The 118,210-nt window shown below is 40.7% G+C and overlaps 4 protein-coding genes across 4 annotated transcripts; 2 read left to right on the top strand and 2 right to left on the bottom strand.

Annotated features, from left to right (window-relative positions):
- Positions 1-18,211: 18,211 nt before the first annotated feature.
- LOC115797267 (kallikrein-11-like) lies at positions 18,212-20,724 on the bottom strand. The gene is made up of 6 exons (XM_030754148.1): positions 20,682-20,724; positions 20,304-20,484; positions 19,947-20,150; positions 18,895-18,947; positions 18,484-18,641; positions 18,212-18,370 (listed from the first exon to the last, which is right to left on the bottom strand). Exons 1-6 carry the CDS (start codon positions 20,722-20,724, stop codon positions 18,212-18,214), a joined length of 798 nt encoding a protein of 265 aa, XP_030610008.1.
- A 2,364-nt stretch (positions 20,725-23,088) lies between these two features.
- On the top strand, positions 23,089-35,995 carry LOC115782567 (somatostatin receptor 3). Its single transcript, XM_030732798.1, has 3 exons — positions 23,089-23,176; positions 32,746-33,586; positions 34,971-35,995. Exons 2-3 carry the CDS (start codon positions 32,810-32,812, stop codon positions 35,640-35,642), a joined length of 1,449 nt encoding a protein of 482 aa, XP_030588658.1. The 5' UTR covers positions 23,089-23,176; positions 32,746-32,809; the 3' UTR covers positions 35,643-35,995.
- Positions 35,996-36,671: 676 nt separating this feature from the next.
- LOC115785239 (protein CutA homolog) lies at positions 36,672-39,315 on the bottom strand. Its single transcript, XM_030736761.1, has 7 exons — positions 39,248-39,315; positions 38,747-38,812; positions 38,482-38,630; positions 37,713-37,772; positions 37,501-37,546; positions 37,266-37,315; positions 36,672-37,173 (listed from the first exon to the last, which is right to left on the bottom strand). The coding sequence occupies exons 2-7, from the start codon at positions 38,807-38,809 to the stop codon at positions 37,074-37,076; spliced, it is 468 nt and encodes a 155-aa protein (XP_030592621.1). The 5' UTR covers positions 38,810-38,812; positions 39,248-39,315; the 3' UTR covers positions 36,672-37,073.
- Positions 39,316-56,215: 16,900 nt separating this feature from the next.
- On the top strand, positions 56,216-117,631 carry cacng2b (calcium channel, voltage-dependent, gamma subunit 2b). Its single transcript, XM_030733295.1, has 4 exons — positions 56,216-56,446; positions 98,608-98,691; positions 113,197-113,337; positions 115,902-117,631. The coding sequence occupies exons 1-4, from the start codon at positions 56,236-56,238 to the stop codon at positions 116,432-116,434; spliced, it is 969 nt and encodes a 322-aa protein (XP_030589155.1). The 5' UTR covers positions 56,216-56,235; the 3' UTR covers positions 116,435-117,631.
- The last annotated feature ends 579 nt before the right edge of the window (positions 117,632-118,210 follow it).

Below are 118,210 nucleotides of genomic sequence, written 5' to 3' on the forward strand. Positions count from 1 at the left end.
AACATGTCGCTCCTGGTCTGATTGGGGAGGGGCCCAGAGAAAACTACAGAGTCCGACATTGTTTTTGCAAAGTTACACACCGAGTCAATATTAATTTTAGTGACCTCCGATTGACGTAACCGGGTGTCATTACTGCCGACGTGAATAACGATCTTACCAAATCTACGATTAGCCTTAGCCAGCAGTTTCAAATTTCCATGAATGTCGCCTGCTCTGGCCCCTGGAAGACATTTGACTATGGTCGCCGGTGTCTCTAGCTTCACGTTTCTCAAAACAGAGTCGCCAATAACCAGAGTTTGTTCCTCGGCGGGTGTGTCGCCGAGTGGAGAAAAACGGTTAGAGACGTGAACAGGTTGGTGGTGTACCCGGGGCTTCTGCTTAGGACTACGCTTCCTCCTCACCGTCACCCAGCTGGCCTGTTTTCCCTGCTGCTCGGGATCTGCTGGGGGGGAGCTAACGGCGGCTAAGCTACCATGGTCCGCACCCGCTACAGGGGCCTGGCTAGATGCAGGATTTTCCAGGGTGCGGAGCCGAGTCTCCAGTTCAGAAAGCCTGGCCTCCAGAGCTACAAACAGACTACATTTATTACAAGTACCGTTACTGCTAAAGGAGGCCGAGGAGTAACTAAACATGTGACACCCAGAGCAGGAAAGTGCAGGAGAGACAGGAGAAGAAGCCATGCTGGTAGTGAGTCGGCTAAGGGCTAAGCTACTAGCTGAGCTAAGCTAGCGAATTTCTAAAAGCAAATAAAGTGAGTAATGTGAATACAGGTGATTCAGCAAAGAGTATGCTATTTAAAGTAGGTGAAGATTACACTAAAATATGTTATTATCCAGATAAATCGAGTTATACAGATATAACAGCTAACAGACAGCAAAACACTGTGCTCCGAAACAGGAACAGGAAGTGATACAATACCGCAGTGAGAGCCAACACCAAGTGTTTAATGTAAGTTTAAATATGAGGCCCAAAGAGATGTTAACGCGAGTGAGACCCTTTTGTGTTTTCTTTCTTTTGTTCCAGTAATTATGGAGGGCACTGGCATTTGATTTTGTTTTGAGTGAGTTGCTTGACAGCCTCCTGAATCATATCTCCTGGTACTTAACATTTTGGTGTAAATGTGATGTGTTTCTGGATCTTGGAAGTTTCTTCTTGAGTTTTTTTTCCTCTTGTTTCCCATTGAAGAGTTTTTCTTTAAATATATCCAGGATCAGAGGGACAGAGGCTGTTATTTCAAAACCAAAACTAAAAGCAGAAAAACCCAAGAATTGAAGGCCACCCCAGTAAAAGCCCGGCGAATCTTTTCAAATGAGGAAACAGTCCAAATAAATGCATGTTAAGTTAACTTGTGAAAATTAAATAATGTAGTCTAATTTGATTGTCACGGATGTACCCCACCACTCGCTCGGAAGCAGCTGGGATAGGCTACCTCACACCTCCTGGAACTGGAAAAGCTGTTATGGAAATAGATGGAGTTGAAAATGCCTTAAATATTAAAAACGAATGTGTGTGAATTTGTGGGGGTTGGGGCACTTTTTATGAGTCATATGCAGTCTAGTTTCAGGTGGCCTATGCTGCACCCAGAAAAACAGACCACTAACAGTAAATGCAAATCAAAACTATAAATTCAAACAACTGAAAATCTGATTTGAATAAATTTGAATAGAATGCGACAGAAGAAATACTAAAAGCTATCCTGTTGTATGAGATGAATGCAGCCTCTTCATTTGTCCTTTAAATCTTGTATAAGATTGTATTTAGATACAAAGGGTGTTTATATTATAATATATGTTGTGTATTTAGGGAGAGGAGATGGAAAGTGGAGGTAAAAGCAAAGAGTTGGACAGTTGTTCCTATCTTGACGGCACTGAGATAAATTTTAATGGTTTCCAGATCGTGTTTTTTTTTTTTTTCAAACTACCTCTGTCATACAGCACATTGTAAATGAAGATGGATATTCTGGGTTTAGCATAAGTGTGACTTTGCATGTCACCTAAATATAAAATGCTGATTTGATCCATTAAAAATCCAATTTATATGTATGCACTGCAGGTACTAAAAAGGCCTTTTTTTTTCCTTTATCAAAAGACTCATTCTAGTGTGTGCATGTGAGCACCTCATTGCATTTTTATCCTTGTATCTATGCATATGTGTGGTTTGGAGAAGGCAAACTATATTCAAAACCTTTCTTTTTCATCCTGATACTCAGTGGCAGTCAGGGTGCTGTTGCCTAGCATGCAGAGGTCTGTGTGTTCCTCCATGGATATGTTTCATCAGACCATCACTGACCCACCACCAAACGAGACCTGCTGAATGATGCTACAGACAGCATAACATTCTTCACAGTCCAGTTCCTTTCACATCTGTCAGACAGGAGACCAGTTCTGTTATTCTATGGCAAATGCCATTTTGGCTCAACAACAGGGCCTACTAGAGGATGTTGGGCCCTCAGGCTGCCCACATGAAGTCTGTTTCTGATTGTTTGGTCAGAGACATTCACAGCAGTGGCTGCTGGAGGTCATTTTGTAGCTCTGGCAGTGCTCATCCTGTTCGTCCTTGCACAGAGGAGCAGATACTGGTCCTTTTGATGGGTTAAGGACCTTCTACGGTCCAGTCCATCTCTCCTAAAGTAATTTCCTGTCTCCTGGAATCTCCTCCATGCTCTCAAGACTGTGCTGGGAGACACAACAAACCTTCTGGCAATGGTACGTATTGATGTGCCATCTGGAGGAGCTGGACTACCTGTGGACCCTCTGTAGGGTCCAGGTATCACCTCATGCTACCAGTAGTGACACTGACCCTAGACAACTGCAAACTACTGAAAAAACAGTAAAGATAAAGATAAAGAGGGAAAAATGTGAGTGTCCTCCACCTGTAAAACCATTCCTGTTTTGGGGGTTGTCTCATTGTAGCCCCTCTAGTGCACCTGTTGTTAATTTCATTAACACCAAAACAGGTGAAACTGATTAACAACCCCCTCTGCTACTTACTGACCAGAACAATATCTCAGAAGTTTAACTGACTTGATGCTGAACTCTGATTAAAAAGTGCTCGTTTATTTATTTATTTATTTTTTTAACCAGTGTTTGTATAGTCACATGCTAATATCATTAAAGATCATAGAGAACGAAAACAAAGTCATGAATCTTTGGAAAACTAATTTATTTGCTTTTTGTGTTGTCACTTTATAAACTTGACTGATTTCTATGTGTACATTTTGTGTTACTTGTTGGTACACGATATAAAAGTATGTTGATTTCAAGTATATTAACTCCAGACGAGGTATGCTACAAGTGTGTAGTTCATACTTTAATGCTATACTTCTGTCATAGTTATGTCATATGTAATGGTTCATAATGCATTCTTCTTGTAAAGCTTTGCCAACTTTGCCCACGTTTAGCCACCTGTCACTTCTAATCCTACTGCCTGAAAAATGTATTTGTCCTGATGTCCCTATATATGTTTTTACCCGTGTCTTTCTACCTTTCCTGGAAAGTACATTCCTATTGTCTGAATGTTGCCATCAATGCAGCAATCCATCTATAGCTGTCTGGTACCAGTAACAGTGTGCAGCAGCCTGCAGTTTAGACAAACATATTGTTGGGTCAAAAAAATGAGATAAATCCTCACTTTTCAGGCCGATAAACTATCTTCCCAGGTTTTTTATTTCCAATTAGAATCAACACCTGAGGAAAAAAATCACAAAACAGAGCAGAATCATTGCCCGTTGTTTTACTGAACAGTCCTGTGAATAACTACAGGGGTTGGACAATGAAACTGAAACAGCTGTCATTTTAGTGTGGGAGGTTTCATGGCTAAATTGGACCAGCCTGGTGGCCAGTCTTCATTAATTGCACATTGCACCAGTAAGAGCAGAGTGTGAATGTCCAATTAGCAGGGTAAGAGCACAGTTTTGCTCAAAATATTGCAATGCACACAACATTATGGGTGACATGCCAGAGTTCAAAAGGGGACAAATTGTTGGTGCACGTCTTGCTGGCGCATCTGTGACCAAGACAGCAAGTCTTTGTCATGTATCAAGAGCCACGGTATCCAGGGTAATGTCAGCATACCACCAAGAAGGACGAACCACATCCAACAGGATTAACTGTGGACGCAAGAGGAAGCTGTCTGAAAGGGATGTTCGGGTGCTAACCTGGATTGTATCCAAAAAACATAAAACCACGGCTGCCCAAAGCACGGCAGAATTAAATGTGCACCTCAACTCTCCTGTTTTCACCAAAACTGTCCGTCGGGAGCTCCACAGGGTCAATATACACGGCCGGGCTGCTATAGCCAAACCTTTGGTCACTCGTGCCAATGCCAAACGTCGGTTTCAATGGTGCAAGGAGCGCAAATCTTGGGCTGTGGACAATATGAAACATGTATTGTTCTCTGATGAGTCCACCTTTACTGTTTTCCCCACATCCGGGAGAGTTACGATGTGGAGAAGCCCCAAAGAAGCGTACCACCCAGACTGCTGCATGCCCAGAGTGAAGCATGGGGGTGGATCAGTGATGGTTTGGGCTGCCATATAATGGCATTCTCTTGGCCCAATACTTGTGCTAGATGGGCGCGTCACTGCCAAGGACTACCGAACCATTCTGGAGGACCATGTGTATCCAGTGGTTCAAACATTGTACCCTGAAGGCAGTGCCGTGTATCAGGATGACAATGCACCAATACACACAGCAAGACTGGTGAAAGATTGGTTTGATGAACATGAAGTGAAGTTTAACATCTCCCATGGCCTGCACAGTCACCAGATCTAAATATTATTGAGCCACTTTGGGGTGTTTTGGAGGAGCAAGTCAGGAAACGTTTTCCTCCTCCAGCATCACATCGTGACCTGGCCACTATCCTGCAAGAAGAATGGCTTAAAATCCCTCTGACCACTGTGCAGGACTTGTATATGTCATTCCCAAGACAAATTGATGCTGTATTGGCCGCAAAAGGAGGCCCTACACCATACTAATAAATTATTGTGGTCTAAAACCAGGTGTTTCAGTTTCATTGTCCAACCCCTGTATCTTGCTTGAGAGTCATCAACAGTAATGTAAAAACCATCAAAAATAGTATTTAAAAAACACAGAAAATTAGTACAAAAACCACACAAAAAATATCCCACAACATTTCTGCCTGAAATTTTACTTGTGTTGGAGTAAATGGTCTAGTTCTTATATAGCACTTTTCTTTTCTACTTGAGCACTCAAAGCACTTTATACAACATGCCTCATTCACCCATTCACATAAGTGCTGTCTATCAGAGAGCAACTTGTGGTTCAGCATCTTGCCCAAGGATACTTTGAAAAACAGACTGGAGCAGACAGGGATTGAACTGCCAACCTTCCAGTTAGCAGGTGACCTGCTCTACCTCCTGAGCTATATAGTAGCTGAGACAAGACTGCATTACTTCAGATGGCCAAACTGGAAAAAAAAAAGTTATTTACATGCATGGATGAAGTTGAAAATGCCTTATGTCTGCAAGTTCTCATAAAAATTAACTTATATATATAAATATATATTAGGGTTTAGCAGAATGTGACTCACTTTATGTGCAAGTAAGTGTGCCCTGCATGCATATAAAGTAGGTAAATGACTCATTCTAGTGTGAGAATGTTAGCACCTCATTGTATGTTAAAAACAAAGAAATGTGCATGAATTTTCTGGGGTGGGGGTGGTGGCTGTAATTTGACATATGTTGGCGCCAAGAAAACAGACCAGGAGGTTAGTTGTAAACTGTTAATTTGAGCATCATAAAATCTGATCTGATAAAATTTGCCTGGCATGTGACAGAAGATATGTTTCAAGCTAGCCTACTGTACACAGTCAATGCAGCCTCTTCATTTGTTATTTAAATCTTGTTTAAAATTGTATTTTTATGCAAGGATATTTATATTGTTTCTATATGGAGAAATTGGATATAAAAGAGAAGAGTTGGACAGTTGTTCCTGTCTTGAGGGCACTGAGATAAATTTTAGTGGTTTTAAGATAGTGGTGGCTGGACTGGAAAGTTGTGTTTAAATTGTTGGACCGCAGTGAAACAAACACTCATTAAGGGAAACAGAGGAGTGTTGTAATTAAGCAGCCGTCAACTTTTAGTTTGTAAAGCTTTTTACTGTTGTATGTTCAGTCGGCCAGTTTGGTATGATTTTTGTCCACCTACATCAGTCAAACAGCACATTGTGAAGGAAGATGTTTATATTGGGGTTACCAGAACTGTGGCTTTGCATGCCAGTTTAAATACACTCAGAAGTACTGAATACTCCTCAAAATCCACTTTAAATACATGTTCTGTAGTACTGCAGGTGCTGAAAAAGTTCTTTACTATAGACTCATTCTAGTGTGTGCATGTGAGCACCCCATTGTATGTTTGTCCTTGTATCTATGCAAATGTGTGGTTTGCAGAAGGCAAACTCTATTCACACCTGATCTGTGAACCTATTTGTCTTTGCATGTCATGAGGCACATGATATGACAGTCATGTATTGATGTTTTCATCAGAGTCTGTGGGAACTTGTCAGTTCTGTAATAAAATGTATGGAGGCAGCAGTGCTGCAGCTGTGAAGTTCTCCCAGGAAAGTAAGACTAATGGATATACAATTAGCAGATGGAGGATCTCTCTTTAATTTTTTACAGTGTCCTGTACTCCTGTATACTAGAAATATTTTTTGTACTTAGATATATCACTGTGACTACAAAAGATATATTATGATGTTTAATGTACAGTTCTGTCTCGTGAGACAGAACTGTACATTTGAGTTGTTTTTTTTTACCTGTGTGCAGAGCTGTAGGTTAAAATATGTCCTCTCATCATCTACACACAACCAGGGCTTTTCCTACAGACTACATTCCTACTGTGTATCAAAACTTTGACATTTTGTTGGGATTTTTCACATTTTTAAGGAACTGTCATTGTATTTCTAACTTGGTTTTCCCAAATTTTTTATTTGAAGGGATAATTAAAATTACACTGAAATTAATTCTTCAAGGGAAATTATTTTACCTACAAGTAGTGAGTCAAAATGGAAGTGCAGGAAATGATCGTGCAAGCTGAGAAATGAAACTGTTGTGTTTCTGTGTGACCACACAGATGCACTGCTGCATAAATATTATGGTCTCTTAGTAAACATGGCCTCTTTTTAAATGACCATCAGGGACAACAAAACTTATGTTTTCAGTTATCACTGAGGTTGAAATATTAAAAAACTCCAAGGAACTCTCTTTTCAAATTAAAATGTCTTTATACTCACGGCACAGTAAAGTTTAACCTAAAAAACACGTTTCGGCACACAAGCCTTCATCAGGGACTGAAACAGAGTCCATGAACACACTGAAGCTTTTTTTAGTGGTGTTACACCAACAGCAAGCTTCCACCTACTGTAGGGTGTTAGTGCAGCCTGAATAGGAAGGATGTTCTAAAAACAGGCAGATGCAAAAGAATAAAACGGTAACAATACCAAACCAAAAAAAAAATTAATAAATCAGGTTCAATATTCAAATTCATTCCGGATGAGATAAGAAAAACACAGAGCAGCATCAAACCAAAACAAAGATGTATCTTCAAAATGGAAAATTTATGGAATTATGGAAATGGATTTCATTCAGGAGACATGTACATTACAGCAAGAATAACATCTAGAAGGTCTGGGTTCGATTCCACCTTGGAGTTTCTGTGTGGAGTTTGCATGTTCTCCCCGTGTCTGCGTGGCTTGCCTCCAGGTACTCCAGTTTTCTCCCACTGTCCAAAGACATGCATTTAGTGGGGTTAGGTTAACTGGTGATTCTAAATTGCCCATACGTGTGAATGTGAGTGTGCATGGTTGTCTGTCTCTCTGTGTTGGCCCTGCGACAGGCTGGCAACCTGTACAGGGTACACCCTGCCTCTCGCCCTATGTCAGCTGGGATAGGCTCCAGGTCCCCCGCGACCCTGAACAGGATACTTGAAATTCTACATGTTAATTCTACATGTTCCCAGCATGTTTTCGTCTATGCTGGCCCATATATTTTTGTGGTATCTGGTGATTAGCAGCCAGCTATTCAGATGGTGAATTGCTCTACTGCCACTGTGTACAGTGTGTCAGCATGTACATCTTGCATACATGCAGTGTAGGGTTTAATCCCGGGATCCGGGATTCCCGGGAAATGCGATCAGAACCATTTCCCGTTTCCCGGGAAACGTTAGACGGGAAACCGGGAAAAAAGTCGCGCGCGTCGATTTGACTTTCAGAAAGAAAAGAAAGCTTCAGAATGTTAAATTTAAGGAAATATTGAGAGAAGGGTTCGTTTAATGCGAAAAGCATTACTCTTCATTTCAGGCACGTTCAGCCTCCGTTTAAGGCTTCAGCCTTCATCGCAAGCGTTTTAATAGAGGTATTACACAGTTGTACTTTTTTCCTCTTTAATTTGTTGAAATCGTAGGCAATGTGTTTACCCTAAGGTATTTTGTATTATATAATTTTATATTATTATATATTGTTATATTGCATTATATAGCCTATAAAATATGCCTGCCCTGAACAATAAAGAAATATCTGTTTAACTTCGAGTGTTTCTTTTCCTCGTTTGCAGCCGCTTACTAACAATCATGAATTAGGATACGGGCCTAATGTATGAAGAAAGTATCATGAAATAGATTGCTTTAACATATTTCGCTTTTAAAATGGAGTTGAGTAAAATGTATATTTTTTAGGCTATAAGGATTGGCCAGTTTTTCAATAGACGATTCACAGCGAACCTACTTTAACCCTCAGACACGGTGTTATAAATTTGCTGTTGCCAGAATGGCAATGACCAAGTCGTAGTGCATTACTCAAGGCCCTGTGTTATGCCATATTATAGTGAAGTACGGTAGTTAACTTTTCAATGACTATTACAGCGTTCCACTGGTGGAGATACAGTGTAACAGATGTCGCCACGACAGCGTGGCTGAGCCATTATCAATGCTGTGGAGATGAACCGTATTGTTTTGCACCAGCAGTTGTAAAATATCTTGGTATAATTCCATGTACAATGGAGGAATATTTGAATTATATTTGTTAAGGGAGTGTTGAGGAACGATACAACACCGCATAGCTCGAGCACTCAAATGCCGAGATGTAGGTTTTATTGCGTTAATCAAGCCAACGTTGCCCCCTACTGGGCATAACAGGACATAGCTGGAAAGCTACCTCTACAATATCACAATAGGTTAAGGCCGACACAGGCTACAGAAGGCCTAATTAAAATAAATAAATAAATAAACTTTTTCCCGGGATTCCCGGGAAATGGCTCGTCATTTCCCGGGATTTGATTCATGTCATTTTCGGGAAAAATATTAAACCCTAATGCAGTGGAGTTCCATGGAGTCCTGTGCTGTGGTCTACTACACACATTCAAATTCAAATCAGTTAATTGTAACCAATAAAATTTACAATTTTAATAATGGGCTGGAGTGAAGGTATAATAAACATGTGGAGATAGAATTGAGAGAAAGGAGACGAGGATAGCAGGGATCTGTCTTCAGGAGGCATAGCTAGTGTAAGTGGACAACTAATATGGTGATGTAAATGGTAAATGGACTAGTTCTTATATAGCGCTTTTCTACTCAGATATGAGCACTCAAAGCGCTTACACAACACGTTTTTACATTTACCCATGCACACCCATTCATACAAGCACTTCCATGATAAATTAATTAAGCTAAGTGCTTTAATTATGTAACATTCACTCACATTCATACTCCGACAGAACGGTCGGAGAGCAACTTGGGGTTAAGTATCTTGCCCAAGGATACATTGGCATGCAGTCAGCAGTAGCCAGGAATTGAACCACTGACCTTCCAATCAGTAGGTGACCTGCTCTACCTACTGAGCTGCAGCCACCCCAAATGTCCATACATGTGGAATATTTTGACATTTTTCTGTGTTCTGTTAAAGTATTGTTGAGTATGAGAGTCCACTTTGCTCATATGTGAAGGATAAACTGTTATTTAGTGATTGTGTATGTATCAATTGCCCATGTTTTTCAAATTCTCAGTGTTCACAAGTAATTCAGGAGTGGCCCTTAATCGACAGGGCATTGAGATATGTACTGCACAGTTTCTGCCACAATGTGGTGCTAATTAATAAGTGAGCTAAATTGTTCGTGAAAAAGTGGTAGAAGGGAAAACTCTTCTTCTGTTGTTGTTCTTTTGTTGATTCATGAAAGCAATTAATAAAAAGCTTGACGAGAGAAGTTCTCATCGGGGCACCAGAGAATGTTTTGGCGGACTATGCAATCGCAGATGATCGAAGGATCTTGTACTGGTGTAAAGCAAGAAAAATAAAGGGAAACCGCCACGTGCAGAATACGACAGTGTCCGCCTGATCTCTGGTTGCAAAACTAGCACCTTAGAGTGCCAGGGAAACTTCTATAGTGCAGAGAGATTGTAGAAAGTAGAGAGATGTCTATATGGGATCTGTCTCAGGCAGAATTTCAGCCCTAGGCCTGTCGATGCTGTGATGAATTTATCTTGACTCAATGCTATTAAAGTTTTTTTTTCCTGAAATGTAAAAGTTTCCACCTACCTGTCCAATCTGTGGCAATCATCAGCCACAGTCCTCTCATCCTGTTACTCCTCCCAATAATTTTCCCTCATATGAAACTTTTAATTTCAGTGATTGTCCCATGTAATGAATACATACACATCTGACATGAAAACTTTCCAACGGGAGCAACCTTATAAAAATCATTCTTTTTTTTTTAAGAACCAGTGGCAACGTGACTGTCATGGTCCTTGGTTCCCTTTACCAACTCACCTTCTCTCTCTCTCTCTCTCTGTGTGTGTGTGTGTGTGTGTGTGTGTGTTTGTGTGTGTGTGTGTGTGTGTGTGTGTGTACACAGACTCCACGCTGTTCCTCCAGAGGCGGGATCAGAGGGATTGGTCTCCACCCCCTGTAATTGAACAGCTGTGGTCCCTGCTTCGTTTACTCACCTGTTGGCAGTTATGCTGATTAAGATCCTGGCAATAAAAGATGGAAAATTCCATCAAGCTAGCGCCAGATTGTTGCGTCATCAGTGGTAATACTAAGCTCGGCTCCCTCTACAAACCTTCACCCACTCAGATTGTTGTTGTTTCCACTGCTTGTGTTTTCCTTCTTCTCCAGCTTGTGAGCAACAGCCTCCGAGCAAAAGGATCACAAATGCTTTTATAGCAGAGCAGAGAAACAAAGAGAGGAGTGTGTGTGGAAGTCCAGTCTCAGCCTCTTGCCAGCTCTAAGGACTGTTTCTTTTGATCAGAATAAAAATGTATTTAACCTCACCACCGTGCTCTGTGCTTGTGTCCAGGTTAATAGACAGAGCTTAACAGACTCTCTCACTCAGCAGCCCAAGCCTCCCATTCATGTAGGTGTTGAAATTTCCAAAGCAATGCAGTCGCCGTTCAGGCTGGTTGTGATGCTGTGAAATACATTTCTGATGGTAAGACAAATGCTGTGACTTTCCTATCACAGAAACTGTTTCATTCAACAAGCTTCTCAGAGGAGATGTAAAAGCCCACCCTGAATTTATCAGGGCTTTATGCTCCATAACTGCTTCTGCGCAGACTTAGTGCTCATTGCTGGAAACATGGAAAAGTAATCAAACTTTTGTTTAAAAAATCCATTGTTTCTCTGAAACTGCTGAAAGCTGCCTCTAAAATCAAAGATATCTCTGAAAAGGTTTTTTTGGTTTGTTAGGTTTTTTTTTTTTTTTTTTTAGTAATCCATTTTTTAATAATTAAACACATACACACCTTGAGCCATGGCGCTCTGCTTTAGCAATCCCACCAGGGGCCTGAAGTAATCTGACCCATCTGCTCATTAATGTGCCATACTGGGCCTTTGTGGCAGCAATAAGCATACTTATAATAAGAATAAAGCAATATTTAAACCACAGTGTTGAAACTTTATATTCAGTAATTTTCTAAAGCAACTGTGAAAGCCTTTAGAAGTGCTACACATGACTTAATATTCAATCTAATGTGAGTGAAAGTCAAACAAATTTGAGATCTACTTTGTGAAAAGAATGCCAAAAATATTAAAGCAAGTATGATACAGAAAACAGTAAGTTAGTGAGGCATGATAAGATAAAACCCATCACCAGTTCAGATTGTGTAATGATGAGATTAGATTAGATTGTACTAATGTCTGGTTTGAATATTTGGTCAACAAAGTTTTTCCAAAACTAAATTGATTGTTGACAATGAAAATGTTTTGTATAACAGTGAAATCTGGTGGAGGGAGAGTGTCTTTGAACCATGTGAATAAGAAATGTCCACTTTTCACTTAGATCTTGGAAGTAAGGTGTAAAAATGCAGGACAGGAGAACAGATATGTGCAAATATGTTACCGCTGTAATGAAAATGAAGTTAGAGAGGACATGGTGTTGACTGTAAAAGTGCCTGTTTTATGGAAAGCTTTTCTGAATAGTTGAAGCACTAAGTTACATTCTCCAAACTAAACTCTATTGAACTGATTTACTGAATCGAGGAAACCCCTGAACAGTCTTTACCTATTTAGACACAATCTTCAATCTTTCCAAACATCTAAACATGTTCTAACTCACTCACACTCATTGTTACATACTGTAATGACTCACTTGTGATGCAAAACCAGTGGAGGCAGAAGTGAAGCACAGATGTCATTTATTAAACACTGTGAGGGCACAGCCTGCAGAGTTGAAGGTTGACACCAACAATGGAAGGAAGCAATGTGAGAGGCAGAGGAGGAAGATGATGAAGAGCAACATCAACAACAGTTCAGACAACATTTGAGCTCCTGCATTAGATTCTGTTTTTATATGAAATACAATAGAATAAAGAGTTTACTCACAACAGCGTTTCCTTTCACAGTTTTCTTATGCAACATAAAGCTTGCTTGAGTCACTTTGAAAAAAGTTAAACTGGCAACTTTCATGAGTAAATCATAGTGTGAGACATGGAAGTCTTATGACATATGCTATGAAACATCAACATTTACTATATATTTATTCTTTTTACTGTGATTGAAGGAAGTAGGACAACTTCAACAACCCAGTCTCAGCAGATCCTCTGTTTTCATCTTGATGTCAGCAGGTGTCGGCACATCACTTTGGAGATATAAGGAAAGCTGGGAGGAGACAGGAGTGTGTGTGTGTGTGTGTGTGTGTGTGTGGGGGGGGGGGGGGGGGGGGGGGGGGTCATTTCTGTTTTTCCTTACATTTTTGTAGAAATTAGACCAACGAAATTGGAAAGACTCGAGTCACGAGTTCTAAACAATTTTTCCTTTTTGTTTGTTTGTGTTTTATGTAGTGTGATGAATGCCCATATTGCTCCATATTATTTTGACTGGTTGTTATCATGAAGACACTGTGTGCATTTCAGCAAAGATGAGACTGTTTTGTTGCTTAGTGAAATTGTGAAAGTAGAAACAGATGTTTTGTGGATTTACCCTGAAAATTGGGTTTAGTGTTAGAGAGAAGGACTACTACTACTACTACTAATAATAATAATAATAATAATAATAATACCCACTAAAAATTCAACTAAAAAGTGAATGTAATAACTATTTTCTCAATTAACAATTTTTTGGATTCAGTTATTTCTGCTCCTTCACGATGTACAGTCATGGAAAAAACAACAAAGGTTTCAAAGGTTTTAATATCAGGACACAATAAAAAAGAATCCAGTCTTTAGCAGGTCTCACAGTTTGGTAAATACAGTTGATAATAATGATAAAACGATATGGATTAAACTAATTATGCTAGAATGAATAAAAAGAAAAAAAACCTAAAGTCTTTAAAAATAGGTCATTTATGATTTATGATAGGTTATTTTAAATGTGTTATTGAGTCTGCAAACATCAAGTCCTCGGGCCTGTTGGAGACAAGAAATGAAAAAATGTATCCACAAACCACAAAATGCTTTAAAGTCCTTTAAATACAATCAGTGAGTTATTGAATGAAAAAAGCAGGTGATATGAGTCACCTGTGATAGTTTTCTTTTGTTCTGTGACAGAGAGGCAGAGTGTTGGGCCTGATGTGTTGCTCAAAGGAACAGAGGAGTTATTAATAAGATCATCCAGGCAGGAAAAGTTTGTTTCAGTGACTTTTTAAAGAGTTAGATTTTCCTGTTGTTTTATTGATAGTTTTATTATTTTTTAATGTTTTCATATTTGTAAACTTTCTTGACCCAAATGTTTCCTGAGGGGATGAATAAAATTATGCTGGATTTAAACCTTCAGCAGAAACTATTTTAGTAACAGGCTGTGGGTCAAAATGGAAGCTCAGGAAAATCTCACAGGCTGAGAAATGAAGCTGTTGTGTTTCTATGTGACCACAGAGGGGCAGTCCTGCATGGAAGTTGAATCTCTCATTAGACACGTCCTCTTTATAAATAGCTAATAAACAACAAAGGTGTTTATTAGCTATTTAGGTTGTTTGTTAAGCTTTTTGTATTTCAGTTTGCTCACATAAACTTAGCTTCCTGTGGTGTGTGTGAAATAAAATGTTTCCTTTCAGATCTGAGATGACTGACGTCTCAGTGGGACCTTACCTTAGTGTGATGGCATGTGTATAACATTTATAAATCAAGTGATTGACTCTTTATCTGTGAAATGAAAGACTACCTCTGACAGACTGACCTTTGCTGCCCCACAGATTTGACAGCTACTCAGCTACTGTAATGGTGGATAGGAGGCCAATCAACCTGGCCCTCTGAGACACAGCCAGACTCACTGATGTACGTCCAGTCACCAATATAGAAGAAAGCAAACTACTTTCACCTGCTCCCTTATTTACATCATTCACACTTCTTGATGCAACCCCCGAGGGATCTGTGTCTCCTTCTGGGATTGAACTTCAGATCTTTAACTTGTTAGTTTAATTAAATATATAACACAGACCGAGAACACAAATGTTGTTAACATGACACAACTACAGTTAAGTTCAATTTTATTTATATAGCGCCAAATCACAACAAACAGTCACCTCAAGGCCCTTTATACTGTAAGGTAAAGACCCCACAATAATTACAGAGAAGGATACAAAGTGGGTGTAGCTGGTATTTACTGTCAGCTGACTTCAAAGTGAAGTCAGTGATAGAAAAAAATGCATGACTTAGCACTAATGACCTGACCTATGTTTTCAAATCATGCAGTATATTCAAAGTACTTAATATATTTTTCTCAGCTAATGTCTATCTTAATCATGAGAGCATCACTTTAACACCAACCGTCACATCAACATAAACCTTTTGATGATCATACCTGAGATAAACCTGTTCAGTACAAGATTAAAGGTCAGAATGATTTAATAAAAGCTGGATGGGTGAATGATGGATGGACAACTTCTAAAAGGCAATAAGAATATGCAGCATCAATATTGCATTTAACCAGTAACATGCAGTTTACACACAATGATTTAATTTGATGGATCTTGATCTAAGAAACTCTCGAGCTGAGATCAGGAGCCTCTGAGTGGGAGACACAGCAAACCTTCTGGCAGTGGCACATATTGATGTGCCATCCTGGAGGAGTTGGACTACCTGTGGAACCTCTGTAGGGTCCAGGTTTCACCTCATGCTACCAGTAGTAACACTGACCGTAGCCAAATGCAAAACTAATGAAAAACAGTCAGAAAATATGAGAAGGGAAAAATGTGAGTGTCCTCCACCTGTGAAACCATTCCTGTTTTGGAAGTTGTCTCATTGTTGCTCCTCTAGTGCACCTGTTGTTAATTTCATTATCAGCAAAGCAGCTGAAACTGATTAACACCCCCCTCTGCTTGTTTAATAAAGTACAGTTTCTGGTTTTGGTTCTTTTTCATGGTGGACATTTTAGAGGCATTCTGGTCATGCTTGGTGCCCCGTGGGTGAAGGCATTGTCTTTCTGGCAGATAAGACTCCCATGAGGGTATTTCTTATATTTCCTGCTGGATTTAAGGGTTCAGAATTTTCCTCTAAACTGTAGCAGAAACATTTTGTAATTAATGAAAATCTTCTCAAGTTCCTGCAAACAGCGTCAGAGACACATCATCATGTACATGATCACAGCAGTGAAATGAAGGAGCAGAGTGTGGATGCTGTGTAGCAGCCATTATGTTTCTGCCATCTGTTACAAGCATAATCTATCTCACTCTGTTCTCCTAAAGGCCAAGACATCAGGACAGTCAAATCAATCTGACTTATTTGTGCCAGAAATCAGTGGATATCAGATTAATGGGTTATACAGTAGCTGTCCTCTCAGCAGGTGGGAAACATCAAACTTTATTTGTTTGTGTGCATGTGCGTATCAGAAATAAGATTTTCCTGTACAGCTCAAAGTCAGGTTTAAGACACAATCAAATTAAAATGGCTTTCTCATTTTATTCTAATCTGCTGGACCGCAGAGATCAGAGCCTGACTGAGTCTGAATTTTTGGAGTCATCAACTGATGTTGATGTTGATGGAGTAAAAACTCTGATATCTTTATAATTTATATACTACACCTGTTTATGTACTGTCTCTGTGCACTATAAATACAGAGTTTCTTAGTCATATGAAAAAGGGAAAATTATGCTCGTCTCCACACCGCTATCTACATGTGCTGCAGGCTGCGTGGGAATATTGTAAACAATCTAGTTCAGGCTCCTCTGCTGGACAAACTTTTTCTTTTCCCAAAAAACTCATCTTAAATCCAAAATTGACAGCAGTCATGCAGGATGGCACAAACAGATAAGCAGAAGACCAGGCAACAGGCAAAGTCCATGAAATCAGCCAAAGGGTGAGGACAGCATGCCATGACATGATTAACAGATTTGTTTACAGCCTCAAGAAACATTAAACTTTCTGAGATCATATTAAACTCTTCAGTGAACAAAGCCCTCAGATAAACTATGATACAATCCACAGACAAAATTCAGCCATTAAATTATAAGCTAAATGTTAAACAGTAGGGATGCATGGACAGCTTTTTGGACAGCTTTTTCGTTGCATCCTTTTTTTCCATCCTGACGCCAGTAAAAAGGCTTTTGCAGTGAGGTGGGGAGCCTGTGCAAACCAGATTATACTTGATTTGATGACTGCAGAGAACTTGGTGCTGACAGCTCAGATTAGGATCGGTTCTCACTTGAAAAGGCATTAGTGTGTTCTGTCAGGGCAGGATTTCTGTTCAATGTGCAGTCAGATTGAAATCAAAGGACAACGACGCCTTAAAAGAAGGGATCATTATGTGAGACTGAAAGCATCTGAGCAGTCTTGTTCCTTCATCTTCACCAAATTATTCAGATTCACAGACTATGCGCATGCAGGCATCACACAGCAGACGTGCACAGGTGTTAACATGGAGGACGGATCAGTTCAAGCAATTCCTGCAATACAGCAACAAGTAACAGGCGTCACACATGTGCTCGGAAGGTCAAAATGTCACAGAGAACAGGGCCCATTAAGTTCAACTAGGAGAGAGCGTAGACGAGCATTTCCTTGCCATACTCTGCCTTGCCACCAAGTTTTATCTTTTTTTTTTTTTTTAATTTGGAACTGGAAAAATAAATTTGAGAAGACAGCTGACAGTGCGGTTTTTAAGGCATGCAGCAGAGGGCGCCGTGCACATTCACAGAAGTCCTCAAGATAAAGGTGAGGGTCCAAAAACAGGAGGGTGAAAAAAATGTTCAAAACAGTCATACAAAAAGAAGGGAAAAACTTTTTGTGTTGTTTAACTGCTTTCAAATAAAAAGCAACACAATCTGTGTCATGATGTAATAAAATACCTACTTGGTTGTAAATTTACTGGCTTTTAAAATGCATTTAAAACTTAAGGCTGAGGGGCAAAATGTTTTTTACAGGCACATACTTTCCCCATTTGAAAGAACTGTGAATGGATGCACCAGTACAGAGGATATAAGTTAATATTAATTAAGAATTTAGTTATTTTTACTTTCGGGTGGAATTTAACTGAAAGAACTCCTTCATGTGGTAATAAAACATTTAAAATCTCAGTGGTAGAAACAGATTACTGATACAGTATAAATACAAACACCATAAACGCAACATCGCTGTGACAGTTTTTATAGTTCTTTCCTGGTGATTAAATAATAATAATAAAAACCAAATGATTCTTATAAAGTTAAACTCTAAATGAATATTGATTATGTGAAAGTTTCAGCTTGATTACAGTTATCCACACATGACAGCTTTTTTTCATGGATTAATTCAATTCAGTTTTATTTATATAGCATCAAATCACAACAAACAGTCGCCTCAAAGCGCTTTAATGGTTTTCCTGATCCAAGCTGCATATTCGGGATCACAGAGGTCCATGAATGCAGCTGGGGCTCTGCAGACAAAGTCAGGATTTCCCAGAAAGGAAATGACCCCATAAATCTTGTCATTATGTACCGCTCCTCCACCAGAGTCTCCCTGTGAGAGAGAAATATAGTTTATCAGGCTAATGACTTCTACTTCTGTATTTTAAATGGTTAACAAATGAACTTTTAAAAACAGATGTAATGTTAGGGATCGTGTGGACTCACCCGACATATATCTATGCCGGGAGTTTGTCCACAGAACCAGTGCTGATATTTCTTGACTTGATAGGCCGCTGGGAATTCTTTCTGCAAAATATCACTGAGCTCTTTACAGTCGACAATCTCAATGTCTGCACAATGAAGAGCAGGTGATTCACCAGGTTCTAGAAAAAAAGGGGAGAATTTTATTTTTTTAAAGTACAGTTTTAAAAGAAAAGTATACAGACCTGTAATAGTTTATGCAGAACTGCATCAGAAAAGAAAAAGTGGTCTGAGCTCATAAATATTTTTTATTTTGAACATTAAATAAAGAAAAATACAATTTCAGTACAAATGTCAGCAATGCCATTAATGCCTATTTACTAGTAAAACTAACAATTTTTAAAAAATACAAATTATGCAAAAAAATCATCTTACTTCTTTTCCCATGAGCTTGTCCAGTGGTGGCGCCATAACCTGCAATCTCAACTCTGGAAAGAAACATTTTTTAATGTGTCAGTTACATACAAATATACTGCAGTGTAAATCAGACAGTGATTATTGTGCATGTAAACTCTGACGTGTGGCTCTGAGGCCTGTACTATGAAGCAGGATTTCATTTTATCCAGGTGAGTTTTCTGGGAAGGTTCGCCTCTTATGCTGCAAACCTAACCAGCTCTGGAGCAGAGAGGTGTACTGTGAAGCAAGATTAACAGCTTAGCAAGCTGTGCCAAAGTTAGTCAGAGTTGTGGCTCTCTTTTTACCTGGCTAAATTGCCGTGGTTTGACGTGAAACCTGGTCAGCAGCAGGGTATTTTAGGCTTAAAAGCACCACATTTTCACTGTCTCTGTTTCACAGCATGTTTCAAGTGCAATATGGATTCTCTGCTGAGGGATGATGTTTACTGAAACCACTGAACCGCAAACTGTGCATCACATTGTCACAGGAATGTGGATGCAGTAATTTGGTGATGCAGAAAATGTCTTTATACTTTATTCTAATCTGTGTCTAAGTCTCTTTAACTCTGCTGGAATTGCATCTACTAGAACACAGACCGCTGGGCTGAGTGAACAGCTTAGAACTTGTGTTGAGCTAGCCGCTGCGCACTGCCTGTATATTACTTTTTGAGGCCGTACATGACCATCATATACACTGTATGCACCCGCTCCCTATCATTCTGCATTTCTATTGGTCGCATGAATTTATGTCACACCCGATCGCAGCACACGTGAGTGCTCCCTGGCCGCCATACTTACACTGTGCTTGCTCAGTGCAGTAGGAAACTGTTACTGCAGCACATGTTACTTCCTACGTGAAAGGGCCTTGAAGAGGCGCGTTTACATGAGCGTGCACGGAGACTAAAGCAGAAAGTCTGACTTAACAGAGAAGTTGATATGACCACCGTCATGATACCTGTTGCTGTAGTTAGCGCTACATGTCAGTATCTGTCAGAACAAGTTTTTTTTAAAGCAGGGAAATCCACAGGTCACCTTTCAGGACGGTTTCCACAGTCAGGAAGTGCTATAGGAGGAACCTCAGAGGTGCTCGGTAGCTGCAGCAGCATGATGTCATGATCTCTCACCGTGTTGTTGTTGTTGTTGTTGTTGTTGTCTGAATAAATCTCAGGTTTTGCTGTTATCTGCACTTCTTGTTGTGGAGCCCCTTGATGCATGCTTACATTTGCAAAGATGATCCTGCATGCACACGGCAAACAGACAAAACTTTAACGCTGTCACTGCAGTTCTGTTCTTGTCTGAGTACATTTTATTTTCTCTAGAATAGCATAAACATGAACTCTATACATTGCTTGGGTTCAAAAGTTTTAGGTTACACTCTGATCTTCTCACCCTCCTGGCTTCAGACAGTGAGCTGCAGTCAGAATCCAGCGGTCACTGATCAAAGAGCCTCCACACAAGCTTGAAGATTTACCTGCAACAACTGCTCTCAGTTTGATGTGATACTGTCGCTCACACTGATGACCTCCGATGATTCTCTTTTGCAGATCCACCTCTGTGTTCACTGCGACACCTAAAAGAGGACCCACCGTGTCACTGTGAGTTAGAACTGTAAAATATCTGCTTTCAGTACAATAGAAAAAGTCACACTACTGACCAAAGTCACGTGTGTCTGTGTGAGGTTTGGTATAACTTTTTCATAACATACAGACAAAATCATGCCGTAAGCACCAGAGGCATTTAATATAGATACTGTAGTTGAATACTCACTCAGAGAAAAGAAAAGAAGCACCAGACACCGTGTTGCTGCCATTCACTCTCTGTGTGTCTGTCTGAATAGTAGTCATTATATAGTCACCAGTGTCATTATGAAGCCTTATCAACTGCAACGCTCCACACATTTATGCAAAGTTACTTTTCAGCACTTCTTGCTTTTGCCTTTCATAAAGTTACAGCAAGGAATTGAAGGTGAGATCAAACTGCTCTCGTTTTTCATGTGAACTCACTGACTTGAACCACACATTCTACACCCTTCACTGTACGTATGCTGTGAGGAGTGACTTCTACATAGGAGAAACCAAACGGCCACTCCACGGATGCATGACGCAACACAGGAGAGACTCCGCAGCAGGAAAGGACTCAGCTGTACTTCTGCACCTAATGGATAAAGAGCACTCTTTCGAGGATGCCAGTGTTCTTGACAGAGAAGACAGATGGTCTGAGAGAGGAGTAAAAGAAGCATCTATGTCCTCTGTGAATGACCATGACTGAACAGAGGTGGTGGCTTACAGTACAACACCAGCTGTCAGCCACCTACAGTGCAGTCTTGGGATCCCTTCCCAGGCGCTTCAACCCAGACTCACATGTTGCCGCAGGTGATCTCAATAAGTCACGTAATGGGGTGGGGCAATGTCTTACAGTTTCACCCTTATCCTCCAGTGATACTGATGGCTCTTTTTTTTTTTAAATTAAGATCAGGAACACCTGCTGACTAGGATGAATTTCTGGATGAGATGAATGGTTGCACCACAGTGGCACCCATTGGGGTGGCTAATTTCTTGGGCAGGAAAACCATTTAGTCTCACCATTTTTTAACATTCAAATTTCAACTCTTCCGTATTGGCTTGTATCGCAGCTGACCGCTGGTCAGGCTCGTTTTCAAGCTCACTGTCACTGTACTGAAGGCTAGAGTCCTCTCTGCAGGGGCCTGAGTTTGAATGTCCCAGACCAATGCTCTGTCCCCGCCTTCCAGTCTACTGTCAGCACTGTCCTATCCAATAACAGCAGTAAAGATGTGGTCTGAAACGTCTTTGTCTTTATCATCTGCCAAATCAGAGTTTCTTTGAGCAGATTCTTTTGCAGCTGTAACAAAATATAGAATCATTTCTGCAAACGGGGAAATTCAACCAAGCTCAGATGCAAACTCTGAAGCTCATTCTGACTGTGGCTTTGGGTTAAAGTGCATTTTATTTCTTAGTCACTGCTATAAGGAAGAAGGTGAAATTGCTGCTGACAGTTGTAAAATGATCGCCTCATATGGTTTAGTTTGGAGAGTTAAAAATCTGGTGAACATGTTAATTTATGGTGCCTCCATTTTCACTCATAGCATCAACACAGCATCAACCTGAGCAGCGAGACGAAACAACAAAGCAAAGTGCCTGATGCGTTCATACAGTGAGATTCGTTTTGTCTTTGATTTCTGTTTATTTTACATTTCTGAATTGGAATTAAATGTCTAAACAGACAACTTAGGTTTAAAACCCCTTCCTGCAAAATATGAGAAATTTCCAATTTTATAACCGACTGTGTTATTAAGACAGACATTGTGATAGAGCTCTCTCTGTACGTCTGCATACAGTGCATCATGAGGACTTCAATTTAAATGGATAGAAAGTAATAAACGAACTTATTGTAATGGGACTTGTTTGGGAGTGAAAAGAGCAAAAACATAAAGGGATGATTTCCCAGAGCTGCTCTGATGAGTAATGGCTCCAGAGATTCACATGCTTATCTGTTAGTTAGTTTTAATGCATTCCAACGTGACTGGAAGATATTAACAGCTGATTAGTGTAATGGGAAATTTTTAAGACTTTGCTGCTTTTCTGTGTGAAGCTCAGCTTACTGATTGAAAGGCTCCATATTGTCATATTCTGCCTCCATGTAATTTTTCTGATATACCACATGTTAATATACCACTTATCTTTTGCACACAATGTTCTGACTGTATTCTGTGATGATGACAGATAATTTGCCTCTATAAATATTCCAGGTGAGCAGGCCCGCTTTGTCAAAAAGCACGCACATTACTGCTGCACTCGCTTCCGTTTTTGATCCTTTAGCAAAGTTAAATAAAAGTCACAAAGAGCGCCTGGTTGCGCGCGCCTCCATTTATTTCAGATTTCCACAACATTATCTACTCAGCTACAATCAGCAGTTGGGATACAGGAAAATAACTCCCTGCGTAAACTTATGTGTTGCGGACTTATTAATTAAGCCGATCAGAAACGTTATAATATCTAGGATTCTCAGTAGAACTAGGGTTGGGGTTTTGTATCGGTTCAGAGATCTGGTAATACCTCATGTCAACAAGGGTCCTCGACATTACCAAAAACCGGGTGCGCGCGTGTGTGCGCGGGGATTTGGAGGTGGAGGCTTTTCTTGCGTCTCTCTCAGCTCACAGACGGAGAACTGACACCATCGCGACTCTGCACAGCTTCGACTCAATGTTTCCTCAGCGCCAATGAAAAAGAGTGAGAGTGACAGTTGTAAGTATTTTTTTTTCCATCATATCTTTGCTTAGAGTTTGCAGGGTAGCTCAATGATTAACGCATGCCTGTCAGGATCAAGTTTATGGTACTTAGTACCATAAACTTGACTTATCAAAACAGAAGCAACCATACCGTTAACTGTCTACGTTTTTATTTGCTGAATTTCCCTGTGATGCATGTAGTAATAAACTCGTGCACACATTTAAATATGAGGTGATGGTGGCTGCTCTCCATATTACATTCCATATTAAATTAAACATGCAGAACAGTCTATGTTGTGCATGTTGCCTCTGTCTTTCTATAGTGATGTTTTCTTTGTGGACCTTGTTGCTGTGGATTGGTAGGATTAATCTTGATCTCGATACTCTTTATTAGAGTGAGATATATTTCTCGGCATCTCTCTGGTGGTGCAGCAAACCAAAAACACTATCAGTCACAGAGCTCATCTGTCTGCTGCGGATATAAACATGAGCAGTTACAGAAGCCCTGGAAATAAATTAGAATTTTGTGTACCAGGCTTCTAAATATCATAGAGATCAAATAATCTATAAGAGAGAGAGAAATCCCTCCCTGGTGGTAATGTTCATAGCTCTGGTCCACATAAAGGCCTTAATTTGCTTTAAAGTGTCACAAAGAAAAACAAAAAGGAAGGCTCTGGGATAGAAAACTCAAAACAGAAATTGGACACAAATTGGAAAAAATTGCAGAATTAGAGAATTCCAGCTAGAGAAGAGTTGAGGAAAATGAAGGGAGAGGATAAGAGGAGAGTCTGAGAGAGGAGATGAAACAATGTGAGATGAAAAAGGGAGATGATCTGTAAAGAGGGTACAAGAAGAGATGGGCGAGAGAAGAAATAAAAGATAGATGAGGAAAAAAGGGGAAGAAATATAAAATCTCCTCCACTATCACCTGATAAGAAACCAACTGTAGCGCATGCTGTTCATGCAGAGTTTTATCTTCTTAATCTTTAATCAGTTTTGTACCTGTTAGTATTGAAGTCGTACTGCTTGAATTAATGGACTGCTGTAAAGCAGGGAAAAAATAATTAACCTCTCGTGACCTTTTGTTTTCTCTTTGCTTTCACTGTCCGGGTGAAACAGAGCTTTTAATTTAATTGGTCACCCACTCTTTAGCTTTTAAAGCTTTTTATTCTCTTCTGTTCACCTGACCAATTTGGCATGCTTTTTTAATGAACCGCATGTGTGCTGAATGCTGTGCAGAAAGAGGATAAAAGTGCTGCTGATACTGGTTTTAGCAGTAAGCATAAATACACCCCAAAATTTTGTATACCTTCCTAAAAATCTACTCTGTGGTACTGTGAGTGCTGCAAAGTCTCCTGTATTTTTACCGTTAATCACTTCCTCAGCGCCAAATGACTGATGTGGGCACACAAACGCCTCACTGTATGTTTATCTGAGTCGATCCATATGTGCCGTTTGGAAAAACAGATACATTCAAAACTGTTCCGTGACCATGTTTGCATTTGCAGGTCTTTGATCCATATGACATGCTTCTAGGAGTATGGATCAGACTCTGGGCAATCTGTGAGCACTTGTCAGTTTTGTAATAAAAAGTGTGGAGGCAGGCAGCAGCGTGGAGGTGGCTGCGATGCACACTAGATCCAGTCCAAATCTGTTAATTAAACAGCAACAGAGGAAGTAGATTCCCTGGGGGAGTAGGACTAATGGATAGCTAATTAGCTGATATGTGTGTGCTTTCCTGTTTTGAGTTAAAAAATATATATTATTTGGCTATTACGTGTCATAAAAAGTGTATACACATAATAAATCCACCGTTTTCCCAAAGAAAGATAGCAAACAAAGGCTTATAGTGTGCCTTTTTTGTCTTGCTGAAAGCATTGATGTGAAAATGTGTTCATGTGGCATTTCAAGTTTAGCAGCTTAGAGCACTGTCACTTTCTACTTTGGGCTAAAGTAATAACTTGTTTACTGGTCTGTCTTGTGAAGGTGGAGCTATTTCTAGTAACTGTAGAGGATGAATAAGCTAAATTTAGCAGCCCAAAAAGTACAATGTTCCCCACTGATATATCATTATTTTAAAAATCACCTAAAATTACAGACTGTCCATAAAAAAAAAAAAAAAAAAAAAAAAAAAGGCCCAGTCACAATGGCAGCACATCTTATTTCTTTGAGAGTAAACAATGACCATACTTGGATGAGAGGACATAGTGCTAAGTTATCAGGTAATGCTGGCTAGCTTGATTAGCAACTTGCCAACATAGACTGTATGGGTGACAAGTTTCTAGTACAATTAACTTCACAGAAGCAATATTATTTGCCAGAGAGTTGCATTTAAACATTCCTAAAGACATCAACAGCAGGAATATGTTCGAGAGATCCAGGTTAGTGACTTGAATTAACTGAGGTGCTTGCTAGCATTAGCTGGCAGCTTTAGCCATTTATATCAGCATCTACCAATTTCTAGAAGTGACTTAGAAAAAAACCTCTCCTGTACAGTTTTATATAAAGGAAAATCAGCTATAGCCTTTTTGTATCAAACTTCAAATATTTTTTATTTCCGCTGCAAAGCATTTCAACATTGAGACTCTGTTATAGATATATGTATAACCTGATCCTGGAGCCAACCTATAGTGACCAGGAACAGCACTTCTTGAGTTGGCTTAATTTTTTATTTATTTTTTAAAAAACTTTTTAGCCCTGGAGGCTGCGGCTAACCTAAAATGCACTGACTTGGCTTTTTTAATCTTTGTGTTATCAGAATATCTGTAGTACTGGAAATTCACAGATGCAAGTGTGTCTTTCAAGCTCCAGTCTGTGAAAGTTTTGTCTACACAATATGCACGTGTACTTAAGTTGCTGCATGTCCAGGCCGAAAGGGCTATTTTAATTTTTTTTTTTTTTTAGCCTCCCACTGGGACATACCCTCTGTAGCCTGATAGCAACACCACCAACAGTCTCTGCTTTGTCCTGCTGTATTTTTTGGAACTCTTTTGTGGAAAAGAGTTGCATAAAGCAGACTGACATTAAAAGAAACAATGGAAATGCCCTAAAATGCACTTACTGAATGTAACAAAAATGAGCGGCCCTTTGGGCAATCAGCATGCATTCACTTCCCCAAATGAAATAGTTACCAGACGGGCGTTTGTGTTAATGGGGACCTTGTGGCCTCTAGATTGCATCAGCAGGCTGTTTGTTCCAAGCTGTGGATTGAACAATTACGAGGTACTGCGCAGACATCATCAGAGTTTTTGGTGAGGAGGAAACATGTATTTACCAGCCGTATCAACCATGTAATCATCAACAGGCCTAAACAGAGAGTCAGCACTGATGTTAATATTACTGCTTTCCAAAAATTCAGCTATTGAAATGCATTCAAAGGCATCTCTTTGCCACCTCTTATGTGCTCTTTTGTCTTTATGAGAGGTTAATCATGCCACAAATGTGAGAGGTTAAAGCCAAATTGCTGGTTATGCGACACATAATGGTAACTAAACAAAAAAAAAAACCCACTGATGTTAAAAGTGTGCTCCACAAAATGAATTCTTAAACTGTTGTGTGCATAAATGCAGATTTTTAAAAAAAGTTTTCAGCTTGTTCCTTTGAAAGACACAACAGCTGAAGCTCACAGCAGGTGCAAGCTATTTTCATTAGCAAAAAACATAACAATAGCATCCAGTGTTATTATGTGCCAGGCAATTGTCACCTCACCAGCTAATCTCTACATACAACACTTCTAGTGTAGCTTTGCAGTTATGAGGAAGCATTATCATGGAAATGACTGGATAAGCAGCTGGAATGATCAATACAGGAACCAAGAGTGGAGAAGTGTCCTGCAGTGTCCACCATGGCATCCAGTGTGTGTACACACACCTTCAGTGAATTCCATCAAGGGACAATTACTGCTCAGGTGGTGCGTGACTCAACATTAGAGTCTTTCCTATCTGGAAAAGGTGCTCTGAAAATCTCAAGATGATCCGTGGCTTCAGCTCATTCAAAGGCAAACTATGAAGCCTGTCCTAAAAGACATTCTCCACTGATTCGTGAGGGAGGTGCTGGTAATCACAAACTGAGTTTGCAGCAATGAGTTCAATCAGAGTTGAACTGGAGGGATCTCTGACGTGAACGCCTGAAGCTGTTCAATCCGGTGTTACAGAAAGCATAGGATTGATGCGATTAAGAAAAAAAAAAAATGACCGTAACCTAGTTTGAGTGTGCAGTGGAATAACACAAAAAGTGGATAAAAAATGACTGCTGCTCAGACTGCTGACAGTCTGAGGAAGTGTTGTATGATTTCTATAGATTATGAACTACTGTTGTTTTCTGATAAGCTTCTCCACTTTACAGCCCTCTCTACATTTTCATTCTAATTTTAAGACAACAAAGCAAAGTTGTTCCAGACTCACTCTGAATTCTACAGATACTGACTGTATGCTGCCCAACATAATGCAGCATATTTACACTAAAAAAAAATAATCATTATGTCACTTTATAAAGTGAGAGCCACTACATAGTTTTAATCCAAATTTTCATGATGTTTTGGTGCAACAACCGTGTGGCGCTCACCCATTTTTTCCCCACTTTTCTGTGACACACTTCTCTCAAAGCCATCATCACGTCAGCAAAGAGGATTTTTCTACACTTGATGAGCAAAAAGTGAAGACTGATTAATTTTTCCTGTAAAAGTGAAATACAGTGAAATCATAAGAATAAGAATACTGTAAATAATGACCAGTAATCTACTGGTAAAACTGATACAAGGAAGTCAATGTAAGAACATACTGAAATGTCTATTAGTTAGACAAAACACATATTTCATTTTTTTCTACTTTTTTTTTCAGCACGAGCACGGCTTCAATGTCATTTAAGTATTTTCTGCTCGTGCAGAATGATAAGGTTATGAAACCACAGAAGATTACCATTTCACTCCCTCAATCCAGTCTTGATTATTTTTCAAATGTATTTGATATTCAAATGTGTAGGCTTGGCATTTGCTTTTGCGTGCTGCTGCTAGAAAATGAGGTAGAAAGTGGGGAAAGTGAACCAGAACAGTGAATTAGTAAGCCTTGTGACTGTATAACCTAATTTTACAGAATCCCAGAGCAATTCTTGAGACTTGAAGTAATAAAGAAGTAAGTACCACCCTATTATTGACTATAAACTATAAACTTCTTAGCTTCAGTTTCCCCGTATGGCTGCATTAGGAGAGACCAGAATATGCAAGATGTTTCAAAAGCAGCATCACACTGTTATTTTCTGTTCACAGGAGGAAGCCAATAAATCTAAAGACTTGCTTTGAAAAAAAAATATATATTCCATTCCAGATGGAAAATTAAATATAGTGAAAATTTTGAATTTTAATCATCACTTCAACTAGCATCAAAGCTTAAATAACATCGGCCAGTTAACATAAATTTTCCCTGATATCTCTCAGACCATATTATCTTCACTCTGCAGATGCTCAGAGGATGGGTGTTGTCTACACACGTGCACAAATGCATTTATCGCGCACCTCCCCTCTCACACACAATACTCATTGTATCTGAATGCAAAAGCAAGGACTCTCCAATCAGCATTCATTCAGACTCTCGCTTATCTCGTCAATTTGCTCCATACAGGGACCTTTAAGCCTTGTCTTGACCTTATGTTACCATAGCAACACCTCCTGGGAGGGCTTTCGCAGAGCTGGTCGTACAATGGCAGCCTAGAGAGGTGATGCACTTCAGGAAGAAAAATTGTCAGTCTGCTCTTATTGTGTTTATCAGAGATTAGGATGGGAGGCAATAACAAAAGGGAAATGAGGGGAATGTTGGGGAGTGTGTGCGTGATTACGTTAGCCTCGCAGGGACTGCTGGCACCTCAGTGGGACGTTTTAGTGACTGTTTAATGCATAGTTTGAATATTTTTTTTAAAAAGTGTACCTGTAATCACTCCAGCTTTGTCCATATGTTTATGTAACCATTCAAGTTTTTATTTTCCCTTTTATATTTATTAAGCCAGCAGGTGGTTCAGGGGTCACTGTAACTGTCACTGCCTTCTTCCTATTTTGAGATTCCTCTCAAGCATTTTGTATATTTCCTTTTTTCATATTTTACTGTTATGCAATATTAAAGTTTTAATTGGATTTTCGTTAATTTCATATTAACAGATAGTGTTATGATAGTGATGTGAAGCCTGTGGTGCATAAGCAGATAGTGTTTAAACCCAACTTTATAAATGTTCAAAAATAATTAGTCTGTATTAACCATGGATATGGACTCTATCACCAATTTCTTTTTATAGTTTTTATATGTTCAGTTCAATTCAGTTTTATTTATATAGCACCAATTCACAACCACAGTTGTCTCAAGGCGCTTTATATAAAATATTATAGAGAGAACCCTAATAATTCACTATGAGCGACCACCTGGAGAGAGTAGGAAGGAAGAAGAGGAAGACCTCCAGGCTCAGGAAGGAGCTACCATGTGCCACGACTTGGTGGATGAGGGAAAAGAGAAGGAAAAGGAGGAGGGCTCAGAGAGACAAGGACGAAACACAAATGTAGATGTGGGTATTTTTTAAAGCTCTACCGGGGATAAGGTTGGATTACACGGAGAACGCAGTCCACGCGGTCAGAAACAAAGTCTGATCACAGGACAAGTTTAGGAGCCTTTCTGAAATGCTCCTACTGTTTGTTCATTATTCATCCAAAACTGGATGACCTTTTTTTCAGACTATGGTTCTGGTATTATATCGGCTGTTGTGTGTTAGCTGATTTCTAATATTGCACCAAACCACTTTCACTGCATTACAACATTCATTTATTTATTTATTTTTGTGAGAACTGACAAAACAGACTTTATTGAAAAGGACTTGTTGAAATTCCCTGTTCTCCACTCAAGCTGTCTGACTGGAAAGAAAAAAAAATCAATGAGGGCAGAAAATGAATTGGTGCCTTCATTTAATCTATTGAACCGTTTTAGCTCCATGTCTTTGTACAGCGTGACACCTGAACATTGTGCTCCATATTCTCAACCACAATGTGGTTTTGTGATATGAAGCCTATAAAAAGGTCAGTCGGGAGGACTGTCTCACGCTTATACCACCTATTAATGGCGTCTCTCACACAGCACCTAGTTTAGACCATCAACTGACTGACAGTCTTCCTCTGTGTTCATGTCTGTTATCCCATTTTTGTGCTGCTGTCATTTTAAAAAGCATCCACACCTCTGCTGCTCTCTGTGGTCATTTCCTTGTCAGATTGATGGAACCCTCCTCCACCCCATTCATCTCCACTTTTAATCAGGACCTCTGTCCTCAGGTCCATCCATTAATCTCACCGTTTGTCATCACACCACATCACATCCATCAAGATCTTCAGCGTCATCCTTCACCCCTGTCCCGCTACCACCACTGTCTAGACTTCCTCAGGGGGATATTTCCAGCACAGCTCAATACATCACTACTCATGTGATGATGTCACAATAGAATCTAATCACTAAAGATTTCTTGCAAAGTGTCATCATCTTTTCCTGATGAGTTGAACAGATCTTTAAGCCTTTCTTTCATTGGAATCATTTCTGATTTAAACATGAGGTTTTTAAAAGCCCAAATGACTGAGTCAGTGTGAGGCTGTATCAGGAACTTATAGCAAATCTGTGTATTTACTGGATGTTGTGAGTGTCTTTGCTCACCTTCTTTGTACCAGTAGTAGAAGTATTAAGCAGGTCATAATGACAGCTCCACATCTATACTCTTCTCTGGTATTTACATTTAGTAATTGAGGTCACGACCTACAGATGGCTCTTAGGTTTGGTCTAATGTACAGGTGATTCCTGTACATAAGGACTGGCATACACCATGATTTAAACATGTGTTTGATCTGCTGGTGGTATCACTGCCCTTTAGGTTGAAATTAATTAAACATTATTAAAAGCTAAGTGAATAAAATCTTTTCCAAACATGGTTGGAGAATTAAATCACACTTTAAAGTCTATAAATTTCCTGTATGCTGTCAATATGTTTTACTTATTTTAATCTCCAGTGGCTCTCTCTATGGGATTCTTTAGCAGTATATATATTTTTACCTTATCCCTTTCCCTCTCGTCCCCTCATCTTCACATCTGCATTAATGTACTTCAGCCAGTCAAGGTTGCGGAAAATATGTCTCTGCTATTTTTTCCCCCATAGGTCAGTGCATTTTGTTCCTAGCAGAGCACCAATTATTAACCATCGCTGTGAGGGATGAGGGTGTGCCTGTGTGTGGAACAGTGGTGATTAAGGAGCTGGGATGGCTTCATAAACAAGTCTTGTACTAATAGAACTAAATACCTTATGTTTGTGTTTTGCTGCTCGCTTGTTTTTGTTGTGACGGAAGCAGGGTTGTTACGTTTATTAATAGCTTAGTATGCATCAAGCCGCTGCGCTGATACGGCCAAACTTTTGAAACTTTTAGGTGCCGTCCATATGACAAACATCAGCAGCAAGCATTTTATCTGCACATAGAAAAGTGTGTCTTTGTCAGTACGTGTAATTTCCTGTTCACTCTCTCCTGCTGAGAGGAGATGAGGAAATGAATGGAGTTTGCATTTCTATTTTTGAACAGACACCTTTTCAGAAATATGTACTGCTAAAGCGCACTAATTAGCAAGTTGTATAGTATTATTGTTTAGATGCCAAACAATATATATATATATATATATATATATATATATATATATATATATATATATATATATATATATATATATATATATATATATATATATATATATATATATATATATGTGAGTTTTTACAGAGGACATACAAAATAAAATGATGGTCGAGAACTGAACATGCAACAAAAGAAGTCTCCTGCTGTACTTGAAACCGTGAACAATTCAGCACTTGAGTGCTTGCTGTCTCCAGGCAACCTCAAGGTAACAAGACTTCCCGAGTCGCTGCTTCCATCCAAGCACAGAACAAGCCAAAAGTTGATAAGAAATCTGTTTACACGGCCAGGCTAGATGCTTCCTTGACTCCAGTTCAGCCTAGCCTACAGGCTGTTGGCTATAGTTTTAAATAACATGTATATATTTGGGGAGACAGTGTATCCTGTAACTCTTGACAAACGTGCAAAGAAGTAAAACACCAAATTATTCTTTCAAATTGTCACAGAACAAACACAAACACTGCAGCTTAATTAAAGTAAGCTAAGCTAAATACCACCTGACTCATAAGTGAGAATGTACCCTAAAAACTACACGGGTCACATTTGTGCAAGCTTATAATATCCTGTATTGAAATTCTAAAGTCAAACAACAAGTTAGCTGCGCTGTTAAAAACAACTGCATGCAAAATGCATGCTGGAAAGGGCCGAATTGAATAGAAAACTGACTTTCTAATATCTGTTTAATGCTGTAAAAACAGACATATTCAAACAGCAACTGAAAACAGGAACTCAGAAAAGGTCCCAGAAGAAACTTGAACTTGCCATTTCAGGGAACATTTCAGGAATAAGTGTGTGTCCCCAAAATGCCAGACTGCACCTTTAATGCATTAAGCACTTTAAATATCATTTGCCCATGAAGTATGCTAAATTAACTGACTTTGCTTTGCTTTCTGTAGGGCTGTTGACCTGTTACTGATGTGAGCTTTCAACACCCGTTGCATCAAAGTCCTTAACGCCTCCATGGAGCTCATCCAGTTTTCATTGCTGCCTCAGGAAGTCCCTACAACTAGCTGGATCAACAGCTCTGTCCTGTCCTACTCCCATGTCCTGCTCCTCTCTACTCCCTCTGAACCGCTTCACAGCTTCAACCAAGATGATGATTCTTTTCTCTTTAACAGCACCTGTCAAAACTGCACCAAAAGTAAACCCGGATCCCTCCCTGGTTTGGCTGGAATCTTCATCCCACTTATTTATGGCATAGTTTGTGTTGTTGGCTTGGTGGGAAACACTCTGGTCATCCATGTTGTTGTCAACTACACAAAACATGAGTCAGTCACAAACATCTACATCCTTAATCTAGCCATTGCAGATGAGCTTTTTATGCTGGGTCTGCCATTCCTGGCGGCACAGAACGCGTTGCTCTCGTGGCCTTTCGGCTCTCTGATGTGCCGTGTTGTTATGACGGTGGATGCCATCAACCAGTTTACCAGCATCTTTTGTTTAACTGTGATGTCAGTGGACCGATACCTGGCTGTGGTGCACCCCATCCGCTCTTCTTGGTGGCGGCGCCCCCATGTGGCTAAGACTATCAGTGGCACAGTTTGGGCGGGGTCCTTTGTAGTGGTGCTGCCGGTGGTGGTGTTTGCAGATGTGCTGAAGGATGATGGAAACTGCAGCATCGTGTGGCCTGAGCCAGCAGAAGTGTGGAAGACATCTTTCATTGTGTACACATGCACTGTTGGATTCTTCTGCCCCCTGCTGGTCATCTGCTTGTGCTACCTGCTGATCGTCATCAAGGTATGACCTTGAGACTTTTGTCACACAGAAATAATTTGATTTATTAAGATAAAGGGGGGGACGTGGAGGGGAGACTCAGGGCATTAGCCAGTCAGAGCTGTTACAGCCACTTGAACTTTAAGCCAGATTTCTTCTGATTGGCTGCCCCTCACAAACAGGTTGAATGAGGTGGTGGCTGTGCTCACAGCCAGATCTACAGTGTGTGCCTGAGATGACCCTATATTATATAAAGATATCCCCTCTCTTAGATATCATACAGCTAGACGGGAAGTAAACACTGTCCGAAACTGACCGCTTAGAGGAGTCTGACCAGGGATTATTGCGCATTCATTGACCACATAATTAAAAACACTGGGCCGTGTTTGGGCATGAGTATCCTTGATTATAACAGTATATGCACAGGTACGTATGTGCACACTGTTACTGTAAGTTATAACTTTTAATCTTCTGCTTTCACAGTTGCTAATCTTTTTGCAGTGATGATTAACATTGCTCATGTTGACTCATTATGAGTCATGTAACAGCATCTGTGGGAAACATAAATCAACATTTACTTAAAGAACACAATGGCTCATTTTACATTGAAACTCTACTGCAGTGCATTATTTGTTTGCCAGATGTAGCTTTGTAAATTAAAAAAAAAAAAAAGATATTGCAGTGTTTTCTCCTTTCCATAATGACATCCCTCCAAACTTGCATCATTCAGACAATTTGCAAGCAAATGCGTACACACTGAAGTCCAACATAAATGGAACATAAATGGACTACACTCTGTTAATATCACTAATGGTGAGTGTACCAAAGCAGTATTTGCACAGACGTAATGGAAAAGCAGAGTGTGCCAGGGTTAGTAGATTTTTCTGTGTTTTGGGAGAAAAACAGCAATCGGATCATAAAAATGTTGTTCTCCAGCTGTCTGTATTCTTTTAACTATTTAAACTATACGCTCAAACAAACATAGTATCACACGTATCCTCCCTAACCACTGCCAGTATCTTAGATGGTGTTGGTTATGTGTCATAGTTGTGTACTCTTTGACAGTTTCAATCATTTTATAGATTTTTTTTGCATCGAGGAATCCATCCATCCGTCTTTTTAACTACTGGGTCATTAAGGGGGCTGAAACCTTTCCCTGCTTTCATTAGCTAAAGGACAGGGAAGGCCCTGGACAGGTCACCAGTCCATCACAAAATTAATCTAGCATAAAGGGAAAAAAAGGAAAAAGGGGCCACAGAAAACGGGATGACTCTGTTACACTGGTTTCTTTCTTTCTTTAAAAGAAATCTGTGTCCATTTGAGCCTTAAGCTGCACTCGAATACATTTTGGATGAGCTTTCCCATTAACCTGTTTTTAAATAGAAAGTATTTGCCTTTTCTTTTAAAGGTCAGAAGTGTTGGGAAACGAGCGCAGGCCACATCATCCAGACGCAGGAAGTCGGAGCGTAAAATCACCAGGATGGTAGTTGTTGTTGTGGCGGTGTTTATCTTCTGCTGGCTACCGTTCTATGTTCTAAACATTCTCAACCTCCTTGTGGTTCTGCCCGGAGACTTCAGGGGGCTCTATTTCTTTGTTGTTGTGCTTTCATATGCAAACAGCTGTGCCAACCCCATACTCTATGGATTTCTATCTGACAACTTCAAGAGAGGCTTTAGGAAGGCCCTGTGCCGCGCTTCGCGCAGAGTGAACAACAATGACAGGACAGGCATCGAGGTCCAGAGGCCCACAGAGGAGTGGGGTGGCATTGTACTCCAACAGCAGATAAGTGAGGGAGCCAACCATGTGCATGGGAAAGACTGTAGTAGAAATGTAGAGGAGGAGGAAAACGGTGGAACAGAAGGTGCAATACAGATGAGCGACATCTGCAAGACATCACAGAATGGAAACCAGAGTGGAGTAAAAGAGGGCTCGAGGACACAGGTCGTGCAGAGGGGTAATCGTGACCAGGGTGCCGCCTTTGATCCTGCTGAGGGCGTGTCCTCTCTGGCCAGTAAAAGAAGCAGGTCGCCTGAAGAATTCTTGAACAGAAACTCTGTGCTTGATATCAGCTATCTGTAACAGACACTTCTTTTCAGCGGAGTTTGGTACCTGCCATCAATGTGGAGCATATTACAGCGAGTAAGTCTTTGAAGTTGGCTGTAATACCAGTTTACATTATGTAACATCATCAGTGCTTTTAACCATTAAATGAAAGGTTAAAAATAATTTAACCACGACAAACCATAAAAGCAGCCACAGTGAAACCTTAAAGACACAACAAATTGAGACCGCTGTTTTTAAGTATCGCTGTTCTTTTCAGTGAGACTGTTACTTTTGAAATTAGCAACTTCTTGTGCTGAAATGGCACCCAATGAATCATGCCTGAGTGGGTAATGACATGACTAATGACCCACTGTGGAATGAAAAAATGTCAGCTGTGTTTACTTGTATGGCGTTTGCTTTTGAGAACAGCCCACAAAGATCATTAGTACTGTTTCCACAAAACACGCCTCTCAGTCAGAGCTCGTGTGCGAGATCGTTGGAGATGAACCAATTACTTTTCTTCTTTTTAAGGTTAACCGACATCATGCTTTAGGTCATGGTTTGTGGCAATGTGCAATAATAAATCAGTATAATGACAGTGCCATAAATAGATACGACTTTGGTTATAAATCTGTACGTCATTAGTGATTTTTAGTCAACTTTGAATATTTATAGTGCATTTTTTGTTACTTTTTAAAGCCACACATATCTTGTGTCATTTTTAGCGTTACACAGTGTTAGTCAACGTAAAGAAACTGAGTTGTGTTTAAAAAAGTATGGGTGTTTGTTGTTTATTGTGAGTTTGATATTTTATGTCTTGTTTAAAGCTTTTTTCCACTATGAAAACGTTGTATATCAGTGATGTTTTTAATGCTACGGTGAAATATTAAAGCCAAGTGCTACGTCGTGACAGTGGGCTGAGTAAACGTTTACTTTTACCAGCATGAATGTTAAAAAAGAAAAAAAACAACAGTGCCATCTGAACGATGTAATATGTACATGACATAATGTATGTATGTGTCCCAGTGTTATAATGTGCTCACCAAAAAAGAAATGCTTAAAAACCAATGAAAACCAGTCAGCTTTATTTCAAAATGCAAGTTTCATTAAAGACATAAGACATGTAACAGATGTGTGTTCACATTAAACATTTGAGGGCTCACAAAGCTGAACGGGTTAATGCTGCGCTGGTTAGCTTGGAAAAAGGACAGGACAACGCTGCCCTCTAGAGGTCCACATACTGAAGGGAAGGCAGTTATTTACAAGCCTCAACTCGTTGCAAAGAGAAAGAAGTATTGCAAATATTTTAGAACGTGTGTTTTTTTTAATTCGTTTTAAATCACAACATTTTTTGCAGTTTGTAAAAATAATCACAAATTTGGATGATTTTCAGATCTGGGTGTGTGAGACAATGAACTTTCATTTTTTACATTCATCCAGCATTCCAATAATTCTTCCACTCCACCTTTACTCAGGTACAATGTCTCCAATCCACTTGAGGTAAGGCGGGTTACCCTGGTCAATAGGCAGGCTGATGACCTCAGCCACCTCATAGGGATGGTTAGAGCTGTGGAGGACGATCAACTGTGATTCCAGTGAACAGAGTAAAGCCAGTATTTAAACTTGGACATGATGTGGTGAATATAAAAACAGACTTACCGGACATATTCAGCCAGAGCAGGTACCTTGGAACTTCTTGTTTTGATCATCTAAATTAGGAGAGACACTGGATCAAACAGGATTTAAGGCATATTAAAATATGCTAAAAAAAAAATATGCTCGATCTATAATATAATTTTAAATAGCAGCATTGTATTGCACTTGCCCCCAGGACACAGAAATGGAATTTAGCTGTATTTGAAGGAAGATTTAACAGTACCCAACAAGCACTCACCAGAAGCACCTCATTGTCCTCCTCGATCTTCCCCTGCCATTCATATCTGGAGGAGTGGGATACAAATATTTTGGTTTTTAGGTACCAGCTTCAAAGGCCAGAATATTTCTGCCAATTAGAACATTTTATTTATGGTTTTTAATCAAAAACACTGGAAAAGAAAGCTCAGTGCGACGTGACACTAAAGAATAACTGAATAGCTTAAAACATACATAGATTTGATTGCTGGGACAATGTTGACACAAGCTGCTAGCTTCTTTTCCACAATACCCCTGTGAGACAAAGAAAACAGTGAGTCCAACAGAAATGAGCACAGATGAAAAACATTCTCACTTGATATTTTCTTCTATAATAACATGCGCTCAACGGCTGCTTTGTTAGGTACACCTGTTTATCAGCTTGTTGAGCAAATATCTAATCAGCCAATCACATGGCAGCAAGTCAGTGTTAAGCAATAGTTTTTCCACTTCTTTGTTCATTCCGTCACTTCCATCCTGATAGTTTCAGCAATCTCCATCCAGGAATTTGCTGACATTTGCGAGTCCTTATACTGATGCTTTGATTATTATTCCTTATGTTGAGATGGTGATTATTATTCCCTCACTGATAAATTCAAAAAATTGTGGCGGAAAAGTAGACGAAAGTGCAAGGCAGGAATCGACCCTGATGAACAGGCCACTCTCAATTGTTGCGGGTTGTGTCGACACGACCTGTAGTTACAATTCTCTGGAGGTGCACATCCGGTTATGATGTAGGTTAGGGCATAGATTTCCCAGTCAGTAATTAACAGTAATTAACATATAATGTGCATCACACGTTTTTGTGATTGTTTGAAGCCGAAATCAAAATTGAAATTCTTCTGTGCCACGAAGAATTAAGGCTAAAAAACGAACCCAGTACTTGTAAGGTACACCTGACAAAGTGTCTGGTGAGCGTACATTATAACTGAAAAGATGGGAAAAGAATGTCTAAAAGGATCACCTGGCCAAGTCTCTAGCAACTGTGTCATTAGGACAGGTGACGAAGGCGGCAGAATGTGTGCCTGATGTGTAGGTCTCAGATGCCATTGAGAAAGCCCTCAGTCCAACAGTCCTCAGCAGCTGGAACATAAACACACTCAGGAGCACTGTCTAACAGGAGAAAGCACAGAAAATAAATATTAGCGCGATGCATGGACTTTATCAAACATGATTAGCCCGTTTAAAAAGAAATCAAAGCGGAGTGTTAGAGGCATTCGCACGCTTACCAAAATCAAAGCTTTTAAGGATCCACCCTGCAGTGTCTCTGCTGTGGGCAAGCCAATGCGCATTGCCTGAGCAGGTAAGACAATCAAAAGGTTAACCAGCAACACAACTTTTTTTTTTTTTTTTTTGCACTGTCTAGAAAGATTTGTTCAAACCAAGTTATCTGCATGCACAGGGGAAAGTCTGTTAATCTAAGACTTTTACAATCAGCATACTGCACGGAACAAAGCAGAACCGCACTGAAAAGCTGTGGCTGCAGCCATTTCGTCAAATGTATTTATGTGTAGAAAGGCGCTTGTAGGTTTTGAGGTTGTAGGTTTTGCAGGTGAACCCAGGTTAGCTTTGAGCTAGTAGTAACCACCGTGAGCTGCTGCTGAGCAGCGGCTGAAGCGCTCCGAGTTTATGAAAGAGCAACACTAAAAATCAAACTGGCTGAAGCTTTATCATAAGTTACTCGGTAGGAGTCCAAAGAGCAACTATTAGCTACATTTGTTGCAACTTACCTTCTAACAGCTGTCTGTCACAGCCCGACATGTACAGGAAACACTTTCTGTAACTATTCCTGTCCCCGCCTTTCACAATAAAAGCCCCTGTCATATACACAAAGCATTTCGCCAGCGGGATAGTTTACGTACACATTTCTCCATGCAGTAAAGCAAACAAAAAATAGCATACACAGAGAAGAGAGTAAATAGTCTGGTACTTTCTATTTAATTTGAGAGCATTTTCTACTATAAGCCTCATTCATCCAATCACACACTCATACAATGTTTTTTTCTAGAGCTGTGCACTTTTATCTAACACAGATTCAGCACTACAAAAAAAGTGTATCTGTCCAAATACGTGCAAATCTAACAATTTTTAATCAAGCACAGATATTTGAAGAAAGTCTTTTGCATTGTTTGCTTACATGCAAAATAAACTTTAATGCTACAGCACAGTAAGCACCCCACAACAAAAAGTGTCCCTCTCAATTTCGAAAGAGGATGGCAGGTGGACAGTGTCTACAACTTGATATCGACATGGGCACACTGATAAGGATTAAAATTGAGTTTGAATTTTAAAAATAAATAAATAACTTCAATTAACTTAAACAGGGGTTGGGCAAGAAAACAAAAAGTCAGATTATAACTGAACCTGAGGAAAAAGGGAGATTGCGTTTGATTCCCAGCAAATGAATTTTCATTTTTATGAAACACTGTTCAAAATGTTGTTTTTCATTATCTTCAAATTCAGTGTAATGTTTGTAGAAGATGGACTTCACTTTAATCCACTGCAAAGGCACAATTTTTTTGTGCCTTTTCAACAAAATGTAATACGATTCAATTCCAGTTTATTTATATAGCGCCAAATCACAGCAGCACTCGCCTCAAGGCGCTTTCTAAAACATCAGAAGGTGACATGAAACGCAAAGCAGTATGAGATGCAATTACACACAGCTGCTACTGCACATAATATCTACACATGCGAATATTCCGACATGCACGCTTCTGTGAAATTATTAAACCTGCAATGGCAGCAGACAGCCATATGATGGCAGCTTTTGTTCATCACACAGGAGTATTCTTCATGACCGGCGCTCCGGTGGTTATAACACACACATGCACGCACACATGCACAATAAATCAAGTCCTGTCAGGACCGGCAGTGCCTGTGATTGTGCGCACAAATTATGTTGGCTGTATGTGTGTCTTATTTGTGTTTGTGTGTTATTCAGAGGGCCGCTCCTTTTGATAACATTCACCGCCTCCCTCGCACTCCCCTGTCTTCACCCTCGTCCTTGATTAAAGAAGAAGACAAGCGTGCCACACGTACACGCTAATATCCACACTCGCACGCCCTTACGCATGCACACACACTTGACACATGCACTCGGGGAAAGACAGATTGAGCTGTAGCTGATGTGAGAGCTCTACCAGGAACGCTTGGACTCGCATAAAAGACGAAGCGAGAAGCATTAGAGGAGCTTGTCAAGCTTTTGCAAGAGCAATGAGGAGCGATAGAGGGAGGAGGGACATGTTGGTGGTGGGTGGGGGGGGGCTGGTTCCCATAGAAACTGTGCAGTCAGCACATCTGTACGTGTTGTGTGCTGTCCTCTCTCATTGGCATCCTGCAGCTTCTCCCCAACACAGCTGGACATGCGCTCGTATGTAGAAGACACATACACACATATACATGCAAATATGTACAACTGCTCACCCTGGCCTGATTACCATGGTGACAGAGCCCTCAGTCCGTGTGGGATGCTATCTTTGTAGCTCATGTGAAACAGTTCATATTTGTTTGTGTGTGTGTGAGGGAGAGAGAGACAGACAGCAGACACACAAGTTGCTACAGGCGTGGGTAAACTGTCTTGCCCCCTCTATTTTTTTATTTTTTTCACCAGCTTTTATCCTTATTTTCTCTCTTTCTCTGCCTTTGCTCCCATCTCCCTCGGTCTCTCCCTCTGTCTCTCACCCTCCTCTCCCCGGAAGCATGAGGAGAATCAATATGTTTTCAATTTGCAGCAGAGCCTTCCTCCTCTGCATTCTAATCAGGCTCCACTGGTCCTTTAACTTCCGAGAGAGAGAGAGAGAGAGAGAGAGGAAGAAACAGAGAGAGAGAGAAGATCGGAGTAAAGGCAGACTTCAGCTAAAGGACATTTTAATAAGCAGCTAAAATGTGAACTTCAGAGTCAGTGGAACATCGTTGCAGTTTCATTACAGATCACATGAGGTGGACTCCAGTGGAAAGTAGAAGTCCTGACATCACATCCGGGCTTGATGCGGTTTCATTCGGTGCGGTTTCCCATTGGAGGCTCTTCTCTTCTATTCCTAAAACTGCCACAAAACCACTCAACACTGTGGAAGGAGACACAATATGACGTTTACAGCTTTATTCAGTGTAGACTCCAAAGCTGTACAATGAGTCAGTTAAGCTGATATTAATCGCATTGCTCAGCCTTCATTATTGGCTGTCTCAGTCTTTGCTGTCTCTGCATCAACGCAGCACCAAGTTACTGGATACCTCAGGTTTTACACTGTACAGCCTTCCACTTAAACATTCATCTAACTACTGGCATCCTGGTAATAGTTTACACACAAAAATGTGTCAATAATAAATTTATATGTTTTGGTTTAAACTGTGTCTCTCCCATCATTTGTAATAGCTCATTAGCTGGACCATGACAGCATATGCTGAGCAAGTGGAGAGTGAATACCTGCATGCACTGAGTACATGCATCAATGCACTTATGACAGAAACAGTACCATACGTCTGGGGTGTATTTGTCCCTGTTGTATTTTTCCTGTCTGATAGGTTTGTTTGTTTGTTTGTTTGTTTGTTTGTTTGTTTTTTCAACCAGTTGTCTAAATCACATACCCATGAGCCTCAGCCGCACTTTTTGGAGTAAACACAGTGATAATCTTTGCCATATACCTCCATTAATAAGGAAGTTTGATCTTTCTAACTCAGTGAACCTTTTAGTATTTTTGCCTAAGCTACATCTTGGATATTTTCTACTGAAGTTGCTGATTATTTGTACTGATAAATCAGCAGGGACAGCTTTGTACACAGCCAAGCTTTGGATGCACTCCAGTTGCTAGTCACCTAACTTTGTTCATGCTGAAAATGAATTGAAAATGAATTTCATGGAACCAGGGGAGCCCAAAACTACCCACCATGCGGCTTTAAAGGACAGGCTTTTTAAATGAAGAGAAGTGCTTGCACTCACGCACAGTAACTGTGATTAAACTGAAGGATGAACAGGTGACAGCGGACGAGGTGCTGCAGTCTCTGTGTAGGCTTGTGTTCCTGGACAAGCGCGTTATGTCAGTATCATCCACACTTTGAGGATTCGCCAGCACACCAGAGAAAGAGTGTCAGGAGCGCACTGACTGACAGACAGACACTCAAAAGGAAATCAAAAGTAAGACTGGAAAATGAAAAAAGAGAAACAGGAAACGGGGGAAAAAATGAGAGGGAAAAGAAGAGGAAAAGAAATCTCTCTTTCTCTCGCTGTTCTCCTCTGCCCCCATTAACGCTGACTTCTGCAGAGGGAGAGCTGCCCTGGGACCTTCCTCGTTCACCCAGGAGATGAGAGGAGAGAGAAGTTCACCTCACTAACAGCAGGGTCTGCGAGACGATACCTCAGAGGAATGAAGATCCACAGCAATTAGCCCGTCTCTCCCTTTTCCCTTCATCATACTCATTCCTGCACTTATCTGATTATTCAAATAGCACCCATGGCTTAAGGATGGATGGCATGCATGTTCTCTGGTGATTAGCTTTTTGACCCACAGTCCTGACTGCGAATAAGAGGCTTTTTATAGGTTATGAGTCACCCATCATCTGTAAAAATGCTGATTGCATAATGCAGCACTCCAGTTAAATTGTTAATTCATGCGTGAAGATTTCAGGCACAAATAAACATGCATGCCGTTTGAACACCGAGAAAAGGCGTCTTCTCACGATTTCTTTATTTTTTGACTCCCGAGGACCGAGATCCCCTCACGAGTGCAACCCTGGATGTAACAGCAAGTCCCATGTATCCTTTTAGTGAGATAACACTGAAAAAAAAAAAACAAATACTGTAATACTTTTTACACTTACAGCTATAAACGCAACATGTTTGTGGGATTTAGGTGAAATGACCCTGTAGAGAGCATTGTGTAATTTCTAATGAACATATTCATTTTGAATAAATGATCAAAGCTGTAGCCTCGCAGTTTATGCTAAAACAGAATGCATGTCTTATGCTTTTATTTCTGTGAGCACGGGGACCATAATGTTGTTGTTTACCCCTCTGGTAACAGCTTCTGATAGCAAATAAAATGTATTTTGGCTCGGTCAGTTAATGCAAAGATCAAAATGAGTCAGTCTGCAGCTTTTAAAGTGTGCGAGTGTGCTTTGTGGAGCTGCGGCAGATTCCACACAATTTCCGAACCGTTTTAATTCAGTGCGCAGACTGCCTGCCATATCAGTGGTGGTCTAATGTGTTGAGGGTAATTGTAGTAATGTCTGAAAATGAAAGTGGGTAGGATTTATTTAAATGATTTCCCTCTGAATGTTTCCACTGTAAATGAGAAGAAACCCAAACAGAGGAGCGGGATAATAATGTTCCCACGTTCTTCCAAAGCACAAGTTGAATAGCAAAACTCTAAAGAAGAGGTCAACAGACAGAACAGCTGGGCAAGCAGATGTGGATGCATTAATTCTGAGAGACTTTCCTGCGTCTTCTTTTCTTCGCTGCTACATGAAGCTCCTTAGATCAGCTCTGGGGAGAAGTTTAAAATCTACCCAAGTTGTGTCATTTAATTTCTCTTCTTCGCTCTCGTCCTCCCCCCGCATTGCTAATTCACCAGCCCACCACCTCTTTCTGTCTGCCTGTGACTTTGCTCGTGGCGCTGGAACAGAGCAGAGGAGGAACTTTCGAAGTAGGCCAGGTTGCAGCAGGTAACGCAGAGTCATTCATGCAAACTGGAAGCTTGTGATGAGAACGAGAGGAACAGGACACCCTGGCTTAGCCTTGGGCAACAAGAGGCAGGGAGAGAGGTGAAGGGTAGACGGGAAGAAAAGGAGGAGATGGGGTAGTGAAAATCTTTGGGGACGTGACAAAAAGAAATGTATAAAATGTGTGTTAAAAGGAAAAATGGAAGTGCAGTAAAAGAAGGAAAGAGAGGAAAAGAAAGAAGCTGCATTGGGTGAAAAATACTTATAAAACTACACAAATTAGAAGTTTGTTTCCACAAAAAGGGGTTTTATGAGAAAGGGCAAAAAAATGGGAACTTTTAAATACAAATCTTTTCATTTGAATGCAAAATTTTATTTTAATTTAGCAAATGGACCAAATGCTGAAAGTGAGAGATGTGCAAAAGTCTTGAGCCAACCCTAATCTCTTTATATTTTGCTTCAGAGGAGCCAGACCTCCAGCAGTAGTTCTTCAGGCTTTCTGAAGGTTGTTCAAAATGTTTCTTTGGACATTGGCTGCTTTTTCACTCATTTTCAGTCCAGTTCTTGTACCTGACCATTTTCAGAGGAAGGTTTGTTTGGTTATTAGATGTTAAACCACTTAACAATGACCTATAACCTCAACTCAAGGGATGAGCCAGTGTTGTGTCTTCACATAATGGACAACTTAGCGAAGAACTAAATTTAAATTGTATCTTTAGGCACTTTGTTACCAGCAGCCTGTTGAGAAAACACACAATTTGTTCCCATTTCTTTAGTTGAATCTATGAAAAATGCCAAGGATAACACAGTTTAACAGACGTAAAAATGTATTTTCACACCAACAATGTGGAAAGAGCAAAAAGCTCTTAGATAAAAGCCTGGCATATCTTGGCATGGTATGTGGTGCGTCCTTAAAAATATTTGAGGAAACTTGACAAGTTGAGAACCAAAGAAACAGCAGGCTTAAAAAACACCTACAGCAGATGAACAGTTTCTGAAAGTCATGTCCTTCACAAACAGGAACAAATCCAGCAAAAAAAAAACCTGACACAGCACCTGAGAGATGCATCTGGCCCTTCAGTTGATCTACTGTTCACTGCAGCCTCATCAGAGTGTGAATGTATGTGAGAATGAATGAATGAAGACATGATGTAGAAAACGCTTTGAGTTCTCGAGTAGAGTAGAAGAGTGCTTTATAAGAACCAGACCATTTATGGAGGGATGAATTAGATTTGGTTTCGTTGTTAACAAGAGTGGAGGCGGTCAGGAGAGCCTGAGTGTCTGCAGCCATCTGTAAAACACGGTGGAGGCTTTGTCATGGTTTGGAGCTGCATTTCAGCCAGTGGTGTTGGGGATCTTGTCAAAGTTGATGGAGTTACAATACAAACACAGAAAAGTATCATACTGTAAGACTCTGCAATACCATCTGGAAAGCATCTGATTGGCAATGGCTTAATTTTTCAGCATGACAATGATCCTAAACACATGCAGCTGCAGTTAAAGCACACGTGGATAGAAAAACACACAGTGGAACACTATCAGTCATGGATCGGCCTCCCCGGAGCCCGGCGGTCCAGCTGTGCTGAAGAATAAAGGTGGTCACACCAAATGCTGACTTTCAAGCGTGTTAGAATTGTGCAAACTCTGTACTATGCTTTCATTTATGCTTCCACGTGTTTTAAAAAAATTACTGCACCTAATTCTCATTTTCTTAGCAAAATATAAAGAAATGAGGATTACTGAAGACTTTTGTACAGCATGTGTGTCAACAGTTCAGACCAACACATTTAGAATCATCAGTTCACCTGCACGTTTTTACACTGTGGGAGGAAGCCAGCCCCCAACCTTTTTGCGTTGAGGCAACTGTGCTAAACACCACACCCCTGTGCTGCCCAGGGTTCATAATTTAAAAGAGTTTTTTTTTTTTTCCTCACTGTAAAATAGTAAAGAAATCTAATTAGTCGGTTTCATTTTCAATCACACATGATATCATTAAAAAAAACTCCATGAGTCTGAAGAAATATCAGCACTCGGGGGGACAAGGCTAAACCAATAATAAATGACTGTAATCTTGGGCTCTGAGGAGACACTGCATTATCATTCTGTGGAGTAGAAATCACCTCATGGGCTCAGAAATACTTCTGAAAATCTTTGTCAGTCAATTAATGTCACTGCATCCAAAAATGGATCATAAAACTATCATTCAAGGAAACAACAAACAAAAAGAAACAAAACAAAAAATATATTTTAACATGATCTAGAAAATTACTTTGGTCAGGTTTCATTCACCTTTAGCCAGGATTTAGTAAATTAGCTTAAGTTCAAATTCTAAAAATAAGACCAGGTGCTGGATATGACAGAGGAGGCTCAGCTGAAATCCTGTTGGGGAAGAATGGCAAACATCTTGAAAAACTACAGCTACTGGTTTCCTCAATTCCCAGTCACTTGGGCCCTTTTTCCACCGACCTGGTGCCAGTGCTTGAACCGTTCATCATTTTTTCCAACACGTACGCACTCCGTGCTCGGCTGAAAAACAGGTTCAACTCCAGAACCGCAAGCTAGCTGGTCTGGAAGCAAAAACACAGGACGCAAGGGCAGAAGGGCGTGACTCTGAAATCGCAACATAAAGCTTTCTACCGTTATTTCACTGCATGGTGTGTATTACACGAGAAATCGATGTGATTTTCATGGCAGTAAATTAGGTTGGGCCCTAAGGCTGAACTTGCTGCTTTCTATCAATTCATATCACAGATAAAAGGACGCAAAGTGCGTACTTGTCGTCTTGCTCGCAATCACTGTCTGTGTTTACCTCTGTGCCACACACAGATACTGCATTTTGTTTGGACTGTAAAATATGTTTGCAGCACAACAGGGTGGTCTCCCATGTTTGTGCCCTTTGGCTTCTGCTTCCAGACGAGGACCCGCCCGCACTCATACGTAAAGAATTAGCTCCCAAAACGCGGTGGAAACGTGGGCCTGTTCGTCAGCGTTTGGCCGGTTCATTGAAACAGACAGCATGCGTTGGCACCTTGGTAGTGGAAACGTGGTATTATACAGCTGTCATGGTCTTGCTGGTATTTTGGGATTGTGTTGGGCTAGTTTCTCCCCCCCTTGGGGCGGAGTCTTGTTTCTGTGCAGCAGCCTGGTGCACCTGTGCTTCATTAAGCTCATCAAGTTCCTGTATTTGAAGACCTGTGGAAGCCTTCACTCCTTGCCAGAGGGTCAACTACCATTCAGTGGTAACTAGGCTTGCCTTGTGATCCCGTTAATGAATTGTTTCATGCTTTGATTATTATTTTACCTGTTCCAAAAAGTGGATTAACTTTTTGCATCACCTTCCCTCACTCTAACAAGTAAGCCTCACCCTTCTTCCAGTACTTACTTGGATTTCCGTACCTGGGCCTCCATAGTGATCTTCCTGCGGACCCCATGCCCCGCAGCTCCAGAGAGTGTCTCATCCCTCTGGTCTTTCTCTGTTCTGTGCGCCAAGAGAATTATTTAAGCTTTCTGTTTTGAATGCTGCCCGGATATCTAGTGGATAACTTGATGCGTTATTGTGTTTAGATGTGATTTAAGTTGTGTTTGTAAATAAAGTTTCACTTTATTGAGAATTTGGTTCCTCCGTGACTGTGATTGAGTCCTCCTCTTGGGTTTGGCCTGATGTCCCTGACCTAGCATGTTTTTGTTTTTTTTTCTTTTTTTAGCTGCGTTGCATTTGTACTCGTTGTCCTATATTCAATTCAGTACTCATAGGGTTCAGGAATAATGGTGTTTAAATGATTTGCAGATTCTTGTTTTTAATCTACAGTTTACATATTTGCTTTGAAATAAGCATTTGGCTTGAATGTGATCTTAATGCAGTGAGCATCCGTCAGTACCATCGGTTACTGATTGAGGTCATAAAGTCAGCAGGAAAGTATTTACTAAGGTCATACATCAAGTGAGCAATGGGCAATTTGAATTGTTTCCATAATCAAAGGAGTTGCCCTCTTCTGACAATTATAAAGTAGGAATTTTAAAACTTTTCTGCCTTGGCTTGACTTTTCAGACCAACGCTTGGTCCATTTTTATATGCAGTTTAGGGCTGGATTGTTTGATAGGGCAGTAAAAGTACTGCTGTTGTCTTGTTGTCCACTTTTACTATAACAACCCTGATGTTGTCACTTATGTCAATTGTTGGAGCCTTTAACCTAACATGGCTGCGCAGCCAACTTTTCTGGTTTAAAAAATAATAATACAACTTCCAGTGCAAAAGCATTGGGGTTTGGTTAGCAATCAGTCATACAGCCGTGATTATGCAGATGTATGAGTGTGATCTTAATGTTTTTTGAATTGGCCGCCAATTTTGCAAGATTTTGGTGGGCATGGCTGCAGAAACGTGAAAGACTTTAGCTCCTGTGCCACTTTCTGACCAGCCAAGCCTGGAAAATAAGTATCTATGGATACATCCACAGCCGAGACCCTCACCACAATGTGAAAACACACTGAGGCTTTGTTGTCCAGAATCTGAAGACACAGACAGCTGCATGTAAAACATAGTCTTTATTAACTGGCGAAAGCATACTGGTACAAATCTCTAGATTTCTGCTGGATATTTGGTGCTGCACTGAATATGTTGCTTGACAAACAAACATTGATCTAAAGGTCTTTTAAGATGAAAATGTCAAACTGGAGTCAGCTATTGCTTGTGCATAGCGGGTTCATAAGATGCAGCAACAATAATGCAGTAACAATGCTGGGCTGGTCATGATTAAGGGATTTTCTGTGCCTCTCCTCTCGTCTCTGGCCATCAGTAACCCGAGTGCAGCAGGGACTTAAGGCTGTGGCTGGATGAGAGGAGAGGAGGAGGAGTAGAGTGGAATGTTAAACATGTCCTCTAGACCCCAGAGGAGGAGGAGGGAGGGCGGCCAACATGGCAGACTGTTCGCTCTGTGCCTCCACGGCTCAGTCTCTATCCCTCTGTATCACTTTCTCTCACTTTCTTCCTCCCACTCTTATCTCTTGTTTGGAGATTTTCTTTAATTTGGAAACTGTTCGTACTTGTCATTGTGTGGGTCTTTGTTTGTCACTCTTATTGTAATTCAGTCAGTCTACCAGCTGTTATTAGCCAAAAGGATTTGCGTCACTAAATGAGGTAATGCTCAGTTGAAAAAAAGTTCAACCTATTCTTTCAGGATGATTGATAGTGCAGTACCATGATAGCTGGCTGCTCTTTGTGAATGGTACAGGAAAGTTACTACATCTTTTGCACAGTATTATATTATTAACACTGGCCTTAGAGGCAAAATTTAACCCAAAAGAAGTTATTTTGGAGTGGTTATTGTAATATGATTTAAAGAACGGAGTCAGGTGTTCCACTTGTGAATATGATATTGGAAGTGTGGATTATGGAAGTGCCCGTCAAGGCTACTGCTACTATTTACACATGGAAAGGAATCCTGCAAAGATCACAGCAGGAACACAGCGTATGATCCTTAAAGACATGAAAAAGAACCCAATGATAACAGCAGAACACCTGCAAAAATCTACACAACATGCTAAAATTATAAAAACTATATTGGAAAAAGACAAAGAAAAACATCACAATAGTGTAATTTTAAAGACACCATGAAGGAAACCACTTTGAAGCATGCAGCATCATGATTTGGAGTTGTTCCATTACCTCAGGGCCTGGATGTCGTGCAATCATAGAAAAATTGTAAAAATTAAAAATTAACTAAAAATCGTATCCAGACATTTTTACAGGTGAATGTTAGGGCAGCAGTCTATGCAGGAAGCACTTAAAGCTGTAGCTTTATGTTGGGGTTGTTGTTGTTAAAGGAGCCTAAATAAGTTCCTAAATTTCAGATTTCACTTACTTTGCCAATCCTGAACTGAGTAATTATTTGGATTCATTAAAGACATGCAAACTGTAACTATTAGTGTCAGTTGTACTGGCACAGACAAACACAATCAGTTGGGTTATGTTTGTATATAACTCTAACTTGGATGAAGATCAGACCAGATTATATTAATAATCCCTTCAGAAATCCTGGTAATTCCAAAGGTTTGGTCTTGGGGAAGGCAAAAAAGCAACCCAGGCTCACAAATATGCTACATAATGTCTTGTTTGTTTACTCCATAGTAAATCAGAGGTACAATAATGTAGTGGATGCCTGGCATGGAACATAAGATAAGATGGGGAGGCTGCACTGTTCCATGCATACTAAAGCAGTAGGCTTTGACAGTAGCACATACTGTATGTGAAAAAGACAAGAGAAGCATGCTGTCTATGTCATCACCCACCAGTGGTTCAGGCAGCTGTGGGGTGATCAGTAAGAAGGTAGAGCTTCCCTCATTACATCCAGATCTGACTAGTGCTGCAGTGTATGGCCTTTCAGCCTCTGAAGTTTTGACATTTAATTTGAGAATCCCCAACAGGCAGCTTATTATAATTTCAAAATGCTGGAACAATGTCAAAGACTATTGCTCCACATGTCCTCAGCTGTAGTATGTCCCTGGCATCACCTGAAACATGCTAATATATGTAGAAATGCACATACAAGTGGACCCAGTTGCTACACTCACACCAGTCTCTTGAATTCCTCTTTCAGTCCTGCACCAGTTACAGCCTAATAGCTAAAGCTGCTACAAGTAGCTCTGTATATCAGAGGGTTACTTTAAAAAAAAGTCTTAACACACTTACAAATTATGAAATGTTGTATATGGTACTTGTGAGTTAACTTTGAGTTAACCTTTGCACCACATAGCTCACAGCAATGTGGTGTGTAGGAAGTGGAGCTGCATGCATTTGAAACTTCATAATTCATGTCATCTGAGAGAATTCTGGTTAGCAACCTGCATTCATGCACTGTATGGGTGTGTTGCATAGAAACCTACCAATTAGGCCAACAGTCTGCTAGTACAATTAACCACATGGCGAGCCATATTATATGCAGTAAATCATCTTGGGAACAAGTGATTGAAGATGGTTGTGAGATTCAGTTCCGTTAAACATTACCTGAGGTACAGGTTAGCAGACAGCAAGAGGCCTAGTCAGCTCCAACTTGTCTCTCAAAGCAACTGCACCCCTAATAATGCATTTAGCTTTAAGCCTTAATACAATTTCAACATGTCAGTTATATAAAGACTCACCTTCTGAAGATTCATGGTGGAGGAAATTAGCCATGCAAATTTGATCAATTTAAGAGGAGTCCTGTGGAGCTGAGAAATTAAGCCAATGTTTAAGTGCCAAAAACTGCAGTTCCTCTACTGGCCACTTGAGGTCACCTCCAAGAGACTCCCATTTTAAACTATCCAAAATTACAGGATTGAAGATGTATGTCTACATTTGCATTGTATAAAAAAATGATTTGAGCCTTTATTGTTTTCCTCTTCATTACAATGCACAATGTGTTATTTATTTATTTATTTTTTTTATTTTTTTTTAAATAACTCATCCATAATAATAGCATTGATTGGCAGGTGTTTGACAGGCAGCTTTTAGCTAGTAGTTGTCTGCTGGGCCTCAACTATGCTAATTAGAGTCAATGCACAGCAACTCATGAATGTGTTTGTGCTCTTCGTGCTTTTTGGAGCTTTTATGTAATGATCTGATAATGTTATGGGTTGCTGTGTGATACAGCCTGTCCAAAACATTTGAGCTTCCATTTTGGTGAGTGAGATTCTGCTATTTTATTTGTATTTTACTTATTTATTTGTATATTTATTAGCTTGTTACATAGCATTACATTAGCATGTGTGTGAGTCAGTGTATAGCTCCTGTATAGTTTATTGAGACAATTATTAGCATTAGCCGATAACTTAGCATTCCAGCCTCTCATTCAAATAAGGTAGCTTGTGGCTCTAAAAATCTAATGTGGCAGCACTAACACTGAGGCCAAAACATGTTTCTGTTTTATATGCAGTCTATGGAAGTGAAGCATCCATTTGAAGAATTCTGGGTTTTTTGCTATTTAATGTTGACCTCATTTATTAGCCCCCCAAGATTGTTGCGTGTACAGCACCAACAGTATGTGACATCACCATCTTCACCTTAGCATGGCTCATGATGTTCTGTGATGGCTCCTCAATTTCGATGTAGTTTATGATTTCCAAGAAAAAGTTCCTTTATGCACTTCACCTGTAATAAAGCTACCATATTTTTGGTTTTACCTTTGGCTACTCTGTTTTGAGATTATGCATCACCTTTGGACAAAAGTCCTGGGAAGGTAGAGAATCATCCATTCCTTCAGCTCCTCATGGGAATAAAACTCCTGTTTCCTCCAGGCAAGCCCGCTACACTCTATGTTTTTTATTCTTTGTGTGTGTGCATGTGTATGTGCATGAATCTGTGTCTGTATACCAGCAATGCCCATGAAAGTACCATGTTGATACAGTGCAGCCTATCACAAGAGGGAGACAGTTGCCGTGCTTGTGGATCCACTGAAGGAACTGTCCGTTTCAGCACCACAATGAGGCAGCAGCAGCCACAGATGTTGCTATTGAAACATGACAGAAAAAGATCCTGAACTAACTTCTGTATATCTTTAGCTGGATAATAAAAAACAAACAGAAATCATCCAAAAACACATGCAGATTAGATATACTCATTTAGATTCCAGGTATTACACTGTATTTCCACATACTGTAGATGCAGAAAGTCCTCAAAACTATTTGCCATTTAAAGCTTACCTAACCTGTGGATAAAATTCATTTTATTGAGGTGTTTTGAACACGTGTCTAAATATAACATGATGTATATGTGAGTGGCTTTGACAGTATTAGAATCACTGCAGTTTCTGTAGGGCGAGGGGATGAGAAACATATGACAGAGTCAGACATACCGACCATGGATCAGTGAGTTTTACAACCTAACCAATCTATTTCTGTAGAAACCATCCAAGCTTTTAACTGCTCGGTCAGGTGTTTTACACTTTCTGCTCTCCCCTTTCATCATTTGTGTCTCATATCTGCCTCTCACCAGGAAATGAAAGCACGCATCAGACTGCTGGAAAATAACGCACTGATGATGATGATAATAATGTGACACTTTATTGATTCCTGTCAATTTTTTTTTCTTGTTTCCGCTGCTATGAAGAGGCTAGAAGGTGGAGGTCAGATACAAAGAAGCACCCCTGGGGTAAGTAGGGGCTAGTGATTCTGCAAGGACACTCCAGTAACATGAACTTTGTTTGCACTTTTTTATTTAAAGCGTCAAATACATGCTGCCTGATGAAATAGAGCCGCCACGATGTGTTTAAACCATGCAGCGCACACTACAAAACCTACAGATTGCTTTGGTAATTCAGGGCAACAGCACTGCAAAAATATCTTAATAAGCCATTTGTTCTACTTTCAGGTCTTATTTTAACAGTGTCATTGCTATCATTCAGGTCAAAGACTTTACATATTTTGGGACTTTCAGTGGTTTAGCCCAAACAGGAGGGATCTGACACCTCACAGATCAGTTTCAATATAGCTAATGTAACAAGTTATTTTTGATATAGGAAGAAATTTTAGTTGCTGCCCCGGATTGCTCTTTTTTTTTTTTTTTTTTTTTTTGTACTTTCACCTATCTTAAAACTTTGAAACAATATTGTTCCATGTTTTAAAATTGTTTAATTGGACGTATTACCACACTCTGACTTCAAACGACAGCTTTCTGGCTCCAGCTATTTTAGTCTGTATGCATTTTTATCACACTTCATCTACTTTTTCATTATTTTATTCCACACTAGCTATTCTCGTTACTATTTTACTTGCGTTAACACAGTTTAACACAGTTGCGACGCATTTCATATCCATTTCTTTGCGTCAGTAAAGCAGTGACCTGCCTCCGGGTGACGGTGCTGTACCCATAAAGGTGCCCAGCCTCCAGTGTATTGGGAAATAATGACTCCAAAGAAAAGCTTTGATGATGTTCTACAGACTGAAGATATTAGCTTCAGAAAAAGATAAACCGCTAAGACTGAGCGTTGGATGTACTGACTTGGAAAAGGGCAATTTTATTTATTTATTTATTTTTGCAGTGCGCTTGTTTTTGCGTAAAGTGCTGCTGCTGCTGCTGCGCACGGAACATCTCCCTCTCTCACTCGCTCTCTTCCTCGCTCTCTGGTTGTGTCGATTTTTTTTTTTCATCCTATGCTCCTAACCATCATCCACCCCCTCCTCCTCCTCCTCCTCCTCCTCCTCTTCTCCTCTCTCCACTTCTATCTCGGCTCTGCGAAGAAGAAAACCGAGGAAACCAAGGATTGATGTGTTGCTCGACTTGAAATTTGCCATTTTTTGCGCACATAGCCCCCTCGCGCCTGACAGCCTTGCCAAAATAGCTGCTTTTTGATGATTTCCGATCTTTTTCATGTGATGACAGTAAACGCCTGTGTGTGTGTATGTGTGTGTGTGCACTCGTTGTTCTCCGGCTGACCGTGATATAACCGTCTAGGACCGTTTGGATGCAGGAGGAAGAGGCTCTGACGCTCCGGAAAGCTTCGTCCATCCCTTCTTGTCCTCCTCATTCCCGCGACCGGCTGTGTGACCGGTGATGCTCGGCCCCTTCGCCTGGATGCGCCCCTCTCTCCGCGGTGTGCCGTCGGTACCGCTGCCCGTATCCCCGTATAGCAGAATTCCACTGTTGCCGGAGAAAGGTCTAGGGACCACATATGGAAACTGGGGACCAGAATTTTAGGAAAAAGGAAAACTAAGCAGGCTGTCGTTTGATTTTCATAACTTGATGTTGGTTCTCTTCTTCTTTGCTTGATTTTGTTAATATTATTTGGAGAGGGGGGCTGATCGTACCCGGTTGGTTTATTTCCCATCATCTCTTAAGGAATGGCTGGTTTTTGTGGCAGTCATGGCACTGGCTGATATTTGGCAGTATTTATCATTCTGTCCTTGATTTGGGGGGAAGTGCTTGATTCTGCTGGTTTGAGTCTGTCCTTTCATTCCTTTTGGTACATTTAGTCCTAATTTTCCTAACATATTCTGGGCCCTGCCTGTCTGTCTTGCCTGTCTCCCATCACCCTCTTCCCACAGAATCCATGTGGTAGTCTGATTTTTCAGAAATGTTTGAGGTGTACCTCCATAATTCACCTATCCACTGGGTTACACCAAGCTAGTCATCACTGAATTGTGTCATCATTAATTAGAGATCTCTGCTTTATCTTCTTTGGGGAGTATTTTAAAGAAATCAGGCCGCCAACTGTGTTAGTCTTAACAACACTCCACCCCCACCCCACCCCTGTGTTTCTTCATTCCTTTTCAGTATGAATTAATTCACACTGCGTGCATGCGGGTGCTCGTCCATGCACAGGTGCGTGAAAGTTTAAGTCTGTGAGCGAGTGTGTGTGTGTGTGTGTGTGTGTGTGAGTGAGCAGGAGAATGACAGTGTAGGCTGTGTGTGACAGCCTCTGTGTGGGGAAAAATACATAATAAAATAAATAAATAACTCAAGCGCTCCATGCACATCAGTCCATACATCACCGTTGAAGCTGTGAGGATTGTAATATATGTAACTGTTTCAGTCAGCTCAGAAAGCCTAAATCAGGCCTAAAAACAGCCATAGAGAAGCTGAGCAGAATCCTCCATCTTCTCATGATCTGGGCCTTTCTCAGAGTTTGACATTTAGAGGCCTTCCAACTCAACAAAGTAGGCCTAGCTCCCAGACCAGGTCTCTTGTGGGATCTGCTTGAAGCCGGTGTTTTTAGGTCGACTTTTTTTTTCTTTTTCAGAGCAGGGCAACTTACTGCCATTTGAGGACTCAAAAGCTTTAGAGCTAAGGGTTCTGCTGTCATTGCCAAAGTCTGTTTGACCCCTCTGTTGGGCCAAACAGCCCAAAATCCACCTCAAAGCTTCACCTTTATTATCATTTTCACCTGTTTGAAGACCCCCCCCAAAACCAACCATACGATTTCCCCCGAGCTCCCCCAACTCCCCCGCCCCCCCAGCCGCCCCCCGTTACCGTCGTCCACCCGACGCCGCCCACCCCCCGTTTTCCGAGCGGGCGTGGCGACGCAAACTCACAAATATTTACTTCCTGTACATCAAGAGGAAAGGGGGCCCCCCTTTCGTGGAATGCGGCAACATGGGCGTGTTTGACCGCGGAGTTCAGATGCTGCTGACCACGGTGGGGGCCTTCGCTGCCTTCAGCCTCATGACCATCGCCGTGGGGACAGACTACTGGCTGTACTCACGCGGCGTCTGCAAGATCAAGAGCAACAACGAGAACGAGACCAGCAAGAAGAACGAGGAGGTGATGACGCACTCGGGCCTCTGGAGGACCTGCTGCCTGGAAGGTGAGCCAGAGTGATGCTGAAGAAGCCACATATACATGTGCAGATACACCAACGACACCCTGCTCAGGCTCACGAGCAGATCAATCCCTGCATGCCCACACATACATTCACACAGTCCTGCAGTTGCACTCACATGCCTACACATAGGCTCACATGCCCACACTATACTGTATGTACTCTGCATCCATTCCCACACTATCTATCTATCTATCTATCTATCTATCTATCTATCTATCTATCTATCTATCTATCTATCTATCTATCTATCTATCTATCTATCTATCTATCTATCTATCTATCTATCTATCTATCTATCTATCTATCTATCTATCTATCTATCTATCTATCTATCTACTTCATCATCCTCGCCTGCAACTTGTGACATGATTCTTTGTGTGTTGTAATGAATGCAGCTTCTTCCTGTGTTGGTGATTTGGATGGCTTGTCTATCAAATGGCCACATTCTTGTCCATGGTTTGGGGCTGCCTTTTTGGTCTGTCATGGCCAGTGTGCAGAATGGCTTTTTAATTGTCCCAGCAGAGAGCAGCCTGGCCCACTTAACAAACTGCCACAGCAGACTCCACATGGCACACATGGTCCAGCCAGGTGTACAGCTAAGTTTATCTTCATGTCAGGCTGATGAACCCATATTTCTTTCTTATGTCGATGTGGGGAGTGTTCAGTGATCACAGTAAACCCTTCCTGCCCTCCATACTAGCCTTGAAGTGTAGATGAGGAACAAAATCCCAAATCCTTGCATCATTGAGGAGAAACCAATGTGATGCATCAGCAGGGCTTATTTTAGACCTGGTGTTGTTGGGCTTCCACCCAAAAAATTCATTTTTAACTTTTTGATTGTAAAGCTAGGAAGGTGCACTGCTGTGTTCAAAATAGTGGCTGCAAAGGGACGATTTAAAAAAACACTGCTATACAGCTATGTTTGGGAGCAGAGATAGATGGAAATCTGGCATAATTGTGGCATGAATATGTCTTTGATGTGTGCAGAAAGAACGATGTTTGGTTGAGGGAGAGAGAAATGAAAGCATATGTGAGTTGCAGTGCGAGTTTGTGATCATACAAAAGGAAAAGCTGTGAAGTGTCTCTATGTGTGAAAGCGATTTTGACACATGCACACAAACACTCACTCTGCAGAGGGTCACATCACACACACACACACACACACACACACACACACACACACACACACACACACACACACACACACACACACATTCACACCACACACACACACACACACACACACTTTACATACGCCATTCATGTTCAATCCATCGTGATCCTAAATCACACAATATCAAGCCCACAGATTCACATAACAGAGATTCGCTGCATTTGTAGGATTTCTCCCACGATTCAGTGAGATTGCTACAAAGAGGAACTGCTGTCTTCGTGTTCTGCTGGACGAGCGTTTAAGAGAAAGAAGAATAGAAAGATAGAAGTGTTGTATGTAACACCGTGTTCTTACGCTGTTACCATTTCAGACCTCCAAATCAGCATCTTTGTCATAATTCGGACAGAAAACGACATGTTGCTGAGTCTAGTTTGATGTCATAATCAGCACCTACCTATTACTCATGTACTGTGTGTGTGTGTGTGTGTGTGTGTGTGTGTGTGTGTGTGTGTGTGTGTGTGTGCGCGTGCACGCGCGCGACTGTATGTGTGCATTCACGCGTAGCATGTTATGGTGTGGATGCTGTGACGTGACTCTCCCTGATTGTGACCTCACATTGTCACACTGGTCGAGCCGTGCAGCCCGATCCCGTCACACACCTTGTTATTCATCCTCACAGGATTATTATAACATTATTATGTCATGAGCTTGTTATCAGTGATCCTAAAGCTGTGGCAGCATGCAGAGTAGATTCCGCCCTCATGTACTTATCTTGCATATATATCTTTATTGTCATTTTATGGGGAAAAAATAGAAGTGTAAGGAAACAGCACAACTTAAATGATAACTGCTGCTTTTATTTGATCACCAATTTTTCTGCGACGTGATATCACGCTGTCTTCTCTTCTTATCCTTCTTATCCTACTATTTGACTTCATGACATTAAACTCTGATCTCATACAATAATCTCACCCTTTTACCAGTTCCACACTTTCAAGCTAGCTTTTTTCTCTCTTTTTTTCAAAACAGATTAGAGTATTCCTTGATCTTTTTTCAAGATCATAGAGGTGAAGTTCTGCTGCGAGAAAGGACACACATCTTTGTACATCAGGTAGCAGATGAAGCTGAAACATTAGAGACTTCTGTTTCAAACTTAATTACATCAGAACCCTCCCTGACTTCACATTTTTCCTGCTCAGTATTGTTGCATTTTTCTGTAGATTTCCCAGCAAAATTATTCTTTACCCAGGTTTATCCATGTATATCCTGTACTACTAGCACTACTGTGTTTTCTTCTTATTTAAGTGCGCTCAGGTTAAAAGTTACAAAGTCAACATGCATACTGTCCTCTGATCATGGCACAACTCTGACAAAATTACCTAGTCCAGGTCAAGTCTTGCAGTAATTTGCAAAGCACAGAACCGATCAAAAGAAATTCATCACACCTACATTTTTGTCTTCAAAACTGATTTGCTTCTCAAGCTTTGTCTCACTCCTGGCTGTCCACATACTGACACTGTATGTGGGCGAGAAGGTCATGCCTGGCCCGACGCTGACAGTCTTGTGTCCAGGTGCAAGGTAAAAGAAAACACACGCCTATCCTTTTGTCTTTCAGATTCTCTCATCTAATGCAGGACAAAAATACAAAAGGTCATATCCACTAATAAATTATTTAGCGATAAATCAAAGGAAGTTGTTCATAGCAGTTTTTTTCTTTGACTTGGGAAAGCACAGGTGGCTTAGTTCCACCACATGTCCCATTAAGCCATGGTAGTAAACCAGCATGCATCATTAATACACCTGTGCTTCCCTTGCTGCGAGGACTCCAAATGTCTGCCATGAGAAAGGTTGTTACTTGCAGATAACAGTGTAACTTGTACCCAAGAACTACTGTAAAAGATGTAGTGCCTTTTTTTAAAAAATGTGTAAAACAAAAGTAATAAATGTAACCACGGTTCTTAATTCAGCATCATCTGCAGATACAATACACGGAACAGCAAATGGCAAGCAATAGGACAATAGCCCTGAAATAGAAGTTACACTCAGCTATCACCCTGACCACAACACTCCGAATAACAAAAAATAAGCAGTTGCTAATGCTTGCTCATTAACCGAGTTGAGAGAACTGCTTAAAGGTGCGATACCATATTCAGAACAACTGTTCTTAGAGCATCTAAGCACCTCAGGCCAAAGCTGAAAGCCTTTAGACCTTTGTTGACTCTGTTCATATCACACTCTTTGTTGGAAACCCTTTTATAGCTCAGGAACATGGAGGGGAAATCTGACAGGTCGCCTCCAAAAAACCAAAATTGTTTTGTTTGTTTTTTGGACCGTATATTAATGTTCAGAATTTTTTTTTTAAGTTGTGTATATGAAAGCTGCGCTAATCACTGACTATACAGTTTCAAGTGAACCTAAATGAATTTGCATCAGATCAGGTATGAGGCTTCTGCCATCATGGCTTAGGTACTAACATCTGTTACAAAAAGAGCTGCAAGAAAAGAGCACTGGACACACTGAAGCTGTGCACTGTTTTAAAATTTAGACCAAAAGGCATCTTATTTCACACGACTCTTGTTTCTGTCTTCTCTATTTAAAAAAAAAAAAAAGGCTAATTTTGTGCAGGTGTGATAAAGTGACCATGTGGCCACATTATGCAATCATTTTTTGAGTACAGGTCACGGAAAGTCTGGAACCGCGCACCACGTAACACTGCTTGGTTTTGAGCGCAGGGACAAAATGTGTTTGTTTTTGAGGATGGAAAACATGAAAACTTGGCACACAATTTCAAAATTGTGTCAAATCACCAACACGTTCGCGGATGTGAATGCAGCCACGCCAACTCACTCCATGTGATATGCTTATTTTCCTCGCTAAGTGGCTTTACTTTTCACACTCTAGGCTTGCTCGGTGTCCTTGGCACCAGAGATTTGAAATGGTTAAGAGCAGAGAGGAATCTGAGAGAGATCCAGCTTGCTCCGTTGTGCTTCGCCTTCAGAGCTACAGTTGCTTTATGGCTGCGTGGTGCAGAGAAGAGAATGAGAGGGAGGAGAGGAAAAATTTGGGAGGTGTTGAGAAAGAGAAAAAAATACAGGGGGGGGGCAAGAGAAAGAGCAGGCAGCCCTGGTTTGCTGTCACACCCCCTCAGGCATCCTGTGCTATCTTTAACACACAGGCCCACGTTCTATCTAACCTATCTTTCCCGGCTTTTAACATAAAACGTCGCAGCGTGACAGCGAGTTTACATTAATGCTTGGGACATGATGTAAATGATTTGTAGATACTAGTGAGTGTTAAAGGTTTTGTCATCACAGTGACACGTTGGCATTACAAAACATGAAAGCTCGCACGCAGCACTTTCATGTTGAGCCTGTGTCCTGTGCTGCAGTTGTGAATATGTTTCTGCTTTAAATGCTTTGGTCTGTGTGCAAAATGAAGAAAAAAAAAAAAAAAAAAAGCTGGCTGTCTCTGTATGGGAGTGCATTACGGCGATGACATTAATTATGCTAATAGCCAACAGCTCCGGTAGTGTTGCCGTGCTTGATCGTCAACAGGGGCTCTCCACGCTGCCTCTTTATCTAAAGCCCCAGATAGTGATGTGCCAGGATAGGGGAGTAACTAATTACATGGAATCAGAATACAAAATTCATCCGCTGGTGCAAAAGAAAAAAATGTAGACCAACTCTTTATCTAAAGCTCCAGTAAGTGCATCAGTGGATGGAGAGCACAAATGGCGTGTAATCAGATTACTGTGGCAATCTGATTGGACAAAAAAAAAAAAAAAAAAGTCACGTATCTTTCATCTGAAGCAGCACTCAGGCAGTCAGTGTACTGTAGGCAGGGACAGCCGACCGCGAAAGAACACCCACTGCTTTATCGGATGCTACATTACTTGATATGGGGAACGGGAAATGATGATTACAAACAGATTTACTCCAAAGTCACCTGATAATGTGTGATCTGGGATCTGTAGGCTCCCAATTACAAACAGAAACTAATTAAATGATGATTTCATTTAAAACTGTTCAATTTGCAGCCTGAACTTGCACTGTGGTTACCTCAGTATTTGCCTGCTAGTCTTTTTCCTCTCTGTACAGGCAGTTACGAGCACAGATTGCTGTAGTCTGGATTGTTATGAGTATATTTTCTTCTGGCATAATTCTGGCATAATCATGGAGGAGTTTTTGCATCTTTTTATGATAACATTTAGAGTTACGTTTTCCCGTGATGCTGGAATATGAGCTCACAGTATTTGTTTATGCTGTGGAATATACTGTATACCCCACTCTCACAAACACTTGATCTGAGATCTGAGACTCTAACTAAGAAACCTGCCCCAGTATGGTAATCTACAGAGCTTAAAATGAACCTTATTACAACATGTCCTTCCCCTGTGGTCAGTACATCCATTTAGGTCACAAGAAATTTGGATTCACTTCAGTGAAACACAAATTATAAGTAATTAATAACCAGGAGCTTTATACCATAAAATGCTCCAAATGTGTAAAACTGTGCCTTATTTTTAGGAGAGGGGAGGAGTGCTGGTGTAAGGAAATGAGAGCCACTGTTCTGTCTCTACACAGAGGCCTGCAAACAGTCAGCATCCAGCAGCGCTCGGTGGGCGCGCTGTTGTTGATACTGTAATAGGAGTGACTGATGGGTCAAGGCAGCTGTCACACCGCAGCCGCAACCACCCAGCTACTAGAAATTCTTCTCTACAGAGACAACAAAACCTATTAGAAAATAGTTTTTTTTACCTTTATAACTTATTTAAAGGGTTTTCCAGAATCCCTGTTGAGATCAGGAAGTTTGGCCTTTTTTCATTGTGCCTTTCCTTTCAGTGGTGCAGTGGGTGTCACTGTCACCTCACAGCAAGAAGGTCCTGTGTTTGAATCCACCGGCCAGCTGGGGCCCATCTGGGTGGAGTTTGCGTATTATTCCTGTGTGGGTTCTCTCTGGGTGATCTGGCTTCCTCCCAAAGTCCTGGTGATTCTAAATTGGCCATTGGTGTGAAAGTGAGCATGAATGGGCATCTGTCTCTCTGTTAGACCTGCGACAGACTGGTGAACTGTCCAGGGTGGACACCGTCTTTCACCCTGTGACAGAATTAGACAAGCAGTTAAGAAAATGGATGCATGTCTCCATCAAGTCATAGATGTTCTTGGAAAATAACTTCAAAATAGAGATATGCTGCTGCTTTGACAAACATGTTTACCACATCAGTCAGAATAACACATTTTACTGTTGCGTGACCACATAAGGCTTCATAGCCCAGCAATTAAATTATATTAAACTGATTTTAGCACACGTGTAAATTTGTTGCCACAACACTCCAGTTTAGGGCTGCATAAAACGATTATTTTAGTAATCGAGTATTCTATCGATTATTCCAGCGATTAATCGAGTAATCGGATAAGAAATACTTTTTTTTATTAACAGTTTATCTGCATATTTTAACTTCCGTAATGCAGTTTCTCGCCATGTGAACAAACAGCGGTGAATGGAGCAGCTACAAAGTTCTCTTTTCTTCACCTTAACACTTGCTGATCAGGTGCTTGATGAAGGACCTCCAGCTGTTTCACAGATTTAATGGTGGTTACTAAAAGAAAAAGCTGCTGTTTTGGACGCTGGAAAAACGTTTCCTTTTTCACTACTTGAGCTCACCGTCACAGCTTCGCCTCTTTGCGCTTGCGCAGTTAAAACCGCTGCCTGCTATGAGTGTTTTGAAAAACTAGTGGCTGCGGGAGCCATGGCGCATGTGTGAGTAATGGTGTAATGCTTTGTATTCACAAGCATTCTCGAAAATACGTTTCTACTGCAGGTCTATATTTAGTCACTAATAAGGGATTAAAGTATAAAAAATATTTTGAAGGAGCCCCTCGGTCCTGGGGGGCGGGACTTCCGGTACCGAACCATCGCTAGTGCTAATGGCCCGCGCTCGCTAGCAAACCAGTTCTGGTAGCTACAGCTGAAGTAAAGACAAAAATAGCAGCTGAAATTCTCAGCGAGCACAACACACACAGACACACAGAGAGCAGTGGAGGCGTGGAAATGCATGTCAGCGACAGTTGCCACCCGTCCCGTAATGTTACGGAGCCGTATTTCACGGAGTCCCGTAACATACGGGGTTCTGTATTTTACGAGACAGGTGGCAACTCTAGTGATGATCCACTCTGTGTTAAATGAAATCCATCGCAGCGACGGAGAGCTTTTTAGAATGTGTGCTTGTGTATACGTGAGTGATTCACACTCCAGTCCAGTAGGTGGCGGTAATGCAGTTCTATGTTGGTTTGCCAGCCCCCAATAAACCCACAAAAAAACGTCAGCACTAATGCTGCTAATGCTAGTGAGGAGCGCCGCTTACACCGAGACAGCTGAGCGCTGCAGAGTTTAAACGAAGCATCGACACAGTAAATTTGTGTCGATAAATTTTTAGAATCGATTTAATCGAGTTAATCGATGAATCGTTGCAGCCCTACTCCAGTTGCTGCCAGTTTGTCATTATGGAGAGAAAAAGTAACAGGTAATTTAGTGTTATTTGTTTACTTGTTACTTATTTACTAAAAACTTACTACTGAATACTTATTACTTAATTTTTCAGACCACAATAAAAGCTGAGATCAAAAAGTTTGGGAAATCCTCTTCCAGTGTGGCTGCTATCTTTAGATTACTCCATGGAAGTCCTACAGGGCAACCCTCACTCGCTTTTCTCGTGGAAGTTGAGGAATTCGCAGGAGGGCAAATCTAGCTAGTAACGCACGTACTCGGCAAAGATTGTGTTGTGTATCAAAAAATCTTACACACTGGCACACAGCATGGCTCAGGTCCTTAGGATCTTAGAATACTGTGCTTACAGTCGGACAGAGTAAGGGATAAATTCACTGTGCCCACGAGCTCATGAATTTAAAAAAAAAAAAATACTTTAGTTATGCTCCAGGTCATTCTTCTGACCTAACATGACACCTTTGAGCTTGAAAACTGTGTCACTAAAAATAGCAGCTGTTCTGAATGCAGTTCAGAGATGCACGAGATGAGCTATAAAATTTAAGCCAGGCATTGTTTTCTTTTTTGTTTTTATGGAACCATTTGAGCACTAATGACACACTTTTCTGTCCTTGATGAAAACAATAAAATAAGAATCTGAATGTTTCAGTTTAATGTGCATTAACTCTGTATTTTTCCCTTTTGACTGATTGTAGTAAACATTTCACTGTTGATTACAAAGCTTTCTCTCTCTATGTACGCCCAGTCTTTTTGGACAGTTGAAAATCGCTTAGTATGGTAAACAAACAGGATGAACTTCATCTCTAAATCCTGATAGATCACATTTGACAACTTTCCTTTTCCGTGTGTGTGTATTCACACTTGTATAGATGTACACACAGTCCTGGAACAGCCTCCTAACATCCATGCAGCAATTACTCGTCCCCTCAGACCCCACACTCCTCCATCCAGCAGCTATCGAGTCTGCTCCAGTTGGATTCACTCAGTGTGCCTGTCATTCTGGACGGATGGCCCCGTGTCGGTGGTCCAGCTGTGGAGGCTGGCTCCAGAGATCCAACCTGTCGTGGGCTTCCATGATGGATCTTGCCCCGGGACAGTCTCCCGTTCATAGGCACAGACCGGAGCTGCCCTGGGGGCCCCAGCCTTGACAGGTGGAGCTCAGCAGGCTCTAAATGCTGCTATTAATCTCCATCACGGCGGGTTTGAGAGCGAGCGAGGTGTGTGTGACAGGAGATATGTTTCTGGGAATGAGGTGTGAGTGTCTGAGAGTGTACTGTGAGTATGTGTTTGTACCACCGTCAATTTTAGCTTTCATCACACTCAAAATCATTTCGCTGCTGAAGCCATCTGAACCCCCTGAACCTTTAAAAACCTTACCACGTTGAATAATTTCCGTCTATGCAGGACTGGTTTGACAAAATACAGGAGCCTCTATGCAATGTGTTATGTACGGCTCGTAAGTTTATGTACATATGTACATACGTGTATTTATCACATAGGAGTGTTTGAAGACAGTGAGGGACTCTATTGCTGTGCAGCCTCGCCACCTCATTAGGTTTAATAAGGTTCAGGTTCCCATGAGGATAAAGGTTTACTTTAGGGTAAATACTTGGTTTTGTATTTTTCTTCAGCACCAAATTAAAGAGAAATTTTGGTATTTTCACAGACAGGCTGAAAGTCAGAAGGCTGGCCTCTTAAACTGAAAGGCTCTGTATATACATACATTCTTGTGATTGCCTGCATAAATACACTTATAGTATGGCATACCTTATATAACTATATGCCATAAAAGAACACTACATATACTTGCAGTGTGTGCATAAGCACTGTGAAGGATTTAACTTACAGAAAAGCTACGAGTGACCTTAGGCTGATTTTCATTTACTCATTTTCTTTTAGTAATCAGCATCCCATTAACAAAAGCTTGTAAGAGCTAAAACCAAAAAAAACAAAACAACAACATTAGAATTAAAATGGGAAAAAATAATAAGTTGATTTGGGTCAGTGGTTTAAGAGCATAATTTTTCTTTTGGACTATATGTTTTTTAATACATGATAGTCATTTACACATGTCACTCTTTCATGCAACTTTATGATTATTTGTAGCAGCAGGACAGCATCTGGCTTTTCTACTCTCATTTTGACTGTTTTGGAAAGTGATTGCGTGATAGAACGTCTCGTTAGTAACGCTCAGTGTTCTAAAAGATCATTTTCAGTTTTGTTTGTCAGATAGATGTATTAAGATTAATTTTATTTAAGATTTTGATCTTTTTTTTTGATTTTTTGATTTCCAGACTTTCTATTCGTGAAATTTTAAAAAATCAGTAATTGATAAATGGAGGGCAGCACAGTGGTGCAGTGGTTTAGCACAGTGAGAAGGTTCTGGGCTCGAATCCACCATGTGGAGTTTGCATGTTCTCCCAATGCCTGTCTGGGTTCCACGTACTTTGGCTTCCTCCCACAGCCCAAGAGCATGCATGTTAGGTTAACTGGCAGTTCTTAATTGTCTGTAGGTGTGAATGTGAGTTTAAATGGTTGTCTGTGTTAGACCTGTGATAGACTGGCAACCCATCGAGAGTGTAACCTATGATAGCTGGGCTGGGCTCCAGCCCTCCCTGAATTGGATAAGCAGAAGAACATGGATGGATGGATGGATGGATGGATGGATGGATGGAGTTCTAAAGCAAAAACCAGAAAATGCATTTTTCTGTCTGTGTCTTTGGCTGCGTGATATATGGTTGTTATGCCCATGCACAAAAACTTCACGAGTTTCATCAAGTTTCCCCCCTTAAAACAGAGCAGAGGTGTGTTTATGTGAACATATGCCATAACACCATTGTCCTAGAGGTATAGATAGTGATTTTCATAGGCTAAATAGAATACCCCCCCAATGCAGCCCAAGATACAAATAGAACTAAATAAAATTAGAAAATCAATTTCAAAATCTTGAACAGACAACAGTGAATACACGTATGTGTGCGTGTGTGTGTGTGTGTGTGTGTGTGTGTGTGTGTGTGTGTGTGTGTGTGTGCGTGCGTGCGTGTGTGTGTGTGTGTGTGTGTGTGTGTGGGGTTTATAGGTGTGTTTTTACATCTCCCCCCAGGATGATTAATTCCCCTAATAACCTTCTTCTCGTTAACCAATTAATGCAGTCAGTCCACTTTCTATTTGTAGCATGGTCCGTGTCCTCTTTCATGGCATTGCTGGGTATCTATGGCCACATGACATGGCGTAACTATGGTGATGCAGAGCTCTGTTGGCAGCACAAGGCCGGCTGTCAAACAGGCCTCACGGCCTCTCAATCAAAGTGACTGTTTACGAGCACTCACACACCACCTGGGACTGACACACACACTCCAATCCACACCATTGGAGGGGCATCAATTTCACACACACAGAAAACATCTACATGCAAAACCACGAGCGCGTGCACAAGTGGAGACGCAACGGCATCCTTTTAATAATGTCATAAAAACTAATGCGACTAACAATAATAATAAACAGGCAGCTATGAATACAATTTTACAAAACCTTAAGATCAATAAAACCATAAAATGTTGTGTTTAAAATAAATAAAAGTAAGAAAAGCACTGATTAAGATGTAAATTTAGAGCCATTAATTATGTGAAAGTTAGACTGCAGGTAGTAAAAATGTAACAATAATCTAAATATGTAAACTCAATGAAAGGATTTATCAAAATGTGCATAATTGTTAATAATAATACTGTAAATGCTATGGGCAAGATCCAGATCTGCTTCATAAAATATGAACATAATCCATTATTGAAATATTCTGATGTACAATCCAACCATTAACTGAACTTTGTTTTGTCTCAATAAAGTTATAAACAAGTAATTTTTAATCCATAATCATTTTTATGTAGGACAGTATCCAGGCTCAGTTACCACAGAGGATGGTGAAATGACATTTAGTCTAGAGTACTAAAGTAATTTTAACTTAGTGGGTATTTTTTAGAAAGACTGTTAAATACATTTAAGTTTTGAATCAGATCAGATGCTTCACTGCGTCAATGTATTTTAAATGTGTATCATTTTATTTCACAGTCTTCTTTTTGTAATCTCTTAGGTGATTACAGTGTATCCAAAGCCTCCGCTGTTAATGTGAAAATTGCTTCTGAAAACTACAGCAGTGTGTCCGGTCATGTGTTTGTTCTGCAGATGCTGAAGTGTTTCACTAACAGGGTTATGCAACAGGACAGAGCTGTTAGCAGTCTGTGGTGTTACAAGAGGCAAGCGTGCCAGAATGATGTAGTAGCAGGAGCCACTGACTGTCCTGCATATATGCATTATTTCTACAGTGTAAGCCGAACCGTGACTGTTTTAACACAAAGAAAAGGCAGCAGTACTTTACAGTCTGAGAACAGTAACTCACGTGAAAATACATCCAGATGAATCACTTGTATTGTGTTACAATGTAACAGTGATTTCCACTATTATAAAAGTACACCATGTGCTGTGTTTTCACAGGAGTGTCCAGCCTCTTACAGTAGTAACAGTATGTCACGTTCTTTGTTTTACAGTATAGTAGGCTGACTGTGGTGTGGCAGGGATCTGTTGGCACCTCCACACAGTCTGTTTAACGCCTGGTGGGAGAGGTGCTGACAGGCTGACTGCTCCCTAATCCTACAGACGACAGGAGCCAAAGGGAATGACCAGGAAGCTCAGTGTGTTTTATGCATGTATGTACATGTGTGTGTATATACATGTACCTGTTGTAATAATCTGATTACTTCTGGAAAATGTATTTGTGGTCACTTGGAGAAGATACAGACACTCTTTATTCTTAGAAGATAAAGTACTTTAATATCCATGTTTGTGTACATGTTTGTGTCTCTATTTACTGATCTCTAGATAGAAGTCATGAAAGCATGTGACCCCACCCGCCATTAGTCACCGCAGAGTGACAGATCGAGTGAGCTGCTGTCATTGCGAACGCAGGGTAAAGCCGATAAGGAATCTGTATTAGTAGTAACATATGGCCAAACTGATGGAGTAACAATGCTGTCATCTCTAAGCCACATGACTCATAAACATAGTGTGTGTGTGTGTGTGTGTGTGTGTGTGTGTGTGTGTGTGTGTGTGTGTGTGTGTGTGTGTGTGTGTGTGTGTGTGTGTGTGTTCCCAGTCTCACTTTCCTGTAAACAACACGTTAGTCGATTGATTACCTGATAGTAAGATGAGCTGATTCCTGGACCACTTACACACATTTAAGACGTAAACACATTCTACACACGCAGCCAAACTAAGATTACATATGCATGTATGTTATGTAATTATGTTCTCACTTATTGTGTGAGTAATAATGTGCAGCCTTGGTACAGAGCTGGGCAGTTCAGACATGTTGTATAGCCAGGCAGAGAGCACTGAATGCTGGCCCAGAGGTGATGTCATGACTTTGGATACATACATTTACAGATCACTTTTGTTTTTACATGCTCCACTTCTCATCAAAGAGAAGTGCGGAGGTCAGATTTGTAAGGTCAAGTAATGCGTTAAGTAAACTGACACAAACACTACTGTAACTTTCTTCATACCTGTTAAAATATGACATTTTCAGAGAAATATTAAGTCATTTGTATGAAAGCATTTATTTGTTTAGGCTCTTTTAAGCAATCAGGCTCTTTTCTCTAAAGCTGTAAGATGATATTCGTGTAGCCTGGATGCAGATGCACTACTGTGGGATACAATCCAGGACACAAACCATCCAGGCCACTTTTACGCCGCCTGGCAGACACTGAAGTATGGCTGAAGTAAGGTAGCGGTCACAGTGCAAGATCCTGTTGCAGTTCACTCAGCATTAGGCTGCATGGTGACACAAAGTTGGTCTGGCTAATTTTAGGAGTCACTTTTCCAACTGAGGTGTATTAAAAGATAATAGAGAGAGTATGATTTGAGCAGTAAGAGCATTTGATTGTAAGTATGGCAGTACAGCTCATGGAAACTCCAGATCAAACAGGTCTATGATCTGGCCGTTGGCTAAGTAAAGGACACCCAGAAGTTGCGGCACCCGTTGCACAAAGAGAAACCCAGCAAGGTGTGTGAGGTTATGATTCATCAGATCTTCGTGGTCAGCAGAAGTAGTTTATAGCCACGCTGCAGATGTGTCTAACTCACAGTGACGATAATGGTGCAACATGAAGAAGGCTGTAATAAACTCCACTGTCCACTTTTATGACTCGTGGTCTGCTGTAAATCCCCAGTGTGTGTGTGTCTGTGTGTGCATCTGGATGGGTTTCTGTGAGTTTGGGAATTTACAGGTGCTGTATCTGCGATGCTGTATCTGTGATGCATCAAAATATGGTTGATTGGCAGACCTCGACAGCGAGAACATTTTATTAGAGCCGCGCGTCTTCCAAGAGCGGCTTCAAAGTCTAAGCCTTCAAAGACCTGGAAAACTAATTTCTCATTTATATTTAGATTGATGGAATTAGTCTAAATAGCTGTGCTCCTTGCACCGATCAGAGCGACAGTATTTGAATCAGCATCTGATGACTGTTGGTGCATTGTTTAGTTGCTGCAAAACAAATCTGATCAAACCACATCCACCCACTGACAAACAAAGATTAGGAGGGCTTCTTCTGGGAAGTCTACCTGTAAAATAAAAAAAAAGGCAAGAGCTGAATGATTACAGAAATTTAAGATAAGTATTTAAAGGAGAACTGTTCTTATTTTGCACATTAAAGTCAATTTCTGGATTTTAGGGGGTAATATTTTCTGAAGATAGATAAGCCCCAGTGACACTGACTGAAATTACAGTACATACTTAACTTGAGGTTAATTCTTCAAGTTATAAGATGAAAAATTAGTGCAAAAAACTGAGCAGATTCCAGTCATTTCAGTATATGTTCAATATACTCAGTAAACTTTGAAAATTCATTGATAGGCATTTACCTGTAGTAAACACCTCCAGTCCTTGCTCAGTGCTTCAGCTCTCTTAACCCCTAAAGAGTAGAGAGGGCAATGCGTGGTGATTACTATAATTCACAGCCCACATAATCCCCAGCCTTTCTGCAGTGCTACACTCGCATTGCAAAGATTGGTGTATATGGAGGAAATAGTATAGATGAAAAAGAAATTCATAATTAGTAATTTGCATGTATTAGCTTTACGTTCACAAAACCACGGCTTTGCCTTCTGGACATGCACAGATGTAGGTTTAGGTTATTAAATCAGTCTCATAAATCATTCTCAAACAGATAAACAACATTACTCAGTCTCGGGATAATTATCATAATTGCTGGTGTTTTAAATAATACTTCAAATGATGGCAGTACAATTTATTTATTTATTAGATTCAAATTATTACAAACATATAACATCGTAATAATGTAAAGGGCAGAGCCGGCGTTCACTCATGTGCAGTGACAGATATCAAACACAATTGCATACTGTAACTAAAGGTGCCTTAAAGAAAGTGTGCATACTGCCTTCATATGGCATGTGATGCTACAGACACACTAGAGAAAACTGTGGGTGGAAACCATGACACAAATATTTGTCATTTTGTTGCCTTTGAAATATTTGCTTCAAAGACGGGTATCAGGTCTGCGGCCACTCGCAGTCACGTGCTCTCTTCAAAGTGACTTTGGTGCATTAAGATGGTGATAAAATGGCAGTGAAATGGATTCAGTCTGCAATCAGTTTGTGATTGAATGGGTTCAAGACGGCAATTACATGGAATCTGTTTGTGATAATACAGTGATTGACCGTGATAAATAAACTCTTTGGCCCTCTGTCGCAAATCTGTTGCCATTTCCATGCACAGAAATCACTTTAAACAGAAACTCACATTAGTTTCTTAGATTCAGAGTCCAGCCAGAACCTCGTAAATTTGAAACAGAAAGTCGGAAATTACAAATAGTGGCATAGTTACCACAGCACAGCAATTTAACTGCAAAAATACACAGGCGCTCAGCAACCTTGCTTGTAAATAGGAATCCAACAAGAATACAACCAATTGAGTCGCGCAGTCGCTCTGACTGAGATAGTTTGAAGATAGGCTGCCTCCCACCTGTGCAATTGCCGTGGCCACTGGTGATCTCCCAGAGGTTGAGGGTGTAATACCCTCAACTGGCCCCCCAACAGCTTTCTAGTGGTCACCAAATGGGAAAAAAATTCATTGGTATCATTGGGCGACCACAGAGTTATGAACATAAGTGGAAACTTGTGGTTATGTTTAAAGTTAATCCAGAAAAGAGAACTGTTGGTTTGCATGTATGTGTGACATAACTTACTGGAGTGGTGGAGCTAACCGCCCAATAACCTCTGAACACATATCTCAACAATAATCACTTAATTCACTCAATACAAGTACACTGATAAAAGTTAAGTAGTCCTTTACTTAGCTGTGTACAATGTAACTACAGTAGGTAGTTATACTTAGGGAAATGGTTCCTTAGCATGCTGCTTTGTTAGCTGGTGGTTCCATCAGTACAGCAGCCAAACCAGTAAATACTGTGGTTGAGCTGTAGAATGGATTCTTATCCGGGCACTGGTGGAGTCTGAGGGGCCCACTCGCCACTTTATTGTCCTTGTAGAGTTAGTATCTTACAAGTGAGTGAGCAATAAGGCAGCTGGGTTTTGCTGACATCATGCTATAGTCCCAGGAACTGGAGGTTTGCCTGTTTACCTGTTTACAAGATACAAGTTCAATTTAAATGTATGAATTTATCCTTATTTTGCTCGTCATCCATAAGTGGAGTTACTAACCATCTCTACAAGTGGAAAGTTCAGTTAAAAAAAAAAATAGTGTTCTTTGTTGAAAAAAAAAAAAACAACTTACTGCATGACTGTGTCTCCTAATTTTTTAAATATATGTACTTTACATACATAGGATATAGGCCTACTGTGTATTTTTTTTTAATTTTCATTTTCTTCCAAGTCTCAGCTGTGTAAAAAGGTACAAATCACAGTCAGTTTGTAAAATCATAATGCATGCAAATACAACAGGCTAAAAAACAATAAAAGGTTTAAATGACTTGAGGTTCAGTCCGGCGGTAGCTTACTAATCCATCCCTCAGGAGCGAACTGGAGAGGCACAAAGAGACATACAGTAAGTAGGTGTGGCGCGAATCAGTTACTGGACTTTTAACTACTCATTGATCAGCTGCAGCTGCTAAATGACCCAGCAAAAGACTGTGTTTGTATTGGGCTGCTGGGGCTGTGTGATGGTGTGTAAATTTAACAAGCAGACTGAGTGTGCCGGCACATCCATTATTCCACCGTTAAAGTTACTTTAAATTGTTTATCTGCTTACTGTACACCATTTCCAGTCTTATCAGTTTCTTCCTAAGTAATGGCTACACAGTGAAGTGAAATTTGTATTATTTGAATAGAAGAGAAAAAAGATATCTTTACAAAGGGGAGGTTGACTGACAATAACAACAAAAAATCCCATTGTGAACATTGTTTTATACATATGCATTCCCATATCATGCAAATTTCCTGAAACAAAACATTCAGTTCAATATGATTTTTTTTTGTGTGTGTTCCTGAGACACAGCGAGCTACATGTCGCCTGCTTTACTCATGCATGCGGCCGATGAATTGGTCAAGAACAGGATCGTGCTGTTCTGAGGGAACAGGGAGCTTCTTCCCTGCAGCAGGTACCGTAGCACATGAGTTGAGTCAGAGTAAAGTGAAGCGATTCAGCAGTTTCCTGAAGCCTCTCAGAGTTCAGGTCAGTGCAGTGACAGCAGCGTGTGGACACAAAATGGCCTCCAGCTAGTCTGCTTGTTTGTTCTATTGTGCCTCTGTCCAGACGTGCTGACCGACAGGTGACAGGTGGAAGCAGCTCTGCAGGTCTGCAGTGTGTAACGACTGTGTTTGAATGAGCATTACTTATAAACCTCACTGTGAGTTAACTGATTGTAAAACACATTGCAGCCATCTGCTAACTGTACAGTGGAGAGTCTCCACCAGCATCACATGTTCACATAAGGGTGTGATTCTCTGATGCTCCAGCTTGAATGCTGTTCCTCCTTTTGTAAAGACTTCATGCTGAGTAATGTCCAAAAAATATGGCATAATATCAGTACACCACACACACTAACAGATGCCAAAATATTTCCAGCTGTGGCACATCATAACGATTTCAAGTGTTTCTCCAACAACGAGCCACCAACCTTTGAAAGGGTTGTCTAAAAAAAGGAATACAGTACAGCGCTCTCAGACAAGCAATCAGAGAACCATTTCCATACTTTAGGAAACCTGACTGTAGTCACACACACACCTCAGCTGCTGCCTTGTTTTATCTGTGGCAAAGCTATGTTTCCACATACAAAGGCAGAAACAACAAAGGATATTTGAATTCAGAGGAAATACAGGAGCAAGCTGTAGGTATGCCAATATATCAAGGGGACAACGAATTGACTAATATCAGACAAAATGTCTATTTATATGATACACTGTATATAAAAGATGGACCTTGGAACAACGACGTCACTCACTGGTTTGTGGAGTCCAGATTTGAAGCATTGAGGTGAGTGTTTTGGCCAGCGGCATTTTGGTTTTCGAAATTGAATGTCATAAGTAAGCGTTGTATCACCCTCACACAGTACAGACTTATCAGTCACAAGGTAGCCACACCCAAAAGCTACTCACCTATATTTTCATCTATAAGCGGAAGAAAATAGATGGATGGTTGGAGAACTATTTAATTTACAAAATAAACATTGTGCTACATTAATTACGACTAAGAACATTATTTGTAAAAATGTTTCCTGAGGTCATGAATGAAGGGACTACAGCAGGGATCCTCAAATCCAGGCCTCGAGGGCCGATGTCCTCCAGGTTTTAGATGTGTCTCTGCTTCAACAAACCAAATATAGAAGTCATTAGCAGGACCGCGTACTGAGGAGGTAATTCAGCCATTTGATTCAGGTGTGTTGGATCAGTTACACATCTAAAAGCTGCAGGACACCGGCTCTCGAGGCCTGGATTTTAGGATCCCTGGACTACAGTGTTGTTTTCCCATTGATCTATACAGATAGCCCCCTGCTGGCCGTTTGGAAGAATGCAGGCTTAAGGCAGGTTTAGTTTCTATAATCAGTATAGCCTTGAAATCTGGCTCTTAATAATAATAATAATAATAATATGCTATTCACATAGGCAGAATGTAATTTTGAAACATTTGACAGTGGCCACAAATTTGCTTTTCAACTGCAAAATCTTTATACAGTACCAGTCAAAAGTGTCCAAACTTTTGACTGGTACTGTATAATTAAGTTACAGTCCTTAAAATCTGTTGTTTGGCTTCTGATATCTATGATATAGATAAAATCTGTTACAATTACAGTTAAAATGTAATCATAATCAAATGATAAAGTTAAGCTCTATGTCCTGTGGCTGAGCAAAGGAGCAAATGGGATCATTTCAGAATATTTTCACTCTCTGTGAATGTAACATGAGTTTGTGTTTGCAGGGGGGATTTTTTTTTTTTTTTTACAAGGAAACAGTGTGATTTAAACTCATTTCTGTATGTAATGTGGGGTCACTGGAAGTAGGGAGGAATGAGAATAATGTGTTTAATTTATTTGACCTCCCTGAAACTCTTCACTTTTTTGGTGAAGGCTCTGGCATCTGTGCAATTGCCTGAAATTGTGTACATTTAAGTCTTAATGCCATGTCTAAAATAGTGGGAGAGCCATCCAAGTTGTCAGGATGACAGGACACAGTGCATGTGCTTCAAAATAAATGTTTACTGGTGGCTGTAGAAACTCACTGTTGTGCCTTTCTCCTGACCTCCTCCATATGCAGTACCAGCCAAAAGTCTGGACATAATCAATGACAATTTGAACCAAAAATGTCAAATTTGGATTCATCACTCCATCAGACATGTTGCAACTTTTTTTCTGGTGTACCAAAAAAAATACCTCAGCCTTTTCTCCCTGTTTCCCTTCCTTAAGAATGGCTTCTTGACAGCCGCCCTTATACTGAGACCATTTCTGATGAGGCTTCAGTGAACAGTGGATGGATCAGCTGAAGGTCCAGATGCATCTCTCAGGTCCTGTGCTAGGTCTTTGCTGGATTTTATCCTGTTTCTTAAGGACATGACTTTCAGAAATGGTTTATCTGCTGTAGATAGTATTTTTAATGAGTGGAAAAAAAAAAAAAAAAAAAACAGGCAACACCCAAAGAGACCTCCAGAAAGCTTGGAGAACTATTGCTCAAGACCACTTAAAAATTCTAAGAAAATCTGGCTCCTTGGAAGCAAAATTTAAAAAAAAAAATAATGGGTGGCTCAAGAATTTTGCACTCTACTGTGTTTTCTCAGCATTTTTTTTCCTGATGCTGCTGTGTTTGTGAATTGGCATCCCATTAAAAATTACCTTTTGCCACTGCTATGGCAGAAGTTGATGTATTAATGTGCTTCTCTTAATATTCAATGAGAATTATTCAATGACTTTTTCATCTGCTGTTGGATTAGTGTTTTGAAGTTGTACTGAAACACTGCTAAAGGCTGGCCTCCTGGCTTCAAGATATTTATGGAACTAAATAGTTTATGAACTTCAGGAGGAGCAAATATTTTTGTTTTTGTTTTCTAAGCACTTCACCCTCTCTCCTTTCCTCCCTCTCTCTGCCCTCGGTTCCTTCCTGCTTGTTGCCAAGCGTACTTGCATTTGTTGAATATTCACAGATAATTTAGACAACAGAGGAGGCAGGGGCAGGAGGGAAGTAAAGAAGAAAGAAGGAAGAAAAAGGGAAGAGGAAAAAAGGGAAGGATGAGCAGAGGAGGTGGAAGAAGAAGAAGAAGGAGAAGAAGGGAGAGAGGGGGGTGGATGGAGGTGCTCTGGTGGATCCAAACTCTGCACTCATTGGCTTTTTCTTAAATGAAAGACTGGAGGCGAGAGCTGCAGCGAGGCGCTACTCAGAATACTGGATGCTCCTTTCTCCCCTCCCTCGCTCTCTTTCAATCCCTCCCACATTCTCGAGGAATCAATAGTCGCAAATTAATCATTCTGCCCAAAGCACTTTGAGGAAGATGGAGAGAGGGAGAGAGAGAGAGAGATGGTTTGCATAAAGTGGCAAAGCAGCAGCAGTGTGCATAATCACACCTTCAGTGCGCTGAGCCTGATTAGATGTTATTCATTGTTATTTCACTTGTTTGGGGATGAGTAATCATTGTTGTCATGGCGATTGTTGTGGCGCCCCCGTTAGTCGCTCTTTATATCATTTCAGGGAGGAAATATCTCTTGCCTTCATGGAAATCCACCAGTTGGAGATTTTTAAAGTCACACCTACTCTGAAATCTCTGCTCTGAAATATCAAAAAAAAAAAAAAAAAGAAGAAGAAGAAGCAAGAAAGTCCAGAGTTAGTTTGACAGTTTTAAATTGTTTTGCTAACTGCAAAAAAAAAAGAAAAAAAAGATGTGGGCGAAGGTGCAAAGTCAGAAGAACTCTTACTAGAAGAGCCTGGGGGTTCCTTCTTTTTCCAGTCTTTATGCTAAACTAATCCAAGCAGCGGGCAGTCGTACAGAATTATATTTAAAGGATCAATATGAGAGTGGTATTGAACAAGTAATCTAATAACCCTTGTTCCCCCAAAATGTCAAACTATTCCTTCAAGGCTCTGCGCAGGTGAATGATAAAAGGAAATCCAATTACTGCTGAAATCCACCGAAATGGCCTGTCTGAGCCGGATGGGCTTCAGTGTCTCTGTGTTTTGTTTATCTGCTTCTGTGGATTTTTTTTCCCCAGCCTCAACCACCCTCGCGGATTACTTCATTGATTATTCAGTTAATCTTTTAGTGTATAAAATGTCAAAAATAACGACAAATGACCGTCACATTCAACTAAAGCTCTCCTAGTGGCAGCTATCCATTTAATAAGAACGAGTAATTATTGGTTTGTTATTAATTAATGACTAATTTGACATGAAGGAACAAGCAGGAAGCACACAGGGTGAACATCCTGGATATGCTAAGTTTTAGACTTATGGATTCATTTATAGCAGTTTATGACTGAGGTGTAACTCCCCAAGAATTAAACAAAATTTAAATGTATTTTATCTGAAATTACAATCTAATTGTATTTACCTACAAATACTTACCGGTAGATACACTAAAGGGTAATGACACATTATTTTGGAGTGAATGATGGACTTTTTGACAATTTAATTGGACTCTGGTAATACGTATAAAATTGTGATAAGCATCATTCTTCCTTTCTTACTTAAAATAAAAAAATAAACACTATCAACAATCGCAGGGCGTCAACACATCAACATCCTGCCCGAGGAGAGACACAGGCCATGTAGCCATCATCTTCCTTCTGAAGCTGATCATCTCTCCGGTCTTATTGACGTTGAGAAGCAGGTGATTGCTCTCAGACCACTTCACAAAATCATCCACTAGAGCTCTGTGCTCCTCCTGCCCATCACTAATACAGCCCACTGCTACAGAATCATCAGAGTATTTCTGTAGGTGTGCAAGGTGAACATGAATGAAGACAGCACAGTCCCCTGTGGAGGTCCTGTACTGGAGCTCACCGTATCAGACAGAGCACTGCCCAATCTCAAATGCTATGGCCTGTCTGTCAGGCAGTCAGTAATCCATGAGATGGTGTACGTGGATGTGTAAATGATTGCCTCATTCACTCCTTTGTTTGTTTGTGTGGGAGCCACAGGTGATCATCTTTAGATGATCACCTTTTAAACTATCAGGTAATGCTAGCAAGCTTGGTACACAAACTGCATCTATTGATTGTGAAGTGCATCACAAAGTTGTGCAGATGTACAAATAAAATACTAGAATTGTATCAAAATTGGATCACAGACTTCTTGGATGGTCTGTTAGTACAAGTAAGTGCTCAGAAAGCTGTATTAGTTGTCATATAATTGCATTAAATATGCTCTGAAAGGCAAAACACCACAGTCTAGAGCTCCGATTAAGTGACTCAAAATAGTGGCACTATAGCTACTAGCTATGGTTTGCACTTAACTGCATAGCTTTAAGCCTTAAAACAATTTGTATGAGTCAGTTATTTAAAAATAATAAATAAATTATCCCACCACAAGTGTTCATGAAGGGGAAACTTACCTATAGACACCAAAGTTATTTTGTGTTTCAGGTTGTAAACATATTGTTTTCTGCTCTAAAGTTGTGGGTGTTGACTTACTTTTGGAGACTGCCTCATGTGGCCATTTAAGGAATCGCAGTTTGTGCCAATTGAGCACTGTTGAAGAGCATTGTTCTTGGCATAGAAAGGTAGGCTGATATACACAAACATTTTCCTTATTCTCCCCATTTCAGTAATAAACAGGTTGGGCTTCATCGACTCACCTTGCACAGTTAACCATATGTTTGTAACGACTGAAAAAGAGTCTGTAAATTGTTTTTGTGTGTGTTGACCTTCTGTGCAATTTGAAGTCTTATAATGCTGAGCCCCAAATCTTGCTGCTTCAGTATCCAGCCGGGAAAATTGCCTCTTGCTTTTTTCCTTTTAATTATTTATTTCAGGTTTGGCCATGTAATGAGATTTTGTGTTTGGGTCTGGACCCAAATCAGCAGCCTTGAAACTAAGATGGAATGATTCTTAGACACCAGGCTAGAATTATACATGCTCTCACAGTTCACAGCTGAATATCTACACACACACACACACACACAGAGTTTCCCAGCTTGCGTGACAGTATGTGTTGCTCTCTTTAAGCAGACTGCAAGCATATTACTGTGACCGTCCCACCCAACCCAAACAACAACTACTACTTCTCTTGCCTCAGGAGACTTTTCAGTTTTATTGCATCTGTAGGAGAGATCATCTGTGCCCAGAAACATCTGGGAGAGATGTTGCTGCGGGGATGAGAGATGAAGACCTTGGTTCAGGATGGAGTGAAAGTTTGAAAGGGAGATGGAAGAAAAACCACACACACACACACACACACACACACACACACACACACACACACACACACACACACACACACACACACACACACACACACACACACACACACACACACAGGGTGGAAGACGAGCCCAAACATTTGGGCGCGTGCTGAGGAAAAAGGAGGAAAAGAAGGATGAGGGGAGGAGAGAGGAAGGGAAATTGGAAGATAGAGCAGATGGAGAGAAAAACAGTCCTGGTGACGAAAAGAAGAAGGAAAGTGAGAGAGGTGGAGGTAGAGGAGAGGAGATAAAGCAGAAGACAGGGACGGGCAGGCGTGTGCCAAACAACATCTGTGAAGGAGGGAGAGGTAGCTGTGGATGTGTACGTGAGAAAGATTTCCAAACAACATCTGTACTGAGATCAACGTCTGTAATGAGAGAGGGAAGGGAGAGGCGAGGCGAGGTGAGAGGAAGAAAAGATCTTAAACCAAGAGCGTGCTGAGGTGATGACTGACACTGCTGTGAGTGATGGTTAATGTTGTTGACACAGCAAGCGAGTTGAAAAAGCACACTGGAAGCTTGTGTATGTTTTATTGCCACAGAAACATCAGCTGATAGAGACAGACAACACTTTCATCTTGTTTACTCCTTTGCTGATTGGGTAAAAAGACCGCAGCTGAGCCTTTTGGGAATCATCATCTATCACCAGCGTGGCTTACTAGCATTACCATTTGTCCCATCTATCACCAATAACACGTCAGGTGCTCCAGCTTCAGGAGCAATCAGCCAGCTTTTGTCCACCAATCGATAGCAGGATTGTGATTTACAGAAGCCTACAAATTTTAAATGGTTTCTCAGTTACATTTAGGTGGCAACATAATTGCTGGCTGGACTGTTCTCAAAGAAAAGGCTTTGTTTTGGCTGAATTTTGTTTCCTGTCACAAAAGGAACACAATCCAGTCACATTATCTTCAAAAATGACTTGCCATCATTTGAGTATCAACATTGTTTCTAGAAGACTGGGCTGGAGTGCTGAGACCTGCGCCAGGAGCCACGTATTTCTCACCACCTCCCTGTGACTCAGACTTCAGTTTTGGAAATGTATTAGACAAGATGCAAAAGGTCAGCTTCTCTGACAGTGGACGTAGCTTTGCAACTTCAGCAGTTGGGTTAAAAAAAAAAAAAAAAAAGGTTAATGAGATTAAAAACAATCACATGGTGATGAATCCAAATCATCAAAACAAGAGCACAAGGTCTGCAAACTGGAGAACTGCACGCAAAAGCACAAGAATCAATCTGTAAGGCGACCGGGGGACCAGAATGTACACTGAGGGAGCTAATTAGAGAAATTAGGAACAGATGTGTAGGTAAGGATCAAGTGATTGCGATGTGATGAGAAGAGGCGATGATGCAGGCGTGACCCAACATCTGTCTGTTGCTTCTACCTAAACTGGTGGTGAGGGCATCGGCACATAGACGTGTTTGTGCTTACTTACACTCCTAATGCTGTGATTTAGCAGCTGGACTGTTGTTAGAATGCACCACAGAGGACATCAGTCCCCTTTTGAGCAACACTTCTTTACAGAATAAGACAAGTGCACATTGATTTGAAATGTGGAGTCAAACATGCAGCAAGGGGGCCAGAACCGGCCAGCTGGAGAGTCTAGTTTGGATGGCTTTGCAAAGTGTGAAAAGGAAATCATTGTTTTTCTTTTTGATCTTGTGCCTTGATATTTCAAGTATATCTGCCTAACTCTGCTTTGCTACCACATTAGATACATATCTCAATTTGGCCAAAATATGGCTCAGCCAATTCTGCTATGAGGCAAACGATACGAGTTTGGGGTTACATCAATCATGGCTGATTTTCTGAAAAGTTCAACTTTTCAAGTATCTGCTCACATGTCAGTTAAATCATATTCTGTATCTATGCTGAGAAAGAGAGGCGGTTACCTGTGTCGTTCAGTTGATATATGACAAGTGCGATGAGTGAGCAAAACTTAGCTAGTTAGTAACAGGTTACTGGCTCAGTTCGTGCTAACCGCTAATCAAAGTTTAGCTAGCGTGCCTTGTGAGTGACTGATTGTTGTTGCTATGATGAATGAGTGGACTCAGCAAAGAAGAAGAAAGAGCTTTATTTGTCACATACATTTACATGCAGTGAAATTCATTCTCTGCATTTAACCCATCACACACATGGAGTATGTAGTACACACAGCACAGCATGGAGCAGAGGGCAGCCAAAGGGCGCCCGGGGAGCAACCTGGGGGGGTGGGCTTGCTCAGGGACCCACAGTGATGCCAGCCCAAGGATTTGAACCAGGGTCCTCTCAGTGATGAACCCTCTTCTTCTCCCCTAGGCCACCACTCCCCACACATCAGGCACACACACCATCAGTCGCTGAAGGAATGCATATATGTGAATCCTGCCTTATGTGATAGCCTGTCTTACACAGTGGTGCAGTTTTACTTTCAGCAAATACAGGTGTGAATTAGTTTGCCTTCACCTGAATATATATTAAGTGGATCAGCTTTTTTGTTAAAGTTGTGGTCTGTGTTTCGGGAAAGTTTTATTGAATTCATGCTTAAAATACATTCTGTTTGCCCCCCCCCCCATCCTCATATTATCCTGATCATTTTTATTTACGTGTTTACATGACATGTCTTTGAACGATTTTGTGTGCATTGATTAGAGTATTTATGATTTAATGGGTCCTTGTGACCTGTTAATGGAGTGTTTACAGGCCAGTACACGATCAGTGCTGGTTGCTAGGGACCTATATGAGCTTTTGCACAGCCGTTGCTATGCAGGGAAAGACAGCGAGCAGGAGAGCGAGCGAGTAAGCAAGTGAGAGAGCCAGAAGCCCATGCAGCGGATGAGTCATAGCCCCCCCCCCAGCCCTCCCTACCCTCACACTCATACCCCCTGCCTCCCTTCCACTGACTCAATGGGACCTCACACACACACACACACACAGATGAGCATGTATACATGTGTGCGCATGGACAAACATTCACAGAAACACACACACGCGCGCACACACATGCAGTTTCCTACCAATCCTCTCAGTGGTAGACAAACCTGTTAACATGTCTTCCCTATGGATAACGGCTAATGGCTCATATTCATATGCCTGCACACACAGACACAAACACACTTGCACTTTTGCACACACATAGCCAAACACACATGAACCTACCTGTGTAAATGCACAAGTGCACATGCATAGTGCAGAGATAAAAGCACTTAATCCCGTGGTTGCATACCTCCTGCATGTGACAACAGCCCACATTCAGTTTGTCCTTTCGAGATGAACATGAAACTAACTACAAGGTTTTATAGCTGAGATTTCTCTGTCCTGGAAATCGGTCGTCTCTGTACTCATCCCAACATTCACGTTAGCACAGTCAAAATTATTGTCACATAATACAAGGTCCTTTTTTAGTTGGAGTAGCGCTAGGAGTCCTCTCTCCAACTGTTGCTGTATAATTAAATGCAAACATAAATATTAGAAATAAAATAAATGTGTTACGTGAAATAATTATTTTTGTAGAAATTTGCTAATGTATTACTTGGGTAATGATTTCAATATTTGCTTTCATATGTCTTTTCTATATTTTTTAAATTTATATTTTGAAAGTATCATTATTAGCAGTGCACCTCTGTTTTCTAGCAGGTCCCCTGACTGAAGGGGCCATTTACAGTGTGATCTTAGACTACCAGTGGGCAAAAAGCTGACCTTATTTGCATGAAGAAGCAGAAATGTAAAAAGTAAATTTGTTCTGGGAAATAAATTGTGATAAATGAAAATAATTTAGCAATAAATACATAATTAAAAAAAAAAGAAGTTCAAGCAACTTGTCATTTTCTAGATCATATTTTGTCTCAGTTTAATGGCATATTAATTGATTTATTTTTTAATTTTGGCAGTTATGGTTTTCCATACCTGCCCAGCCAATAGGAGAAGAATAATGTCTTCAATGTCTTGTGCAACTTTGGGTGAATTTGTGACAAGCCTGTTAAATAAGTCACATTTTCAGCATCTTAAAAAAAAAAAAATTAACAAGCAAATAAAACAAATAATCATGATCACCAAATGAAACAAATTCAATGGCAGCAAATCACAACAACAACAAATCAAAGTCAGATGATGTTTCTGATAATGGAGAGGATGAGCTGAGAGAAATCACAGACTTTCTCAAACAGAGCTACAGTGGACAGACAGGGAAACAGGAAAAGAGGGAAATAAAGGGTGATAGAAAAATGTGGGGAAGGATGAAGAGAGCGAAAGAGAAAACCAGTGTTGCTGCTAGTATCTTGGTTATTTATAGTTTAAATGTCCTGGCTCTTTTTGCCTGAATTCATTGTCTGCCCCTCTCTGTCTCTTCCCTCCTCTCCCCCTCTAGCCTCTCTCCCTTTCTCTCCCTCTCTCTCTCTCCCTCCCTTCCATTTTTCCCCACACCAAATATCCACATCTCTTTCTTTTCTGTCTTTATTCTTTCCATCTCTTAAGTTGACTTAGCCTCTGCCCTCCACTCCTCCGCCGCCACCCTCCCCTCCCTTCCCCTTCATCTCTCTGCGCTTTCATTAGATATTGGGTCAGTGCTCTTTGCTCAACTCCTCCATCCCCCACCCCCTCCTCCTGCCCACCCTGCCCAAGCTCCAAGCCCTCACCGATGCTGCTCACTGGTGTGTCGTTTTCTTTAGTAATGTTACGCAACGTCCATCACAGACACACTGGGGGGCATGGGCGGGTTCTGCGGTGAGGAAATAGTAAGAGAGATATGGACGGGGAGGAAAGACAGTGGATGACAGACATAAAGGAGAAAAGAGGGGGGGAGAAAGCGAGAGCTTGCTATTTATTGGTCACTGACCCGCTATCTTGCCCGATCCTGTGGTCCAATCAGTCAACCTTCTTGAGCTAACGGCCGATTCTGACCCATTTCCACGTGTGCTTTTCACTGGAGCATGAATGTATTTTTAATGTGTGACATTATGACCATGACCGCATTTTCATTCAACATTCCTCATCTGTCAAACAATTCACATCCCATGTCATGAATACAAAAAAAAAAAAAGTATTTTATGCTTGTGGTTTCTAACCAGCATGTAATATTCACTTTTTAATTGCACCAGCGACGAGTCCCACTGTGGGCTGAAAATTAGACCTCTACTTAAATCATTTATTAGACCAACAGGCCACTGCAGCTCATTTGCATGGGCTTTTAAAGAGAGGGGATATTTTAGAATAAGGTTCATTACAAGATTCTGAGTATTTGAAAAACAGACTCTGATGATTAATCTGATTATGTAAAAAATTCAAAATGACTCAGGACTTTAAACGTATGCTGTAAGTGAGCTTAACTAAGAATCCCCCCAAACAGAGTCAGAATATATCATGACCACTTGTTGCAAAGAGGTTTTTTTGTTTCTTTAACCAAAACATAAACACAAATAACATTGTGTGTGGCTATATTGGCAATTATGTGGATTAATATTAATGACATCATAGAAAACAATCAAATAAAGCAAAACAATTCATCGTTCTTTCTTAAATGCTCAGATGTATTCTGCTCTTGCCGTGTCCTGGTTCTCCAGTTTGTGATAGACTAAAACCGTCTATCAAATCCTAGACTGGATTTATTTCTTAAGCTCAGGTACCGTTATCTGTACTGGTCAGGAAGTTAGTTAGTGAGAACCTCACCTTCAGTGCTTTGGCCTGTCCCACGAACTCTGATGCCAGCTTTGTGGCATCAGTCTCCTTTAACTGGAAATGTGTTACAGGTTCTAGATTAAGTACCAGATCATATGGCTAATATGAATGTAGCATTTCCTACATTGTAAAAAAATGAAGCATTTGAAAAGCTAGTAGCACGGCAATGTGATTTCTAGGACACAGGATTAGTTCCCGAATTATTGAGTTATTAAAAATGAGTTTAGTGCCTCACAAATGTAACATGTGAAAATCAGGCTAAAGTCCAATGTTTTAATTACTTGTTTATGTTTCCCAAAAATTTAAAACTCACAGATCAACATACAAGAAAACCATTTATCTTTGTTTAGTTTCTATGAATTGTTAACTTGTGTCCAACTTTGCTATTAATTGTGGTTTCATGACAATGCAGATAGACAAATATCCTCTTGTAACATGTTTCACAACTTTATTTTAAATTTCAGCAGATTTTGGAACACATATAAAGTGATCTACAGGTTGTTTCAATCTAACAGACAAAGCATTTTGGTTTCAATTTCTCTTATCAGCACTAGTGATGTGCTATAACAATTAGGTACAGAAAACAGTATGTGACACCAAACTTATAATGGGGAGGAAATGTGAAAATTTTGAGTTAAATGTCATGGGCATGTGATCGGCTGCCCAGTGCGCTGCAGCAGAGACGATTTTTTGGAACATGCAATGTAGAGCTGCAAAATGAGGGCAGGTATCTATCCCACATATAGCAGCTTGCTGTAATTTTATACGGGGCTAAACATCTGTTGCCTCATTTATCAATGAGCTTCAGCGGGATGCTGTGGGCTTTATTAATCTCTCCCATTTCTTTCATTTTTGTCACCTCTCCTTCTCCCACGTCTCATCCGTCTGTCTCTTTCCCGTCGCCTTCTTCTCCCCTCTGCTTTTTTTCCGTTTCCTCATTTTGCTCCTTTTTCTCCTCACATGTGTGCCAAAGGAATTCATCGGAGTGGGAGGGGGAGGAAAACATTGCAGAAAGTTTCACTAAACAAAACTAGGATAGAGCAGCGGAGAGAGCAGAGACAGCGCGCTGAGGGATTTCTCAAAAGGGGGACAGTGTGGTTGTTTGCAGGTGGTTGGTGGTACTCCCTTTTTAAAAATGAATTGTTTATTAACTGTACCTGTTCATTTTTTTTTGTGCTTTTGTGAGACCATCTGCAAATTTATGTCTGCAATTAATATCTGTACAGCCACAGATGGAGGTGGATGTTCCATAATCGGTAACTGTCTCATCAGCAGCAGCATTGTCCAAGTTTATTTTACATGTGTAGTGGATTCATATCTCAGTTTGATCCTTTTTCTTTTCCTGCTGCAGCATATTATTTCTTGCACTTAAATATGTACACAAATCAATGCATGACAAAAAAAAGTTTTCTACTTTAATGATAGGGTGCAACAATTTCAATGGTTTAGGTAAAATATCTGCCATCACTGAGATGTATACCGTCTGTGTGGGGCTTTTGCTCTTTGTTTGCACCATTCAGCAACTGCAGGTGCGCTTTCCCAGCGCTGTGAGCGCTGTCGTGTTTGTCACACCCTCTAATTTCACATCAAGCTGGTGAAACAGGAGTACAATGCTAAAAACACTTTGCCTTAAAAAACTGTGACCCTGTTTTCACCACTCGGTTGTCGTTTCACATCCTTTTACACGTGGCAGTTTCAAAGTGCGTAGCTGCTGTTTGTGAGGTGGGGGTAATGCCTTCTGAAAATCTGCAACCCGTATTCAAGGCGCGTATTCGCTCACCAAGTTGTAACACTCTTGTTGTAAAAGTGCTACATGCTGGTGACACAGTACAAGTCCTACTTTTAACAGCTGAACTGCTGCTTCTCTGCAGCTCTGTCCCCAAAAAAAGAAAAAAAGTGTTGCTGAATTTTCAGGTGTGATTATGTCTGATCACAGGTTTAATTTTGCTATCAAAGGAGACATCGTGTAAGAAGGATTCATAAAGGTGGATGTCTGCAAGTGCATCAGTGCTGGATGAAGATGAAGGATGCATGATGAGGACCAGTGATGCATGAAAGCTTCTGTGGTTTATGTTTCTAGCTGAGCTGAATAAGACGAATGCTGCAGCGTGCTGCATGTCATATGCACGGTGGTTACATTCACATATGTTCTCTTCTTAACTTTAACTCAGTAGGAAATAAATATAGAAATTTGGCATAATTCATGGGCTTTATATAATTGTCCTGATCTCTGTCGCAGCTTAAATGAATGGTTTGATATTTCCTTCAATGTCTTGTCAATTTATTAGACCAACACTGAATGTAAGGTTCGCTGCCCTAAATTAGCAGCATTGGTAATAACAAGAATGTTTTTGAATGGTTCTGTAATGTAATCCACTAGTATGCACAAGGTCTTTGAGGTTATATTTTTTATATAAAATTACTGTTTTTAGCCATCAATTTTCAAATTTACTGTTTTACAAAAAAAGCAGAAACAAGTGTGCCGGCTCAAATTTGGATATAAAAATTGAATGTAGTTCAGTGAAATGAGTCACTTTTAGTTTAAAACAAGTTTTGGACAGATTTCTGAAATATCTGGTTAAACACTGCATACACTTTTTAAATACTGTAGATGTAAATCCTGTTAATACTAATATCCAGTTAATACTAATATTTGTTGATTGATTTTTGTATACTAGACGTACATGCTGTCTTTAGCTAAGAGACAAGGGCATAAAATATAGCTATACAAAATGTGGGCGGGTATAAACAAGTCAAACTATATACTTAGCTTCTGTACACTGACTCTGCCGTGAATAAGTGAGCAGTGACATTAAAATCTGGACTTTCTGAATCCTCTGTCAACACGTTTTACACTGAAATGATACAGCAGTCCAGCAATGTTCAGCGGTAGTTTAAAGTAAATGTTATATCACGGATATACTGTCACCATATACCCTGTTTATTTACTGAATGTTTGCATTCAGTAGTTTTTTTTAAGGCACGCCTTCTGCTAGCATGCTAATGTCGCTAATTTAGTGCCCGCTTTAATGAAAACGGCCACTGAAAGGGAAACTTTGCAAAGACGGCTGTTGCTAATTTAACTGCATCGCTAACGTTGCCTTGATGTGTGTTGGATTATGTAACTTGAAACTTTGCCTGATATGAGATACACTGTGATTTCTCGTGGTTTAAATGTCTGTGCTTCACTTCAGAGGGTGTCTTGGATACTTGGATATTTCTTTTCAGGTGACCAGTTGCATAAAAAAGATATTTCTTAGTCATTCTAAGGATCTCACTGGCTTTCTTTCACCTGTTTTCATGGCTTTTCTGCCACCAGCTGCATGCAGTGACATAACCAGTGAATATTCTGGGTCCAAACTTGATGGCTGGCTGGGGCCATTCTTACTTCCAAGTACTGAGTCTTGGTCAGGACCCATATAGGCTGCACACTGAGCTGCAGCCTTTATTATCCTTTTGCTTCTTTTTTTAATGTGTGGGTTAGTTCTACAACGTCAGTAGGAGTCCTTCAACATCTGAAAGAGATGTGATAAGTCCATGGGCTAAAATGTTCTGCTAGCGTCACTGTATCAGGACAACTGTGCTAACCAAGGACATGTAACCATGGGAATTGAAGAAAGAAGTTTTTTTTTGCAGATGGCATAAGTTTCGCTTTCTTCCTTCACAAAAAACCTGTTTACCTGACACTATGAAAGGACATTTTAACTCAAATCAGCATTTCCTCCTAAACCTAAACACATACCTTTAGTGGCTAAATGAAAACAAACGGCGACAGAAACTTAATATCCCAGAATTCCAACTATTATTTTTTAGTCTGAGGTGGTGTAACTATCTCCTAGCACAGCAGGGTTTTCCCCGCCTGTTGGAAATAAAATAATTATAACAGATTTAATTGAAATGTTAAAATTTCAAAAGTTAAAACCTGTTGAGAAGGGGTTACTGACCCAGCATCAGTACGTGACCAATGCAAAGGCAGAATGTAGCTGTGGTGTTCTCCCGGTGCCTGCATGGGTTACAGTTCAAAAACATGCACATTTGGTTAATTGGAGATTCTAAATTGAGCGTAGAGGTGGATATAAATATGAAGTGTTGTCTGTTTCTCTGTGCCCTGTGATGGGCTGACAGACTCATCACTCTCTAACCTGCCTCTTGCCCAGTGTGTGCTGGGCTAGGCTCCAATTCCCTATGGCCATCTATAGAATAAAGGATATGGCTAATGGATGGATGGATTTACTGTATAAACACCGGTTTACCCACATTAGTCCACCTGGCCCTTGCTCTGCTACTGATCAGAAGCACTTAACCTTAGTTCGGTCATTTTAATGCTGAGGGAAATCTGAGTGATGAACTCATTTGGACTAAGAGTGTGATTACTTATGAAATGCTCTCTGACCACCTGGCCCCTATAGTGACCTCCACCACACTGCACCATGATCTGCCAAATAATCACTAACCGGTCATTTTCTCCTCTTTGCTTTGTGCCACATGGCAACAGGCTGCTCTACTTCCCTGCCACAAAAAAGGAAAAAAAAAAAAATCAAAGTGAGGACGGAGGCTTCTTTATCAGCTGCAAACCCAAGCAGTTCTCTCTCTCTGTCACAACTAGACATCAAAGTAATTTATGTGGTGCGTGTGCACACTTGTGCATGCCTGCTGGTAGGAAAAGTAATTGCTTACTCTAAATTAGTTAGAACAAACAGGGTGAGAATCTAATTCCACATTTATTACAATTATCTTTAATGGGTCTGTCTATTGTCAGACGTGTGGTGAAATTGCGTGGAAATGAATTGGGCCGCCCGGGTTCAAAGATTAAAATGAAATACAGCTCACAATGAAGTCGTTTAATGAAGTGAATGCTTTTTCGGTCATCACTATTCTCTTGTTCTCTATCAAAGTTTTGAAGCGCGTGAGGTGTTCATCTTTGGCTGCACGTTTACTGTATCAATTTTGTCTAACCTCCCATGATTCAAGCTTTGATTTTTTTCTTGCATATATACATATTCTTTTTTTTTTTTGCACATTGTGTGTAACAGAAATAACATTTTGCATTTTTTTTTATATGAGACAAAGTCAGGAAATGGAGTTTAATGAATCAGGCAGTTGCTCATCCTGAGTCTCTGAGAAACCTGATTACGTCTCCTTCTACAATAAAGCCAACAAGGCAGTTTGATCTGATTTCACTTTCCCTGGTAACCCTCTGGTCTCCTGACTTTTCCTTATTTTGGGTCATGACCTATAACACTGTAACATGATGTTTTATAATGTCTCTACTCAAATTTGCAAAGCAGTGTGCACTAAAATAGCTGCACTGGGAAAAAAAAGATGTTTTTTCTTTTTAAACTTCTTCTGTTCTGTTCACTGGTTCAGATTTGCCTTGTCAGACTATAAAAGAGCTGCCCTGTACTTTACAGTAGTGAGAGAGAGAGACCCAATATTAGACAACTGAAAATTAGGAGGTGCTTTGAGTAAGGGTTACCAATAACAGTCTACTCTGTGCAAGTTTGCATGGGCATTTTTGTTTATCACATGGAAGCCTCATTAACAAAATCTGAACACAGAAAATACTTGTGCAGGAATATAATAATAAAAAAACTGCAAAGTTAGGAAAATAATCCTCAACTTAATTATAGACTTAATAGAAAAAATGTTAAAATAATAATTATAGCACATATCAAATGAGCTTATACTGAAAAGCTTTGAAAATTGAGATTTTAACCATTTCCTGAGTATATTTTTACCTTATGAGTGAATTTAACTTTATGTGCATTTTTATTCTTAAAATTTTATGTTTTTAAAGTTAAAGCCATAGTCAAAAGTAGGATAGTTATTGTTGTTTCTATTGATTCTGATACAAAATATTTTGTTTTACTATCCGTAGGATGCTGCAAATTAAATGTGTGTTTCACAGCAGTCTAGATCTGTTCGTACATTTAACTTTTCAGCTACAGGCCATAGACCGTGCAGGCTATGTGTTGATGCCGCTGAGGCAGATTAAATGTGTTATAGTGCAGTCAGTTATGTTTTAACTTTATATTTCTTCTGTAAATGTCACTAGAATTCAAAGACTGGTGCTGGGGAGAAAGGCGGGGCAGATGCAGTAGGTGGGGGGGTGGGTAGCGGGCGTCTTAAGCATCCCTGCTAAAGGTTCATGGATGAAGTTGTTGCAGCCTTTTAGAATCTAAAATGTTCATATTCAGAATAACGGAGGAGCCTACAGAACACAAAGAAATATTTACAAAAGCATGAAAGGAGGGATGAATGTACTCCTGGGTGAATTTACATTAACAGATCGAGAAAAGAAAGGAGCACATTTTCTGTGTACCGTATTTGTAATCCACTGAACTGAGCTGATAGCCACCTTTGCTGTGCAACACGTCTCCTTTGAGGTCTCTGATGTTCATCCACCTTAGCAGCTGAGGGATTACTTTAGTGGCACTTTAACACACAGATAGACTGAGCCATAATTAGCATAAGGAATAAAGACACGCCAAGTATTTGCATAAGACACAGTAGCGGTTCAGAAGAGGGCATTTATACTTCACACACATTTTTCTGTATCTCACTGAGTGGGTTAGGATGTTAATACTTCATAAAAGGATGTCTTCTAGTGTTTCATCATACTGTATTAACTTATCCTTAACAGCTATGAGGTCGGTCTATAAGCAGGATTCTGATTGGCTTGTGACAGCAGGGGTCGCCAGGGTCTCCTCTTATTGGTATAAATCATCCGCTGGCAGACACAGCGGCCCCTCTTGCTGTGAGCATAAGTGGGTGACAGAGCTATCCTGACCTCAAGGTGTGGGTTGGTCTCGGAATAATAGTATCTGTTCCATGTTTAAGCAGAATGTATAATTTAAAAGGGGCAATTTGGAAGAGCGACACTTCATTACGTGTTGAGAGAAGAAGGGAAGAGGAGGAGTTTCTCGGATGGGGATTTCTCAGCAGGCGCAAAGGATTATGCTTTTCTTTTTTTTTTTTTCTGAGCAAAAGATTGGTTGATGATGTCATGTAAAAAAAAAAAAAACCTGCAGTTTTTACAACACAGTGACAAAAGCTGAATGCATAATGAGCCCAAATGAATGAAAAGCAGATTTGTTTGCTAGCACAGGTTTGCTTTTCACAGTTTCACACAATCCAACTGTAAGCTCGTAAAATCTACTTCTATGAGGTGTGTGATTTGGCTTATTTTTCTATACCTCCATGGAGTTGTGATTTCTATTTTAGCCCTGTGATTGTGTAATACTCAAACAGGGTTTTAAGGGCTGAAAAGTGAAGCCAGTAGTACCAATAACTGCATTTTTGTGTATGGCCACTTAAGACTGGACTCACAGGTTAATCCCCATAAGCCCCTATGTTAAAATTACCAAATTAAAGGAAGCCGTAAAAATGTTGGGAACGGCCAGTTTGCCTAGAAGTTGTTTGCTAGACTGCTGCTCAGCTAATCTGAATCCCTGAACGTCTTTTCTGTGTTTGTGGTTTTGGTACCTTTTTGAACCTTTGCTGAATACATTTGTCTGAAAAATAAATGACTTACGTTTTTAATTGTATTAACAGCTAATTAGCAGGTTCTTGTGTTTGTCCAATGCATCTTTACAGGCTATGGATGCTAACCAAACTAGCCACTATTAGCTTCACCCTCTCATCCAAATCAAAAGCCGTATAAAAGGACACTGAAGTGCCTTATATATATATATATATATATATATATATATATATATATATATATATATATATATATATATATATATATATATATATATATATATATATATATATATATATCCACCTGTACATCAGTTATTGTTAAGTTATCATTTTCCAGTTCAGAAAGGAGGATTACCTATATTATCCTCACTGACTAACAACTTGTGACTGACAAGTCGTTACCTACTCAGCGTGCAGTTTCACAATCAAACCATCCCTTACGCATAACAACAGGTTTCAAATGCTCAGCTCAAAGCTTAATAACAGAACTTTACAGAAACCAATGGGTGACATCACAGTGCCTATGTATTTTATTTATTTATTTTTTTTTTTTACTGTCTACAGTCCAAATATTGGCACCTCTGGCTCAAAAAAACCCAAGATAGACACTCAAAATGCAACAGGAATTCACAGCCCAGTCAGTGCTTATACCATCTGTGGCAAGATTGGCAACTCTTACACTTCTGGTGTGTGACCCCAAACAAATATCATAACAATGGACGCCTTAAAGCCGACACCTTATGAAGTTTTTCTTTTTTAAATTATAAAACAGCTTGCTCCACATCTCATCACCACTGAACCACTTGTCCATAAACATAATACAGTTTAGATGCTTGTTTGCCAGACATGCACATGACATTAGCATATACTGTACCGTCCATCTATTTTCTGCTCCTGATCTGGGTTTGAGAGACCTCCCTCTTCCCCAATACTTCCTCCATCTCATCCAGGGGGACATCAAGGCGTTCCCATGCCAGCTGAGGGCTGTAATCGCTCCAGTGTATCCTGGGTCTGTCCCAGGGCCTCCTCCCAGTGGGATATGCTCGAAACACTTCACCTAAGAGGCATCCAGGAGGCATTCTAGTCAGATGCCCGAAGCACCTCAATTGGTTCCTTTCAGTGTGGAGGAGTAGCAGCTCTACTCTGAGCTCCTTACCCTACAGTATCTCTAAGGGAATCTCATCCACCCCATGTTTCAGTGTGAATGAGGAGATCTATTTTCCACCGTCTGTCTATATCTTCAGTTGAGATCAGCAGCACCCCACTCCCACTGTAGACAGTGTGAGCAGGAAGCTGCTTCTCCTTCCTGGGTTGCCTGACAGTTTTCCAGAATTGCCTCAAGGCCAACCAAAAGTCTTGCTCCAGGGCCTCCATGTGGAACAGGCAGCAGTCAGGGGCAGAGGTCCTGGCAGTCCAGCATAAATACTGTACTTATTAATAATGATACACGTGATATATTTCTAGCATGTCACACTCATGTTGGTGTGTCATGATTTATTGAGGTTTGCTAAATTATCATCACACAATAAAAGAATGAAATGAAAGTGTGTAAGAAACAATTAATGAACTAATAAACCATTTTGTGAGCAAGACAAAGCAGATTTGGGCTGATAATCCACTAATTAATTATTTGTGGTATTAATGGTTGGAACTGTTGTTCCTGCTCTTAAATACACAGCTGCATCTGTAGGATAGATAAGTGCCAGTTCATCCAAATCCTCAAGACCCCTCGCTCTCTCCACAGCCTCACTCTGGTGGATGGAAGCTGGTAATCCTGGTAATTGTACTGGACTGCACTATAATCAGGGGTATGAGTGTATCTAATAAAATGGCCGTGGAGTCATGTGTTTAACCCCTTGCCCCCCCCCCAAAAAAAATAAAATCAGCCAAGAAATGAAATGCTCTGCACAGGTTTCTTCCCTGTCAAGACAATAACGCACGTTCTCAATTTGAATTGCAGAAGGAATAAAGAAGGAGAAAGAGAGAGAGGCGCAGAGGAGGGGCTGGAGCTGCAAGCTCATTTCAAATGGGAATCTGGTCTTCGGGGCACAGGCACATGTATGTGAGAGACAGATAGGAGAGCAAGTTGGAGGGAGGGTGAGAGATAGCAGGGAGAAGGAAGGGAAAATGCAATTCCAGATTACATGTGCTTGTGGTGCAGTGTGGGTGGGCGTGTGTTGAACCAAGTGAGGGAGCGTGCGAAAGGCAGAGAGAGGAAAAGAGAGAGAGAGCACTAATGGTGGAGAGAGAATAGATATAACGTAGTTTCTACATAGCAGCGAGTGTGTGTGAACTGATGTGTTTGACATACTGTGGGATGATGACACCAGAGCTCAAACCAATAAATTAAAACAGAAAACCAAACACATGCAAAAAGAAGTCTTCTTATTAAAGTTAAGGGGGATGGATGGTGGCACCAGTCCAACAGTGCCTTTGCTGTATCTTCTAAACACACAAGACATCGTAAATACACATTTTATAACCACACACACACACACACACACACACACACACACACACACACAGATATTTTATCTGTGCTACTCTCTGCAAAGGTTTCCTTTTTCTTTACAATGTGATGTTATTGGTTGTGTAACAACTTGATCAGAAAGAAAGTATTATGAATTATACCCCCCCCCCCCCCCTGGCTGTCAGCTGACTGATCTAAAACACAACTACTGATCTATTTCTAGTCTCACTAAACCACATTGGCTTTCACAGCTCAAAAGTGTGTCCTGCCTTTCACTAAAGCCAAAGTGTGTCCAGCCTTTACATTCAGTCTGTGGGGACTGACTTGCTTTTGGAGCCAAACTCAACTGGCAATCCAAGGAATTATAGTTTTAGACACTTCCACGTTTGCTTCATTGCTCAGCTCCTGAGGTTGGTCTTGATCTTCTGTTTGAAGGAACTCAGCAAGGGGCATGCAGAGAGCCACCGTGAAAATGTTCCTGGCCTTTCTTTTCTTTTCCAGCACAACACCTGGGTAGCTGTTACCCTGAAACTTTTTCATATTGTATCAGCTGCAGAAACTTCACAGTTTATGATAGTAGTTTAATTACTGCTAACAACACAAGACAGAAATTTCCCACAAGACACCAACGTCTCGCCCAGATTCCTTGGATATAATGCCACATTTAATTTCAACTGCTCTCATTAGTTGGGAATTACTGACCCCAAGTATTTTGGTTCAGTCAGGTATCATAGACTAATGCTTCTGGGGAGCCCAGTGCACATTTAACATGCTCTTATTCATACAGAGGTTAATTTTGATAATGCAGCTATGGGTGATATAAAAATCTTGCCCAAATGTCTGGTGGGGTTGTTTTCTGTGGGAGGACAGCCTCACAGTGTCATAATGTCTTCGTTTGTGATGCTGTTTTCATCCTCCTCTACCTGTGACTTCTTCAGCCTCTCTGTGCCTTTCCCTCTCTCTCTGTTGAGTGTCTCTGCTCTAGCGTTACACTGGCCTGTCAAGCTTTTTCTTCTTCTCCTCTTCCTGGGAAACATGTAAATGACCAAATGTGCCTCAAGTCAAAACGCAGTTGCTGAAATCAAAGAAATATAGTTTCTAGGATGCAGTGCTGAAATGCTAAATACCATCTTCACGTGCACTGGAGGGAAAATGACATCATTTTAAGGACCTCTGGTCATCAACACTTACAGTAGCACTTTATTTCTATGTCTGTGAACCTCATGAGTACACTCAGCATGATTGAAGTATTTTTAACTTTGTAGTACCACTCGCATTTGTCCAACAAACAATTACAGTAAGCAAGTGAGACAAAGGGGCATTCAGATGCAAAGTTATTTCTGCTGAAACACACTGCACTGTCACTCATCACAGTCCTTTCAGGAACCGAACAGGATTTCAACGCGCTCCTCTACACACAGTTCACAGTGAAATTATGAAAAGATGAAAGCATTTTTGCAGGATTCTGAAAGGTTTCTGCGCCGCTTCCTCGTGAAATATCTTCTTTAATGTATCTATCAAAGTGCACCTGATGAAAAACACTTTGTTCGTCTGAGAGTTTGCTGAGGTGCATTAAAGATGTGTAAATACGAAACAGGCTGCTGTTGGAGTCCTGTCATGATTTTTTTTTTCCACTTTTATTTATCGGGCTTTGTTATAAAATGGTTATTTTCTCTATAGTTATGATAAAAATGCAAAATACCTCAAAGTTTAGGGGCGAATGCTCTCACCGTGATGAGTGAAAAAGACAGCTAGAGTGAGGCTCTTAATAACGGGGTTGATGCTACAGTGTGTGGATGTGTGTGTGCGCCTGTAAGTGTGAGACATGTTGTGAAAGTGTGCCTGTGTGTGTAGCCGATGCCCATTTGAAAGCTGGGCACTAGTCTTTCGTCCTTCAATCGCCAATTAACAAGGGGCCATTTAATTGCAGTGGTTTGGGAGGGTACAACAATTACCACTGAGCGAAAAACACACAAACATGCGCACACACACACACACACACACACACAATCTCTCTTAATGAGCGGCACTATCTGTTCTTCCTGTCTATCATTTGCATTTTTGCTCTCCTCTTGCCTCCTCCTCACCCTCCCACCTGCATTTCTGAGTTGTTTAGACTGAACTCCTTCCATCTTCTTCCTCTTTTCTCCTTGTCTGTCACTTTTTGTTCTGTGATACGTTTCAAAGCTCCCAACAAAGCGCTTCTCCCCGCCTTGTCTCCTTTGTCCCAAATAGGGTTGATACAGACACAGAGGATAATACTCAATACTTGATATCAATTTGGATACCAAACAAAAAAACCTGACAAAATTAAGAGAACTTTTTTTTAAGGAAAGATTAGAACAATACTGTCTGTGTAGTTGCCTGCCCAACTTTAAAAATGGGCAGGTAATGTTTGCTGGCTAGCTCTAGCATTAATGTTACTGTTTTATTATTAGCCATAGCCACTAGCAGCTACCTTAACGAGCAATGAACACACAGCTGATTGCTAATAGTTAAGCGGCTAATATTAACGTGTGCAGCAGGAAAGTTAATGTTTATGATAACTGTTTAATACTTTGATGTTGAAACAGGAGCTTTAATGAGCTCGTGAAATTCTTCATATAGACCTGGGAGTGAGTCTTTGAGATGCTTCACCAAGTCTGCTGCACTCCTGTTCATGTGCTCAGCTGCTGGTGAGGGGAGGGGCTGTGTGGCTGAAGTTGTGTGTCAACTGGAGGAGGCAAAGTTGGCACAGTATCAATGCTGTAAATCAGTATGTGCATTTTTAGACACTTCTGCATTGTCCTTGTTTGCCAGTCCCACAGGTTGCTGCTTGGGCTCCTCCTGATCTACATCTCCTTGTCATTATTTTCATTTTGACTGTATTCAAACTGAAGGGTGGTCATTCAGCTGAACACAAACACAAAAGCATGCATGTGTATGCAGTATATTTTTAATTTTGTGTCAGTTTTTTGTTTGAAGTGTTGATTTTCAATTGTCTGTAATATATTCTCTTTCTTTCTCACAGGTTCTTTTAAAGGCATGTGTAAGCAGATAGATCACTTTCCTGAGGATGCCGACTATGAGGCAGATGCTTCAGAGTACTTCCTACGTGAGTCTTTCTTCCTCCAAAATCCCAGAATAATCCCAAAGTTTTCATTTATGCTTTTTAATTTCTTTCCTTTATTGTCATCCAGTTTCAGTTGGTTTTGAATCAGTTACATGGCATCTTGAAGTTCTCTTTCACTGACCACATCTTTATCATAAATTCACTGGATAGACAGAAACCTCCACAGTTATATAAAATGAAGGATGGAAAGAGAGGATGTGGGACTGATGAAACCACACTTGGTCAAAGAAGGAAAAGCAATGCTCAAGGAAGAGGGGAAGAGGGCTGGGATGAGAAATTGCCCCTTTTGTCTTAGAGAGGGCAAAAGGAAGGAGTGGCAGAAAGACAGAGATGAGGAGAAACTATAGAGGGCAGTGTAGAGTTAGAGCAGAAACTCAATAGAGGAGGAGGGGTCAGGCATGTGAGTGGAAAAATGGGGAGAAGAAGAAGAAGAGGAGGAGCCAGAAGGTAATATTAAAGTCCTCAAGAAGAAACATTCTGGGAGGTGAAAGAGGACAAGAGCAAGGTGTATCAGAAGAAAGCACATGGCCCATGGAGAAGGGAAGGTTGAGAAGGTGAAGGACAAGGAGTAGGGTAGCAGTACAGTGCTGCTGCTCTCCCAGCGGCTTCCCAATTAGGACACTTTCTTCTATAAATACTCTAGGCTCTGCTAAGTGGGTCACCCCTCTCCCACTCCTTTTTCCTTCCATCCATCCATCCCTCACCTCCTCTTGATTTCCATCTATATGTTTGTCCATGTCCACTGACAGCTGGTGGATGGAGTCCTTGGGGTAGGGTAAAGGATACGGGGAAGCAAGGGAACTGAAGTTGTCAGGTCCACACAAACCTTTTTTTCTTTAAAGTTTGAAAAAGTTTTAATCTAGTTTAGTTGGAACAAGGATGCACAAAGTGTGGCACAGGAAGTCTGCTAGTTTGAGACTTGTTAGTTTGGATATAATAGTTTGTTGTTGGTTTTTTTTTTAACAGAAAAGGGTTTCTTGGTGAATTATAGGATTTTCTAGCCGCCAAAAGGTTTACGTTGAGGCCTTTAAGACAGGAGAGCCCGATATGTCTCTACTCTTTTACACTCGTGTCTACTGAAGGACAGGTCGGCCATTTTCAAATGGAAGATAAAAGCTGCCACTCATTTTATATTTATATATATATATATATATTTTTTTTTTATATATTGTATTTTGACAGGTTGAACCACCAAACCTTTCTTTGTTCATCATCGTTGCAAATGTTGCAAACTAACCATCACTGAATTTGTGCAGCTAAGCTAAAGTTGCTGGGCTAATTGTATCTTGCTTGATAACATTATTGCCAGCAAAATCAGATTTGAGTGAAAGTTGCTAGTTGACTAGCGACTGTAATAGTAATGCATGTATAAATTCAAACTGTATTGATTTTAACCACCTGTCACTAAATCACATAATAGTGTAAAGTAAAGAAGCACGACAGTAATCCAGTATGGGGGTGGTTAGCTAGCTAGCGCCAGCATGTCTCTGACACTGATTGCTTCATCATGTTCAAACCAACTTAAACTACTCCAGTATACAGTGTGCAACTTTGTATGTTTCTCATCAGTGTTTTGGCTGATGCAAGCTTGCACACTTCATCATTTTGATCCTGCTCACATGTCCCTACATTTTTAATAACATCTGGCTTGTAGCAGTGGTCTGCACAGCAGTAGGCACAAACAGTAAAATAACAAAATGCAACAAAAAGTAAAGTTGATGCTGAAGGCAAAAAAATTCAACTGAGGTGATAAAGTCAGTAGTTTACATCTTTTTATTCATCACATCAAAGAATTTAAGGGAGCAGCTAACTGGCATGTTGTGTTATAAGGGTTATAAAGATTAATGAAGGACTGTTTTATGGACTGGTTGAGGGCTTTATGTGGACTAAATACATGAAAAAATATATGAGACATAAAGTAATTATGTAAGTAAATTACAGTAATCCCTCACTCATCGCGGGTGTTACGTTCCAGCACCACCTGCGGTAAGTGAAAATCCGCGAAGTAGGGACGCTATATTTATTTTAATACTTATACATTATTTTAGTAGTTATACACTATTTTAAGTTTTTATAAACCCTCCCCACACACTTATACACCAAATATATACATTACTGTACAACACATACTACGCATGTAAAGAACAAGTACCACAAAAACCCGCGAAACAGCGAAAATACCGCAATAAATATTTTACACTAATATTGATTGAAAAACAGCGAGTCCACGAAAAGCGAAGTAGCGAGGGATTACTGTATATATGTCCAGTACTTGATGTGATTCTCATTTCCTAGAGTGTCCCTTAACTCTTATAGATTGTTTGGATCAAATTTGTCTCATTTTGACATTTGACAGCAGTAAAACTAATCTAAATGCCTTCCTTTGAGCCTGAAATATGATAACTTTTTCTAAAGTCACCCAAAATTTGTGTTATTTATTAAGGTCAGACAGGCTATTTGTACAATCTAAATAGATCTATTGTTCCACATTTGGTATAATCATAGAGTTATTGGCCTGGGTCAAAATTGAGCCTGACTGTACTGTGAAATATGAACAGTATGTAAGCATTAATAAACGTTAATACACATGCAAATTCATAAACTACCTATCATTTTTTTTCTAACATTTGTAATGGGATGTAACCACTGCTGTCCAAAGAGATTGACCTAGATTCATTAGAACAGTTATTAGCTGTAACCCTGAAAACAAGTCAGGTAAAACAGTTAAATGCCAAACTCAGCTATAATTATATACTGGAATTCATTGCTGTGTCAAGTGCTTAATTGTAACTGTCACCATTTTCACAAACTGTCCTTCTGTTCCTATTCTGCTTGCTCTCTGAGCACCACTTTTATAGTTTGTTGGGTTACATAACTATTATAAATGCATTAACACACTGACTCTTGCACTATTTGCTTTTGGTTTCCTGTATTCTTCAGTGATATGCTAATCAAAGCCTATTTTACTGTCCAATTCACTGCAAGTCACTCTGATTAACAGTGTCAGCTAAATTACTGCAATAACAATGTAAAGTGTGGATGATGACACATTTTGACAGATGGCAATGTTGGAACATCTGTTTATCAAGGCTGGATTTTTCTCTGTTATTCTGCTTATTCTGCATATTCAGATTGTCATACACATCCACACTTGAAAGCTTACAGTTTGTCACTCATTTTTGGACTGGGGGAGTGCCCATTCAACATGTGCCTTTTCAGAACAAGCCAACTGTAACTTGAGTGAGGACTGAAGTCAGCTGTTGCAGGATAAAATGGGCATGGCAGTAAAATACACAGCCATTTAAGGTTTCCAAAACTTACCTTCAGCGATTCCACAGCAATGGGCTTGATTGATATTACATGCAAAGACATTTTACAGAGTGCAGTTTAGCCTGTGTGTGTGTGTGTGTGTGTGTGTGTGTGTGTGTGTGTGTGTGTGTGTGTGTGTGTGTGTGTGTGTGTGTGTGTGTGTGTGTGTGTAGCTTAATAACCAGTGAGTCTCAGGAGCATAGTAATGCTGAGCTAAATGAATCGCTAAGTAATCAAGCAAAACTTGACTTTATATTATCACTTACTTTGATATACCCAGTTGATAATTACAAGAGTTGAATAAAACTTGGGCGATAATAAAATGCATGGCAGTCTCGGTGCAGAAGGTATTTTAGAAAGAAGGGGGTGCCTTTAGGGAGGTTTTCTACTGGCACATTACTGCAAATTAACTACTGATTGTTTAATGACTCAGTCAACTATTAAAAATCAGTGGTTGCCCAGTGATTGCATTGAGTTTTTTACCTGATCACAAATAGTTGGGGCAACTAACTGGTCATCCAAAGGTTGAGCATGCAAGAACCTCAACCTCTGGGTGACCACTGCTGATGGCAAAATGTCACCTGGTGGAAGGTAGCCTGTCTCCAAACAATTGCAGACTGGCTGCAGTCACTCTCGGACAGATTGGTGAAGGTGTTGAAAATTAGCTGTGTAATTTATAAATACAGACAGATTGACAGTGTGTTGCAATCAGTCTAAGTCAGTCTGCACCAGTGAGCACAACTCATCTGCATTTGTCTCTTTGCAATGAAGACTCAGCTCAACTGGTTGTATTCTGGTTCTATTCCTATATAAAAGCAAGATTTCCAAGTTCCTGTGTCATCTTGCAGTTAAATCACCTGCAGCAACCACATTGCTATTTGTGGAGGAATTTCTGTTTCAAATCTATGAGGTTCTGGTGAGACTCAGTGTAAGCAGTTAATGTGAACCTCTGTTTAATGTGAATTTTTGTGTATGGAAACAGATTTTCAACAGGCAGCAACAGATTTGCAAATTTCATTTACTTATCACAATTAACTGCCATATTATCACAAACAGACTGCATCTAATTGCCAACTTGACCCCATTCAATCACAAACGGAGCCACCTTCACACGTCAAAGTTGCTTTGAAGACACCAACTGGCTACCAGTGGTTTCTGACCTGATCCCTGTCTTCAAAGCAGCTTTGTCAAAGGCACTTCCAAGTTCATTGCAGAGAGTTGCAATAATTTTGGACAGGCTGCAGTTTCCAACCACTGTTTTCCCAAGTGTGATTATGGCATCAGAAACACGGGTTGTAGTCGCTGGTGTTTCATACATTTTCATGCATTGCTATGTGGCAAGCTTTTGCCTGGGAAGCCATGCATTTGCCTGTGTGACTGTTGAGAAAGTACAATAGAAAATTGCTTTTAGGCAAAACACAAGCACGGCTCGTTCAGACACTTTCATGAAACCCCAGAAAAACAAATGTGAAGTAGATCAAATGAACAGATTCCGACACTTGCACGCATACATCGATTCCTTTATTTGTTAGAGAGATTCTTTACACACTCTCCTATCTTTGTCTCTCTCTGCCCAAGGGCCTTTTCTATCTCTCCCGCAGTCTCTTGCTCTCTGAGCTGTTTCACCCTGCCCCCTCCTTTTTAACTCTCCTCACACTGGGTGAATTTGCACATGTGGTTATGTAAGAGCAAGCAGTCAGCCTTCGTCCTGCAGCAGTTGTACTATCAGCCACAGCCACAGAGAGAGAGGACAGATCCGCCACCAGAATCCTTCAGAACAGCATAATATAGAGGACAGAGCCGACGAGTTACGTTGCCGGCGTACCCATCTGAACGAGCGAGCACCGCTGTCAATGCAGAAATCTCTCTCTCTCTCTTGACTCAACTGCGTTTTCTGTTTCCAGGGAAATTTTACTGGTGTCTCCTTTCGGTCAGACCTCTCATGCTTGAAAATTAACTTATGATTAAAGGCTTCGTGTTTTTCCTGTGTCTGTTTCATCCTGTGCAGAAACCTTGAAGACAATCACAGTCACTGTCTTGGCCAGAATATTGACTTTTACGAAACCTTGTACAAAAATATGCATCAGACAAAATCAAAACATGGGGCTTCAACCACAGTCACCAGCTCTCCTGAAAACAAATATTATACAAGGACATACGTTTCACCTCAGCCTGCTGAGGCGCTTGTTATGTCCTCTATAAAATCATTTTGATGTACAGCCGACTGTCCATAATATCTCTTGCACTGTCTGCTGTTATTGCACATGAACTCCTGCTGTCCTTGAATCCAAAGCTTGTATTTATTGTATAACAGATTTAGGTGGCAGCATGTTTCTTGGTGTCATCAGGGTGGATTCATGTACATTCACTGTATCTACAAACAAGACAGAGAGAAAAAGCAAAATATATTTATTTGAAATTGTTATATAATTGATAGCATTTTGTCTTTAAAACGGAAGAGATCTAAAGCCCACAGTGCATGGCTATTTGTGTACGGATGTGTATTTGTGGACATGGTACAGTGAATGTTTTGACTTGGATAACATATGAGTTATGTGTATTGAGGCTTTAATTTAAATCATATGATGTGAATAATACACAGATTTCACATAGGCTACTACAGATGCTGTGTGTTTGCAGAGTTGGAAACAGTAGAAAGGGGAAGGCTGTGAAGCATACAACACAAAGTGTGTGTATGTGCACGCGCGTGTGTGTGTGTGTGAGAGAGAGAGCGAGAGAGAGAGAGAGAGACAGTGTGTATGTGCAAGCATTTGAAGTGTCTGTGGTGTTGTGTTATGCATGGAGCCGTTGAATGGGATTAGATATGGCTAACAGCTCAGCACTGGCCCTAACTGGCTTGAACAAGGCACAGTTACACACACGCGCATGTGCACATTTGTGTATATTTGTGGGAACCTTCACAAAAAAAAAAAGTGAATTCCCAAGACCTTAACTCCAATCATTACAGCCACTGTCTAATCCTAACTCGAACCAGCAGCAGTGGAGTTTTGACCACTAAAGTTACTATAGAGCAATGTTTTACACAGAGCACCCTATAGATAAAGCTAAGCACATTTGTGCCAACAGTTGTAAGCCATTCTACTGACAGTTACAGAAAAATGGAAGAAATAGCATAAATAGCAGACACAATAATAGATAAAAGTAGGTCTGCAACGATTCCTTGATTAACTCAAATGATTTGATTACAAAAAATCCTCGATACAAATTTGTTGCTCCGATGCTTTGTTTAAAGTCTATCTCTGTGTAAGGGGAGCGCTTCACCCACATTAGCAGCATTAAAGTTCTCCGTCGCTGCGATGGATTTCCGTCATTTGCAAAAAACGACCCTTTAACACAGAGTGTATCATCGCTGACGCGTTTTTACTCGCCTGCACTGCTCGCTACACTCGTGTGTGTGTGTGTGTGTGTGTGTGTGTGTGTGTGTTGTGCTCACTGTGCTGAGAATTTCAGCTGTTAGATACCCATCACCACAGTTTGCTAACGGGCGCCACCATTAGTACTAGCAATCGTTCAGTAACGACGGGGAATCCCGTTCAGTACCGAGAGGCTCTGTCAAAACATCCACCGCTGTTTGTTTCCCACAGTGAAAATCTGCAGTAAATCTACGGAAGTTAAAATATGCAGATGTACTGTTAATAAGACAAAAGTATTTCTTATCCGATTACTCGATTAACCGATGGAATAATCGATACTGATACTAATACTCGATTACTAAAATAATTGATAGTTGCAGCCCTAGATTAAAGTTTTTCAGTTTTTACTGGTACCGGGTAAGGGAGTGACTGATATGCACAAATCAAGTGGAGTTTTGTAAGTCAAAAAACTGGCCAGCAATTAGTCATGTATATGGCAGTGTGTCCCTACCATAGGTGTCTATTTGAATGCAAGCTGTCTTATGAGGTGTGCAGTTTTCAACTTTTATGTTACCATCAGTAAGATGATACATGTGGCAACAATGTCTGTTAAAATGATGACACCTGGGCAATGACTGGCCTTGTGAATTTAATAGCCCTTTGTTCCCAATAACAACAGCATGGAAGATTTAGTTTACAGTAATCAGTCCCACAGTGGCCACAATGCAGCTGCCTACCTTAGCACAGTAAAACAGGTGATGTCAGCTAGCTAACACTATTAGAGCTCTATGGGCTGTGGTGATCACAGATAAATCAGCTTAGGCAACCAACTGTATATTTTATATTGTAAAATATCATGTAAGCTGTTTTAACAAGGCCATCATAATCATTAGCATCAAAAGTTAGCATCGCAAAAAGAACACTTAACAATAGCCTAAGACTGTGATCCATATAAGATACCTTCATCAGCAACTGGGATCAGCTGCTGAATGTGTCAGTCAGAGTAGACACAATCACTAAGACTTTCCATCATGGTAATGGCCGTGCTGCTAAATGAACACGCAGGTTGATCACCAGATTCTACAATGTATATTTCTACTGCGTCTTGCTGTAGCTGCGTGGGCATGTTGCTGCTCAACTCCCTCGGTACTACATATTCAGCTCAACTGATTCGGAAGGAAGCTTTTATGCAGACGCCGTCCAGCCATCCATCTGGAACTGCAGTCTGTAAACCATACTGAACAAACCTCCCAGGGTATCTAATGATCAAAATTTGAAGGTATATAAGGAAAAACATACACATAAACATCTTGGAACTATACATGAATACATTAACTAGTACCAACATCAGCATAGGATGTAAAATGCTTATCAGCAAAATGTGTCATATACAAAAAGTACACATTTTGTAATGTAGCTCCCTCCAAAACATTGTTATGCTGGATGAAGTGGAGTTTAATTCTGTAGAGCTGTTAAATTTAAAGACATTTAAACTGTTTTTGGCATAAACTGATCAAATATTTCATAGGTAAAAAAAAAATGACTAGAGGTTCAATAACTGTAATGCGGTAGAAATTTAATATGAAACAGACAAAAACAAGTCCTATTATGCAAATGTGTGTATTTAAGGAAATATATTTAGTTACTTTACACCTATTACCTTTGTTTGTTTTTTTTTAAACATAAAAAGCAACTTGAACAAGTGAGGACCAGCCAAAATATACTGTCCTCACTTGTGAGGTCTGAACCTCAGTCTGAAGATAAAAAAATGCAGCACACACATGTACAGAGTCCTGATTTGCTCTGAAAACTCTTCCAGCTGCTATAATTAGAATGCTGAACGCTTATATATAAAATGCTAATACTTCGGATCGAGATGCTAGGAGACATGTGACGTCACCCTCTGATGATGTCATCGGACCCACTGATGTCACTGCAGCTATTTTGGGCAGTCGAGTTGTGACATGGAGGCATATCACGATTTACATGAGTAATACGGCATGATAATGACTGGCAGGCTGCGCAAGCTCCCCCGTGTGTGTAGTAGATCTACACCCACACACACACGCACACACACGTGCGCACACTCACACAGGCACGTGCAAACACACATCTGCAGGGTGGTGTATGTTTTTATTATTCTGTTTTTCTCCTTCCACTTAAAGAAAAGCAGTTTGCTTCCTAAAAACGATTCGTTCGTCAGCCCTGCATGGGCACACAAACGCACACGCACACACACAGACAGTTATTCCCCTGTAGCTGTTTTGCTGAGTTCCCACTACCACATGTTCTTTGCTGCTGGGCTCTCCCACGTGGGCGAAGTTGTGTGTGTGTGTGTGTGTGTGTGTGTGTGGGAGACAGAAAGAGCGAGCAGATTGTTCCAGCATGGTTAGTGTACAGTGTGTATGGGAAACACCCCACTTTGGAGAATGAGCGAGTGAGTAGGTGGTGGGCTGATCGATGAGTGTGTTCACTTTGTAGCTTGCTGAGCTAATGCATGTGTGTGTGTGTGTGTGTGAGAGAGAGAGAGACAGAAAGAGAGAGAGACAAAGTAATTGGGGAGGGGGCAACTGTACTGTAACTGTAGATTATGGTTACACATAACACTCTGTGTGTGTGTGTGTGTGTGTGTGTGTGTGTGTGTGTGTGTGTGTGTGTGTGTGTGTGTGTGTGTGTGTGTGTGAACCCAAGAAGCTCCCATGGTGGTGTCCACCCCCATCTCTATAATTCAGCCACAATTACAAGGCTCTCCTCTGCTGCAGCTAATGAAACCATAAGTCAGCCAGAGACACACACACACACACACACGCACACACACAAACACACATCACTGCAGCAGAACCAGCCAAGCAACTGGAGAAATGAGTGGAAGATGAAAGTGTAATACATAGAAAGAAAAGGCTGTTTTAAAGGAGGGAGTGTGTATTGTACCCGAATTATAGTGCTCTGTACATTTTGTACTGTTATCGATGTAGGAATGACCTAATGTCTCAAAAAGTGTTGAATAACTTTGCTCACATGAGTAGACTCTTTAAAAGAGAAATCTAAACAGAGGAAAACAGTCTTATAATTAGCTTTTAGCATGTTTAATAAGATATAATCACACAGCTGATAATCAGCTGTATTGATCATTTACCATTGATAGAGGAATATCATGAGCAACAGTAGGACCAGGAAGATTCTCTACTTCCTCCTTTGAATAATGGCTTCTCCCTGTGCAGTAATAATCCTTACCAGTTCTCTTCTAATTTCGAACCACTAAACCAATAGTTTTGCATGATCCAACAGGGGAACATAGAAACAATATTACAAACCAATTGCATGCTGATAATTAGCACACAGGGGCTCTGTTCAGGGTGTTCACTGCCTCTTGTCCAATTATGAGCTGAGACAGGCACGAACTCCTTCAGCATGTATAAGGGGGTGCAGATAAATTGATCAACTGACATATCCAGATATTAAGTTGTTGATCCGCTCACCAGTAATATTCACAAACTGCATTTCACTGTAACGTTAACTGCAGTTTTTTTCACATGGAAGCCAGTAAAGTCTTTTTCCACTTAGAACAACCCTCTACAGCACTGCTGGAGGTCAGCAGCTGAACGGGGTTGCTTTAAGTCTTGGAAGACACTTTGGGTTTTGATGGTGATTTGTAAAGACCTTTAACTGAAGACCAAAATATTAATAAAGAAACTGATCAAATCATTTATGGCACAATAATGTCCCATTCAACAGATATGGTAGACAATTCTTAAAAATTAGTTCTGATGGTGGTCTGTTGGAGTTTTGGTGCACCATGATGAGGCACATTCGCCTCAAACCAGATCAAGCCAGAACAGGTAAGAAAAAGTTACAATCCCCACAGAAGCCTAAAGCTTGCTTAACAAAGACACTAAAACATACTGTAGATGTCTCCTCACACTGCTGCCACTAAAACTCATTCACTCTCAATTCAGCTCTCTCCGTCTGTCTCTTTGCTGTGATGTGCTTGGTGGCAGGGTGCGCCTGGAGGCCAGCGCATTTAAAAAAAAAAAAATCTTTTTTAACTCCCTGCCTTCTGCTAAAAGTGCAGGTGCAGAGAAGGAAACAGAGGGAGAGGGATTGCTGGAGGCAAAGCAGCTTCACAGAGAAGTGAAAGCCTGCAGTCTTCTCTCTTCTCTTCTTTTTCCTCTCCTGCTCTCTATCTCTTTTTCTTTAGTATTCTTTTCTTTTTTCTTTTCATTTCCCTATTTAGCCCCTTATTCTTCTTGAATTTTATAATTATACATGCAGTGTTGGAACAAAACCAAAAGAACAATAGGCAGTGCAAGGGTCCAAATGCAGAATAATAGAGCAATTCAGGGGGCCGGCCAGGTGGCCAGAGATGGAGCAACTCAGGGGACCTGTTGGGTGGTCAGCAATAGACACGGAGCAACTCAGGGGACTGGGGCCAGCCAGGTGGGCAGCAACAGAAGCGAAGAAGCTCCGGTAGAGTAGCTGGGAGCTGGCGATGGTTTCGAAGACCCTTGGGTTGCTTGGCTGGGGGCCATTGATGGCGGATGTGATGGGACACCTCAGGTTGCCTAACAGGGGCCCGGCAATGTCGGCAAAGACCCTTGAGTGGCAGCGCCAGCCAGAGGCTGGCGTTGGTGAAGGTTATGGAACACCTCTGGTGGTTTGGCTGAAGACCAACATCAGCGACAGTGGCAGAAACCTTCCAGAAGTTTGGCAGATGGCCAGCAGTGGATGCTGAGACTTTTAGACTGGGGCACGGGACTCACTGGCTCACATTCAGGTTTAGGCAGCTCAGGTCCCACAGGCTCTGGAGTCTCAGGTACAGGCAGAGAGGGACCCACTGGTTCAGGATGCTGTGGTTCATGTTGCTGGAGTGGCACTGGAGATTCTGAGACCTTAGGGTTCCTCAGAAGCTCAGGATTCTTTGGGGACAGACAGCGCAGGGTTTCACAGTCTCCTCTGATGACTGGGCACAGGATAGTCAGGCTGCTCAAGCTGCTGCTGTGCAAGGGTCACAGTCTCGCAAGATGATTGGGGCTGCCCCGCAGGGTTCTCAGTCCTCTCTGAGGATTAGAATCACTCAGAATTCACTGCCGACTATGAACGCTGAAACGGAGGCTGGGGCCTGGCTGCCCTCACTCTGGGAGCAAGGACAGGTGTAGGGTGCTCATTCTCTGGGGGAGGCCCCAGGAGAAGCAACAGTCTCTGGGAAAGATACAACATGGCTGTGCGGAAGAGCTGTGCGACTGGTGAATGGGAGGAATCAACTTGTTCTAACAGAAAAAGCAAAACCTTGTGTGTGTGTGTTTGTGCGTGCATGTGTGTGTGTGTCTGTGTGTGTGGTCTAGGTATTACTCGTGTTGCATGAGATTACAATAAGGGTTAGGCCTCAGTTACACAGGCGTAACCCTTACTGACCAGTGGGAAAATGTGTATTGCCTGGTCAGTTGGCAAGTGGTTGCTGGAGGTTGCTGGCTGTTGTTGGGTGAAATCTGTCACAAAGAGGGTCCTGCACCAAAAACCTCCTTCTGACTGCTTTGGTTGCTAAGATTGCTGCAGTTCCCTGTAGAAGAGTGGTAGTGAAACTTGAAAACTGGAGAACATTCACTTCAGAGTAAAAACTTCTGCCTCCCCCTGAAACCAAAATGTTTCAAAAGGCACAACTTTTACTTTGAAGGTGAACATTCTCCAGTTCCAGTTTTTTCATGGTTTCACTATTGCTTATTGAGTAGTTGTTGAGTGTTTATAAAAAAACGGTGGGTGTGGCCAATGGCCTAGTGACCAAAGCAATTGTAAGGAGGTTTTTGGTGCAGAATCATATATTTCTTTAAGACAAATTTCAGCAACCACTTGCCAACTGGTTGAGAAATATATATATATATTTTCCTCAGCAACCAATCATTATGAGCAGGTCACTGACCGGTCTCTAGGCCTGCGTGGTTGGGGCTTTAGCAATCAATTTCACAGCCACACCCAGCAACCTCAAGCAACCACTCACAACCATTTTTTCTCTAGCAACCAGTGGTTGACAGGCTGTCACCACTGGCCTCTAGACCTGTGTGGCTGGGGTCTTAGGCAAGCAGTGGTTATGGTTAAGGTTATACTGATTCTCCAGGAAATACGTGCAACTCAGTGTAATGTCCTCTGAAGTCATGTATCCATGACTGTAACTAAATGTGACAGAAGGCAACTTTGCTTATTCTTCGAATATGTGTGCATCTTTGTGTACATACAGTGTGCACCTGGTATGAGGGATTTCCACCTTGAAGACAATGTGCACTGACAGCACATGAAGAAGAGGAGACGGGGTTAAAACAAATAGGAGGGAGGAAGAGTAGGAGGAAAAAGAGGAGGGGAATCTTGGTGCAGTTCCAACTCTGAGGTCACCTTAATATTTGATCTGCTTCAGTGGATGAAACGGTCAGAGAACAGCTATAATGCAGAGCAGGAGCGAGCGAAAAATGCAGGATTAAAAACAAAATGAGGGAGGGAAAGAAAACCAATATGAGAGCCACTGACATTAGAAACAATACCAAGGACAAGACCTGCTCTTTGTTCATTTTAAGGACCTTTGAGCAAAGCAATGAAAGCAGACCCTGTTTTATTACAACCAGTGTTGTTTTGCTTTTGCATCGTTTCAATAGACAAAGGGTATACGGTCCGGTCAAAGCTCTGCAAATTATGATGGCTGTTTACAATAAACAGTTTCTCATCTGCTGATTATGAACTCTGCAACCATTCAGGCAAAATCAAAAACTGACAATCAGCCTTTCACAAGCAGCATGCGGATATTTTCAAGCACAAAAAGGTTGCAGCTTTATGTTTCATAATAAACATCTGCATTTGAACATCTGCATAATGAACATCTGTATTTAATGCTGGAAGGTGCTGGAAGGAGCTTAGATTACAATGACACCTTCTACAAGTGAAGCAGAAATAATTTTTAAAAAAAATGAAAAGAAATTGAATCAGCTTGTTGAAAACTAACAAAATTTCAGAATCGTGACACTGGTCACCTCAGAAACTGGCTCCATGACCACGGCAGTGCCATGACAACCCTGAGGCCAATCAGGAAATCAGCTACGCAGATGGCAAACAGACAGACAGCTGATAGGGGAGAAGAGAAGGACACACACACACACGTACAGAGAGTGGAGAGATGGGGCTATAAAGTGATGGAGAGGGGTCTCATGGAGGGAGCCAGACACACTGCCCACTGGAAGATCTGATACAGACAGAAATGGAAGAGGAGAGGGAAGGGATTTTTTTTTTTAACATGTAACAGTACACTAAAAGATTTTACTCTAGGATCATATCAAGAATATCAATACAAAGGATTCTTTTAATGAAATACTTCAAAGTAGTAGGTTGGCTTCCAGCCCACAGATGTGTGAGCAAATGGTGTGCATTCATTTAAGCATCTTTTTTTTTTTTTTTTGAAGTAATCACACCATCACAGGATGATAGGCGAGATGGTGTTTAAAAGTGCTTCCTGCTGTGCTGTCAAGTGGCCATAGTAAGCTTCAGCATCTGACACATGTAGGCTTTCAAAATGCAGTATTCTTACTGCAAGAGACTGCAGAAATTCAGATTGCCTTCAAAAACATACATTTTCTCTTTCTGATTGTTTGTGAGATTTGTATTTGATAATATCTCGTGCCACGCAGGTACAAATAAGTTAAAGTTATTTCATCCATGCCAAATATTACTTATTCTCATGTCATACTATTAATAGCAATAATCATATCTTTAGGGAGTGTCCAGTGATGACAGTTATGGTGACTATTTTTGCCTTGATGCGTGTGTGCAGGCGCTGTACGAGCCTCCAGTATCTTCCCCATCCTGAGTGTGATCCTGCTCTTCATGGGGGGGCTGTGCATCGCCGCAAGCGAGTTCTACAAGTCACGGCACAACATCATCCTCAGCGCCGGCATCCTCTTCGTCTCTGCAGGTACTAAGGGAAGCAGGCAAATGGGCAGATGAACCAGGAGGTATAATAGTAAAAGTGGGTGGGCAGATGGAGGGAAATGTGAGTTAGGCTGACAAAACGACACTTTGACACAATGAAAAGTAGTCTGTGTGCAGCTTATATAACAGTCTTCATGTAGAGCAACAATTCGTCTTTTAAGCTCCTCAGAGAGTTCTTTGCTATGTTGGAACTTTCAGTGACCAGTATGAGAGAGTGTGAGAGCTGTACTACAAAACTGAACACACCTGCTCCCTATGCACACCTGAGACCTAGTAACACTAACGAGTCACGTGACATTTTGGAGGGGAAATGACAAGCAGGGCTCAATTTGGACATTTACGGGTGTAGTCTCTTAGGGGTGTACTCACTTTTGTTGCCGCTGGTTTAGACATTAATGGCTGTATATTGAGTTATTTTGAGGGAAGAATAAATTTACACTGTTTTATAAGCTGCACACAGACTACTTTTCATTGTGTCAAAGTGTCATTTTGTCAGTGTTATCCCATGAAGAGATATACTTAAATATCTGCAGAAATGTGAGGGGTGTACTCACTTTTGTGATACACTGTATATTCACCTACATATGACTACTGTGCATATTTGTCACTGTAACAGCATAAATTACTTCTATTCAGGACTCCGCTTTTACTTTCTATCTACCTATGAACCTATGAATGTTATTTACCAGAGTAAATTTAAAAAACATACACCGAGGAGGAAGAGCTAAAGTGAGAAATAAGTGAGCAATTTACAATATCACAGAACTGGGGTGCAAACGTCTGTGTTGTGGTGGAGCACGGGGGGAATTAAAGTGTCCTGTCCTCCGTGTAAGCCACGATGGTGCTCAATGACCACTGATGATGTGAAGCTGGGGAGACAGAGATAGTTCAGGTTGCCATTTTTCTGGTTTCGTGTGTGTGTGTGTGTGTGTGTGTGTGTGTGTGTGTGTGCATGCGCATGCATGGTTCTAGGCCATGGCCTACTGTGCTGCACTAGATAACTAGTATCCCTCCAAGTCAGAAGTGAGAGATGCAGTTCTGTTTCTCTCTCTCTTTCCTGCTGTCGGTGTCTGTCTCTCTCACCCTGTTGCTAGGCTAAGAGGAGGCCACTGGGATTACACTCTAAAAATAAGGTGTCCCTGATACTTTTTCTCTGATCCATCTCAATCAGGCCCACACAGTTCTCACACCTCAGTCTGCTGCGCTATGTCTTTATACAGAATTGTTTTCACCGTTTAGCTCCGTATTTGTCTTTTTGTCTCTCTGGCTGTCTGTCCATGTCTGCATCTATTTCTGGCTACGCACATACTCAGAGTCCTGGTGTATGATAAGCACAGATGATGAAAATACAGAAAGGGAGATAAGAGAGAGACTAACAAAGGATGTGAGTTGGACATCAGTGGAGGTAGGGATGACAGAGGAGGGTAAAATACAGAGACACAGATAAAAACATTCAAACAGAGCATAAGAAATGGAAGTGAATCTGCCCCAGTTTGGACCAAAAAAAAAAATCCTGCACTTTTGGGAATATGTGTTCTATCAGCTACCACAGATTCTCCTCATATAAATCCGTTACACATAGATTTAATAAATTACTAATTTATTTGAAGCATATTTTGGTTCTCTGCCACGCTCATTGATCAGCTGTCTTCAGCCATCAGCTGTGAAGGACGGCTATCTGGCTGCTTTCCTGGTGGATAACAATAGCAGCTGAAATGTAAACAAATGGAATGTAAAAGCCTCAATTAAATATGAAAAGGCTGCTTTCTTATAATAATCATAAATATCATTCTAGGCCCTGTGACTGACTATTGAATCATTATAGATTCAGTGAAACACTACTATGTGTCAAAATAATGACGAATCCTAATAAGTCATTTTAAGCTTTCCGAGCTTTGATTTTCCCCTCAGGGAAAAGCAGCTCAGTATTACAGACCTGCAGTTCGGTTTGACAAATTACTTTTGAGCTGCTGAAAATGGGGACGTTTTATAAACATGGATGAAATTCCTAAACGGTTAATGCAATGCTTTTGTTAAACCCCTGGAAGTAAAGCTGCAAGTCTGCACTTCCAATGGCTGATTGATCGATTGTTTGGTTTAAAATCCCCCGTGGTGGTGTGCAGAGGCAAAACTACAAAAATTGTGTTACTGTCTAAAAAGCTATGGATCTCACTGTACATGCTGAACTTGATTCAGTTGCTGCTGTTACCAGCTGTCCTAAATACAGTCCTTGCTGCCCTCCATACAGAGACAAAGTTACAAAAATGTAGTCAGTCTGAAGAGACGCACTGTGGGTGAAAAGCTAGAGCAGGGTACGCTTTTTAAGAGAACAAACACAAATATGGCTGTTTCACAGTCCTAAGACCAAATCTACCTTCATCAGGTAATACACATATAATCGTCTTAATTTAAACTTTAAAATATTGACTTTACATGTGAATATTTCATTAAATTGTGGTGACTTTGGTTGCTTAATGCGCGGCTTTGTTTGAGATGGACTATATTTTAACTTTTGATTTAATCTCAGTGCCTCTCTTCTTTGCCCAGGTCTGAGCAACATTATAGGAATCATTGTGTACATATCAGCCAATGCTGGGGATCCTTCCAAGAGTGACTCCAAGAAGAACAGCTACTCCTACGGCTGGTCCTTCTATTTTGGCGCCCTCTCCTTCATCATGGCTGAAATGGTGGGCGTGCTGGCTGTGCACATGTTCATCGATCGACATCGGGAGCTGCGTGTGGGGGCACGAGCCGCCGATTACCTCCAAGGTGCAGCCATCACGCGCATCCCAAGCTACCGCTACCGTTATCGACGCCGCTCGCGCTCTTCGTCCCGCTCTACGGATCCCTCGCACTCTCGCGAGGCATCGCCAGTGGGCCTGAAGGCCTTTGGGACGCTGCCCTCCACTGAGCTGTCCATGTACACGCTGCCCAAAGGCCAAACGGGCACCCCGACAGCCACCTATAACTCCACGGAGAGGGACCACAACTTCCTGCAGGTCCACAACTGCATCCAGAAGGACCTGAAAGACTCAGGTGGCCACAGCAACACCGCCAATCGGCGCACCACACCTGTATGAAAATGACACAGACACTAAGAGAAGTCAGAGGAACTCTGGGGGGAAAGACAGCTCATGGTTTAAGGAGACAGAAAGAGGCAGAGAAAGGGGGCTCCAAAAGATCGAAGAGTGAGGGGTAAGCAACAGAGGGGAAGATCTGAGCGCTCCACAGCACCTCAGATAATCACTGAGTTTGTTTACTAAAAAGGAAATGGAGTAAAAATGCATAAAAAAAGAAACATGCATGATTTTCCCATGAACCATTGTTTAACAAGTTTTGAACATCTTTGTAAAGAGTTGAGGGAGAGGTCGGGGAAAGATGAGTTGGGATGGGGGGCATTCATAATGCTGGGTTGGGGTGGTTGGTGGTTGAGCTGTGGAAGCGTGGAGTGGTGGGCTGGGCCAGACTGCCCGTTTATAGGCGAACTTTATATTTTTTACTTATCCTCAGTCTGAACAAAAGGCCCCTTGGCCATGCCTATGAACCCACCCTCACACCACCATACCACAAGCCCCCCCAACACACGCACCCTAAACTCCCTTATAAACCCTACTCCTTTCTTTAGTTACTGTATCTTCTTGATTTCATTCTTTATTCGCATTAATACTGTGAACCATTGCGGTATGGGAATTTAGCAGGGAGCATTTCAGGCCGCAAAAAAGAAAAAACAACAAAAAAATAAAACAACAAGAAACACGTAAGTTAATATATGTATTGATTATATATAAATATATGAACATATATGTTAATAAATCATGACTAGACTTCCCTGACGCAAAAAATATCAACAAGGAAAAAAAAAAAAACGACGTAACCTACAATGAAACTAAACCGAGTCGTCATGGAAACTAAACCAAGACGGAGGATTCATTGTGACTGGCTCACTTGAGGCTTCAGGCTACTCGATAAACTGGTATTGGTTAGTGTTAGATACATTATCACATTCTTTTACAACAACAACAAAAAAATCTTTCAGCCTTCCGCCGAAGCCCTGGCAGCCATCTTTGTTCAGGGTCAGCTAGAGGTGAGAAGTTGGCCACTCTTGCTTTTGCCCCGTACAGGGGAGGGGTGAAGAGAGAACTCTGGGTAACGGATGGCCTCTCTGCAAACTTGAAGATGACTGTGGACCATGAATCGTCACTACTGCCAAAGACACAAAGTAGTGCGTGTGAGAACATGGCTACGAGTGAGCTGAAGCTAAGTGAAGAAAAGAAAAAAAAAAAAAAAAAAAAAAAACAATTTTAAGAATTTACATGCATGCTAATCAAAATCATCCGATCTGCTTTTAAGGAACCTATGTTTTGAACAACTGAACAATGATACCATGTAAGGGCAGTGGGAGTGAAAAAGTAGAAATTAATGTTACAGTACTGTGTCAATTTCAATTTTTCTTTGTTTTTTTCTTTTTTTGTTTTTTTTTTGAGTGGGTTATTTGGGGTGGGCCTTCATCAAGCTTGAAACAAAAAACAAACTTTGAAAAACAAATCAAGGCGTTTTTTTCTTTAACAGAAGAAAATTTTATCTTGCCTTTTCATTTAATTTGATTTTCTCAGTTCCCTTGGACTCTCACAGCCTTAGTCTCTTTCTTTATCTCATTTTACTTGTTCTTTGGTTTTGCTTTGTGTTGTTGTAAATGAGAAATTAAAAACAAAACAAAACAAACAAAAAAAAAAAGCATAATGTCTTTCAAGGTGCCAAAACTGAATGATTCTGAACTTGGATGCATCAAGTCCTGATGACGAATAAAAATTGAACCCCCCACCCCCCACCCCCGCAGGGAACTGAATGAGTCTTTG

The sequence above is a fragment of the Archocentrus centrarchus genome, chromosome 1 (genome assembly GCF_007364275.1).
Source record: "Archocentrus centrarchus isolate MPI-CPG fArcCen1 chromosome 1, fArcCen1, whole genome shotgun sequence".
Taxonomy (NCBI): Eukaryota; Metazoa; Chordata; class Actinopteri; order Cichliformes; family Cichlidae; genus Archocentrus; species Archocentrus centrarchus.

Excerpts from the sequence above, each read along its gene's own strand:
- LOC115797267 (XM_030754148.1), bottom strand. The coding sequence starts at position 20,724 with ATGGCAGCAACACGGTGTCTGGTGCTTCTTTTCTTTTCTCTGA. Across the intron at positions 18,642-18,894 it reads ACAAGCTCATGGGAAAAGAA|AACCTGGTGAATCACCTGCT; the intron begins GTAAGATGATTT and ends CTTTTTTTCTAG. Across the intron at positions 18,371-18,483 it reads CCGGCATAGATATATGTCGG|GGAGACTCTGGTGGAGGAGC; the intron begins GTGAGTCCACAC and ends TCTCTCTCACAG.
- LOC115782567 (XM_030732798.1), top strand. The coding sequence starts at position 32,810 with ATGGAGCTCATCCAGTTTTCATTGCTGCCTCAGGAAGTCCCTACAACT. Across the intron at positions 33,587-34,970 it reads ACCTGCTGATCGTCATCAAG|GTCAGAAGTGTTGGGAAACG; the intron begins GTATGACCTTGA and ends TTTCTTTTAAAG.
- LOC115785239 (XM_030736761.1), bottom strand. The coding sequence starts at position 38,809 with ATGCGCATTGGCTTGCCCACAGCAGAGACACTGCAGGGTGGATCCTTA. Across the intron at positions 38,631-38,746 it reads CCTTAAAAGCTTTGATTTTG|ACAGTGCTCCTGAGTGTGTT; the intron begins GTAAGCGTGCGA and ends TTCTCCTGTTAG. Across the intron at positions 37,773-38,481 it reads GTTGCTAGAGACTTGGCCAG|GGGTATTGTGGAAAAGAAGC; the intron begins GTGATCCTTTTA and ends TTTGTCTCACAG.
- cacng2b (XM_030733295.1), top strand. The coding sequence starts at position 56,236 with ATGGGCGTGTTTGACCGCGGAGTTCAGATGCTGCTGACCACGGTGGGG. Across the intron at positions 98,692-113,196 it reads TGCTTCAGAGTACTTCCTAC|GCGCTGTACGAGCCTCCAGT; the intron begins GTGAGTCTTTCT and ends GCGTGTGTGCAG. Across the intron at positions 113,338-115,901 it reads CATCCTCTTCGTCTCTGCAG|GTCTGAGCAACATTATAGGA; the intron begins GTACTAAGGGAA and ends TTCTTTGCCCAG.